Source organism: Phalacrocorax carbo, chromosome Z (genome assembly GCF_963921805.1).
Source record: "Phalacrocorax carbo chromosome Z, bPhaCar2.1, whole genome shotgun sequence".
NCBI lineage: Eukaryota > Metazoa > Chordata > Aves > Suliformes > Phalacrocoracidae > Phalacrocorax > Phalacrocorax carbo.
Genome location: NC_087548.1, coordinates 39,597,328 through 39,741,506, shown reverse-complemented (window position 1 = coordinate 39,741,506; position 144,179 = coordinate 39,597,328). Strand labels below are relative to the sequence as shown.

The following is a 144,179-nucleotide window of genomic DNA, read 5'->3' as shown; positions in this document are numbered from 1 at the left end:
TTTTGAAACACATATGTTTCAGGCCTCTGTGATCGGCTGTGGCTGATACTGAGCAGACCTGTTCCCCCTCATGCCCTGGCCTGCCTGGAGGTTTGCTGCACTTCTCACAGGCCCAAGTGTCTTCTAACTGAATGCTTACGTTTTGAGGACTAGCTGTTGGCTGTCACTATGTAGAAGCACAGGGAAGACTTGAAAACCAGACCTTGATTTGCATTCAGGTTTGCAAATCCATGGGTCAGTGAACCTCAAGATAAAATATTTCTGTACTTGTGCATGCCCAAACTGTGTGTGTAAGATGGTATAGGTATAACAAACAGACTTCATGTCTATTGGCCGTTGATGAAACTATTATATTCAAAGGATGTGGCACTGGCCTGGGTGGGTAAGAGAGAAGGAAATGTTGTGTTGCCATGGAGGGACAGAATTAGAAGGTCATGCAAGCCTGGGTAGTGTGGGAAGAGAAAGAAATCAAAGGAAAGAGAATTAAGCTTGTTATTTTAGACTTCCTGCTCATTCTTTGAGCAGCACGGGGTACCTGATGGTTTGAAAACACTGTTAGTAGGCATGGTTAGTAGTAGGCATGATTACTTGCTTTGTTGTAGTAAACTAAGGGCAATAATTTTTTTTTTTAAGGCAATGTTCATGGGAAGTGGAAAATATATGGATACATACCACCACGTTTTTCTTCAGAACATCTTCAGCTGTTAAATTAAAAGTTGCTTTAGGTAAGTGTTCTGAGTAATTCAGCTTTTCTTAAATGCAGTTTCTGCCATATTCCAGTGATATTCTAAGGCAACAGTATATTGGGGCATATATTTGTGGGCCTCTAAACCACTTCATCTGAAGAAAACAGCTAGAACTGGAATGTATGGCTCTGGGAAATGCACCACAGAAATCATTAGAAGGTCTTTTTTTGCCTGTTCTGTTCTTCCAGAACCAACCTTTTTCCTCGTGTGTCAGAGAGACCCTGACAAACCCCAAAAGTTTCAGGTGAATGGAATTGCACAGTGCTGTAGTATAGCATGCTCTGCGGAAGTGTAGGGCACTCTGCTTGCTGCAGGAGGCTGTGGAACAGCAGCTGCTGTGTAACCAGTGTTTGAAATAACGCCCTTGTTTTCTGCAGTATATGACCTGGTAATTCCTACTTGGTAGTACAAAATAGTTTCAGCTATTACAAGAAAACCCTGATTTATGTTGTAGAAGAGAAGTCTTCTGAGATGACTGCTCTCAAGATTCTCTCTGAGAGTTGGATAACTTTATGACTTTGAGAGGAAAAGTGGAAAACGAAGTTGAGATGTGTATGGTTTTCCCCTTGCAGAGATTTTATGTCCAGAACCAACACGGGGGATGACAGTAAATCTCATTGTAAAAATAAAATTTGGTCTACTAGTAGCCCTAGAGGGTAATTTTTACCTCTCAAAATGGCAGCCCAGAGGACGAAGACAGAATGGTTTCAACTGAAAGCTGTTAACTTCCCTGGCTTTTTCCAAAGTAAATCTCAGAGCAGAGTCATTGTTCAAGATGTCATACTTCAACACACGAAGTTTGTCTCAAAGATAAGGAGCCCCAGAGGAATGCGACATAGGCAGAATTCCCTACTAAGGTCCTTCACCTGCACGCTCTTCTCATGGTTATATCTTCCATATATAAGCTGTCTTAGAAAGACACTGTTTTTCCTGTAAGTCTCAGGCCTAGAAAACAGGAGAGTGCATGAGTATGTGACAATATCACATTTATTACAGGGTTCTGCAGAGCTGGGAGGCCCTTTAGTTTCTGAAGCCACAGAAATATTGTCTCTGTGACTCTGTGTGACCAGAGATTTCTAACTTCAAGACTTACACTTCTGGGACATCTGTTTGCCTTGGAGTCATTGGGACACACTCCTGTCTCAGAGTACCTTAGAGAAAATAGGTCGCCCTTAAAATATTTCTTTTTCTTTTTATTCGACGTACATTTACCTACAAAATATAGGTGTCTTGTGAGACCAAAGGCCAAAATGCAGCAGCATTGCCCCAAAACAGAACTTTCAATTTAAACTGCTGATCATGAATTTCATTGCCCGTTGGCTGATCATACTCTCCTTCTCTTTCAGAGCAAATCCTCACAATAATTAAAAAAATAGAAGGGTTACAGAAGTAGGCACACATTTTACATAATTCAATGCTAAAAAGCTAATTCTACCTCCTATGTTGGAGATTACCTTCTCCTTCAAGAGCTCAGTACCCTCAAGAATACTGTGAGGTTCACACAAGCTGCTTTGGAGACCTTTTCTAGCTTGGGATGGTTGGAGTATCAGGGATCTATAAAGGGAGACCACTCCCAGGGTAGCTTCAACATTTTACCCAGAGAGCAAAAGGGCACTTGCATCCTTAGAAATCACTGCTTCAGAAGAAGGATGTGATTTTGGATCTCACATAGGTCTGCTCGGTGGCATTGCAGGTAAGCTTCACTTCTGAGGAAGCAGATGACTTTGTTTAGGGAGACAGGATTTTAAAGTCTTCTCAGGTGAACATCCTTATTGTAAGTCCATAAGTCCATAGGTAAAGCAGAGACATACACCTTCTACTGTCTTACAGCTATTGTTCCTGGTTGTATTTTGTGAATTGTTCCAGGGTGTAGGCACCTGGACCTTGGCAGGTGGGAAATACTTGGTTTGGACATCCAAGGGTGACGGGGTATGGAGCAGGGTTCTGGGCACTTCTTTGAAAGAGCGAGCTTACCTCCTCTGGAGGTAGCTGCCCCCTGGAGAGCCTTGTGGTGAAATGTAGCATTCCTGAAATGTTTTGGTGGAGATGTGTTGTTTTCAGAGATAGATGGTAAGCAGTCTGACACACAGGGATGAGTGCTCATCTTTCCCACAGATTCTTTTTTTTCCATAATGCATTAGTCTACTTCATGGTACATAACTGTAAGCTTTTTGCCTAAGAAGGGTAGTACCTGCTCCCCACTACTTTCTTCTGTAATGTTGATATTTGAGTAATGATGCATACTCTGAGGGTGTCATCATCATTGTAGGCAGTAGAAGACACAGAGAGAGTGACTAGAGTACAGGCTTTTTGGGCAGTTGCTGTCTTTTTCTGTATTTGTATACTACTTAATGTATTGTTATCCAAGATACAGCTCCTGTTCCTAGGTAAAACTAGATAATAACAGTAATTATTACAGTGGAGGGTTTGAAAGACAATGAATCATTTGCATGATTACAGAATAGGAAGGTCTGCTGGCAAATCTTTATATGACATGTTTTCAAGGATACATCTGTGAATACCAGTTTTAATGAATTTTCCACATTACGTCTGGGAGAAGTTCTACTTTAATTGCACTTTATACAGCTTTACTGAAATGAAATTTATACACATACTTCTTAAAATTAATGCACTGAGTGCCTCAACGTTTTCCATGTCTGCTGTGACTAAGTCATTCACTCCATTCAGCAGCAGGTACATATTTTCTCCGTTTAGTCTTTTGCTACTGATGTAACAGTGGAAGCTTTTGTTGCTCTTGATGTTCCTGGTAAGTCTCAACTCCAGCTGAGCTTTGGCTTCACTGATACAGTCCCTACATGCCTGGGCAGTGTTTCTTCATTCTTTCTTTGTAGGCTGTCTCTGCTTCCATTCTCTGTATGCTGCCTTTTTTGTATTAGAGGTCATGGGTTTCCTGTTTTGCCAAACTGGGTTCCTCATATGTCTACTTGGTTTCCTGAGTGTAGAGGTGGATGGCTCCTGTGCTTGAGGATGCTCTCCTCAAAGGTCAACCAACTTCACTGGGATCCTTTTTCCTTCAGAGGTGACTCCCATAGTATCCCACCTACCAGTTCCAAAAGTCTGCTCTCCTGAAGCACAGGGCCTGTGCTCGGCTACTTGCCTTCCTCCCTCACCCCCTCAGGAACTTGACTCCACTATTTCATGGTCACTATAGCATCACCCACTGTACATTGGCCCTGCTTGGTCCATCCACTATACCTGTGTAATAAGAAGTTATCCTTGACACGCTCTAGCAATCTCCTGGATGGCTGACATCCTTACGCATTAAATTTCCCAATGAGGATGGGGGTCTGTAACACAGAGACTTCCACAGCTTGTTCAGAGAAAGCTCCATCTACTTCCTTACCCTGGTCAGCGGTCTGTAACACATCCCACCACAGTGTCATGCTTGGCAACCTCCCCTCTGATCCTGACCCCCAAGCTCTTACCCAGACCTGACCCACACACATCTGAGCTGCTCCTTCACATAGGTGGCAGCCCCCTTCCTCCTCTTCCCTGCCTGTCTCTCCTGAATGGCTTGTCTCCATCTGTTGCAGCACTCCAGTTTTGTAAGCTGTCCCACCAGAAGGTGCTTGCATGGAAAATACCTTGTTGCTTGCACTCTCTTTGAACATCTAGGTCTATCATCTTTGTTAAACTCTGATCAGTGGAAATGCCACATGGCAAAAGCCACCATCTCCTAGACAGTCAGGTCCTAAGTAATTTTTGGGCTTTAATTATCAAACTGAACATGTTCAGTTCAATTTGCTGCTTGGTAAGATGCGAGTCTGAGCTGTAGAATGATGGTAGTGGACTTGGCAGGAAAATCTTCTGTATATTTTGTATTAATCTGAAATCCTGTGTAGTTCCAATGTGGACAATGTTGCAGTAATCTAGTTACAATGAAGAAAATACATAATTAGGTATAGCAAGACCTTTATGTGACTGAAATGTCCACATTATTAAGCAGATAAAAGGAATCTCCATTACCCAAAGAGCCCAGAGCAGGCCTTGATTTAAGGCATGCTGAGTTGTGCACCTCTGTGAACATGGTGGACGAGTGTCTCAACTAGACTGGCTGTGTTGATCCTAGCCAGCGCTTCCAGTTTCCTTTCCTCATTGTGCTAATGTCACCTCAGTCTTGTCCAGACTAATTTTAACCTTCAGAACTCCATGGACTCCCAAAGACATGTCAGTTATTCTGCATAGTATGCCCGCTCTTTTTGCAAGTCCTCACATCCTGCTCTTATATGCTCTTATATGTCTCATTTTGACCTCTTAAGAACTCTTTTTGTATTTTGATACTTTAATACTTTTGTGCTTTGTTTTCTGATGGTGCTTCAGATCATTTTGCATCAGTGGATTACTCGGTGGCTGGCTTGGCTGCTAGTTTAGTTTCTCTAATTGCTATGTTATTTTAAAACCAAAATCAATATTCAGAATATAATCCATAGTTTGACAGCCTGGACTTCTGACTGGCAAACTGTATCTGACCATAGGTACTACAGATTTCTGCATCCAACAGTTTTCTGCAGTGCTGCAGGGAAGAAGTCCACATATTTGTGTCATCCAAAACACTGCAGTTGTTTAAGTTACTTAGGTCATCTAAACCAGTTGTCTCCAAAGTGGGGTGTGCAAGATGATCCACTGGGGTGCAGGAGGAAAATATTAGAACTTCAGTAATGCATGTGTATGACTTATCAATAAATAGATGTATACCGGGTGTGCATGCTCAAGAATGTTTTACTAATAGTGGTGCATGATCAAAAAAGTTTGGAGACCACTGACCTAAATTATGTCAGTCAATCACATCCACCAATCCTGGTCGCTATAATAAAAAACTTTCCCAGCATTCACAGAATTAGTGCTGTCTTGTGCACCAAGAAGTGCCTCAGATCTCATATGTATTTATTTGTGTTTGAAAAAATACATCGATTCATAATTACTAAAGCTTTTTAGGCAAGACTTAAAGATATTGCAAACATTGATCATGTTGTATTAAGCATTGATTGTTTAGCTTTAAGCACATCAAGTTGGACACTTTTCTCTACCTTCTGATTCTTTTTCCAGAATCTTCTGCTGCCAGTCTGTTGGGACAGGGTGTGTGCTGAAATATGAGTATAGGTGTAAGTTGATGATATGCCATTTGTATTTCAGTCTGTCTAAAATCTGTTGCATAGACTAAATCTTGGCTTTATGAACATAGTTGTGTTTTACATATGTAAAGTATGCAATTTGTACAATGTTGCATGAGTAGAGATAGATGAGCATTTTTGTAAAAAGTACTACTTTCCAAATTATTCATCAGAAGCTGTTGCCTGAGAAAAAATAAAGTTTGCGTAATTTCACTAAAAACATTATCAGCCGTGTGTCCTGAAATGGATATGTGCATTGTTCATTTACTGAGATCTTTGTTGCTGGTAAATGAGTTTATAGAATTTTTGATAATGAATATAAATAATAAATAGATTAATTTTAAGTCTTGTAAACAACTTCAGTGTTTTTTTGTGATCTTCAGAAATTTTTCTACTATTGGCATGTGTAATGCCCTTGAGATGTCTGTTTAGTTTTCCCTAGTTGGTTCATATCTTTCATCGTGTTTTTTCATGTTCTCTCAGTTTTGGCTGTCTACAAGTTCTTTGAAAAAGGAGCACCTTACACTTAAATATGTACATCAATAAAATAAAAATGAAAAGTCCTTGTGATGTATCAGAAAAGTATACAGGAGATAAATCAGATTCTCAGTAAATTTCCTGTTACCTTAGGTTTGGGGTTTTTTTTTTTTGTTTGTTTTATTTTGTTATGGTTTTTTTGTAACAGACCTGGATTTCAGCTGAGTTAAAAAACATACCTAGGTAAATACACGAACCTTAAAGACTTCTTTTTGAATTTACCATTTTTCTTGAACCCAATTCTGGTCTTAGTTCCTTCACTGGAGGTTTGGAATAGCTGAACAATAACTGGTAAAAAGTGCTTCAGAAACACTAACGTTTGAAATGTAGGAAATATCTGCATGGTTTTAATTCTTGTGGCATTACAGTCAAAAGTACAAATTGCAGTGACAAATTCCAGTAGTCTCAGTGTAAACTGGGCTGAGAGTGGAATTACGGCAATGCTGAGCACTGTTGAAGATGTCATTCTGAATGGTAGCAAATTATATAAAAACATCTGTTAGCTGCTGGGGTTTTTTTTGTGGTGGGTTTTTCTGTGGTTTTGGGTTTCGTTTGGTTTTTTTTATGGGTCAGGAAGACAGATTGTTCGCCTTGTGCAGCCATGAATCTTCCTCACAATGAATTTACCTGAGAAGACTGCAGTACTGGTGATGAACATCCACCTCTCTTGATAATCTTAGTTTTCTAGATTTTTTTTCTATGTCTAAATAGGAGTCAGATGTAGTCACTCAGACTGCAGGGAATTTCTGCCCAATCTGTTATTATATTTAATCTGACAATTAAACATTGACTCCATTTTCCTCGTCAAATTTGTCTGTATTTTTGGGCATCTCCTGGGCAAAGATCAAAACTACCTGTGGTGTGGTATGACCACTCATCCTGATGTAGAAGCCTGAAACACGACCAGGTCTCAGTCCTGGAGAATCAACAAATATGTTTTCATTTTTCATAAAGGTGGCATATATTTGCAGGTTGATATTGTGGCTGTAGTGTTGATAGATGATGAGGTAAGAGGGCTGAGGTAGGCAGAGAATCCATGTTGCGAAAGCAGGTGGATCTGCAGCTCCTGGTAGTTCAATATCGCAGAGTGATATCCTGATTCCTGTAATGCAGTTGGTGGTGACCAAATTCTTTTTGTCTGTGTGGCCATACAGACCCTGCTAGGCTACCCAGCTCTACTTGTGGATGAAGTTTGCCTTGTCGTAATACAGTTCTTTGTATCTGTTTTAAATGTAAACTAATCCTTTTTGACCAATACTGGGATATATCTCATACGAAAGATAATTTCTTCAGGGCACAACAATTATACAGATTTCTATATGACATAAAAAGATGCCTGCAATAAGGGAAGGACTTCATTTGGAGCAGGTTACCTTTCTTTCTTTTCAGGGTGGGATTATTGTGAGCTAATTTGGATATGTGGCTTATAACTTGCTTACCACAGAGATGTAAATATTTAGTAGGACACCACTGGTAATAGTCTATGAATGTCCTCATTCAGTTTAAGGAAGAAAAAACCTCCACAAACAACACAACTTTAACTCTCTTCTCACAGGAGTTTTCAGGACAATATAATTTTTATTTTCTCTGATGCTGTGAAGAGCTCAGAGATAATTAATGAATTTGCTCAGAAAATAACTTGTAATGTCTATTCCCTATACACCAACACTTTCTTGTGCTGTTCTGTGGGAACCCCATGCGTACCATAGTATTGAGTCAAAACCAACCTATAGTAAATTTCCTCAGAGAATGAAAATTATGAATGTGAATTGGTGGAACCATAAAAGAGATGTACCCTTTTAAGCTGCTTAGATCCTTCACACAAAAGAGCCCCAGGAGTTCTTATGCCTTGGAGCTAAGACCAGATCAATGAAATAGAAAGGAAAAAGCTTTACATCTGCTGCCATACGGAGACTCATGCAATAGTAGCCAAGTTGTAATGAACAGGTTTCCAGGGTGTTGGGTGTATAGAAGTCAAATTTATTTTATGACTAAAATGGAGCATTTAAAAGGTTGGAATTTTAAAGGCACAGCTGAAACTTGCATATCAGAATGAAAATGTTCCCCAGTAACAGGAATAACAGAGAGTCTTGCTAACTTCAGAAAACTGTAGGTCACTTGAAGCATTACTCAAGAGTTATTGGTCTTTGAACATTTGCTTCCTGCTTAAGTTTCTAACAGCGCTTAACTTCTAGCCTTTCACTACGAGTGAAAGATACTATTGATAGTCCCCAATTCTAATAGTTATTTATATTATTATATTCTTTTATAGCATTACTTATATTGTGTATTATATGCTATTTATAGTTTTATTGGCATCTCAGAGCTAGATATGGGTACGTAACAATCCATGTAATTTGTAGATCAAAGAAAATAGTAATTGTGACACAAAGTAAACTACTAAATACAGTTTGACTTCAAAGGAAAATAAATAGTTTAAAAGCAATATTTGTGTACTCTCAAAGTAAACTGAATAAATAAACACAAATGTTCAGACATTTTAGATGGGCATACATTTAAATAGAAACTATATTTTTTAAGAGAAGTAACAGACTGGAGACTGATTTTCTCATCAATACACCCTTACTCTTATACATCTTTGTGCTGAGGAGAGACTACTTCAGCACTGGGAGCTTAAAAGCAGCTTTTTTGAGCTTTGGTTCAGTACTCAGGTGTCTAAAAATGATGTCCACAAATGCATGCATGCCTGCAAAACTGGTTGAAAAGTGTTCAGTACACATAATTTCTCCCTGCAAGTCTAGGTCATTTTATTTTAAAATACTTTTCTGGGACAGTAAGGACCAGCTGAAAATTTGGTCCATATTGTGTGAAGAATATCACCTTCAGAATGTATGAAAGTTGCTTGGTGAAACTGAAATCATACATGCACCCTTTTTAACTAAAATGCTAACACTGTTCTGAGATCCTGCTTATTATTCTGGAATTTTAAAATGTACTGTGGCATGTGGAAGATAGACTTATAGTACTTCCATGAGCTGTTGTGTATGCATGTATGTGATATGGCATGGTAGCACCTACTGCAGTTTTAAGGTGAGTTAATAGGTACTTCTCTGTAACCACATAGTTACTCATTAGTAGGGTTTCATTAACTGATAACACCAAATTTATAGGTAACACTAGATTTGCAAGCAATCCAGAAAGCTAAAATGTCTCCATTGTATCCCCATATATTTTCACTGTACGTAACACAGAGGTCAAAACGATACTTCTCCAGAGAAGCTAGCAGTCTGGTGCATACCCAGACTGAGATATTGTTTAAAGAAGATAATTTGGCAAAGTTCCCGTAAGCCGCATCTTGAATATGGGCTTAATGTGTCCTTCAAGGTATGACACTTAGAGATCCATCTAGCCAAAATTCCTAAAAGCTTTTGAAAATCTTAAGTGACTTTTGAGAGGTATGTAGCAACTCAGGAAAACCAAGATGTGTATTAATCTAATTTCCACAGCTGCTGGTTTCAGGTAGTGGCCAGTTTGGTCTTCTGCAAATGAATTATTTGCATGCCAGTCCAGTGTTCTTGCTGTGGAGCCACAGAAGATGTTTACTTAAGTTGTGAATTTAAAATTATTCATGAAGATCTTTCACTCACAAGCCATTTGCCTCAGACTCATTTCACAAGTGTCTCTGCTTGTTTTGGCAAGTCTTTAAACTCTTTATAACTTTGTCTACTTTAAAAGCCTTGTAAGTGTAAACAAATGCAGGTAATTTTCATTAAGATGTCAGTTTTCCATTCATGTTCCTTTCCAGAAGTAGGATACTTTTGGAAAGAACATGCAACTGCTGCTGAGAATGCAGTTTTAAACATAATGAATATGCAAAATTAGCAAATCTAGAAAGCATTTCCTTTATTGCTCTCCAAAGGCACCACAAGCCTAGAGGAAACTTCATGTTACCTGCCTCCTCATTTCTCAGCACAAGGAGATTCTTTGTCCTGACCCTTTCCAGGTATCTGACGGCATCAGTTTCTAGCTTCCGCTTTTCCCTTTTGTAGTCTTACTACAAATAAAATAACAAAGATAATTTGTTTAGAAAAGAATAAAAATAACATTTACCCAGGCTTGCATATAAGACAATGATGATACAGAAGGGAAAGCAGATGCAGCAGGGAGAGTTCTTCATCCAGGTTCACTTGCCAGACTCTCCAGCCATTTTGGGTAATTCTGCATACTCCCTTGCATTTTAATATAAAATAATAAAAAATTCCAGTGATTGCAACGTTGGTCTATAATATTGACATATAAAATACATAACCATTTTCCTGCTGATCATCTCATTACATCTACTTCTTCTTTTAGAAAGCCCCAGCTGCTAGGGAGAAGATAAATTTCTCTCTGCGGCCGAAGAGGGCCTGCTGCACTGGGATTAAAGTGGGAATTACACTGAACACTTCTAGAAAGCAGGTCAATACCTAAATATGGATTTATGTACCTAACTTTAGTCAAACATGTTGACCTAAGAGATTGGGACAAGGACATGTATTATGACAGTGGGAGAATTAAAGAAGGACCCCAGGAGCCTTGGTGCTCTGCCATTTTTTTAATCCCTAGAAGACTGCTTCAGTACTTACAGTACTCCTCCTTGTAAAAGGTTAGTCCAGCCTGCCCGTGCTAGTTCACAGAATCTCAGTTAAATCTGTTTTTAGGCATTGTACAATCCTGAGAAGCAAATTTACTGGTACAGCTGAGTCTCTTAATGGCATTGGATCACTATTTTTACTGTGCCAGTTGGCAGAGACCAGGCAGTTTAGTTACTCTGCTACTGGATAAATTTGATCACTTGATAATCTGAAGGTTGAAAGCTGCAGAGGCAGGGAGAATCACCTCTGAGAGCGGGCATTCAATTTGTAAGTGCTAAGGGAGATTTCCAAGTTTACCCTGAACAGTGCCAGTGATACCTCCCCAGGCACTTTGGCTTTGTTCACCACATCCCCATCAGTGGTCTTGCATAGTCTGTCATCATAGGCCTGAAAATGTGTTGGCTTTTTATTAAATAAGCATTCCAACAATATAATAATAATAATAGTAATAACAACAACAACTACAAGAACTACAATAATAATAATAAAGCTATGTCATAAAGATTTGTCCGTATGGGAAAATATGTAATTTAACAGAAGTCCAAGGAAGTATTCATTCTTTGCGCTATGATTGCCTTTTCTTGCTTCTTTTTGCAGTATGTCTAAGCATCCCATACATCCTATATATCTTTTCATCCTCTTAGGTTTTCAGTACCTGGGCTTAATGTACATGTTTTATGCACTTTTGAATTTTTAACATTGTTTCTTCTGTTGGGTTTCCACTGTTGATAACTTTCCTATTGCTCTCTGTTTTTAGCATCCCATTTTATTTTTTACATCTCACAGTTTACGACTAAGGCAGATTTTAAAGCTAGACAGCCACTGAGGAGTTCACTGAAAATTTGTCAGATTGCACTGAACTCTTGGGGCACTGGATTCTCAGTCCTGTGGAAGCTGAGGTCCTTGCTTTTCTGTCCAATTCTGTGTCCACAAGGTCACAGCAATGGCATTTCCAGAACATTCGCAGTGCTTTTTCACAAGACCTCCTCTCTACTCATGAGAAATAAGCTGTGCAAGGTCCTTTCGTGCACTTTGAAGAAAGCCCTCTTTTCAGTGTGTCCAACTAGATGCCCATAGGAGAAACTATTTTTTTTTTCCTGGGAAGAGAGCTGGAGGTCAGGTGCCTTTCTTAAGTGGTCAGTTTTCAGCAAGTAATAGAATGTCACCTTGTTAGCCTGGTCTCTTCCCCTTCTCTCCTACTAGTCAAGCTATTTGTTGAAGGAGGTGGGTTATCTCATCGACCTCTTTCCGCTTCACTTGATTTATCATTTCAACATTTGAAAAGCACAGTAGAGCATAATTACACTCAAGAGTGTAGTTTAATGTTGAAAATATATCTTTCCTTTCCATTGCTACAAAGGTACCAGCTTTTGCAAGACAAAGGCAATATACCTGTGAGCAGTGTTTTGAAGAAAATGATTACTACAGCTCATAAAATATGAAACAAGGATAAATATAGAGTATGGAGGAGCTCCATGAATTTTGATTTCACAAGCGAAATAAAAAGTTACATCTAAAGTATAACTAATAATCTAAAATTATATTTGTGTCATCTTTCTTTTATTAAACTTATAGCTTGATACTTGGGAATTTTTCACTGCTCCAGTCCACAGAAAGTGATAAAACCAGCTGGTGGATATTTAAGTAGACCGCCTGTTAATAAGGTCTTCAGGTATAACGGTTAATGCTGAGGCCCTGTTTTTTGGCTGCCTCTTAGCCGAAATAGCGATTAGATAACTGTGGGGCAAGTTTATGCTACAGATGTGTCTTGATGATGTTATTTTAGACTGAGTCGGTGCTACAGACTCTCCTGGTGCCAGCACTTTTATAATGACAAAATTATGTTTTCATTCACGTGGCTTCTTTCATTTGTAAGAGGAATAGGGGAGAGGTTTTATTATACTAGTGCCAGAGGTACTTTGCTGGAACAGGAGTTATTTGTCGTTATAATACAGGAAGCTTTGTATAAGGGGCAGCCTTCTCTGGCAAAGACAGAGATGTCTGCATTGTAACCTGTTTGCAGATTTAACATTAACACTGGCATCTGGTAATTTGTTTTGATTCATTTGCAATCAACCTCCTTCCCATGTCCTCTGAAAATTAAGACACCATTTGAGAGCAAAAGTGCTTTCCTAATATCAGTGGAAAAGCACAATCTTTGACAAAAAAAAAGTGTTAAGAGTGGAAGTGCTGCCATATGGGATGGGCTCACTAGGGAGAAGAGAGATTGAACAGGGAACCTAGGCACCCCTGTGCTACCGACGTGGTATATGCAGGCAGACTGGGAGTCTGCCAGTAAATCCACTAACAAAACGTCTCTGCTTGCCTAAATGCTAGCTAACAGGTCATATCTGCCATTTTCTGTTTCTTCACCAGGACTACTTGTCAGGTACAAACTGGGACGATATGCTGAGATCGAGGGTTCAGTTTGGGGACCCACTTCACTTGAAGCATAAAGTCCATAGCCCAGTTAGTTGACCTGCATACTTGTCAGTTTTTGAGCTATAATGAAGAAAGTGGAATTGAATCCAAGTATTAATAGGAATCAAAGCTGAGTCGGGGGGAAGGAGAGCACTTAGGAAATGGCTGAGTCATTCGAAGAACCAAAAGAAACTTAAATGTGACTGTCATCAGTCTCATAATGATCCCAAAGTAGTTAAAATTATGTAACTGAGATTAAGAAATAATTATAAAAGATTACAGCTGTTAGAGCAGTATAATTAGGGCTGGTATATTATCACATATGTAACTTGGCTCCTTTTGTAGCTGATGGTGAAACTCTCACAGACTGTAGTGGAGCAAAACATAAACAATATTGAACATTGCACACTTGCAATTAGGACAACAGAAGAGGCCCAAAGACAGAGAAACACAGCATTTACTAAGCCTAACCAGAACCCTGTAGAAATACCTGTGGGCAGAAGATACCAAATACCAGTTGTTCTCTTTCAGGGAGGCTGATTTTATGGCTAACAGGTAATGGAGATAAGTACTTCTTCCAAAGGAAGGTACCAAAGCTGCAAAAATGCCAAAGCATGGAAAATGACACTAACAGTCTAAGGGCATCAGGGCATCCAAACCATGAAAAGATTCTAATCTGTGTTTTGTCATTCTCTGTTTATGTTTGCTATATCCTGGGAAAAATACCAATGTTTTGTTATTAAAGAAACTGTGTGTTTATTCTCTACACTTAAGGCTGTCTATTCCAGAACATTTTGAAGATTGTTAGTCTAAGTGCAGCTAAGGTCATTACTGATGAAATTATAAAAGAATGAAACTGTAGTAATGATGGGAAAATATAAAATCTATAGAAAATTTACCGGCAGGTTTTCTTAGAGTAACTCTTGCTTGTAGTTTCAGCCTCTCAGAGCAATTCCCATGGAAAACAACACTGATAACCTTTTGGTCATAATATCTCACCTTGCCCTTCCAACAGACACTTAGAAAGTTTTGTGGCTAGGTATTGGGCATCAATCACTTCCCTCTGCACCACAAAATTAACCCAAGTGCTGTGTGGAGTTACGTTGGTTTCTTTTGCTTTAAATGCAGCTTCTGGGACTCTGCCCTGTGGCAGAAAAGTGAGAGCAGTCAGACCTTTCCTTTGACGCAGGTAGTAAGCACTGCTGCCAGCTGGGGCACAAACAGGATTGCCCATGGTTGGTGAGACCGTGAGTGAGTCAGTTCAGGGCAACCTTTTGGTGACTGTCTGCTGGACATCAGATTTACCCTGCTGGCAAGACAGCATTATAGGAGCAACAGGGAAAGTCCTGCCTGAGCAGCTCTTCTTCTGTGTTTGCTCAACAACACAATGGGAAAATCCTCATGGTGTTTGCTTACTCATAGCCTAACAAGCTTAGCTGGCTTTATTTCAGTTTAGGCTTTAGCAGTCTCTCAAAGGTGCTAAGCTGTATTTTCAGAGCTACACTGAGTGGAAGAAAATTCCTTTTTTAGGTTTCTGTCTTGGGCCTAGATTTGATGAGTCTGGGGCATGGGAAATAAGGATGGGGTAAGTTGGGAAAGGTTTCAAATATGATACCAGTGGTATTTCTGTGGAGAACCTGAGAATGGCCCAAGTGACTTGGGACTTCTCTCTTTGTGAGTGTACCAGGAGCTTTTCATTAATTCTGTACATGGGTATTTTCTACGATGTCTCTCCCATAAACTTTTACTGAAAATAGTATCATGGAAAGGCAGTGGTGAGGTAAAGCATGTCTGTGTCATCTGCCTTCTTATTGTGGCCCTGGCCTGCCCAGGATTCCTGCCCCACTTGCACGTGGTGGCCAGAGCATTACTTCCCTTTTCTCGTCTTCTCACAGCGATGGAATCCTCCATAGTAGAGGGTCATGATTCTGTCCATGTCCCCCTCCTGTGATACAGAAATCACAACAACCCTGCTGTTTAACTTACACATTCAATGTATTCACTTTCATTCATACTAGTGTAAAGGCTCTCTACTCAGGCTTTAGAGCAGCCCTGCAGCCATTAGCAGAAATACTGAAAAATTAAAAACCAGCCACACCAAATGAAAATATTGTAACCTACGACTTAGAAACTCAGCTTGGCACATTCACTGCTTGCTTGATTTATTTTACGATTCCCTTAATAAAGAGAGAGCCAGCACACACTCAAATCCACTACTGATCTTCAGTTTTCTCCAGTTGCCTTGGTGCTGCTACCAAGAATTAGTGAGCGCTTCTGGCCTGCGCTGTCTCTTTCCAGCTTGCAGCTGTTTTGTAGTGGTGCTGGTATGTGCTCTAGGAACAAAAGCAGACAAAAGGTTGGCTTGTCTGCATGCTGCTGCCTTTTGTCATGTCCAGATTTGGGCAGGAGGGTGGTGGAAGGCTTTTCACACTTCTGGCTCCCTTCTTCCTTTTTGCAAGGACTCTGCCCATTTCAACTGTAAAATTAACCATGCTTGTACATGCTTGTGCTAAACTGGTGGGTTAGTGACTTTTCGGGAGGTTACAGTCATCAATCGTAGCTTTTGTTAAAGGAAATGAATGGGCTGATGGCTGGGTACAGTCTCGAAACTGCAGAGAAGAGATATGCAGAGCCCACTGGGCTGTGTTTGTTTGCCTTTGGGTGGCATTTTACCTGATGCCAATGTCTGGACACTCTGCTTGTTCCTCTTCCCTTATCAAAATTTGAACTTAATTCTCACAGTGTAGGCAGTAGATTTTGTACAATGTTGCTTGATTTCTTGTCCCTACCTTTTACCTGTTGTTATATTTTGGAGAAAAGATACAACTCCTTATTACTCTCACATCTGAAATGCCTTTTGGGAAGGTTTGTCATGCTCCCTTCTTTTCCTGCTTTCAGCCCTGGACGTCAAGCCCCATCCCCATGCTACTGTAGTATATCTAACTATTCCTTTTTTTAATTGTGAAGTGTAAAAATGCCTCTGTATTTGCCCTTTTGTGGTAAAAATAATGTTAAATTATATCATAATAACAGGGTATCAGAGTGTGCAGGTGGACCACAGGGGAAGCCAACCTATTGCACAGTAATGCAAGGATTACAAAAGGGCCATGTGGGTCGTTGGTCACGCCCTGTCAATTGAAGGAGTTATGTGGCAGCTCACAGGGGCTGGTGGCAGAAATAATCCTGTGGACCATCTTTCTAGAAACCACTATACTATTAAAATGTGGGTTTGACTGACTCCCAAAGGGGCAAACGATAAGGACAAACCAGCTGCAAAGGTTTATATTTATCTTTGATGTGCAGCCTATTTGCAAACAGACTGTTTCCGTCTACATGTCTGTAATTACTGTGAGTCACTGTATGTCTGATATGCAATGCAAATTACTAGGCCAGATTAATTTTTGGAGTATCTAAAACTGCAGATTTTAATGTGTTGATTTTCAACTACAGCTCTAAAGACTACAACCTTTTCTTTTTTTTCCTTAAATATTAATGATTTTCAGTATATGATGCTGGTCATATTACTGAAATGAAAGACTTTGGTGAAGCCTTACAGCATATTATAGCTTTGGGGGTTACAATGCCATTAATCCACATATTGATTCATCTCTGATATAAGATGAACTCTTACTGATTTGGGGAACGGACAGGAGCTGTATGTTAGTGTTTATTACCCACTGAAGAATCTTAGCATCTGCTAATAACAATTTTGGTTTTTCTAAAAATTATCTGTGTACCACCTTCATTAATTTCCCTTGTCTCAGGAGTTCCAGTGTTTCAGTAATGATTTTTTCATCTGCTTATCTAAGGTTACATGAACACCTTTTAATTTTCATGCTTTTTCCGTACCCAGTGACCCTGACTTTTTCTAATGGGAAATGTGGATTTTTGATTGGATCAGAAAGCAAAACAGATATGTCCTGCAGTTTTTTTTTTTATTTTGCTATCATTAAACCAACACAAAATTCAGTCTTCTGTATAAACCTTGCACTGCAGAGGAAAAAGTTGTCACTCATTAGAGAAGCTTGCAGTTTGATCTAACTATTGAAATGTAAAGTTGATCTAACTATTGACAGTCGTCTTTTCTGTTTTATTTTAAGCTACTTTATACTGCAAGAAATCAAGCTCATGAGATTAAAAGGTTATCCTGAAGAAGTCACATTGCATGCCTGAAATAACCTGGCTGTTAAAACAAGCCTTTTCAAACCAGTGACAAATGACAAATGACAATATACTGTAGTAACACTCAGACATGCTGACCTTGTGACTTTTGGTCTTGCACTTGTTTTAGAAGCTTTCAAAGTATTTCAGGATGATCTGTTTTTTCAAGATCCATCAATAGTGGCAACGTCCAGTTTGCGAGTCTTATTACAATCAGCTAGTTCTCTCTTTTTGCAGAGTAACTTAATGGGAAATATTATGTTTTTATGTGTTAGTAGGTCAAACTCTGCATATTAGAGTTTGACCTACAATCAGGCTAGCAAATCCCACAGATGGAAACAAGGGTTGTTTCTGAATTTGGTAGTAGTAGGAACCAAAGAGATGGAGATATGCCTGTGAATCTGTGTTAGATGTGCGTCACAGAGAACCACCCATCTTTAGTTTAGCAGACTCCCTTTGCTGATTGGCTGAGACTCATGCATGCTCACCTCTGCCGAAAGCAGAGATGATGCTGGTACATTTGTGAGGAGCTTCTGATGTTTTTTAACAATAGTGGCTTCATTTATCAGCTCAGCAGAATTTTGCTAAATAAGGTAAGAGTTTAGAGTAGAAGTTCTCATACTGGAAACTCTGTGGCTCTCAAGAATCAGCAACCAGGGTGGGTTTTCAACGTAAGTAAAGGAAGTTAAGGTATATGTTTTCTAGGAAGAAGGTTTTGTGGTTATTTTGTGACATTCAAAAGTGAGTTTTAGTCAGTGTACCTTTTCATGGTCACTGTAACCATAGCATATTGCTTGACTTTAGGAACAGGAAGACTTCATGGAACTTGAAATTTTGCAAATTAATGCATGTTGCTACTTTACTTTTTCCCTACAAAAATTATTTAGAGTATTTTAAAAATCCATGTTTTTCAAGGTTGTCTTTGAAGTCAGGATTTTTTAAAAATTATGCTTTCCATACAGTCACAAGCAAAGCTGACATTGAATCATAGAATCATAGAATAGAACTGTTAAGGTTGGAAAAGACCCTTAAGATCATCGAGTCCAACTGCTAACCTATCACTGCTGAGTCCACCACTAAACCATATCCTCAAGCACCACATCTACCCTTCTTTTAAATACCTCCAGGGATGGCGACACCACCACCTCCCTGGGCAGCCTGTTCCAATATTTGATAAACCTTTCTAATATTCAATCTAAACCTCCCCTGATGCAGCTTGAGGCCATTTCTTCTCGTTCTATTGCTAGTAACTTGGGAGAAGAGACCAAGACCCACCTCATTACAACCTCCTTTCAGGTAGTTGTAGAGAGTGATAAAGTCTCCCCTCAGCCTCCTCTTCTCCAGACCAAACAACCCCAGCTCCCTCAACCACTCCTCATAAGATTTGCTCTCCAGACCCTTCACCAACTTTGTGCACCGAGGTCAGGCTGACAGGCCTGTAGTTCCCTGGATCCTCCTTCTGACCCTTCTTGTAGAAGGGCATCACATTCGCTAGTTTCCAGTCATCTGGGACGTCCCTGGTTGACCAGGACTGCTGATAAATGATGGAGAGTGGCTTGGCAAGCTCCTCTGCCAGCTCCCTCAATATCCTTGGGTGGATCCCATTCAGCCCCATTGACTTGTGAACATCCAGGTGAAGGAGAAGGTCGGTGACTGCCACCTCTTCAACAACTGAGACTTCATTCTGCATACTGTCTCCGTCTCCCAGCACAGGGGCCTGACAACCCCAAGGATGATCAGCCTGACTATTAAAGACTGAGGCAAAGAAAGCATTAAGTACCTCAGCCTTCTCCTCATCTTTTGTGGCAAGGTTACCTTCCACAACCAAGAAAGAAGGGAGATTCTCCCTGGTCCTCCTTTTGCCACTGATGTATTTATAAAAACATTTTTTGTTACCTTTAATGGTGGTGGCCAGTTTAAGTTCCAGCTGGGCCTTCGCCTTCCTGATCTTTTCCCTGCATAACCTCACATCCTTGTAGTCCTCCTGAGTCACCTGCCCCTTCTTCCAAAGGCGGTAAGCTCTCCTTTTTTTCTTGAGTTCCAGCCAAAGCTCACTATTCAGCCAAGCCGGTCTTCTCCCCCACCTGCTCGACTTACAGCACATGGGGACGGCCTGCTCCTGCACCTTTGAGACTTCCTTCTTTAATAACATCCAGCCTTGCTGGACTCCTTTGCCCTTCAGGACTGCCTCCCAAGGGACTCTGTTAACCAGTCTCCTTAACAATCCAAAGTCTGCCCTTCTGAAGTTCAGGGTAGTGGTTTTGCTGACCCTCTTCCTTACTTCTCCAATTGGATACATCGTGGTCCAGAAACCTCTGAGAAAGAAACCTGAATGTTGTGAAACCCTGTATTTAAAAGTCAGGGTTGCTGCAGCCTTAGTTCAGGCCCCTTGAGGTTATGCGTTGTGCTACCAGCTTTAATTATATTGTTGCATACATTTTTTTTCTGCTGAAAATCCTGCATACCATTATGCTAACATTTATGAACCTTTCAGTGTTTGACTTTGCATTGTTAACTTTTCTTTTGTATCTGGCTTTTCTTATGTTGTTCAGGAAGCTGGAAATGTGGGGATATAATTTCCTGGGATTTTTAAGAAGGAAGTCACCCCTTAAGCTGAAGAAATCACCTTGAGCTCTCTTGACCACCTTTCGTGTGGGTCCTTAGCAGAGACAAGGAGTTGTAACACTTGTTGTGTCTGCTTGAACTAAAGGTGTGACTGGTAGTGGTAGAAACCCAAGAGACTTAAGTTTCCCAAAATGCTAAGCAGTAAAACCAGACATGTGTAAAGCTGCCTGGGCTACTGGCCTCTCTTCCTGAATGGCATAAACCACTCTCCCTTTTCCTCTCCTTTTCCAGTCTGGGAGGCTGAATATAAATATGAAGATGCTCCACAAAGAATTGAAGTTCCAAGCCCATAATGCTGGATTAGTTTCAGTTTGTTCTGCCGGCAAACACAACCTTTGTTCTCACAGCAGCTATTCATCTGCTTTTCAGTTGGATGGGAATTTCATTCAGCTTTTTCCCAGTTTTCCTTCCCAGTGCTCTCCAAGAGATGCTGTCTTGACCCTCCCCTATGAGGAGCTAAGCACTCACACTTTTCAGGAGCTGCTGAACTTCTCAGAGGCCCCAGAACACGTAGTGAATGACAAAATATTTTCCTAATGAAAATAATATGTTGGAGGAGAAAATAAATTAATATTTTTTAAAAGCCCTTGAGAAAGCCTAAAACACTGTTCTTAAAGAAGGGCAGGCATTTGAAAAGACTCAGAGGAACAATAAGAACATATTTTTAAAATCAAGATCTCATGGAAAAAGATCTTTGGGGCTGAGAGGATGGAATACAGATTTCAGCTCCACCAGCTGTAATTAAAACCGTAACCTTCTGTTGTGATCCTATTTAAAAAAAAATCCAGGAATCCTTATGAAAATCAGTATTTGACCTTGTGGTGTACCACTGAAAGAGAGAAGAAAGTTTGCCATGTGGGCAAATTCCTTTATACACCATGAGCTCCACTGACTTTGCTAATTATTAGGGTAATGTCTTAAGGGGAGATCACTAGCAGCTTTGGGGAACCTCAGTGCTTAACTTGGTCTCTGCTTTATAGTTTTACCAATATAGACTTACGTTGGCTGGGGATGTTTTATTATGATGGTGACAGCACTGGAGTGAGTCGGGCAAGCCACGCAAATGGACCATGCTGCGGCATGAGGAGGAGCTTTGTCCAGCCTGGTGCATGCACTGCATCGCTGTGCAACAGCGCTATACTGGCTTTCCCACATGTGCACAGAGGTGAGGAGTGCTGGCTTCACTTCCCAAAACCACACTTCCATATGGCAGGGCCCTGTGTCCTTATCACCCTGTTCATGATCCCCATTGGGGGTATATGTGCCTGTCCCACTGCAGTGACTTACACCAGAGACTTCATAGTGTACAAGGGGAGGTGGTGTCATACCGCAAATGCCTGCAGAGATCCTCCAGCACCTACAAGTGGGTGCCTGCTTAGGATCTAGGTCTTTGAATGTTGAAACTGTATAGGTAAGAGATGTGCTATGAAAAGGTGTCCCCTTTGACCATTATAATCTCTTTTTTAGCTTATCTTTTTCTGAAAATGTGTAGGCAGTCATTGCCTTAGGAACAGAGACCAAGAGCAAAAGATGTCCAGCGAGAGGGGTTTTATTTTCTTCTCTTTCTTACCATGAAACAGTTCATTGTTCCACCTCCATAGTTTGTTGCTGGCTGTGGAGAAAGGAGCAAATTACTGAGTGTGGGCAGAGGAGAAGAATGGTATTGAACTGGGATGAACAGGGGTTTTCATCATGACAAGAACTGGCCAGATAAGAAATCAGTTGATTTGTATCAGATGGCTGATATTATATTTTAATATGCTAGTAGTGATCATGCTACCTCAGATGCCTTTTGGAACTGTTTGTACTTTGATTTAACCTGGAATTAGAGCTTTCAAACAGATTCAGTAAGCCCCTGGGGGAAACAGTTACTTGTCAGCTGTGATTACATTTAATTAGTGGAAATGGGAAATTTGCCATTTCCCCTCATAATCATAGCTGACCAAGCTCTATTGAGTCTTTTTGGGGTCAGTATTGCCCTTTGATTTTTTTGGTTCTGAGTTACATTATACTACCATATCCTTGATATGAAGTTTTATAGCAATTACTGTTGACACAGAAAAAGATATAATACCAGACAACGTAAAAATTTCTCCCTTCTGCATTATATAGAGAATAAATTTATTTTTCTTTCTATATGTACAAAAATAGAGTGAAGAAATGTGGCTGAATAAATGAAAGCAAATTGGTATTGTTTCTTCTAGTAATTTTGACAGCACTTTCTAGATAGGAATTCTTACTGGTAGAACTATATTGATCTAATTATAGTGCTATAGTTATGCTGGAATAAATTCCCATGTGAACAGTCTTAGGAAGGAGAGTGTTCATGCAAGGATTTATGCTGATATAGCTCTACTGAGATAATTATACCAACATTGTTTGACCCATAAATTTCTCTATGTAGATAAAATGCTTAGCACAAATTCCTAGCTCAGAGACCCACGCCTAATGTACAGCAAGACTTGGAGTTATCTGCAATGGGGTGCTAGAGAGTGGCTCAACTATCCACCCTGTAGTTCCACAAATCTGTCAGTTCCTCTGCTTTTTAACCGTTAAAGCTTCTCATCATCGTCTGGGAAGGCCCTTTATCAGTGAGACAATGTAGATGCTTCATGATATGTTGTCCAATACAGCATTTTTTTTCTCACATTATACAGCATTCACTGAGCAAAAACAAACTAGGAGACATCTGTAGCTAATTTTAGTCTGGAGGAGAGGAATGGAATTTTCAGGGATGTCTGTAGGCCAGGGACATTAACAATGATATGGGCAATGTGTATCTGATGTAAATTGGTTAAAAATCCATGGGCAGTGCTGCTGTAGGCTGTGTAGTTACTATGACAGCGTATGCAAGCAGTATGATGGCTGATTTATGTGCAAAGGCATGATTGATTTCAAGTGGGTTTGTAGGTCTGCATTTACATTTGACATCCTTTTCTATTTCACAAGAACAATTCTGTGATAGAATTTAGTCTTCATTAGCTCTTAAGAAATACTTCCAGTTGATTTCAGTGTTGCATGACCAGGTCCCAGCATCATGGACAGCACAATGAGGAAAGATTAACTTTGTGGATCAACATCGATTGTGTCTGGGGACTTTTGTGCATGTTCAATTTACTTAGTAGTAGCTCAAGCTGCTTTAATATAAAATATGCATATAGGCAGCATATTCCCCTAGTTTAACATAAGTGTCAGTTGCTATATTGCTGGTTTTTGTGTTTGCCTTTGCTATCATAAGATCTGAATGATAAGCAGCGGAAACTTTACATTTGAAGTGCATCAAAGCTTTCCTGGAACACTGCTGCTAAATGCTGTACAACGTCTGTGAACAAATGTTTAGTAACCAATGTGAGCACGGTGAAATGAAGGAGAGAGGCTTGGGTTTGGAGGGGTTACATAAGGAGGACAATCAAAAAGGCAGCAGGGCAAGGGGGCAAAACATAAGAATTACTGAAGCAGGAAAATTGTTGTAATCAGGGAATTGGAAAGATGTTGCAGAAGCAGATCTTGATGAATGAACTAGCAAAGCATGCTTTCTTGTTGCTCTTCTACTTCTTCCTCTTTGGTGTCTGACTGCCTTTCCATTAACATGAAGTCCCAGCAGCAGCAGGCTCTGAAAACCCTGTGTGTGAGGAATAGCCATCCATAAGAACCTGTGACTCAGAAACTCCAATAATAGCTGGGAAAAGAAGAGGCACTGTAAGGGAAAACAACAGGTTTCTTTCATCTATATTAATAATATATTGTGTGCGATCGCTTTAAGCAGCTGATACTGTTCCAGAGCATACAAGCTCAGTGGTAAGTGTATCAGATGTCTCACCTGGATGCAGAGACCATGGAGTGGACAGTGTGGGTTGAAGGGGTGCCATTCTGAGCTGAGGGCACTACACAGGAGGCAGTGTAATGGAGGTTATGTTTACCCTGCAGGGCAAACATCCTTCGGGGCCTACCTCGCAGGTCCTGACCATCTGATCACATAGATCAGCATAGCTCTTGGACAGCATTGTGGCTTCATTCTGGCCTCAAACTCTCTTTTCTCTGTGTGTGGTGAGAGTATGTCAAGCACATTGTCATCGTTACCAAAATACAAATGAATAAAAATAACACAATATGCAAAAATTTATTTTATATGTGCACGGGGTGTGCATGCAAATCGTATTGGTGCAGTTTAGCAGTCGAAGCTTTAAAGCTTTGTTCTGCTGTGTCTTGACAGAATACTCTCAGTAAGCTAGGTTGTATGCTGATACTTTGTTAATTAATTTAGCAAAACATAAAGACACCAAGTATCTTCTGCATGTATCTCCGAGGGAGCAGGTATAACAAGTAGGAACTTGCAGTGATGTGTTGCTCCAGTGGGGGAGTGGAGAGAAATACAGCAATTAGAATCTTGAACTATCTGGTTAATATTCAATGTTAACCCTAATACTGAAAATACTTGCTCATTTGTTTAAATGTGAACGCATTTTCAAAGTTCATGGCCCTTTACTGTCCTTCCTTGAACGGACAACATGAGAAAAAAAAAACCTGGGTAATTTTCCTTCTCCAAGGCTACTGGAGTCTCTCTCTGTTCTCTCAGGATCATATGATTTGCTTGGACTCTTTTAAAAATAAGGCAGTAAATATAAACAATTAAAAGTAGAGCCTAACCTACCACATTGGCACTGTTTGACTCCATGCTAACACTGAACTTTTCTTATGGCTGACAGTGCAGTTCTTTTGTGAATGCTAGCAGCTGTCACAGTCCCTTTGGGAACTCTTATTAAAATGTAAGCATTGCTTAATACTTAGAACTGTGATAAATCTTTGTGGAACTACAAAATTCCAGGCAGTTTTGCACAAGTGTCTTTTAAATAACAGCAGAGCACCCCACTTTCTTCCATTCAAAATTGATTAGAAAACTTCCTTCCACACATCTTCCCTGCTTTTAAATTAGAACATGATATGTTTTTCTTTCTCTTGAATAAAATTTATTTTAAGGAGGTGTGCACAATAGGTTTATGCATGTGCTGAATTGGAAAATATTTATACTTACATTCAGAACATGCTGGAGTTCACTCAGGGGTGTACAGTGTATATACTTTGGTATATATGAAAGGAACAATATAGGAACATATCTGCTGTATATCTAGGCTGGAATTTACTATGGCTGAACAAAACAAAAATAAATTGTGCAAGACTACATTTCTGTTGGAAAATGTACAATGAAAGTGTGTAAATATAAAAATTCTGAAGAAATCAAGCCTATTTTCCTGGCTGGAACTTCTCTTAAAGAGAGGGAACAGGAAAATGTTTGAACCACATGAAGATTTCCCAATCAAGATTTAAGCTGAAAATCTACAATGTTTAACAAATGCAATGTAGCAGTTGAAAAACTGACATTAATACAGGATGATTTTAAGATGTTTTGATCATTTCAACACTTCCCTTTTCTCACCAAGTCCTGGAATTTCCTTCCTGAAGAATTTTGAAATTTTGTGTTGTTGGCTGTTCAAAGGGATAAAAAGCAAAAATCTTGGTGGTGATTATAGGTTGGATATAACACTTCAAGAAAGTGGAAGAAACTGATTTGAGACAGCCACAATCTGGAAACTATGTTTTAGGGAACAAGATAGCACAAGGCTAGGTGAACTAAAATGGCTTTTCTATCTTTTATTTTTCTGATTCTGTGACCCTGTACTCTGTGCTGTTAACCCATCAAAATAAGGTTTGACTGCTCACTGTTTCCAGCCTTACAATCAGTAACAGCAAAATGAGGTGTGTTACTCATGCTCAGACTGCTGCCTGGCACTAGTGGGTGTGCTGTGATATGACACTGTCAGAGGATGATAAACCACCATTCTGAGCCTCCCCCTGAGGCCACCATGTAATTTAGGAGGTAACTACTTGAGTAGTAAGGGTTTCTTTTTCTCACCTTCCTGTATGCCAGGCAGGACAACATTTTCCATGAAGAAGGAGGATGGAGGCAACTGAAGATTTCCGTTAAATGAAACACTAAATCGCCTCAGGGCAAATGATAAGCCACACAAGTGCTTCTAATTTCTATGGCATTATCACCTTTTTGGTGGGAGGAAAGTAGTGCATGTAGGAAGTTAGTGAATACTAGTGCGCTGTCTAGAGCCTGTTCTTTTAAACTGGGCTTCGGGCATACTGAGCAACTGGCATGCTCTAAAATGGGATATTTATTGCAGGACCTGCAACTTCAGTCTGAAGTATAGTTAGAAATTGTAATAGAAAATACATTATACTGAAAGACTGCATCAGGAAGCTACCTGCGTACTCGTAACCAATCCATGCATTTACCTGTGTATGAACGTGACACTGTAAGAATGCAGAAAAATTGACCAGTTAGAGAAATCTTTCAGTCTGCATTACAGGAAGGTTTAAACAGCAAGAGGAAACCTCAAATTTTGACTTCCAATACTTCCTTTGTAGTTTTTTGTTAGCGTTTCCTAAACAGACTGCATAAAATGTAGCAACATTCAGGAAAGTCTGTTGTTCCTCAGTAATGGTTCAGTCATGCCTCCACTAGCAGAAGTCTGTCCCTGTGCTTTTGTGTAATTCTGCCTTTCCTTTTAATAGCTGCTCACCATCCACCCCAGCGGCCATGCTGCTCTGTGTTGAGATGCTTTGAACATTTTTGAGGATGCTAAAAGCTGCCACCTTTGAAAATCTGATGCTTTGCTGTGTGGCATTTGACATGAATGGTATGGCAGAAGTGGAAACAAGTGGGAAGAGACTTAAAATATAGAGAAGTTGCCAAGGGCATGCCAAGGAGGTAATGCCATGAGATTAGGCAAAAGCTGCATCTTAAGAAAGTTTTTCTAATCTGGGAGCCATTAGGCTTACATTGCCAAAGAACTGGTGGAAGTCTGAGTGCAGCTTTTATAAAAGGACTTGGAAAGCAGTGCTGAATATATGGCAGGGAATAAGACTGGTGTGGCAGAGGAAAGATAGATGAGCTAATAGATATCTTCTATCTTTAATTCTTATGATTCTTATTCCATCAGTCAGCGCATGATAGAAGGAGAGGAAACTTGGTGCCTGCCAAATTAGTGCAGTTTTACAGATGGGATTGTTCTCAGCAGTTAGTTCATGTCTTGCAAGGACCACTTGCATAAAGTCTGTAACCCATCAAACATGGGCACATTTTTGCATGCAGGGCCTCATTGATACTAAGGGAAAAAACAGTCCATCTTTTCAAGAACTTGTCTTTCTCCTTCATGAAGGGAGGTGCTGCACTTTGTAAGGAAAGTGGTTGTACCAGCCCTGTAGTGTTGACTCTTTGCACTCAAAAATCATAGGACCTCACAGTGGCTGCACAACTGTAACATACTTTGGCTTCTTTTAATGTTTGTTCTAGCTTTAAACTTTCAGTGTTCACAGTATTATTATTTTTTTATTCTTCAGGGACAAGAATGGCCAAACTATTTTAGAAATAAAAAAGATCCCCGTAATAAATGTATACACTGGGAATTAAATATCCATCATAAAATTGGACATGATTCTGGGTGTACAGTTCATGTACCTGCATGCACAGAAATGATACTTAAATGCCAAACCAGGCCCTGTTGGGGACTTTTACATGATTTGGAAATGCAGAATAAGAGCTGAAGTTTTGAGCATGGACTGCTGACAACCAGCTCAGTCCTTGTATTTTAACCTGTGTTGATGGAAAGGAACAGCGTTATTCTGGATCACCAAAGCAAATCCAGGGATGGAGTAGAAAGAATTAAGTCACAGGATGGGATGATAGTGCAGAGTTATTTGGCATTTGTACATCTGGCACCTACACTTCAAAGAAGAGATGCCATTGTCATGCCACACTAACGTGCGTGATACCTCATGGGATTGTGAGTCTAACCACAGCTCCCTAACAACCTGTTAGAAAGACTCCTCAGGGTCAGCTGAGGATGCCGTTCTGTTGTAATAGGCACTGTATGACATGGCTTGGGTCATGTCTGCCTGGGTGGCTAAATCCTAGGCCCAGCATCAACAGCTTGCTTCTCAGTCTATTAACATGAGATGCCAGCCAGACAAGTAGGGTTGCATCTTTTGAGACAAAAGAAGACATGGTTAAGTGCATTCTAATAATTTAATGTCTCCCATGAGATGCCTCTCACTCATGTCCAGAAATTCTGGTCTGTTAATATTCAGGAAATGTGCATGTTCGAGCAGTGTTTACTTTCTCAGCAGGTCCAAGGTTCCTCTACTGCAAAATAATCTTGTAATGACAGGGTGTTTAAATGGTCAAATAGCAGGGAAGGAAGTAAGCAAAGCCATATGGGTCACTAAGGTGGAGATGAATCCTGTCCTACCCTTCCATCAAACTTCCAGCTTTTCAAGTTTTGAAATAAATTTGTTTGCCAACTCCTCTGTAAGCCCCAATGTCCATGGACATTCAACTCAGAGCACACATTCATGTAATTCATCTGGAGAAAGACGATAATAGGAAATAATCGCACATGGAAACTTTACTGTGCAGGGGACAAAATATCTCATTAAGTCACCAGCTAAGATCTGTGTTAATGTTATGTTCTTTTTTGCAGGGAAGTGGATTTTTTTCCTCCTCCTTCTATCCTTCTTCTGTGGAAGGCTGTCCTTCTGCGTGGTACTGTCCTGGATATACTTTATCCATAAGCAGAGTGGAAGGCTAAGTCTTTAAACCCAGTTCTCCTTGTGGAATATAGAAGGCATATTGAGGCTGACTAATTATTAATAATTTATTTCTCCCTCAATACCTATTTTTAACACAAACTCTGCAGACACTTGAGAATATAGATCAACCTAGAAAATGAGTTGTCCTGTTGAAGTTAATGGGATAACTTGCATGAATAAAGTAGCTTCATGATACTGTCTACCGACTGTGCTCTATGGCATGGGTTTTGCAGATGTGCAGTCTTACCTCCTGCTCTGAACAGGTTAGAATGAAGCAAAAATCAATTTAATCCCAATAAAATGATAGCTGTATCCCTTTGAGGTTTGAAAATTGGACAGAGGGTTTCTGGATTTGTTTTTAAATTATTTTTCCTGACCTTTACTGGGCCCTGACACAACAGGGTGTGGAAAAGCAAAATATTAGGTCAGCATCCATTTTTTCAGTATTTTGCCTACATTGAAAAGGTTTATAAAATTTGCAAGAAAATGTCTTTAGTCATCTATTTCCACTTTTAAATTTGGAGCACTTCTTTTGGAATACATCCACAATAAAATGTTGCATTTTCAGAGGTCATTTTCAACCAGTATAAATAGTCCTTAAGGTCCTAAATATTTTATGATCTAGATCTAGATCTAGAAACTTAGGAAGTCTGCTCAAACCCAAAGCTTTTCTACTGAAAGTAAAAACAAGGTTGTTCACCTTAAAATAACCTTATGAACAATTATCAGGGCTCACTGCCTGGTAGGAACTATTTGCCATCTTCAGGTAGTTAAGACTAGCAGTTTTCCTATTTAAATAGATGCAGTAAAAGTGATGATCTAGCCTGTAGGCTGACCATGTGTGCAGGTGGTATGAGGGCTGGGGATCCCAAGGCACAGGACAGCTGTTTCCTGGGTTGCTGCTCTGGAGTTGGGACACCTCAGCTTCATGCTGTGGCTTGCCTCAGCCAAGTGCAAGGCATCAGCAGGAGAAAGGAAAATGCTTTTCCTAAAACAGATTCTGGCAACTCCTAGGAGTTAGAAACTCTGTAGAAGTGGAAGCCCTCGGAATGGTGTCTTTGGCTAAGACCTCAGACTCTTTACAAGTATGAATTTGAGGCTCTCAAAACTGCTAATTCATCCATAGCTACTAGTATTTTTTAATACTCTTATTCACTCCTATAAGGCTGTCAGGAAGAGGAAAGGCAACAGAGTCCAGCACCCATAGCTGTGAGGACCCTTTAGGGTTGCTGCTTTCACTTTTTGCAGAATTCCTCTAAACAAAATGTGCCAGTTGTTTGGAAACAATATTATAGAGGTGTGGATATTTTTCCTGCCACAGGAAATATAAAAGCATCCTACTAACCTGATGCTGTCATTCCTCGCACTGTTAGGAAGGTGGAAAGCATTTTTAAAATCATGAGTGTAATGGTCTGTATCCAGTTGTAGCTCCTGACTGATAGTAGTGCTAGACAAGGAATTACATCTGGCCTGTCTTCAGGATATAGATGGGGTAGCAGGGTGGTGCTGCATGTGGGGCTTAGGTTTAGCTTAGTAACTGCAGAAGAGGATGACACAGCTACACAACAAGCAAGGGCAAGAGCAGCCACACAATGTTGTTTGACCTTTGTGGGATAAACACCAGAAAGTACGATTGGAGAAGCTATTACGGGCTCTGAGAGCTCTCAAGGACATTTATTCCGTGAACTTTGCACAAAAAGCAGTGGAGAGAAACTCATGACTCCTATGGTCTAATGCTGGGCTAATACTAGCTAAATTGTGGACATGGTTTTCCAGCTCATGCTCTAGTTTCTTAAGATGGTGATGTTACTGTAACACAAGGGAACAGAAGATGATTATAGAAAACTAAATAGAATTCATTCACTAAGATGGAATATTTGAGTCACCAATGCCCTGTATGACGTTCTCCACTTAATCCATTAGGGTGTACTGACAAAATCGGTACAAACACTTAACAGCAAGTACTTTGAGTAATCAGTGTTCCATATATGACACATTCATAATACTTTGTAATAGTAATATGTCCATCCAACGCACATGCACACACACGCTATGTCATGTTAACCTAGTTAATAATTAGCCAAAACTTGTTTATGCCTTGTCTTATTCCTCCTGGAGGAGCCCATTGAATTAGCCTGCATCATAGATATTAACCTATTATTTCTGCAATACTCATATCATCCCTTGAAATAACAATAACAAAGTTTCAGTCTTGCAATAAACGTTAAATTGCAATTGGTGTTGTTGAAGAACCAGTTCATTGTCCAAAACAGCTTCTTTATTTGTAGTTCGTGTTATTGCTTTTGCTGTATTGAAACTCCTGTGAGTTGCTATTTGGATATACTCAAATGAGACTTCATGCCAAAATAGCAGTTCAAACAGAATAATGTCATTTTGACATTTCCCTTGGAAAAATCAGGCATTAATATTTTTATTTGGAGAAAGTGCCATTTTCATTGAATTTACATATTTAATATGGGAAGTTTTCAGCAGGAAATTTGGTCCAGCTGCAAAAAATACAAAATTATTACTTTTCTCATTCCCTTTCAGTAAAGAATGGGCATCAGGGAGCATTTATTTCCTTCCAGTGATATACATAACTAAAGGAGTAAAGGAAAGAAGGCACTACTAGAGCAATAGGAGTGTTTGTGTGGAATGGTGGTTTTGCATTGACCTTGCAGGGCACTGAACTCAAAAACTATTATCACTTCAGCTGGTAATTAGGTACAGCTTTTGTCCTCCTCCCATTAAAATCTGGGTCATGATTTTGCCTGCATGAATAAACATTTCCACTCTTAACATTGGAACAGGGGTTTCTTCAGGTGTTCTGGTCTCAGGAAGAAAAGATCTGTCTCAGGTAGCTGGCACTAAATTAATTCAGCTTTTGACTTGAATTACCTTCTGAGTTCAGACATGAAGTGAGGCAGACATCGGCAGACTGATTCTAAGTGATCTGTGCTGCAGCAAGAGTTGACCATGAGGTAGGCTTAGAGCATTACATGAGTTTTAAGTAATTAGACATGTTCATTACAGCTCACCTTTAGTACCGGGATGCTAAAGATTTATTAATTCTGTTAAATAATTTTCTGCCTGTGTCCACTTCTAGCATTTCCCTCCTTAAAATTCATAATGAAGATAAGTTAAAAGAGAGATAATATCTGCAGAGGAATGAATGTCACTGAATACCCACTACCCAGACATTGACTGGCAAAAACCTGATAAAATAATTAGATCCTACAATTTTATAAACTGTTTAAAGCATTCCTTTTAAGTTTTAGAGGGATTTTAAAAATTATTTTTACATTTATGGAGGGCAGTTTCACTGGGCACAGTGCTAGTTCTTCTGCAATTTTTGCCAAAGTACTCCTTTCCAGCAACAAGAACATCAGTGACAAGGTGTTAGAGTGACGGGCAGAGAAGGAAACAAGGGAGGGAGGAGAGATACTAAGGGAAGCACGCTTCCAATTCCCCTTGTTTCTCTCCTGTTCAGTAGCTGTGTATTTGCAGGAAGTAAGAAAATAAATGAGAAACACCAAAATAGTCTGTCCCACCCTTCTCTCCTTGTCTTACTCCTGGGCGGTAACAGATGTCTGGTGCATAAACATGATACCAGGGGGATATGCAGGCTCTTTTCCAGGACTGTTCCCACCTGCCACCCATGTGTTTCCCAGGGGTTAGGGACAGGTCTCTGCTTGGCTGACCCTGTGCCAGCCCTGAGTGGAAAGGTATGGGAGAGCATGGGTTTTTTTGATGGCAGTAACTAGGGAGTAACCATCTGCCTCCAGCTCTAAATCATTTGACCAGTAGAAACCTGTACAGGGTTCACAGGGTTCAAATAAACAAGTTTCAGCTCATGCATGTTATTCAGCTGTCATAAGGGAATTTATTTATGGCTAGTTCGGAGTACCTCTCAGCCTCTCTAGCCTTCTGTCCCCTCTTCCCCAAATTCTTGATTGATTTCCAAGGTATGACTAATGAATTTCTATAAATGCTTCAGGCTTCACACCCCAATTCTTTTGCTTTAATGATTTGTTTCATCATATTCCTGTTTACTAATATTTCAGTCAACAAGAGCTCTTTGCTGCCTGGGGGGAACACAGGAGTAACAATGGCTTAAATTATTCCCAATCAAGTTCCTACTCCTACCTGATGGGAAAGATGAGAGATTTATTATTGTTAATTTATTAATTGTTAATTTATTATTATTATTATTATTAATTGTTAATCCTTGTGAGGCATCAGATGGGCGTCAGGATAAGAGTTCAACTACATAAACAGTGGATGTGATTAAAGAATGGTGGTATTAAGGACTAAAATGAAAGACCATACCCTTCTTCCAGTGAATGCAAATCAGAATAGTTGCAATCACTTTCTGTTGTTTCATTTAGACTTGTCTAGGCCATCATTTATGAAGAGATCTACCACTGTTAGTGCTTCATTACAGTGAGACTATAGCTTTATAGTGTAGGAGAAATGACATTATTTAATCAGTCCTGGCCCTGGTTTATATATCATTGAATTCTGTCTGGTAAACTGGGTTGCAGGCAGCACAATAAAGATACCCTATAGCCTCACACAAGGGAAGCTGCAGACACTGGGAAATGGTCAGCTGTGTGTCTCCAATCTGTGTCCAACAGAAAGGGCAGGTTGGGATCTGACAGGATTTAGTAGCTGGTAGGAGACAAAAGGGGAAGTGTGAAGGAGCCCTTGAGCTCCCTTTAATCCTTGGAAATGCTCCTGTAGGTATGGGGTGATGGGTAAGACTAAGAGAGTGATCTAAGCTGGAGTTCAGAATTAGGGACTGGAAAGGTCACTGGGATACTTCATATTCTTCTTCCTCTACTCTCTTGTGCTTGGCTGAAGTGATAATCTTTCTCCATCCAACACATGTATGAATATTTGTATTCTTCCTGTGCTCTGTCACCCCAAAAGACATTGAGGCCTTGCTGAGTTGTTCACAGAGACACAATCATTAATGTGACTGCAAGGAAGTCCACAATGTTATGATCAAGATATTGTGCAAACAATATGGACAAACCAAAAATTTGTAGAAAAAATAATTTCAGCACAAATGAGTAATGCGTTGGAAGTCATCTATCCAGTTGAAAGAGCAGGTGGGCATAGTCTTCTAATAGGAATTTTGCATTGCTTCTCTTTAATGTCACAGTACAGGGAGGTGCAATACTCCAGGAAAGATCCAATGAACATGGGAGAGAAAGCGAGTGAGTCTAGAACCTCAGCTCCAGAGATGCTGGCCACTAGGAATCCAGCCTGACCTCCTGCTGAGCTCACAGGGCTATTTCAGTACAGTGGGCAATAGCTGGGGAGCTGGCAGGAGCAGGGGACGTGAGCAGTAAAAGGACTTCTTGTTAGAAGTAGGCTTCTAGGAAGTTGCTCATCTGGTGAGAAGCACTTGTTGAGTTTCTTAAGAAGCTTGATCTGGTTTTAGAGAGTGGTGGTGTGGCAGGAGAGGGCACCTGGATTTCAATCAAATGTTTCTCAAACTGCAGTCCAGTGACCTTTCCCTGAGCTTTACCCTCTGTTCCTGCGAGGTCACTGCCAGTAGGAGTTTAAATGGAAAAAGATAAGTGCAGATTTTTTTATTGCTTGAGGATTCCCTCTCAAAACATCTTGTCTCTCCTGGTTAAACTATGTAAGGTATGAGAAGCCAGAGGAGATTCATGGCTGGTTGCAAACCCCAAAGGGGAGAGCAAATTGCACAGATATGCCAGCTGAGCAGACATGATAATCAACCAAACAGACAAATTCAAAGATGGAGATTCAGAAACTTTCACATTTCCTGGTGTAGGGTCAAGAAGCTCAGACACCTGACAAGATTTACTCAGAGACATAAAAAGGTTGACAGAAGAACAGGTGACTCTTCTATGAATTTCTTCTAAAGAGCATTCCTGTAGAATAACATAGAGTGAGGGAATGGTGAGTTGGGATGTTACTCTCTGTTATCAGCAGGGGCTGTTCATACCAGGGATGATCCAGGTTGTTGAATACAGGAAGTTGTTTTTTTGTTCTGGGGAAACTGAGGGCCCACAACATCATCCTAACCCCAGACAAAATTCTTCAATGAACTCACTTCTGACTCTGACAGGCACCTACCCTGTTTCCTCTAAACAAACAGTTAGTCACTGTTTCTTGGATGTTATTTGTGAATAGATCTGTATAAAATTAAAAATTAAAGATTAGGGCATATCCCTGTAGAACTCTTGATCTTTCTTAGTACTCTTCCTGTTTGGATACCCTAAACTTAAAAGTGAGATTTTAAAGGGTAGAGTCTTGATTTGAAGTGCAGATGGTTATGATACCGAGATTTTTATTTGACTGTGACCGAACTTGTTACAAATATAATTTGTCCTTTATGTGTGCCCCCTGAAATACTTTAGAGGCTTGACTGGTAAGACTCAGGTGACCACACGATTGTACAAATTTCAGAAAATTAACATGGCATGATATTGCATGGGGAATAGATTAAGAAGACTTTTTTATTCTCACAGCAGTGACAATGACATGCTAGGTACTTTCCAGACACACCAGAAGAGTCTCTAGAGCAAAGGGTCATCATCTAAGAGGAAGACAAAGTGACAGAGAAGAAGGAAGTAGAACAGATAAAACAGACAAGATTCTCCACAACAAAAAACAAAACAAAAAATAAACCCCAAAGGCTCCAGTAATGTGTTTATAACAGTGTTTAAAGACGGGGTTTGAAGACAGGGTTAAAAGTGGAAATAGTAATGGCCTGTGGAGAAGTTCCTGTGTGGGCTGGGGGAGGCTATCAAAGGAGGCATTGAAAAGACTATGTGAGAAACTGGCAGTCACAGAGAGATGGGAAGTTGCTTAGTGGAGTGATGTGACATGAAAGGCAATGAATGTAGAGAGACACATTTACAAAATCTTGAAAATGAAAAATAACCCACCCAAACAATCCCGTAATTTCAGGAAGGAGTGAAAAACTGGGCAAATAAGAGGAAGGCACATTAGAAAGATAAATAGCAGATAAAATCTGGCATGCAGAGCCTACATATTTGTTTCTTCTGTGCCATGACACTTTTCCATTTTGCAGTTCTGTCCCACCAATAACAGCAGTAGTGAGAACACTAACACAAATAATGTGCCACCAAAATTGCCCCAAAATTCTTACTTGTTCTTAGAGGCAAATCACCTTCAGATAGGGTACCCAGACAGGAGAAGAGATGGGTGGTATCATGGGAGGACCCAGAGAGGCCCCGGAATGAAACTGGAGCAGGAAGTTATAAAGAGAAATGAGCAAGTCACTGGCCACATTACCATTCCTATTCAGGCTGAATCATCTTTATCTTCCTCATCTTTACAGATGATTCTGTGAAGACCTTGCCGATGGAGGGAAGATGTTCCAGCTAAGCAACTGGGGACAAGGATCTTAATTTATTCCAAAGGCTGAGGCTGTTAAATGTACTCTTGGGAAGTCTCCAGTCTACTTTTTCCTCCTTCCATTTTGCATCCTTGCTTATTTCTCTTTGAAGTAATTCTTAGTTGATCTAGTGGGGTGCAGCCTGAATGGAGTATGAACCACTTCAGCGTTCAGCTGCTTTGGTCCCACTCTCTATGGGCTACACAACTGCAGGAACAGAATTTTTTTCTGTCCTGTTGGTCCTGGAACTTTATTCCACATGCACTGTCATGACTTCCATGGGAAGTGGGCACTCTTCGGTGTAAGCAGCAGCAGCAGCAGCGCCATTTGGCCCATAGCCATGTGTCTGTGGAATAGTGAAGTAAGTGCATTGCTTGAAGCTCCTTTGTCTTTGTGACCTTGCCAGCTCATTTTTCGTATGGTTTTGTTCCTTCCCCTTTACACCAAATGGTGCCTAATCTTGGATTGCTAAAGCAGTGGAAGTGCAGAAAAAAACCCAACTAACCCAAACCCCCAAAGGAAACAAAAGTGCTGTAGTTGAGCATCACTTGGCTTTTTGCATAACTATGTAACGAGATCTCAGAAGACTGCACAGACAAAATGGACAGAGTTAGCTGTTTGCTTCTCACTGATCAATGAACACATGTAGCAGGGTTACCTGAAGAAAAAAAAGTGCTTCCATTTTCTGTAACTGCATGTTACCATACCCATTGCCATAGCAGTTCCAGAAGATAACACCAATCTTGCAGCCTGTATGCTCCCATCTGCTTATGTTGTCAAAACTGCGTATGGCACTTTGACAAAGAAGAGACAGGATGCATGGAAAGTAATTCCTCTGGGGTATAAAACTCACCTCTTGTGGTTTTTCTTTTATTTTTTTTTTAAGTAAGGCCACAATCATGCAGGTGAGTTGTGAAGGGAAACACGAAGGCAAAGAAAGTAAGCATGAGAATCAATTTAAGAAGTTGTTCAACAGATAAGTAGCATGGATGAAGGAGTAAAGATTTTCTGTGAGATAAAGTGTTTTGTGCAGCCAGAAGGCGGAAGAAGAGCTATCACAGTAGTAATCTCCTATAGGAGAGGAGATAAAGAAAGCGGGCAAAAGCAAATTTGAAAAGGGAACAGAAGGTGAGGGTTGCAAGTACTTGAACATCACACAGCAAAGCTGGAAAGTTTCAAACAAATGTAGCGCCAAGATAAAAGACCAGGGAAACACTTTTGCAGTGATGAAGGACAACATGGGTAAGAGAGTCTTGAAACAGGTTTGTTGTTCAGACATGACTAGAATAAAGTCAACAGTATAGCAGTCTGCCTTCCTCCCATAGCTCAAGACAATAGCTTAAGACAGAAAATGGAGTCTAAGGAGGGCTAACTGTCATGGGAGATGTTTTGTGGGAGAGAGAGAATGGGGGGAGGGATCATCTCATCTTGAGCAGAGTTGGAATTAGAAATCATGTCAGCAGGTGAGGAGCAGTGACTGAAGAAGAAAACTGAAAACCTTTTGGTGCCTCAGTGAGAGAGGAAGGGGGAGGAGGACCTAATGAAGAATCATTGCAGTGACTTCACTACATCTTGCCACAGTGGACTTAGTTCCACTTATTTCAAAAGTACTGCAGAAAGGGATGCCTGGATTAACTAATTGTATCTATGACTAGCCTCATGTTTTTAATTTTTTTTTTAATCACAGATTCTGCTAGAATTATTAAGATATTATTACAAATATCTGCTGAATGGAATTATTCTTTTGGAATAAATAATTATGAAGTTGTTAAAGAGTGGGTGAGAGGGAGAATGGAGGGAGAAAAAAAAAAGACTAGTTCCAACTAATTGAACCCTAATAAGAGTCTGACAGTTGTGTGAAAATACTTAGTAGTGGTTTTGTGCACCCCGTTATATCACTAAGCTATATATCCTAATGGCCAGCTCTTGCTTTCTGGACAAGAAAGGACTACCAAATCAGACATTTAGTGACTACGGTTAGTAGAAAACACATATTTTAAGCTGTGTAAAGAATAGTAGTGTACCACAATTGTTTTAAAGAATAAAAGAGCTTAGACTACTGTCTCCTCAGGGTGGGGCTTTTGTGGTTTATTCTGTTCTTACCTAAGGAAGCCTTTGTAGAGTAGCATGTTCACCTGAAGTGCTACTGAAAGGCTTAAAATAATCATCTCTTTGTAGCTTAGTGAACCTTTTTTCATCAAAGACTTCTGGCTGTTAAATGACAGTTACCTTATAAATATATCCTACTCTGGGGAGGACTTTTTCTTTTCTGTAAACACAGTGTTCAGGATTCACAGCCTTGAGGATGGAAACAATTTTATCTCCCTCAGAATAACAGATAATGGAAAACCATAACTGCTAGCTCCACCTATTTGTATTTTTACTTCACTGTATTTCATGGTAGTGCTGTAATTAGCTTTTCCTGACAAGGAGTGACTCTCTGGAGGTGTCTGTGGTATAATGTCCTCTTAATTTCAAGAGGCTTGTTCAAGGGCTTGGCTAATCTATAATGATCTGAAAGAAATTGGTTTATGTTATCAGGGAGGATCTTTTTTCTATTAGTGCTTTCTCTTGACTTTTGTGGTAGGCAGAGTGGTTTGGCCAGCATCTGCTGGGGTCCATCACCGGCAGAAGCTCTGGTCATCTAAAACAGGCCCTGACCACTTCTGAATGTTTCCCTACCAGATAAGGAGACTATCATTACCAGCTTTTTGCTACCATCTGCCAAGCAAAGGTTACCATCCAAAGGCTTGTGCCAGTAGAAGGGATCCCAAGATCTGTGAGTTGTCTGCATAAGGAGAAGTCAGGCAGGTCAGCTCAAACCACCTGGCTGCATAAACCAGTCTGGAAATGGATAGGAAGTGCTCCTGTAATCCCTTTTCCAACACTGGCTATGGCTGACAGAGCATGGTAACAACCAGTGATTGACTAGAACACCCACTTGCCCGCTAAGCATCTGTCTAACTGCACCTGCACCCCCCCACCCTCCACCCCACCCTGAATATTTAGTTTAATTGGGTTTTTGCTTTACCTGAGGGATCTGTGAGTCAGGTACACCAAACAAGAGCCTTCTGTATATAAAATATCCCCATATGATATGCATTTTCTGCAGTCTTCATGACAGCTTATTCATACTTAGTGGCATTTGCCATATTCAGCCAAGCTGAGAAAGAAACCTGAGGTAAAATACTCAAGCAGCTCATGATGGATTTGGTTGCCAACACAATGCTTGCATAAATTAAATGCAGGCTAATAATCTGTGCCTTTGAAATCTTAGAAGAATAATGGAAAGAGTGTTGAAAGAGCTGATGTCCACATGGAGCCAGGCATGTTTTTATCACGCAGCCACTTACAGAAAGACCATCACACTCAAGGCCGGGTTTGCTGAGGTCCAGGCAGGACAACAAATAGCAGAAGCAATAGTTTCAGTATGCACCCAAACCAGCCATTCTGAGTTTCACCTTAAGGCTTTTTCTGTTACCATTGCTTTTCTTCTCAATGTTAATAAGCAGATGCATTGCCCAATGGTCTTGATAAATAGGCTATCATCAGAAGGAGCTGGTATCGAAAGTATGAGTAAAGATGAGGAAGATAAAGATGATTAACCTAGACCAGGAAGGACAATGTATCTGGTGGCTGTCGTCACTGCTGTCGTGGTTCAGCCTCAGCTGGCAACTGAACACCACGCAGCCGCCCGCTCACCCCCCCTCCCACCCCCGTGGGATGGGGAAGAGAATCGGACGAGCAAAAGAACTTGTGGGTTGAGATAAGCACAGTTTAATAACTACAATAGAATGATAATGATAAATGATTATGATAATAATGACAGTAATGTTAATATAATAAAAGGGAAAAGGAAGGAAAGGGAAAACAGGGAAAAAAACGCAGAAACACGAACGATACAACTGCTCACCACCCGCCGACCGACGCTGCCCGTCCCCGAGCCGCGATTGCCCCCTCCCTCCCCAGGCCAGCCCCTCCCAGGTAGCATACTGGGCATGACGTTACATGATATGGAATATCCCTTTGGTCAGTTTGAATCCGCTCTCTTAGCTGTGCCCCCTCCCCTCCCAGCTTCTTGTGCACCCAGCAGAGCATGGGAGGCTAGACATGTCCTTGACTAGTATAAGCGCTGCCCAGCAACAGCCAAAACATCTGTGTGTTATCTCAACAGGTTTTTTTTCCATGCTAATTTCAAAGCACAGCACTATACCAGCTAGAGTGAAGAAAATTAACTCTATCCCAGCTGAAACCATGACAACTGCAAATCCATTATATAGCCCATTGCTCTGGGCAGAACATGGCCTTTTTAAAATGAATATTCACCTGTTTCATTCTGCTTAGGTCTGTTGGGGTTTTTTGCTTTGGTGCACACTTTTGTTATGACTTTAAAATATTTCTTGAAACATTGGGGAAATAAAAAGTCCCATAACCATAACTGTCACATTCCAGTACCACACAGAGATGTTACCTCATGGAGGAGAAAGAAGGGATACTTGTTACATCTCTCTGCTCCATGCTAACCTTCTCTCAGAAGTTTGTCTCTCAGAAGCCAGTCACGACTAGGGAGGTTTTTCTTGGAAGAACTTCTTTATTTGATGGTATCTCAGGAAAAAAAAGGTGGAAAAAATAGCACAAGGACATTTTTAACTGCTGTAGGTGATTTCACTGGATGCCAGACAGTACAAACCCAATTCATTTACATTGTTACATTTTCTGGGATACTAGCTATAAGAAGCACCCATTTTCTCTGCAGTATGACATTAAGTTCAGTTTCTGAACAATAGATAGACAGTAATTGAAGTCAAACCCTCAGTTTGTAGTGCCAGTTTATGCAGCTTTTTCCTCTTTAATGTGCTACTCATTGCTCTATTGCTTTCCTACCGTGATCTTCACATTTTTTCTCTAAGAGTTCCCTTTCCTGTAGAGTAAATAAGTAACAGATCATCTGGAGATTATGTTTTCCTTCTGTGTCCTATGTGTAATATTTAGAAGAAGCTTAAATATCTCAATAACTTTACACTTTTTGCAACTTAAAAAAACAATCTGAGTTTTCAGAGAGTCATTTCCTTGACATGCTTGAGGATGTTCAATTTTGCCACTTGGAAGAACATGGGCACATTTTCAGAAGACATGCAGAACTATTTTGAGGGTTGTTGATTAGAACTGACTATAACTGCAGTTGTTTTGTGGTATATAATCAGATTACATTCCAGACTTTGTGCTGATTTTTCATAATTCCTGTTACAGACCATGAGTAAACAATAGAAAAAATAATGTAGTTCTTTAGCCAGTTGATCATTATTCATAAATAGTCCTTGGAAATGAAGGGAAAAATATCATTTAATGCAGGTAGTTTTCATAAGGGAATTCAAACTGTGACTTGATGAATATTTCTTTTAGCAGCGGTGCTTCTGTTAGATGCTCTTACCCCTTGCATTTATTGTTATCCTGGTATACTTGAAGAACCTTAACTCTGCCCTTTGATGTCACAAGTGAAATGAGTACCCAATCGGAATGTGCCTTTATAGAATCATAGAGTCATAGAATCATTAAGGTTGGAAAAGACCTCTAGGATCATCAAGTCCAACCATCAACACAGCCCCATGATGCCTCCTAAACCATGTCCTGGAGTTCCAAGTCTACATGTTTTTTGATACCTCCAGGGGGGGTGACTCCACTGCCTTTCTGGGCAGCCTATTCCAATGCCTGACCACTCTTGCAGTAAAGGAATTTTCCTAATATCCAATCTAAACCTCCCCTGATGCAGCCTGAGGCCATTTCCTCTCGTTCTATTGCTAGTAACTTGGGAGAAGAGACCAAGACCCACCTCATTACAACCTCCTTTCAGGTAGTTGTAGAGAGTGATAAGGTCTCCCCTCAGCCTTCCCTTCTCCAGGCTGAATGACCCCAGTTGCCTCAACCTCTCTTCAAAAACCAGCTCTCCAGACCCTTCACCAGCTTTGTTGCCCTTCTCTGGACATGCTCTAGCACCTCAATGTCCTTCTTGTACTGAGAGGCCCAAAACTAAACACAATATTCAAGGTGTGGCCTCACCAGTGCTGAGTACAGGGGCATGATCACTTCCCTACTCCTGCTGGCCACACTATTTCTGATACTAGGCAGGATGCTGTTGGCCTTCTTGGCCACCTGGGCACACTGCTGGCTCATGATCAGCCAGCAGTCAACCAGCTGTCAATGAATGGGTTTAGTTCAATATGATTAAATACTCTCTCAGTTGTAAAGACACAAACTGTTTGTGAGGCCATACAGTGGGCTGGGTTAGAGAGCTCATCTGGGACAAAATTTGAAGAAGGAAAAAAAATTTTCACAGGCAAATCAGCTCCATGAGCTGTAACAATGAGGAGCTGAAGCAAGAACACTTCAAAAGAAAATGTTATTGTTTTAAGGTCCTTCAGCAGGTTAATTTCCCTGTGGCTAAATTTTGCCTTAATACTTTAGTAAAGGGGTTTAAGTGCATTACCAACCCATTTCATAAAGTGATTGGGATAATTTCTGCTTCCTTGTTGAAGTAGGGTAAGAGTACCCAATATCAGATCCTGCTTGGAGGCTCAACCATGCTTCTGTTGAAATAGTAATTGGCAATATTTTGCCATACATGGTCATGTAATTTCTTTGCCAGCTTTTTGCTTGTCTGCCCAGTGAAGGTAGTAGACAGCACACACTTCACAAGATTTCAGCAGAACATTCTTTTGTGAGCAGGAGTGAATGGCACCTTGTCCCAGTGTGTCCTACTGCATCCCTGCTGTCTTTGGATGGGAAGTGTCCTTCACAGGGGCCTGAGTACTTCTGTGTCCATAAGAACAGGACAGAGAGAGCACAGAGTCCTACCCCCATGGGAAGCTGCTATTTTTTCCCGTCTTGCAGGTTTGCTTGAGATTTGTGTCCTCCTGATGCTGATTTAGGCCAAGAAAAATGGTGTTACTCCTTGGTACTACAAGCACAGGCAAATAATGTGCCAGATTAGCATGATGGAGACAAAGGATATTATGCTGATGCACTTCAATCATTATAATTATATATATTAATATACTAATTTTATTATTTGTTTTGTGATCCTTGGATGGAAGATATTAAAGAAATATGGACAAAATATAGCTATTCTCCATCTATCAATGAAAACTGTTGATGTCAGGTAAACCTTAACATTCTGTAATGTGTCTCCATAACTTGCTTTTCCCTTTCCAAGGGAAAATAAAGCCTACAAAAGTTTCACCCACTGTAATACATGCTCAGTGAGCTACAGAATGGGACCTGCTCTGCCAGAAGTCCTGTAACAGATTCATTTTACCCCATTCTCTTTGCCATTTTAGTCTGCTGTGTAACTTACTGAAAGAATGGTTAACATAGCTGAGTAGGGCTGTTGTTGTCTCTGACTTTTTCCCTGTTCCATGACTTAATGCCGCATTCTAATAAACTTCTGAAGTAGCTTTGAAACCCTGCCAAGAATTCTTCTGTTCCATGAATAATAAGCCTATTTTGGCAGGCGTGCAATGTCACGTAGCATTGCATTTAGACTGGATTTATTCAGATTTGATTGTGAGATCATTATACATCACAGACAGTGTACAACTCCTTGACAAATTTTTTTGCTCATTTTGCTGCGTGCTGAGAGAGGTACACAAATCTGTATTCACATTTTTAATAACTGGGAGTGCTAAGTGATTCCAGCCATTATAACCAGCAATTGTTCTGAGGTCCAGAGAAAGTCCTGAGTGAGTCTACTAAGGGCAGTTGCCTCAAACTGCCATCTCAGAGTCACACCACATTGGCAGATAGTGAAACCTCCAAACACAGCAAGAACTAAGGATTTGCTGAGCAAGATGTTCTTGGTTCAAATGAAAAGCTTCTTACTCTGCTTCCCATCTGCCTATGCTCTACCCACCATAGAAACATACCTTTGGACATCAGTTAGCATCTCTGCAGCTGTTCAGCAGAGGTTTTGAAGGAATTAATGGACCATAGCGTCATATTAATTTTCACCTTGACTACTGCATAGAAATTACAAGGAGGAGGATGTGGGGACGAGTTGCTGAAGCAGTCTGTAGTTCTGCCTCAGCTCTTACTGGCATTAACAGGGTCCAGAAAGTTGTGTTGCTACAAGTGGACAGCAATCCCTCTTTTCTGAGCAGGCACTTCAGTGAGTGGTGCCCACCTCTTCCCTCAGGTTTCAAATCAGAGTATGGAAACAGACACATGGTATGTAGCTGTTTGCAACTCAGTATGCAAACTTATTTGAAACAGATTTCAGCCTGGATTGCAAAGGTCTCTCTTCTGTCCCTGGCATGACTACTCTAGATTTTGGGCAGGATTCATGAAGTGTGGGAACTGGCTATAGTAAACCCCCAACCTGTCTGGGTGGAAAAGAAGTGGTGGGAATCACCAGGGTTTTTGTGGACAAACCTGAAGGAACAGGCTTTTGAGAGGGTTTTGGGTGTTGGTTTGTTTTTTGTTTTAGTAGCTAATATCCAGTCGATATTTAATATTCAGAAGTTGCAGCTTTTTCTTCTAATAGTTCACTTGCTCCTGTGTTTTTCTTTCTATTACCTGCTTGGACAGCATTTATCAAATATATATGTTTCTACTTTAAATGATTTTTACTTCACCTCTCAGCAGATGTGTCTGATGAAAGGAAAATCAACCAGAAATGTGATGTCCAATGTTTCCAAACACGTAAGTGAGACAACATTTTGTAAGATGAAAGCCTGTAAACATCTAGCAATACCAGGGGTACAAGTGGTCTGAATCACAGCCTGTCTCCTTATACAGGAAACAGTGAAGAGATTCTTACTGTCACAACCATGTAGCAATTCTACAGCCTGTAGAGCAGTTGAAAACCAGTTCACTGACAAAGTTGATCCTGTTCTTGAAACAAAAGTTTTCTAAAGGTGTTCTTTCCAGAGCCTATATTCACAAAAAGGCACTTCAGATGGCCCTTGACAGTGGAAGATGGGAAATTTGCTATGCTAATTCACAAGAATACCTTTTTGTTTCTAGCTAATCTTCTTGGCTGGCTTAAAAGAATAGATAAGTGTATAAATCTTCATCCAGCACTGATCTTTGCTAAACAACAGTTATGATCTGTTCCTTTTTATTCTGTACAAGTTTCATTTTTTAAATGCAGTTAAATGAAATGCATAATTTTTGTTCCCATTTGATGCAACTGCTTTGGCAATGGGACTATGATATCAAAGAGGTGAGGTGCTTTGGTACTAAATAAGCATACTGTAAGAGTGTGAAGGGCTTCCTTGCTTCTGTTTTGCATTTGTGGCACAGTGAGTTGAAGTTGGCATGCAGTATTTCTCAGATGCACTGTGCAGCCGGATGTATATCACTTCTCTACTGTGTCCTTGTGAAGTCCACCTTATGGGGATGGCATTACAAAATGGACAAATATTTAATGATTACTGTGATTTCAGTGAAATCTACTTTGGGGAAATTTGACAAGTTGTTTGTATAAATATTTTCACACACTGGAGGTTTCCATGAGCTGCAGCTTTAACCAGTTTTAAAACAGGCTGAAAATTTGGGGGTAATTTCTCCTGCATTAACTCAGACTTGGTGAAAACAAGAAAAGAAAGATACAACTTTGGTCTGTAATATTTGAGTCAGTGGGTGGAACAGTTTTATGTATAGGTAGCATATTTTATTTAAGGATATGACACAAAAGAGTTTTTTTGACTAATAAGAGGAATACTTTCCACAGGATGCTGACGTGAATGAGTGAAAGGAGATCAGAAGACTAGTCCTATGGTGGATGATGCTTACTAATTTGAAGCTGCAAAGTATTATAGCTTAATAATTTCTGTATGATCTTACTTCTGTCGAATGGGAAGGAGGAGAACAGTATGAACTGAAACTCTTAATATCCTTTTTACCAGGCTCAGGAATGCTAATCACTCTTCTCACTGTCAGCTCTTCCCACACAGCTGATGAGGGGCAACTGGAAACTCTGTGAAGCATAAAGTTGATTCCGAGCTCTAGAGTTCTCTAGGACACCTCTGTGTGCTTCTGATGCCTGTGCCTGAGCACCACATGCCATTTTGCTACACTTTTCAATTTATACCCTTCCCACCACAACAATATCTCAACAATATCATAAAGGTCTGAGCTTCATGCCCCTCCCCAGCTAAACCCAAGAGCATATGGGTTCTTTAGATACTATAAAAATCTTATATTAAATGTCATCAGGCCTCCAAAGAAAAATTCTAGTCTAAAATGGTCACACCAAACAAGATACAAGAACTAGAAGATATGTCAGATGACCACAGGTGTATTAGCCATATTCAGCATGAATACTTAAAAAGGAGGGAGCTGAAAACAGGCTTTTCACAGTGTAGACTTTTCAGGCACAGCTGTATTGAGACCAAGAGCTAGTGCCTGAGCCCTTGCTGCCTGTGGTGTCCTGTCCTGTAGGACAAGGCCTGGTGGAATGAGTGACATATAACTGTACACCGAGCATCTTCAGGTCCCTGCAAAATGACATAGTTTTGCTGAATTCAGCTGGACTAGTTTTTCAGCTCATCTAAATTGCTCCAATATTATTGACTTCAGCAGAGCCCTCTTCATGTCTATGTCAAGTAGTACAGCATCTTAACCTTTCCCCTTATGTCAGCTACTAATAAATAACCTGTTTTGGAGGGAGCTCTACATTCATCATTCAGCTTTCTTTCCTGCTAACCCTGTGATACAAAGTGGGAAGACCTGCCTGGTGTCTGCCTTACCCTGTCCGGCAGCACTGCCTCCTTTCAACGCTCCCATCCGGTATGAGGTTGTGTAGAGCGGGAGGGAGGGATGACAGCAGTTACCATGCTTTTTTCAGGTTGACAGTAAGCTCAGCTTTTGTAATTTAGGACATGTGAAGATGTATTTTGCTAGCAAAGATTTAATAGGTAACAAAAGACTGCAAATGGCTCGTGATTTTAATGCTGTTTACCCAAACTGCAGAACTGGTTTTCTTGCTGAAATGAAGAATCCTTGCATTCCCTTGATTGAAATCAGTAGAACTACATGGATGTAAAGCTGGTGTAATGGAAATGAGAATCAGGCCTACTCTTTAAAGAGGTGTATGGCTGCTTTGATGAGGACCACTGGCATATTGCTTTTGCAGTTATTTGTAAATAGGAATGCTTTGGCTGTTAGGCAATACATTTAAAGCCAGAGTGGCAGCATGGAAAGCAGATACTTGGAGTAGTCCACCCTACCCCTTGTTTACTTAATATGCAGACTAATTAGGAGCATCATCTGATATCAGTTGGGGGAAACAAACAGTTTCCCTTGTTTGAAAACAGGTCAAGAGGAAACATGTCATTTCCTTGACTACCTGATGCTGTGCTTACCAGTCTAGGCAGCCTTTCTCAGAATATCTTCTAGGAACGAGAAATAAAGTAAGTGTCAAAGGGGCTGGGAGTCCTTACTCTGCTAAATTCGTTTACTGGTTTCAACTTTCTGCTCTTTTTCTCCCCAAGAACAAATGTCTCTCAGGCTTCGCAGGTGCAGTGCTGTAAGCATCTGATTAATTTCTTGGGTAATGCAGAGCAGAGAGGGGAAGTGACTGGGTGGAGATGACTATTTCTTACTGGCTGGGGAGATACTGTGAGGTATGTTTTTGATGACGGCTTTGGGGGTGACTAAGCAGATGCTTCTGTTGTCACTGGGTTGAAAAAGTTGACCAAAAGCAGCTGGTGCTTCTCTTTCTATTTTAGTTCACTTCATCCAGCTGCACCAGTGAAAAACCCTGTAATAACATGAATGAGTCATTTCTTTCATTGCTCAATATTTGTTTCGAAACTCTGACGCAGATTTGAGCACCAGGCTACTCCTTCTTCCATGATGACTTGGTTTTAAAAACAAATGCAGAATTGTTGAACACTTGGTTTAAGGAGTCACAACATGCAACAGCCCTGATCCAACAGGAACATGGTTCTGTGTATTTCAGAGTAGGGTTAGTCTCTGGGATGGCTAGAGGATTTTTCGTGTGTGGTGCAGCATACACTGGAGTGATGCTCTGGCTGGAGTCTAAAAAAAAAGAGCTTTGTGGCCTCCAGGCATACACAGCTACAACATTCATGCATACAAACAGGCAGGGAGCACATGCACATACCTATTTGTGCAGTTGCAACAAGTGCTTTCTTAAAATCATTAGGCAGCAGCAAGTGATTTTGGAAGGCTTGTAAAATTTCAAACCCTGAGTCCTCAGGGCTACCCACCAACCTTCTACACAGCAGGAAAAGGAACAGAGTTCAACCGCCTATGTGCAAAGGCCATAATAAAAATGGAACTGCACCCACCAAAAAATGGCTTGAAAGTCTACAGATTAGGGCCAGCCTTTTTCTCCCTGTCTTCTGAGCTTTGTCTGAGCTGACTACTCCATCTCAGATTACTTTGTCTCTTTCTCCCACTACCTGCACTCCAAGCAGGTAATATGAGATGATGGATGTGAAAGTCATCAGGGTGCTAGCAGCTGGCTTGTCCAGCTCAGGACAACCCTCACAGCTGTTTGGCATCTGCGACATGCTGCCCTGTGTGGACCTGAGGAGTTGGGAGTGGGGACAGCTGCCACCAGCCTCTTTTCAGTGCTCTGCAGTAAGTTCTGGCAGCCTGAGGGAAGGGGATTATAGGAAAAGCAGGTGTCTATGACCATCAATAACACAATAGAGTTTGCTGTGTTGTTAAACTTGCTGGGCCTACTTCTTCCTGCTGATAGGTGGCTCTTCAGGACAGCTGAGGCAAGCTCTGTCATCTCCTAAGACTGCCCCTGAAGGGGGTGGAGGCTCATGTGGTAACAGGGTTTCTGCCCCGTCAGCAAAATCTGGCTGACCCCACAAGGAAAAAGTAGTCACTAGTGTGGCTTTGCCTGTATTTGTCTTGCAGTGAATTGGTACCTTAAAATTACCCCAATCAGTAGCTATGGCTTCCTTTAGGAAGGTGAAACAGTCTTGGTGCATGCTGCAGCATCATAAATTATGGGCTTTACTGCTCCAAGCTACATTTGTCGTGGATGGGTGAACGTGCTTAAAGGGTATAGGGACCCTGTCTAAAACTGCACCTTTCTGCTTTCTTCTCACAGGACTGTTTCCTGAAAGGTTTCATTATCTGCAAACAGAGAGTGAGTACATTTTCTAGAGTATAGCCCTGGACTATAAAATACAGCTGCCCCATAAGGGCTGCCTAAAGCAAGCGATGGCAGACATTCCATGAGTGCACTGAACTCATGTTCCAGTGTCTCCTGCTTCTTTCCCCTGTGGCTGTTACACAAAAAAATGCTGGCCAGGTGAATACAAAAGTGTGACAGACTAGCTGGACTTGGAGGAGAGACACATGCAGATCAGATCTCTCTGATGGAGGAATCACTTATTGCAACGTAAAGAAAGGAGAGAGCAACTGATGGAGCAGTGGGGGAAGGGGAAAGGGTAGGTGAAGATTTAGCCATGTGGTACAGGATAATTGAAAAAGGGAGAGAGCCAAGTCCAAGAGGAGATACACAGTAAGACCATGTTTCAGTTACACACTAGTGTAAGGACATTAATTTCCATTCCCGTGCTACGGCATGCATAGCATGAGCACTGTTATACCATACTCAGGAGTGCTGGTATACAGCCCTGCAGGGGTGGGAGGTTCTCAGCCCCATCCCCATCCAGCACATCTCAGCTGAGGACACCTGCCCAGCTCCTTGGAGTCAATGAGACTTCACAAAATGCTTAACTAAACCTGAGCCTCTGTACCTGTGCCACTGAGTCTCAGCCAGGGAGACCACCCAAGGTTGAGGGAGAGGGACATGAGTGGGAGGGGGAGAAACCATGTGGGACTGGAGACAGAGGTCCTGGCAGCAGGAGCTTTTCCCATGTGCACGCTCTGACTCAGGGTGTTAGAAGTGAGATTTGAAAATTCACATCGCCAGCACACATGAACATTGCAATGTGAAGCAGATTGCTTTAGTCATTTTTTTTGGCATGTAAAAAGCCAAACTCCCCCTCACTCCTTGGAGAAGAAAAGAACATTGTTCATTAAATGCTGGGTTTTTTCTTCTCTTTTTAGTAATCAGTGAAAAAAAAAGGCAGCAAGAATTAGTAAATAAACAAACAAACATACAAGAGCCAGCTTCTTAATTCCCAGTGGCAATGTGTGGCTTTTGCTCTAGGAATCATGCTTGCCTCTGTACAGAGGTACCAGGGGTCCAAATTGCCCCTGCTCTGTTTTTCAGTAGGCATCTCTGATTTATCCTAGTGTCTCCCCACAGGATCTCACTGTTACTGCGTCAGGAAAAACTAGCAGTAGTTGCTTTTTCCTCATACCATACCACACCATGTGTCAGTGGTATCAGTCCCATCAAAGGTCTGGATTTGGAATATTTCTTCTACTGATATGAAATAATTTTGTTGATTCACTGCCCAGCACACAAAATTAGCTCAAATTGAATCTTCCAAAATTAAAGTGTTTGAAATTCTTTCACATCTAAGCTGTTGGCTATTATCTAGCTCTTACCAGTTCTACATGGAAGTTAAATAAGCAGCTCAGAAAATAAAAGTGTTTTGGGAAGCTAGTGTTTGCAAAGAAGACAGAAAAACACCCTGCTGTTCCTGTGTTGCCACCCAGCTCCGCGGTTAGCCAGTGGCAAACTATCAGCTGGCCTGTGCACAGCACGGCACGTGGCAGGACTTGGCAGAAGCTGGCCATGTCTGAGATATCAGACGAGTCGCGTGTCCTCAGGGATCTGTCAAACCATGAGTGCAGTGCATCAGGCAGGGTCATTCATTTGCTGTCTCTTCCAAAGTGGGGTTCGATTCAGAACCAGCAGAGGTGCTGGTTCACCAGGCTGATTGGGCCCAGGGTGTGGAAGGGTGCCAAGAAAATGCACGGGCTGAGGGACAAGTTAATGGAAGAGAAGTCCCCTGAGGACAGGTTAATGCACAGGAACCACCTCAGGCTCAGGAGGTCTGTGAACTGAAGAGGGTTAGATGCTGCAAGGAGGGCATAAGAGGGAAGGTTCAGAGATGCCTGTCTTCCATAGCTTGTGCTTATGGCCACTGTTACAGGCAGGACAGATCTTTGGTCTGGCCTGGAAAAGCTGTTCTTATTTCTATGCAAAAGTACACAACCTGCTTTGAAATAACAATCTATTAAAAGAATGGAGTGTTACTTTGAAAAATGCCCTAGGAATTTTTGAAGATGACAAAAATAACAGAGGATCTTGATTTTCCTGATGATTTAAAAAAATATTTTTCTGTTGCTCACTCTTCTAAAATATTTCTAAATTGTTCATATGTAGATCAGGAATAATGACTTTGCTGGGGGGGTCTATCATGAATAGGAATTGACCTTTGTCATGGGGAAACATTTTAACTCAGAATTTTTGTATAGCTTTTGGCATAAATTGTAAGTGTGCATCATATATTTTTGTTAGGAATTCCATGAGTTAGAAAGAAATTACAATGCAAAATATAGGGGGAATGGTTTCCAAAGGCAGTCTCTGCCTTTGCAACAAGTGTTCTCACACACATTTTAGTACCTGTGAATCACCATGGAGGCTGATATTAATTTTTAGTGCCAGAGCTTTCATGACAGCCCACTGATTTAATGTGGTTCAGTGTTTGGGTGCTCATCAGGAACTGCCTCTAACTGACTAATTCCCAGTAGCTTCAGTGGGTGTTAAGTGCCCAACTACATACACATCCCTTGTGAATCTCACTGGCTATTCTGCATTTTATTGAATATCTTCCTTTGTGTTCTGTCACGGGGACGAAGGTGTCTAGAGGACTTTATTTGCCTTCACACATGCCCCTGCTATGGAAACTGTCCTTACAAGATCCCCATAACCTTTGCTTACCAAAAATTGATTTACCTGAGATCTTTGGGAGGGCATTGATAGTCCAGAACAGTGTTTTCTTAGCTCATGAGGCAATGAGTAACCTAGCTAAACTTGTCTTCATCAACAAGAATGGCACAACTCTTACATGACAGATCAGTGTTGTTAAAACCAGGAAGGATGACTTCCATTTTTAAATCATGCAGTGGTGCATAAACAGTAGCACACGTGAGCTTTTTATAGCTAGCACTGATCAGTGCAGTTAATGGCATAATGTCACAAGCTGATAGTTAGCCTGAAGCACATTTTACCATGGTTGTGCCCTTTTTATTGACTCACAATAAATCAGCACAAATAATGAGAGCACCATGATAAAAAATTCATATATTTTGTTGTGAAGAAACAAAACACAGATGCTGAATTATTTGCTGTCTAAATCACAAGAAACTGGAGGCAGAGCACAAAGAATAACTCCTGGTTACAATTTTGTTCTGGGGCTTTCTGCCAATTAGGAGGACATTGCTCTTTCTTGAGCATGCCCTCTATAAAAGCAAGTGAGAACTGGTGTAATGTAATCACAGGCAATATTACACTGTCTGTGTATCCTGCACAGGTTTGACTGACTTACTGACAGTAGTGATTTAATTACTCTGAAAGGTGCAGAATTCAGGTGCATACCCTTGCAAGTGGTGTGTGTATATTAATAAGTTATTTTTTCAATGGTGTGGTGAGTTGACCCTGGCTGGATGCCAGGTGCCCACCAAAGCCCTCCTATCCTTCTCCTCCTCAGCTGGACAGGGGAGAGAAAGTATAACAAAAGGCTCATGGGTCAAGGACAGGGAGAACACTCATCATGTAGCATCATGGGCAAAACAGATTTGACTTGGGGAAATTAGTTTACTTTATTACTAATCAAGATCAGGGTAGGGTAATAAGAGAATAAAAACTAGGACTTAAAACACCTTCCCACCCCCTGCCCCCCCCCCCTTCTTCCCAGGCTTAACTTTACTGCTGAATTATCTACCTCCTACCCCTGAGTGGATGGAAGGAGGGGAATGAGGGTTGTGGTCAGTACATCACATGTTGCCTCTGCCGCTCCTTCCTTCTAAGGGGAAGGGCTCCTCACACTCTTCTGCTCCAGTGTGGGGTCCCTCCCATGGGAGAGAGTCACCCACAAACTTCCCCAATGTAAGTCTGTCCCATGGGCTGCAGTTCTTCACAAACTGCTCAAGTCCTTCAGGAACAGCTCCAGCGTGGGTCCCCTGTGGGGTCACAGGTCCTGCCAGCAAACCTGCTCCAGTGCAGACTTCCCATGCGCTCACAGCCTCTTTTGTGTGTATCCATCTGCTCTGATGCAGGATCCTCCAGGGACTGCAGGTGGATATCTGTTCCACCGTTAACCTCCATGGGCTGCAGGGGGACAGCCTGCCTCACCAGGGTCTTCAGCACAGGCTGCAGGGAAATCTCTGCTCTGGTGCCTCCAGCACCTCTTCCCCTCCTTCTTCACTGACCTTGGTATCCGCAGGGCTTTTTTGCTCACATATTCTCACTCTCTTGTCTGCAGTTCTTGTTGCACAGCAATTTTTCCCCTTTCTTAAACGTGTTATCCCAGCGGTTCTACCACCGGTGCTGATGGGTCATCCTTGGCCACTAGCAGATCTCTCTTCTCACAGAAGCCATCCTGTTAGCCCACCAGCTACCAAAACCTTGCCACACGAACCCAACACAAATGGTTAGTGTAAAGCAATCTAATAGAGAAACAATCACTGACAGTTATACTAAATCTGACTGATTCAGAGCACACCAATTATGCTTCTGCTTATGGAGGACCATGTCTGTTCTCCCTCCCTCAGAAAGAACCCAGGGAGTAAATCTGATCTTCTTAGTTCGTTAATATAGATACTGAAATTTGAATGAAATATATACCCACAGTGTGTAAACAGTATCATCCACAAAAAAGGGATTTTAGATGACTTTTTTCTCTTCTGCATTATATAATTATGTGAGTGACATTTTGGCTTTAAAAATTAAATCCAATAAAAAAGCAGCATATTAGTATAAAAGAAGAAGTGAAAGGATTGCAGATTTCTCTTACTCATCCTGCACCAGTGTAACCAGGCTGCGAATTCTCTGGAGGAAGTGTGCTGGCTATAGCTTGTGTACTATTACCTAGTTTGAGATGGAGTTTTCTATTGCTAGGTCTTAAGGTGGTGATAACCCCTTGTAGCAGATGAGGAAGCGAGAGCACAGAAAGGTGAGATGTTCTGCCTAAAGTCACCCAGTATTTCAATATTAGATCCAAGTCTCCCAAACAGTAGTAGTCCCTTCTCCATGCAGCATGCCAGAGTCACTCCCAAATATATTCAGGGATCTGTATAGAAAAATAGATAATCTAGCAGGATTTCTGTCTGGATGAGAAAAAGACCAAGCAGCAACAAACAGTAGCAAGTTGAAAAAAACAAAAGCAGAAGTGATAACTTAGACACGTCTAGAATTCTTGGAAGCTCAGAGTCTGATGTGCTCTCAATGAAAAATAAACATAATCATCTCATTAATGCACACCAGCCGCAACTGTTCTGAAATCATAAATCTAAATAGCAACATACAGAATGTATACATATACCTTCTAGCACTTGCAGTTTTAAGAATATGTTTGTAAGCTTATTATGAGTGCTATTCTTTTGAAAGGGAGGCTATGTTCAGATGGCTGAAGATCAGTGATTTTAAGATGAAATACCGAATACTGGGAAACGTCAAAATAATTTGCCAGTGTAGCAATATTATTCTTGGCTACTAGTTAAAAAGCAGGAATGGAAGAAAGAAAAGGAATAAAATACAAAATAATTTGTGTCTATGCCAAAATTGAATCAAATATATATATTTTCTGAGTTCCAAAATATATAATTGCTGTTCAGTTTTATTTGTATTTCAGATTTTGCCTGATTAGAATAAAGAAATGCTAGTACAGTAAAAGTAAGAGCACAATTTTTCTGGCCTAGCTTGAAGATTTGGATATTTTATAAATTTACCTGTTTGTGTAACATTTAAGGTTTCTTGCTGATGCAAGGTGCTCATTTAATGAAAAAAAAAAAATGCACCAGTTCAGGACTTTTATCCTTCACCATGACTCATTGAATGGTGAACCAAAGTCACTTAAAAGTTTACAGATACTATGTCAATTTATAATATGGAGGCTGTATGATTTGAAAACACATGAGAAAGTGAACATAAGAAAGTGTACATAAGAAAGTGACTCCCTTTTCTACATCAGCTGTACAAGAGAGTTCCAGCATACACAGGATATGTGTGACACATTAATTCTGTGGGAAAAATGCATATTTTCTGGTAACTGCACTTCTTCTGTGTTATGGGTCTTCAGGTTTGTGTGTAATTGGGAACATGTAGCCCCATTTACTGTGGCAATTAAAATATGACAAGGGAAAGACTGTGGGACATCATAAAACATGATTGAACTTTGGGGTAGACATGGATGTTTTCATTTAAAGCCATCACTGTGTGTGTTCCAATGACAGGCCAGCCTCTCTCTCCTGGGGAGCAAACCCTTTCCACAGATGGGCACATCAAAGAGGTTTCCTCCATAGTTTTAATGCCAGCAAGGCAGAGCCTCTTGATTATCTCCCTTCAGTCTGCAGTTCTGTTCTGCAGAAGAGGCAAGCAAAACCTGTGTCCTTTTAAATTTTCAAAACAACTTTTAATTAACTTGGCTATGATCTGTTAGAAACAGAAATGTGCTGAAATTGCACAATGAAAGGGTCCTTTGTGATTTATGAGTTGAATATCCTTAAACAGTAAACATTAAGTGAATTGGAAGCACCTACAACTGACCATGGCTGTTGCCAACATGGCCGTGAAAAAGGTTTTGTTTGGCAGACTTACTTGAATCAGCTGCGTTTTGTGGTTACTGTTTGTAATTAGTGTCTGTATTAAAGGATCTCTGAGAGTGTAATCTGGGTTAAATGTGCTTTCACTTACAGTACTGCAATTGAAGACTGCTTTGTATATGGGTGATACTGCAGAGAGCAGAACATGACCCATAAATATACGTGTGTATCCCCAAGGCAGACTTAAATGAAAATCCTGAATTTTAACACCATAAAAATTTTAGTGAGGCTCTGATCTGGTAATGAACTTCATGTCTTTCCTTCTTATGACTAAAGTCTTATCTCATTTGCACAGTTTACTAGGTATGTTCTTTAGGGTACATAGGAATTACACCAGTAAAGATGAAATTAAGTTCCCTAGAGCTAATACCTTGAATCTCTGAAAGACTTTGACCCTGTTTCAAACACAGACTCATTTAAATGACTTATATTCTGCTCTTTGTTAGAAGAGAGGACAATTTAAGTCTGTTTTACTTGCAGAACCTTTCCAGAAAGCTCCAGAAAAAAGCTTTGTCTTCACTCCACTGCTCAGCTTCTCCATCTTAAAGTATTGTGTTTACATGAAGACAATGAAAAATTTTCTTTATAATTAGAACAAAATGAAAGTTTAAAGGAAATTTAAGCCTTCAGCAAGACATCATTATTTAAAAAAACAAATAAAAAGGACAAGACATGAAAACTTTTATAAAGGAGCTTATGGAAGAAACATGATACTTGACAGAAAAGTTGATCCTCTTCCCCATTTTTTTTTTAACTGCTACATGGAGTGAAAAATTAAATAAAAACTTCGATTTTATTAGCATTTTAGTGTAAATTTCTTCATTGAAAGTATCAGAGCTCATTGGAAGGGTTCGGTGAAGCCAGGACCCAGCTTACTCCAGTGCTAGTTCTCCATCTCCAGGTAGGTATGAGGCCAGGCAATGCAGGTTGCATTGTCAGTGCATCACTTCTGCCCATTGAGCTATTTTGGTACAGCCCAACCACAGTTACCCTAAGGGAATAAAAAACATGGTCAGCTGTAGTTTTGAACTTATTGCTGTTGGTGAAAGAACAACCTTTAAAGAAGCATTATGAAAAGCTGGACTCTGTCAGAAGACAAGAAGGGTCTGTGCACTCAAACCACATCTATCCTCTGCTGGTTATTTTTCTAAAACACTTTCCTCTGTTAGTTAACACTTACTCTGATTTGCACGTTGACTTTGACTAACAGACTTTTGCAGCTTGCCCAGTTGAGCATTGAAACTTTAGTGATTCAGGGTAGAGGTCACAAGGTCCTTCCAGCACCTTGGGGACTGTGGAGACCTCCAGGAACAGACTCATATGGACTGGTCTGGAGATGCCTCATTCCTGTGCCTGCATTTGCATCGTCCCGAGGAGATTCAGATTTCCTTCTGCGTGTAAAAAGCAGCACACAGCAACCTGTAGATATGTGCAACAGCAAGTTTTATCTGTCCTTGACAATCCCAGGAAAAGTGCTACATATTCTTGAATATGGCACTTTCCCTACATCATATATACAGTCATACTTTTCTTACAAGCACTTTTATATTAGCTCCTTCTTAATAGCTGGCTTTCACTGCCAGCTTTGGTGGTGGGGGTTACTTTATCCAGGCCTGTAAGGTAAGTTCTTCACCATGCATCCCAAAGTGGACCCTTGCATCTCCCACTGCATCCAGGACCCAGACCCTCAGAGACCTGCACCCAGCTCCTAGACCTACAAAGTCATCATGCTAGTCCTCAGAAAACACCATACATATCTCAGCATCTTAGTTCTTCACTCTCCTTATCCGTTCTGCTGCCTCTGAGGGTATCATGGGACAGAAGATCCACTGAGGCATATAAACAATGTACACATAGCTAATTAGAATCACAGAATCATAGAATGGTTTATGTTGGAAGGGACCTTTAGAGGATATCTAGTCTAATCCCCCTGCAGTGAGCAGGAACATCTTCAACTAGATCAGGATGCTCACATTAGCTAAATTAATTTTGCCGTTAGCTAATAGCAAAACATCTATATCTCAGGTTGGAAGGGATCCATAAAGATCGTGAAGTCCAACTCCTTGCTCCTCACAGGACTACTTAAAACTAAACCATATGACTAGGAGCATCATCCAGATGCTCCTTGGACTCTGAAAGGCATGGTGCCATGAGCACTGCCCTGGGGAGCCTCTTCCAGTAACTGAACAACATCTCAGTGAAGAACCTTTTCCTAATGTCCAATATGAACTTCTCTTGATGCAGTGTTATTGCATTTCCTTGTGTCCTGTTGCTAGTCACCGGAGAGAGATCAGCACCTCCTCCTCCACTGCCCACCTTGACAAAGCTGTAGACTGTGATGAGGTCACTCCTCAGCTTTCTCTTCTCCAAGCCAAACCGAACCAGGTGACCTCAGCTGCTCCTTGTAAATTTTGCCCTTGAGACCTTTCACCATCTTGGTTGCTCTCCTCTCTACACAGCCTGGTAGTTTGATGACGTTCTTATATTGAGGCATCCAAAACTACACATGGTACTCAAGATAGGGCCACACTAGTGCAGAGGGGGACAATCACCTCCCTCATCTGGCTAGTTATGAGGTTATATGCAACTTGCCATCAACCCAAACCCCGGATGTCTTTCTGTGGGGCTGCTCTCCAGGCTCTTGTCCCCCAGTTTGTATGTATAACCAGGATTGCCCTGTACCAGGTAGATTATCTGGCACTTGTTCTTGTTAAATTTCTGTCATTGGTGATTGCCCAGCTCTCTAGTCTACCAGGATCTCTCTGCAAGGCCTCTCTACCCTTTAGGGAGTCCTCAGCTCCTCCTAGTTTAGTATCATCGGCAAACTTACTTAATGTACATTTGATTCCTGCTTCCCAATCATTTATTAAAAACTTTGAAGAGAATTGGCCCTAAAATAGAGCCCTGGGGAACCCCAGTGGTGACTGGCCACAATCTTGTTGTAACACCATTTGCTACAACTTTTTAACCCTGACCCGTCATCCAGTTGCTCACCCAGAATATTATAGCTGTCTAGGTGTGTGCTGGACATTTTATCCAGAAGGATACTGTGAGAGACAGTATCAAAAGCGTTGCTAAAAGCCAAAACTTCCCATGTCTACTGGTTTCCCTTGGTCAGCTAGGTAGAATTTCCTTGTCATAAAAGGAAATGAAGCTGGTTAAGCAGGACTTTTCCCTTGTGAACCTGTACTGGCTATGACCAATGACTGTGTTGTCTCTCAAATGTTTTTCAATAACTCCCAGGATTATCTTTTCCACAATTTTACCAGGCACTGAAGGGAGACGCACAGGCCTGTAATTACCAGGGTCTTCCTTATTTCTTTTCTTGAAAACTGTGACACTGTTTGCCAGATTTCAGTTAATTGGGACCTCTCCAGACTCCCAAGACTGTTAAAAAATAATGAGGAGAGATCCAGTGATAATATCAGCCAGATCTTTCAGTACCCTGGGATGAATCCCACTGAGCCCTATCAATTTATGTGCATCCATCTGGAGCAGTAAGTCTTGAACAAATTCAGAATTGGCTGGGACTTTATAATCCACCCCAGTCATGGTCTTCCAACACAGGGCTCCAGGGGTCCTAGGGTCCATCATCAATGCTGAAGACAGAAGTGAAGAAGGCATTAAATGTCTCTGCTTTGTCAAGCAATGGAGCAATGTTATCCCTGATTCTGCTTTTGCTGTGAAAATACTTAAAAAGTCCTTTTTGTCATCCTTCACAGCGCTGGCCAGTTTGAACTCTAATCAAGCTTTGGCCACATGTATTTTCTCCCTACAGCAGTGAACAGCATCTCTGTAGCCCTCCTGTGTCACCTGTCCTTACCTCCGATGTCTGTACACCTTCCTTTCCTGCTTAAGTTCTAGAAGAAGATCCTTGATTAGCCAAGCCATTCTTCTGCCCCACTTGCTTGACTTCTGACAAGAAGTTATCTTCAATATGCTTCAGAAATTTCTTGGACCTGTTTGTGTCCACTGTATGATATTCCCAGTTGATGTCTGGAAAGTTAAAATCACCCATAAGGACAAAGGCAGTTGATCTAGAGAAATCCTTTAATTCCTTGTAGAATAAATCATCAGTATCATTGTCCTGTCTGGGTGGATGATAGTAGACTCCCATAACAACATTTGCTTTATTTGCTTTCCCTTTCATCCTTGCCCAGAGGCTCTCAACTGTGTCGTTGCCAGCTGCAAGCGCCATACAGTCCAGCCCCTCCCTGATATCCAGCATCAACCCCTTGCCTCACCTGCCCTGCCTATCCCTTCTGCAGAGCCTATAACTGTCCATCACAGCACACCAGTCATAGGATTCACCCCGCCAGCTTTTGTTCATGTCAGTGATGATGTAGCTCTGGGACTGGGCCAGAGCTCCTCTTGCTTATTCCTTTATATACTTATACCTTTATATACTTGAACAGAAATCTTCAAATTTGATGGTGAGAATGGGAGTAATAGTTGTACACTTGGAGGGGTGATACAGGTAAATAAATTCACATGACTGATTTTTAGAGGAAAACTGGACTTTATTTAAGAAGAGAGGACAGGTGAATAGTAAGGCCAGTATATTTGAAAATACTTATTTACTCCTGTCCACCTGCCTGTCTCTATCTATGTCTGTCTTCTCTGTATCAGATTGTTCCTGTAAGGGCAGGTTCACAAAATTTTTTCTAGATGTTTAAGTCTTACAGCCATATTTAGGTTTTTGATTCATGTGCCTTCTGAATATGTGGAGATAGAATTATGTTTCTAAACCCGCTTTTTCTCCCAGATGGAAGAAGAGATGGTATAAAGCATATATATCTTCTTGCTTTTCTTTCTAGTTCACACTGTTGAGTGATGCATTTTCTGCACATCAGCAACCATTTAGTATTAGAAACAGCAGCCAAAGAAATGAGGTTTGTATGTAATACCAAAAGCAGACTGTCTTCAGGGCCTTTATCTGCAGGTGTTGTTCTGAACTTGTTTTGCTTGAGCCATACAAACACATTGAAACAGAAGAGAGCATTGTTTTTGTCACTGCCAAATTGACCAAGAATTATATTTTTATCTCTGCTATCCAGATGGTTGCTCAATTTAAATCTAATGTGTCATGGAAAGTAGGGACATAACTGACATGGGGCAAGATTAACGTGGTTTAATTTCGTGCGCACTCTTTTGCCACTTCGAAGCAAAACCTCTGTTGGGTGGTCCTCTGCTTTCTTAAATAATGAGACGGTGATTGTTCTTTGCAGGTTTTGTTGTGGGTGGAGATCTTGCTTTAAGGTGCGTCTGACTCACGTCCATTGCCATCTACTGATAGCACCTGAAACTGCAGCTTCTTAGCAAGGTATTCGTGGCATGGGGTTTCTCACAGCAAATTGTAATCCAAATAGTTTAACAAAACCTCTCCCTCTCCCTCTCTCTCTCTCTCTCTCTCCATCATCTCTCTAGAAACTAGACATATGACATGTCATTCATCAACACTGCATATGTTTCTAACTTTGCATATTTTTACAAAGCGAGTTATGTTTTGAAGATGTATGAAGACTCTTTCTTGTCACTTTTCATTATTGCGATAGTCAAAGAATGACAGAAATAACAAATCTTTCTCTACTTAATATTAATTAAGTCAGTTAATATAATTTGACACATATGCATGTGTGTTTGTGGAGAGTGAAAATTAGTGGGTGAGTGTTGCATCACATAATAAAAACAAGTATGTACTAATAAAATTGTCATATTATTTCCCAGAATTTGGCCCAGTGGCCTTGGCCAGAACTAAGTGACACAGCATGTTAGGCACAGAAAGTGGATACTGAGACCTCCAAGGCATTAAGAAACATGAGGAGGAAAACAAAAGAAAACTCTTTTCACGCCTTGTGCTCAGTTACCTCACCTTCTCTTGGGGATGGCTGGAAGGCTGACCCAGGGTTCGGAGTACAGGACTGTCACTGATACTAAGCCTTTAATTGTGGCATCTTATCACAGCATTGCTGGAGTTGTCTCTGCTCAGGAACATAAGGCTGTGGTTTTTGCAAGGATCTTCCCTCAATAAATGATGACACAATGCTCTTGTGTTCAGGAACAAGGACAAGGGTATTTTGAAAATGGTCTTGCATACTTGCCTTTGTCTTTCAGCAAATACCAAAGCTTATGTGAAGAAAACTCACTTGCAGGTCATGATGTTATAGTTTTCTGTAATTTGTTCAGTAGCTGATGATCTGCATTTGGCCCGATCATAGTAATTTTAAGACAAGCTTTAGTCTTTGCTACATTTACTGATGTTTTTCCAAAAGATCTTTGATGTTGCAAATCAGTCTTTCAATGGTGCTTAACTTTATAGCTTTGGTTTTAATAAGAATGTGATTTTATGGTTTCAAGCATATCTTTCAAGCCTCAGATTGTCTGTCCAAGGTTGGAGCATACTCCTATTTTGTTGCTTGTAATAGTTAGTCATTGTTGCTTGTACATATGTGTGTATCTTTGCATGCCTTTATGTTTTGTTTTCAAAACATTTTATCTTATTTTATCCGTGGTTTGTTCTATGTTCACTTGATACAAGCGTATTTATTTCCCACATCAGTCGAATTGCTGGGTTTGTGTCTCAAGAGATTATTGATAGTCTAGGAAACCTGTAGCCTGCAGTTAACTTGTTAAAACTTCAACGTATTTTATGAGTTTGTCCAGTGTTGCCAAATAATAAAACGTATCATTTTTCAGTAGCAGCTCAAGAGGTCAGTAGAGAATAAGTTAATAGTTTCAAAATCTTACCTAATGAAGGGATGACCATGTATTGAAGACTAATATTATCACTGACACTGATTGACATCCATTCTGGCACATCAGCTCACAAAACTAAGGCTGAATGTGCATGGAAGTTTAAAAATAACATTTCACTCATATGTTCATATTCTTATAACAACCCTGAGGCAAATGGGTTTTATAGGAAGTTTGCTGTATGAGTAGTTCAAGAGACTCTAAGTAGTATGTTTTGCGTTTTGTTCCCCTTCATGAAAACCATTTTCTTCCTATTCTTCTGGTACTAGGCTTTTCCCAGTACTACAACAAAGACTGTTGGTGTGCTTGGCTTGTTTGACCTTGTCCTCTCAGGATACTTATTATGTCCTAGGAGCAGGCACTGATTGAGGACTGCACTGGAGGACTATAGGCAGAGTTATTAATAGTTTTCATTCAGTGGCTGAAGAATTTGTCACAGAATTGACTACTTGTTGCACTGTTCTTCCCTAGACTCCTGCCTTTCATTTATATTGTATTCACTTGATTTTACAGGCAATGTGAAAAAGAGAGGTATGAATAGACTGGTTCCTCTGGCTAAGGGCACCATACTGTTGGCCGTTCTGAAGAATTTGCTTTTTTACCTCTGTGTTTCGTTATTTTGCTGAAGCTTCGCATTTGAGATTTTTCTTTTTAACTCCTGTCCATGATGGAACATGATTCTGATGCTTTTTGCTCTATGATTTCCCTGAAGAACACAAAAAAGAGGGGTCATTGTTGGTTTTATAGCATTTACCACTTGCCATGACAGCAGAGGAACCAGAGTGTGGTATAGATGCTAGCTAGGGCATATGCAGAGCTTGTTATGATCCTAGTGCCTTCATAAGATATAGACAGCTCTGCTCCAAGAACATGCAATGGTCAAAGTCCAAAAAGAGGAGTCCATGAAGATGATTAAAACCTTTCCACTTCCTCTGGCATGCACAGTGGTAAGGAGAGTTTTGAGCTGTGCCACCTGTACTGCTAAGTTCCTTGCAAACAGGCTGCCTGAGAAATGCTACGAAACCTTGGAGTGGAAAGCAGTCACTGTTGAATGTTATGTTCTCTGAGTGATAATGGCTTGTGCAAGTGTTATCTGGTGTAGTAGAGTGTATTAGAAGGGATGTGGTATTTAGGAGGATGTGATTTGTGATTTACCTGAGGCATTAGTGGCTGTGGAGTCATAAAGTCTCAGGATCTTAGAGCTCCCAACTATATTCTGCCTCAGGCAGTCTGTGCAGACTAAGACTTCTATTCACCCCTTTTTGGCTGCTCCAGCTGCACTTACTGTACAAATAAGTACTTAAAGACATGTAATAATTAGTGGTTTGGGTTTTTTTTTTTTGTTGTTTTAGAATAAATAAGCAATAAAAGGTTGCACTGAGAAGTAAATCGGGAGTTCCTCCATTGAGTGCAGCCACAACTAAGCAGGAAATGCAATTATCTGAGCAGTGTGCCTATTCATCAGCATAGCAGGTGCTGCAAGCAGTCAGATATAGCTGGCAGTGTGTGATATTGGATGTTATTAAAGAAAGCAGCTGTATTAACAACCATTCAGTCAGCCATTCATTTTGGCTAGGATAAAGACAAGAATATGATTCTAAGTAGAATTATCTAATTCTAAGTAGCATTATTGTTGGAAGAAATATATATACACATATCTTCAGACAAACTTCCCAAATGCTTGGAGCTACAAATTTTCAAAAGTTGTTTAAAGAACAGAGCATATGGATATGTAGAAACTCTGCTAAGTATTTCCTTTTCTAATGAAAAATCAATCTGGCAGAATTTTAATGAATATTTCGGAATTTCATACTGGTTTGAGCTTTTAATAAAACATTCTGATTAATGATGGAGCAGGATAGTTTTCAGTGATCAAGAACAATTTGGATAAATTCCTCTAAATCGCATATATCACCCTAATTTCTTGTGATCCATAGTAATTGACTAGAAAATTAAAAAAACCCAGCTTCTTCATAAGAATTCTGATGTTTGTCCTATGAACCTTGTGATTATGTCTACCAGGAGAGTGTAAAAAACCTAAGTATAAAGAAAAATACATCCTGCTGTACTTTTGGCTTTAATTCCAGTTTTTAATATAAACTCGAAATATAGTGTTCCAGAAATGTCAGAAAAGCTGCAAATGGCTTCAGAAACAATAATTGCAGAAGCCTGTTGGAATTTAATGCAGTTTTTTGGCTTACCTGTTAGATTTCCTTTTCATGAGCTGCTCAGAGACCCCTACATAATTAAGGTTTTGTCTGCAAGAAAATTTAAGCTGTAGCATTTTCTTTGTAAATACCAGCATAGAATCAGAAGAAGATTACTTGTGTTTCTGTTACATGGCATTCCCTAATCAGTGCTCAAGACCTGAACATGTTGATTTGGGAGTTAATATTCAAAAAGAATATTCGACAAAGTTGGCTTTTGAAAGTTTCTTGCACGAAATTAATTAATCTGCTTTGTCATCTGACTGTGCCTGCCCACCCTTGCCAGGGTCCCCCCAGTGCCTCTGTCACTACCCTGCTTTGCTTGCACTGCTGTGGGATGGGGCCCCTTAGGGAGGTTTTGACCTCCACCCTGCCTCAGCCCCCTCCTGGTGCAGCCTCCCACTGCTCCCAGACGTGATCAGCATAATCATCCACTCAGCTGTGAAAAGATATGAGATAATGAGGATGGTAGGCACAGACTTACCAGTTAATGCTGTTCTGGCTACTCTGACTCATTTGGATGCAGCAGGTTAGGGAAAGATTGATGTAAATATTACATTACATAGAAAAAAGGCATTTTCACTGGCACAGCTACAGTGCCGTGACTTCAGCTTGTTTTCCTATCTACTTCTAGAACTGCCTGATTTTACCATGTGCTTCAACAGGAAAGAATATACATTTTGTGTGCCTCAAAACAAAATGGTATTTTAAAATCTCATCCTGAAAAGAGTCACCTTTAGCAAAAGTCCGAAAGAAAATAATTTATTGCCCTAAGCTTTGCAATGTTTTTAGAAACTGATGGAAAATGCACATTGAAACATGGAAAAATTAACATTCACTGCATTTCGTTGTGGTAGAAGGGGTTCACAGCTGATGTGCAGAAGTGGCAGGAAACAAATTACAATGGTTATTTCTTTGCGAATAGGTTGTGATACTGTAACTTAAATGCTGATTACAAGCAAAGATGATACTTACATGTTTACTGAGGCACTAATGTTTGTACCAAACATAGTTATATCATCTTTCTTTGGTTTCATTTTTATTTCCCTTGGGTGGATTTATCTGTATGGAAGATGGCTGTCAAACAAGTTATCAGTTTAGCGGTATGAGGAAAGGTATGTGGACCAACACTTTCTGTTTCTCCTTCATTACAGGTTTTTCCATGAGTTTCAGCTGTGGTAAAGGGGTAGTTGTGTATTTCCATCCTCAGCTTTTGTGCACCATGCGTGCTTCAGCACACTGAATATATAGTAAGTATCTCTCACAAGGAGATATAAGTTTAAACAAAGAAACAGAAATGTGGCATATTTGCTAACAGAAATATTTGCAGTGTTCAACAAACTGATTTATGAATGAGCCCAGTTCTCTGAACCTGCCTGCACTGGGGCCATTTTCATAATTAATTATGTATTAAACCCACTCTGTAGTTCTGATTTTATTGTTATTAAATAGAGCTAAATTACTTTTTTTTTTTCCAGGCTGGTGGGCTGTAAAGAGAATCTTGTGTAAAGGAAAACTGTCCATGCTTTGTATGCAGTCGTTTATATTTGTGCTAGAGTGGCAGTAGGATATTATGAAGTGAAATTGGTACAGTTTGTCCTCAATCTCTGCTTAGTGTTTGGTCTCCAAGGGTAAACAGAAACATAGGATGTAGCTCTGTGCTATGTTATCTCCAGTGGCAAGTCTGTCTTCAAAGGTTTGCACCCTCTTTCTGCCTCCTGACCCTGGCTGCCCTTTCCCACACCATGTCACAATTTGACTCCCTCTTCTGTGCTAATATAGTTCTTTGTGGGTCGGTGCTGTGGATGGCATCACTGCGCTAAGCTGACTTAAGAAAATGATTATTTGCTTTGACTTGTGACCCAGTTTATAGGGCAGCCCCATGGACAGCTTTAGCAGTACACTGAGGAGGGCAGCAAGTGGTGGAACTCATGGAGACAGTTAACTCCTGCAGCCACAACAGTAAACCACAAACTGGACTGGGTCTGGCTTGTCTACACTAAGAACTTGCACAGTTGTAAAAATATTTAACTAAATCCGATCACTGTCAGGAGACATTGAGAAGCAAATAAAATGGAGTGTGTGGTTCACCTATATCATAGCAAGTATTCACCCAGAGACCACATTCAGGCTACATATTCTTTCATATCTCTCTCCTTTTTAATATTGCTTCTGTATCTTTGATATTCATGTAATGTCATTTTTGTTGGTAAGATTAATAAATCAGCCATCAACATATGTCCCTTTTCATATATTCAGTCAAATATTTTCCAGTGTAGCTAATAAATGAAAATGAGGTATTGTTATTTTAAATTTCTGATGAAGTCTTAGAAAGTTCCATCAAGAGTATGGTCCTGATTTGACTGCAACTGTGAAACATCTGGTTACAATGACTTCACTGCTTCTTTTTGCAAGTACTTGGAGAATCATTAACTTGAATGCCATGCTCACCATTCCTCCCAAGATGTTCTTCCTTTTGTTATTAAAGAAGTACAGAAGTCTACCAACTGATTCCTTAGAACATAATTACTCTTTTTCTGACTTCTTAAAACTGTGGCTTATTAGACATGGTGTAACCATGGATTTTTAGAGACGATTTGAATGTTCTCTTGCATTTCTTTTTTGCATTAGAAGTCTTTCCCAAGTATATAAAAGCGCAGGAAATAGGATGTTATATGAAGACTAATATGAGAATAGAGTAAAGGAAATAATAATAGTTCAGAAAACATGTTTTATTGACAAAGGCATAGGGCCTTATATAATTCTATATGTAGACTTAATCTCTTTGGGAATATTTGAAACACAAGATATTAATGTTCTAACAGAAATAGGACTAAACACCTGGTTGTGTTTTGTCTGTAAACTGAATTTCAAGTCAGTTCAAACAACACCTACAAAAATTTTCAGCATTTGCAAAAAAAAAACCCCGCTGCTAAAATTAAAAAATTAAAAGGTAAGGTAGCCAGCATCACTGGATAAACCTCCAGATAAAATTCCTTCAGATATTTGAATGACATCTTCAAAGTAAAACAAAAGGCTTTCATAGTCGTGTGGGCAAGAGGATCCAAAAATCACTCAGAAGCATCTGAGAATGCGGGATATTCTGCAGATGCTTGCCCCTTTTTTTCAAGCTGGGTCACACTGAACGAATTCCAGATAAGGAATACTGGGGAACTTATGAAGTAATTATCTAGTTAAATACAGGTCAAGTGTTGTTTTACTTGTAACATGTTGTTTTATTTGTAGCAAGTTGTTTAAAATCTTTTAATTCCAAGCCTGCCCTGCCTTGTTAATTAAATTTTGCCTTGTGTCACCACTAAGCTTGTCTGGTGTCGTAGGTACAAGTTGAACCAGCGTAAAACTGGTAAACTTAGGATGTATTATCTGCATAAAGGCAGAAGCAAGGCATTTTAATGGAATTGCAAGAGGATGCAAATATAAACCAGCAGACACATCAGTGTCCAGTTCCTTTTGCTAAGGTGTTTTAAATCAGTAACTGGCTGTTAAAGCTATGCAATTTAAATATGTCTAAGGTGAAAGCTGTCTTTCATAAGAAAAAAATATATGAAACTCCTGCATATGCTAAAGTGTAGACCAGTACAAAGCATCAGAGTGTGCCTGTGTGGACAATGTGCAACATCTTTTCCCGGTAACGCACATGAGCATTTAAACATTAGTGTTAGTCATAAGTAAGTACATTGCAGGAGAGTTTTTCTTTTTCTTAGTAATAGTAATAAAGAAGGTGAACAACTTATTCCATTCTTTTGACCCTAGCATGCCAACCCTAAATAGTAAACTAAACAATCATGAAAGATTAATCACTTAGGAAATTAGTATCTTCTTATATTTCAGTCAGTGAAACTTCACCAGCGCCTTCCCTTCAGTGACAGACAGGATGATGTTGATGTGGTGCACTTCGTCTTGAACCACTCAACCTTCAGATGATCTTTTATACAGGTAGCAGCTGGAGCAGCCCTGTGAAATACAGTCACAATGCTTAAACATGAAAAGCCAACCACCATTGAAGGAAATGGTAATTATAGATATAATTATGTATCCTGAACACATATTTTCTGCATGTAGCTCAACAGTGTGGAAGTTCTGTTTTCTTCTTGTTCTTTCTACTGCAAAATCTCCTTTGTCACAATTCATCATCCTTTGTTCAGAAATGTATTTTACTTTGCTTTTGAAAGCAGCGTTGTTGTGTAAGTTGGTTAGTTGTAGCATGGCAGTGTAGCTTTCCACTGGTTAGTAAATAAAAGAGTGCAACCACAGCCCTGTTACTTGTCTTACATTTCTATATAGTTTATAAGGAAGATTAAGAAAATGAGAGTATTTTGTGGCTTCTGTAAGCTGCACAAAGGTAATGTCTCCTTTTCTTACTGCTTTCAGTATTTGGTATGAAATGTCAAACATCCTTCGTACTAAGATTAACAATATTTCTATATTGATATTGCACCGTTCTGGATGTCAAAAATGTTTTTGTAGGATGATAATGCCTAATGACTTATTCTGGCAAAGTGTAAGGCAACTCTTTGATATGGGAAGTGCTTTCAGTTCTCATTGGAAATGCTAATTTTTCCAAAATATATATTTTTTCTCTATGAAACAGGCATGATATTTCCAGTCTTCAGCATGGAAGAAAATTGCCAGGGGCTTTAGTCTAGACTGGTTTCTAAATGAATTAATTCGGTCTTGCTAAGTACCAGGGCTGATACTACTAAATAGTGCTTTCTATATTTTTAATCCACACTTGTAGCATGCAATAGTAATAAAATGGGTCCTCCTTCCACAGAAAGCAACAGAAGGGGTTGCTTAGAATTTTGACAGAATAGAAAGTGTAGTTCATTTTAAGAGTCCATCCTATTTTCTTTCCTTTTGTTGTCTGAGCACCTTCACTGGTTTTTTTCCTCCATTTTTTTTTACAAGTCCCTTTATGGACCAATTTCATTTTCAAGCAGTACATGTTAATGGAGCTTATTTTAACATGAAAGAAGCACAGAATTTAATGTAGCATAGGCAAAATACTTCCCAGCTTCAGCAGAACTTTCATCTGAATAAGAAACAAAATGAGCATGACCACAGAACATAACATTTTATAAACATTTCCAATTAACAAATTCTTAGAATATCAAGTTTCTAAGTTTACCATAAACATCTGCCTTCTGCTTGCAGATATCTGATGAAATTGACTTACCTTCTGATGCAGTGACTTTATTATTCATTCAAAGTACAGAATTTAGCATTCATACTGTGAACAAAAATTACACATCTTTTAAGTAGAGAAGGTTCTCTAGGTTGCAGAATCATGATTACTCTGACAAATTTTGCATGAACAGTTATCCTGTAGATAATTTATAATAAAATCTAACTACCTTAATGACAGGTGTGAGTATATTTGGAGATGAGATGGTGTGAATAAATTCAAGGCTCAGTCTTGATTTAAGAAGACTTAAAAAGCTGGAGCTCCACTACAAGTAACTATAAGGCACTTTCAGAATGTGGTTCTGAGTCCACTTTTGACTTAAAATATAGTCAGCACAGAGCTCAGGCATTAATTTAGTTGTAATTTCTTTACAGAAGGTTTTGACTCATCGTTGCTGCCTGTCCTGACAAATGTTCTTGCAAAGAATGGACCACTCCAACAGTTGAAAAATGCAGTCTAGGGCCATAAATTTTTGCTTTTTGATATCTTTAGCTCTAGTGAAGCCCTGGTTTGGCCATTCTTCTTGTATCATAACATGTCTTCTGCAAAATCTATCACAGTAGGAGATGTATGGTTCATTACACTAAGTTCATGAATGTGAATTCATTGTTCTAGGATTCTCATAGAGGAAAAGAAGACTTAGGGCAAAAATGTTCAGAGTGGATGCTTAAAAACAGTCAGATGAGAAGTGCCTATATCCTCTAAAAATAATAAAGACAATCTGTGGTGAGCTGGTCAGCTGTTGGTATCAACCTTAAAAAAGCTGCCTTCTCACGGTAGTGAAAAATACAGTTGTCTTCAGATCCACTGAGAATCATGCTACATTTGTAACTTGAACATAAACTGATTTCTTCATATTAACATGCGTTCCTTCTGTGTTAACAGTACCAGGAATAAATGACAATAAGCTAAGTAAATCACATTTCAGAACCTGAGAAGGTCAGATTCATATGATTTACTAAAGTCTCACACTTCCCAGAATGCATTGGACAATTAATAGTCTGATCCTAATTCTTGCAGTAAATACTGCAGTGAAAATGAAAAATTGCCAACCATCAAGGCAACTGTGTAATGAAGACACAATGCAAACGTGGCTTCCCCTTTTTGGTCTATTACAGTAACCAATGGGTCCTGCAAACTTGTCAGATCTCTACTCTTGGGTAGGACAAAGCAGTACATGGTTAGGTCTTTGTCTGGCATAGGTAGGCAAATGTGGGTGTAACGTCAGAGGCAGTGTAAGACACAGTTGCCTCGAAACTTTTATCCGTGCTTTCCTGAAGAGGGTGAAATACTGAGGGGTTTCTCACTGAATTATCTTCCTCCTCTGCCTTCTAATTTTTACTACCTTCTTCCTCTGCCTTCTAAATGTTTTATAATAGCAAAATCAGATTTGGCCTAAAATTCTTGCAATGAAATCATGCAATAAACTTATTATTCCTGAAGGACAGCTTTGTCTAAGAGAAGTCCTGACCCACAAACTGAGACAACTCTCAGGCCTCATGGTGTGTAGGTACAGCCCAGAAGGAAACTGGAAAAAGAAGACTAATCAGATGGTGTGCCCAATGCCAGCCATCTCTGTCTCTGGTATTTTCATATAATATTTGTAATTTTACCTTTCTTTAGTGGCAGTCTGCAGAAAGGGAAATCTTATTGCACCTCAGGTGCCTTCTGGAAACTCTTTGGGTGTAGAAGTCTGCAGCCCACAGCATATACATTAAGGCTAATCAGTCCTTTAAGACAGTAGTGGCTTTATGACAATGTGGTATAAATATTCTGCCTACTTTAGTATTTACAACCTTACCAATTCAGGTGCAGAAAAATAAGCACTATATTTGCTACCATGAGTGTAACTGAATAGGAATTAATATTTTTCCTCATAAATTCATGGCTATTGCTGGACAGGATATTTTTTGGGGTTGTGATTTTTATTTTAGTCCATTGTAAGAAAAAAATGCAACACTAACTGGGAAGAACACAGAAGAAAAATCAAGCATGGCCTCAAAAACTAAGTGTTCCTGTTGTTCAACAAATGCAATTTTTATTTGTAATTTCTGTGTTTCAAGTCTCCTTCTCCTGTGGCCAAGGTGGGCCAAGCTGTTTTTCTCAATGTTTGGAAATACACTAAGAGGATGGAGTCTATAGTATTAAGGTCTCAAATCTTGGATGTTAAAGTCTGCACTGATTCACTCTTGCCATAGACTTTCTATGAGGTTTTAATATATTATTTCTGTTGTGTTTCACAGCTGTTACTTCTAGCAATATTTATTCTCACAGAAGTGTTGAGGCACTCTCATATTTACATGATCGGAAAGAATAGTATGAAAACGTATGTAAATACAGAGAATTTAATATTATACAACTCTTCCTCCTATTTTTGACTAATACTTCACATGCGTTTGTTGTCTAATATAATCTTGCATTGCTGACATTTCTACATTTTGGGCACCCAGTTTATTAGCTGTCTAGGCTGATGTCTTCCAAGCACTCAAGAAGTCCAGAACAGTCCAGTCCAGATGAAGGCACAGTAGTTACTTGCAAGGCTCTATTTGCATATGATCCATTTCATTGGCTTGAAAATTAATTAATAAAGTATAAATTTATTTTATAACATATAGAAAAAGTCTGATAGCATTTTTTTAATTACACATTACTTTGCATACCACTTTTTTTTTTTTTTTTTATGGCATGGGCAGGCAGAATTGCTATCAGCAGTCCATTTTACATAGTAGTAATGTGAACAGTAATATTGCAACAGTAGGCATATTTTATGGGATGGTTCCAAGAATTGTTGTCACTTTCACAGTGAAAAATCAAGGAAACTTTGTCAGTATAAAACAAGATTTAAAAAAACCTTCAAAGCATTAAAGCAGGGTAGTACCCTTTGATAAATGGTGTATAAACAACTTGGGAAAATAAGGTAAGGATGCAACAGTGCCCAGAATCTGCTAAATGGCCACCTCATCTAGCAAAGACTCCTATGGTTTTATACAGTTTTTTCTGTCCTTCATTTCTTCACCAGCCAACATGTCAACATTTTGAGCTCTCTCCTGAGCTGTCTGACGTTCTGTCTTCACTGCAGTCTCTGACTTGCAGATTAGTCTGAGTCCATATTCAGGATGCCCTCCTTTAGTCTTGTTGGCTCATTTGTGGCTATAGTCTAAAACATAAATAAGACTTCAAGTAAAATGATAGCTTACTCAGATTACACTTTCCCTGCCCTTAGTCTAGAAAGATGAGAAAGTTTCCCTTAAACAACTGTGGGAAAAAAAATCAGAAAGTGATTGGGTTTCCTAGAGCATAAGGAGTTATGAACTATAGCTCTAAATATACCTAATGAGATATGTGTCATTAGGGCAGGATGATGTATCCTGGAAGATGTAAAAGCTGAGCAACAGTTTGCTCTGGTTCACATAAACTCAATTTAGCTGGCTCAAAGTCTAATACCCTGATATTAGCCCTATGAATACTAATACCATGAATAAATGAGGTCCTATCAACCCTTTTCTGGAACAAGTAATTCTAGACAGCTTTAGTAAGACTTAATTGATTTTAGAGGAGGATTTACTGAACTTTTCATAAGTGGGATCACATGAAGATCTGTTTAAAAAAGCAGAAGACAAATATAGAGACCTAAAAGGATCCCACATAGTGATGATTTTGTTCCTACATCAAAGACTATACATTTCTTTTTTAACAAGCCGGAGCGTCAAAAATGCTCTTCAGTTTTCCTATAGGATGATAATTCAGTGTCTGAGGAATGTACTCTACTGTTTTTCTGTGTTGTGATTTATAAAGAAACATTTAAATTTAGTGCTAAACTGCATTTAGATTTAGTGTCACCATGAAATGTAATTTGTGTATTGTTAAAATGCTTCTCCAGTAATTCAGTAAGACAGGATTTGCCACAAGCAGCTAAAGTGCTGAGTTAAAAGCTGCCTAGCCTCTTGCTTTCCTCTTTGAAAAGTATTACAGAGTTAATGACCTGAAATAGCATTCTAATAATAATAATATTAAACACAGGAACGATTATTTATCTCTTTTATTGCACAAATACCCAACCAAATAATAATATTGGTCTTCTAATGACACGTGGAAAACTCCCAAACACAAAAATACAATTATTAATACAGATTGTCTGAATTACAAGTCTTCAGGGAAACTGTAACATGGGTACCCTATGGGGTGGCTATGTAGCTGACATCAACACATGCATATATGCTGTTCAGGACAGACATCAGGGGTGGTAAAGCTCCTTCATCCCTGCTCCTCAGTGACTTTTTTCCTCCTAAACAGCACCAACTGCTATCACAGCTGACACAAGTGAATAACACTTAGTTCTACCCTGAGCTTCAGCTTTTATGGTAGTGACAGCAATAATGACAAAATACAGTGCGAGGAAACTGGAGGATCAGAGTCCTCCTTGGCTTCCAGCTTCTTTTAAAAATAAATTCTAGTACAATGCTTTTTGCATCATATCTCAGGATCTCAGAGTGACCTCTTATTCTGTGGATACACAAGAATGAGAAAGACAAACCTCTAACATGCTTCATATCAACATTTGTCATCTCTTTATAAGCATGGGGCTGTGGAAGCAGGAAAGTTCTGAAGTTCAGTGTGGAGCTATTAAATTTTTGCAGAAATAACTTTTGAAGCTGCACTTGTGCTTGTTGGATATGTCTGTAGTACCCACTACTCTTCTAGGAGCATGATTCCGTGTAATCACGAGGCATTTTTTCTAGGCTTGTTTTGTGGCAATATATACTCTGTTTGCCTTTTTTTTTTTTATTCTGCCTGATTCTGTATGCTTTTTCTTAATTTCTTTAAAATCTTTATCACTCCTGGGTCTGAGCATTTAAATGAAAAAAAAGACATAAACACGCAGGAGTCACTATTCAGATACACTCCCCCCTAGTAGTGTTCCTAGTACTTTCTTCGAGCAGCCCAAAATCTATTAATTAGTTTAGCACTTAATTTTACCTGAAATGTTGGATTTTCAGACTAGTGCATTTGTTACCCTTACACTATTAGAATTAATGAAACGCCAACAGCTATCTTCTGCCCTGCCTAAGCCTCTGTGTTTTATAGTCCATTTTAACTTTCATTATTATGTCAATATGATGTCAACTCAAGCATGATACACTTTCATTGCTAATGCATGTTTTAGTATCTGTGATAAACTCCCAGCTGTTTGCTTGTTGTGTGTGCTCATCAGAATCTGCAGTGGGGCCAGTCTTGTTAAAGTGCTTCCCTGGGAATTTGTGTTTGCTGGAGGAGATCAGCAAAAGCATTAGTTGCAATAAAAGACCATGCCCTATTGTTGCATGCAAAGTATCTCTTTAGAAGTGTCTGTCTTCATCTTTGCAAGCTTTCAGTAGTCAAAGGGAGATCCTGTTACTGTCTGCAGCAGAAGGCATATGTCCAAGTAGAGCAAAGGAGCACTTCTTTTCACATTCCACTGATGATATTGGATGATAACGTGTTTGCATAGTCTTAAAAAGTTGTTGGGCAGATACTGTGGAAGTGATAGAAAATGTAATTACAATGAAATATTTTGTGGAGGGTGACTTAGTCTCCCTCATATATCCCAGTTTTAAAATGCCTGTCAAATCCTGGGTAATAACCTTTTGCCCATTACTGCATACAGTGCAACAAGATCCTAGATTACTTCTTGTTTGCAGCCTTACATATTTTACTGCTTTTCTTTGATATTGGGTAAAGCTAAGAAGTTGTGCCTGATAGTTAGCTACAGCAGTCCCTAGATAAATCAATTTGTGTATAAATTCTTGATGAATCACTAGTGGCTTAATAAAATTTATAAAAGGAACTAGGAAACTAGGGAATGGGTGGAGAAAGAGTATAAAGAAAAATTCAAAAGTATTACAGATGAGCAAAGAAGGAAGTGAACTGTAGTTTCTTCTTGCCTGAAAAATGCAATTATGACACGATCATGACGTAGCACCTGTCCTTTCTGTATAGAGGGGAAATTAGACAACATACATCTGGAACATACATGGTATATAGGAGTGGAATGACAGCTGCCTACCTCTATCCATGGTAATATTTTTTAATCTCCTCATTAATCTCCTACTACCATGTATTTCTACATATTTCACTGATGTATCTTAAGTGCTGTCCTATATGTACAAACTCAAAGATACCTCAAGAGAGCCTATTATCTCCTGGCTTCTCAGGTATTAGTTGGATTGTTTCTGAAGAAACATTGCTAGTGAATACCACTAGCAGTTTCAGGAGTGACCCATTAAATAATAAGTCCATGCCATTATTTACAAAGAGTGTATTAATTAAATATTATGATAAATATAATGCATATGAAAAAAAAGATGAGTATTTTTCTTTCTTCATTATGTATTCATGATCCCAGTTTCAAAGTATACCAAGTAAATGAAATGGGTATGTTCCTGCTTATTGATGGATAGCAGAGACAGCATCTTTTATTGAACTTGTTGAGACTGAAAAACTTAAGCAAGAGATCCATCCCAAACCAAAGATGTTTCTGAGAAATACTACTTGCTTCTGTAAATAGGCTTACTCTGTAGAGTCTCCAATGTTTTTATCATCTCCTGAGTGGTAGAAGAGGACTGCTGTACAGCGTATGAGGAGCTGGGTCAACTTTTGTCGTTATGCTTAGAGATCTGTTTGCTGGAACTGAGAGTAAGTTTTCTCTTTCTTCTGGGACTGTGCTCTTCAGGCATGCTGCAGCTATGAAGCTTCACACTCTCCAGTCAGTCAAACTGGGAAATGGTTCTTTAAATCATCTTTAATTTCAGACAGTGCTTATCTTTCAATTGTTTACAAAAATTTCTGAGAACTGCCTGAGAAGCGTCTTCATGTTCCTGTGCTTCTCCTCAAACTGTAGCATATTACTATTGTGTATCATTTTAAGGGTCCTACATATTTCTTCCATGAGAGACAGTTCATGGCATTGCTTTTGGGCTTACTTATCTGAGTGTTGAAGGAAAGTGTAACTATTTTTTCTGTCTTTACCTTATTGCTTGCCATGTTCCAAAAAGCTGGTTTTGTGAAATGGTGTAAGGGAGTAAAATGCAGTAACTGCCAAGAATCTCCTAAAACCCCTGCATTCCTAATGACTGATCCACACTTTACTTGCACTGGCCTTTGTTTTCACTCCACAGATGGCTGTGATGTTGACAGTGAAGAAGGCAGTGCAGCTGAGAAGGAAGAAAATATCAAAAGAACAGGTCAGTAGTGCGGGTTACTTTAAGGCCACAGGTAGGTGTTTTCTGATTATCTGTATGAATGAAGGAGGAGGAAAGGTCTCCCTCTAACATACTGCCTTCTCTCTTGTGTTTATTTTTTCTCCATCACAGATAAAGGAGGGAAGGGACTAACACCGAGAACCAGAAGGGGACATGCCAGAGGGAGACTCAGGCATGGTGGAGAGGAGGATGAGGATGATGAAGATGCGACAAGGAGACCTGGGCACCGCAGGCACAGAAACCGTAGAGGACGGGGGCGAGTGGCTGGAAATGAGGGCAGTGATTCTGACGGGGACCCTGCAAAAGCCAGGAAGAACCAGGCAAATCAGAAATCCAAGGAAGATGGTGAAGACAAGGAAGATGAGAAAGGGGGTAAAAGTGTGAAAGGCAAAAATGAGAAGAAACAGGAGAAAAAGTCTGATAAGAAAGGGAAAAAAGAGAAGGCCAACAAGAAGAAAAAAGACAAAAAGAAATCAGGATCTGGGTAATTCAGTAAATTATTTTTTTAGTATCAAACCATGGTTTTCTTACATAAAACCTGCTTTCATTTATAACTGTGAAATACCAAAAGTCATTATGACTCCCTTTCTCACCACAGCCCAATTAGAGCTGGTTGGATTTTTTTTTTTTTGTCCTGCAATGATCAATGCTGGCTCAGTGAAATGGAAACTTTCCACAAAAACATGTCCGCTTTGGTGGAATGAAGTCAGGGGTTTGTCACAAGTCCAGGATGGGATCTCAGGAAATGATCAGCCAGACCCTCTGGCAGTGCAGATACCCTGAGGATTAGGTCAAATCTGGTCAGGCAGAATGGGAGCTCAAGCCAGGGTCTCCCTTATTGTAGTTAAATGACCTAAGTTTATGAGCTGTTCTCTGGAGAAAGGGAGTGAAAGTGACAGAGGAGGGGAGCAAATGACAGAGAGGTGATAACAGGTGATATCCCTCCTGCTTTTTTCTTTCCCCAAAACTAAAATCCTCCAAACCCCAAGCTGAAAACCCTTCAAAGACCCAAGGTCTAGTTTTATTTCCACTGCAGAACTAAAATCTTGACACTTTTCATGAGATCTTGTTTCCCATCCAGGTTTAAGTCAGCTTTTTATAAAACATCAGTGGCAAAATTTCAAGAACCCAGAACCAAGGACTGAGATGGGATTTTCCTGTCTGTTTCCCACTCACTCTATTTGAAATATTACTATTCACTTTTCCAAAGCATTTGATGCAACCTGGGGTCTGTGGAAGACTCCACTGACATGGGATCCTTCAAAAAATTATTCTGTATTTTTCTGCCACCCTGTCATTCTCTTGCTCCCCGTCCCTTCTCATGCCATTGAAAGGAAACAACCCCTGGGAATGGTGGATAATGGAGCAGATGGAGCTAGGCATGCTTATCACACTGGAGAGGGAGAGATATTCTCCTTCCCCCACTCAGGACTTGCTACAGCTGTTTGTGTTCCCAAAGACATCACTGGAGAGCACAGCAGGAATCAAAGGAAAGAAAAAATTACAGTAAGACATGCTGTTGCATTAATTTGTGATCCCATTTCAATACACTTCTACTTCATTTCCTTTCCCTACAAGAATGCCTGAAGTCTGGCTTTGTGCTGATTGGCACTGTGGTGCCAATTATACCCCTCTGTGCAGTTTCCTGTACTCATAGCAACAGTTCTGAATGTGTCAATCCATGTTCCTTTGCATATTATTGTCTTCCACTGTAAACATTTACTGAGCATGGATTAAAAAAGGACCACTGAAAATATAAAATACACAGAATCACAGAATCCCAGGTTGGAAGGGACCTCAGAGATCATCTAGTCCAACCTTTAGATTGAATGAGGGCATAATGTTTTTCATTGTCTTCCAAAGTTCTTAACATTAAAATACATATTTTGGGGCTAAATAATTAGAAATTGTTACCTGGATTAAGAATTTTCTCTTAAAGTATTAAGCATAATATTTGAGAAAAAAATGAGGATGTGCTAAAAGATACCTCAAGATCATTATATTTTTAGATTTTTAGGAGACCAGCTGACAAGATTGCAGAGTTATAAAAATACAAATATTTTAAAAGATTGTTAAAAGACAAAAAACAATAATTAAGAACAAAGGAAAATAGGCTGGTGATCAGTTCAGCTGTGATTCAGATAAAAGATCTGCAGACCTTCAGGACAGAAGAGGACTGTGGCAGCACAGAAATATAGCCTGTCTAGCAAGTCTGTGAGGACCTATCACAACTCTGTGTTGATTATTTTTATTTTTTAGTCTGATTATTTTAATCTCTGCTAATTTGTGGTAGTGAGTTTCACAGCTTAATTCCATGGCAAAAGGATTTATTTCTGGGTGAGTTTTAAACCTTCTGCTCTTTGACACTATTGGTTGTTGATGTGGGTGATTCTTATCTGTTAATAAGGGTGTGAGAAGGCCCTGCTCTACACTGGTCATAATCATCATCCCAAAAATATTAATGATAAATTTTTCCTTATAGTCTCACTGTGAAAATCTGTGATATTGCTAGGTTGAAAAGAAAAGTTATTTTGTTCTTCACTGGCTTGTCTAACTGTGACTGTTTGGTCTTAGAAACCATATGCAGCCAACTTGAGCTACAAATTCTCAGAGAAGGAATCTTGTATTCTGCCTAGCCTGTGCAATTTCTGTTTTTACTGTATAGGTCTATATATGAGCAAATCAACTGATTTTTAGTAGGATTACTCAAGAGTATAAAGCTTATGCAAAAAGTCCAGAGGTACATGGAAGATTAAAGCAGTACCAGCACTGCATCATTTTGCTAGAAGGAAGATTGCTGAAGAGCAATAAGTGCCAGGGGATGTTATGGGGATTATCAATAAACAACAGAACTTCACAAAAAACTAAGAAGAAATGTAGTAAAATTTATTCATTCATCACTCTAGATGCTTAAAGTCCTACCAGTCTTTTCCTTGAAAAATTTCAAGCTCCAAGGAAACATTTTTGTCTTAATTTTTACCTCTATAAAATAGCTTATACAAAAATAATTAGAAAAGTAGATTACATCCATAAAGAGGAGCTGAAACTAAAACAGAAACACAGATATATAATACGGGCATAAAACCAAAACACAGTTTAATAGTATGAGAAACTTTATTATGTGTATGATTTAAGGAAGCAGTATTGATTCAAGAGCTCTACCAACCTAGGAAAAGATACATTGTGTGAATTGAGTTGGAGCCAAGGAAGATGGCGGCTTGATGTAAAATTATTTAGTGATGCTCTGTGTTAGCCTGAAGGTCTCAGTGAACCCTTCTGGCCTTCAAATCAAAACCTTTCATGAAAGGCTAACAGTTTTGGTTATAGAAGAACAGAATTCTGATTTTTCTGGCTTGAATCTCATAGTGTTCAACCACTAGAACTAAAGGAAAAATCTGCTGTAACTGCATAAAGTTTGACTGTGTAGTGTAAACACTCTTAAAAATACTGATTTCTTAAAGATGCTTAGGCATTTGAAAATTTTATTAGTTTCCTGGCTCCAAAGGAAAGTGAAAAATGAAAGATGAGATGTGTTTGCAAAGATATATAAAGCAGTATTGGGCAATGAGCGCAAGAGCCAGCTTTATCTTTTGTGTTCTGCTCAGCTTCTTTCCCTCTGTAAGTTCACTGCATTTACACCTGCCACTCATATTTCCCACCATTCTCACTGCAGTATTGTAAGACTGCTTATTTCAATTTTGCATAACCAGCAATCTTCTGTCAAAGGAAATCCTCAATATTAGGCATGTTGCGGTCTGCTCTGTGAAATGCAAAGCCGCTGATTGTAACAACTAAGGATTTAAAGTTCTCTCAAACCAGACTCCTTTAATCCTTCTGTTCTTCTTAAAGACATTTTTTTTTTTTTTGCATTATGATGCCTCAAAATTCTATGCACAAATCTTTTTACTGACCTTCATCCGTTTGACTTAAGGTTTGTTTCATAGAGTTCTTCACTTGCTCATTGCAATACTGGAATAACAATAACTAACTCTGTTGTTCAGTAGCAGTCTTTTTTTCTGGAGATTTATATTTTCTGTGGCACTAGTTTTTATCACATGAAGTCTGAAATTTTATGGCTGATGGGTTTAACTTTCAATGTAACAGTCTTTTCAATAAATAACATCTGAGTCCTTAATAGCAGAGCATCTGATAACTATGACAGCCTCTTTCTTTCCTTTGCTAACTTATTCCTGTGTGTCTGAATTTTTTAAGCTGATCTCCTATAGCTTTTGCTATAATGATGTGTATTTCATAAAAACTAAAGTGTATTTCATAAAAACTAAAGGTAGATGACCAATAAGAAATTTATGTTTTGCTGTATTGAAGAAATAATTTTGCTTTTATGGTATTTGTTTGTTTTGAAACCTTTCATAAATATTCTTGCTGATAAATCCTTCTGTCCTTTATTTCACACAAATTAACCCTTTGACCTTTATGTCACACAAATATTTAACTACAGCTGTGTTATCTGTTTTGGTAGAAGAAAAAGTTTATAATTCTTTAGTTATCCAGAGGTATAGAAACTATACAGTTAGGTGACTTAGGTAATGAATCATTCAGCTCTGACATCAGATTTTGAATATCAAACTCTCAGAAAGGTAATTATAAGCAAAACAGTCTGAAAACTGCTTGCTTGATAAAATCTGTATGAACTTTTCCCAAAACAAACAAGAAAACTATTTTAAAAACCCTGCAGCGCATTTTCAAACATTCAAAACAGAAGAAAAATGGCAAAAGAAAACACAACAAGAAACAAATAGAAATGCATCAAATTGCTTTTAGTAAGACTCACTTAGTGGTAGTCATCACTGTCAGCTTTTTAGGGCAGAAATCAGAGTCGTCTTGTCATTTTCCTGTTTGCTGGCATAAGAGGAAAAACCTGTTGCTAATGATTTGCTATATGCCATTATACGACATTAAGATTGCTCACAGAAAAGGATATCTATGCAGGTTTTAGGAAAGTGGACATTGCCTTAGACAGCAATGTTTTCCAAAGATACTATAAACCAGTGCATGGATAAGAAGTTCAGATTACGAGCACAACACATCTGGAGATGCCGTTGCTATGGCATCTGCTTACCCTGAGTGCTAGGACACATCATAGCCTTGTTGCAATGTGGCTTTGAATCTTTCTCATCTCTTAAATGTTACTGCCTTGATCAGTGGATGGACTGTCATGTGGTGTTTAAACATGTCTTTGCTGTGGCTGTGGTGTCTTTTCTCTCTCCTGTGGCAGAGTGAAGGGCACTGATCAAATTAATTTTTAGGGCTGCAGTTATATTGTCCTCACTTGTCCATTGTGAGTTTGGGCTGGACTCTTAGGAGGCTGGTTACTTCTGCAGCAATAATCAGTGGCTGTTCCCCAAGAGCACTGCCCACTCTCCATGGGATGCTCCTTCAGCTGTGGCTCTGCACTTTGTGTGCAGGCTTTGCCTTTTATACTAAAATTAATAGCAAGTCTAAGTGAACGGTGTCCTCCCTTCTGTGCAACAATAAAGACATTTGTCTAGGTGTCAAAGCTAAAAGCATTAACACCAAGTATGTGCTTCAGTGAAAACTTCTGTCCTTTCTGAGTTTTGGTGATGGTTTTTCTTCCTGCTTTTGTTTGAAGCTCTGATTCTGACTCTGAAGAGGAGCTGATTACAGAAGAGGAATTGGCCAAGCTGAAAGAAGAGGTAGAAGAAAAAAAGAAACTAATCACCGCACTACGAAACAAGCCATGGAAGATGAAAAAGAAATTGTCTGTCCTGAAGTATGGTTTGATTTCCATAGTGAATATCTGCCATCCTGCTTTGCACTTTACACTGTTTTTCTGAACTTTCACTTTATTTCTAGACCTACTGACACAATTAACTTCAAACCATCTCTAATCTCTCTTTCACAGGATGGCTTTCACAGAAAGTGGAGGTAAATGGCATTGCAGATCAGTGCTTTCTTGTCTCTGTAGACCTGAAATCAAATATGAAAAACTCAGATCTTTTTCTTTTTCAAGTTTCCTACAAGATCTTTCATTTTCTTCAGTTAGATTAATGTTGGTAAATTCTTCCACTGGTGTTTGATATCTCATTCAGGAAAAATGATGCAATTTCAGGAATACCTCAAGATTACTGGGATGGGAAGGAAGGTTTTATCTTTCTATTCTAACTTTTTGGAAAGAAAAACAGGTTTTTTTTTTTAACTTATCAAAAAGCAAACTGATTGGAAACTGAGCTCACATTTTCTTGCATTTTTAGGTATGCCACATATAAAACTGTATTTTGCACTAGCAAATCTATTACTACATTTTCATAAAGGCTAAAAAATAAGTTTTCATTTACAGCTTAATTTGCATCAAGCACAGGAAACTGGGTAAACATAGAGAATTTTATTCTTTTGCCAGAAATGTTACACTTCTTTGTTTTGAATAACTATTCACTGCAGTAGTGCCCAAACACCAACAACATGTATGGTCATGTTTTGTTAGATATATCTAACAGAGAAAAGATGGTATCTCCATAGTTTTTGAACTGGATTGAAAACACAGACATAATGGTAGGAGAAAGCATATGAAATACAGTGTGGAAGGTCTACAAATTTTTCCTTCTAGAAGGTAAAGTCCACGAGCAAGTTGAAAGCTTTTGGGTAAGAATTAGAGACTGAGGCAACAAAGAGAACCTTATGGTCAGTGTTTTACTCCAGGCCACCCAGTCAAGGGGAGCCTACTGATGAAGCCTTCTTACTCCAGCTCCAGGAGGCTTTGCACTCACAGGCTCTTGTCCTGCTGGAGGACTTCAACGACCCTGACATCTGCTGGAAAAGTAGCATGGTGAGCTGTAGGCAATCCAGGGAACTCCTGGAGCACATCGAGGATAACTTCTTAAGCCAGGTGATAGATAGCCCTACCGGAGGGGATGTGTTACTGGACCTTTTGGTCACCAGTGCAAGGGAGCTAATCAGAGACGTCAAGATTGAAGGCAGCCTTGCCTGCAGTGGTCATGCATGTTTGCAGTCCTGAGGGATATGGGTCAGGTGAAGAGTAAGGTCAGGACCCTGAAATTGAAGAAAGCACACTTCCAGCTGTTCAAGGAGTTAGTGAATGGGACTCCCTGGGAAACTGCCCTCAGGGACCAGAAGAGGGCTGGCAGATCTTTAAGGATGCTTTCCTCAGAGCACAAGAGCTCTTGATCCCCCTGTGTAAGAAATAAGGAAGGGACAGCAAGAGACTGGCGTGGAGGAGTCGACACCTGCTGGTCAAACTGAAGGGCAAGAAGGAAATGCACAGGCAGTGGAAACAGGGACAGGTGTCCTGGGAAAAGTAAGGATGTTACATGGTTGTATAGGTATGGGGTCAGGAAGATCAAGGCCTAGCTGGAGTGGAACTTGGCAAGGGGTGCAAAGAATAAGAAGGGCTTCTACAGGTATGTCAGCCAGAAAAGAAAGGTCAAAGAAAGTGTACCCCCTGATGAAAGCAACTGGCAAATTGGTAACAATGGATGAGGAGAAGGCTGAGGTACTCAACAACTTCTTACCCTCAGTCTTCACCAGCAACCTCTTCTCCCACACCTCTCAAGTGAATGGACTGCAAGACAGGGACTGGGGGAGTGAAGTCCCTCCCACTGTAAGAAAAGGTCAGGTTAATGACCACCTGAGGATCATGAACATAAATAAGCCTATGGGACCTGCTGGGATGCATCCCAGAGTCCTGAGGGAGTTGGCTGATGTAGTTGCTAAGCCACTTTCCATGACATTTGAAGAGTCATGACAGTCAGGTGAAGCCCATGGGGACTGGAAAAGGGAAACAGTGCATCCATTTTAAAAAGGGTAGAAAGGAGGGCCTGGAGAACTAACATCCTGTCAACCTCACCTCTTTGCTGGGGCAGATCATGGAACAGACCCTCTTAGAAGCTATGCTAAAGCACATGATGGACAGGGAGATGTTTTGAGACGGCCAGTATGGCTTCACCAAAGGCAAGTCCTGCCTGACCAACCTGGTGGCCTTCTACAATGGAGCGACTACATCACTGGACAAGGGAAGACCTGTGGATATCATCTATCTGGACTTCTGTAAGGCCTTTGACTCAGTCCCCCATAACATCCTTTTCTCCATATTGGAGAGATATAGGTTTGATGGATGGACTATTTTGTGCATAGGCAATTGGCTGGAAGGTCACATCCAGAGAGTTAGTGGTGAGTAGGTCAATGTCCATATGGAGATTGGTGGAGAGTGGTGTACCTTAGGGGTCCCTATTGGGACCAGTGCTGTTTAATATCTTAATCAGTGACAAAGACAGTGGGATCGAGGTTACCCTCAGCAAATTTGAAGATCACACCTAGCTGAGTGGTGGAGTTGACACACCTGAGGGATGAGATGTTGTCCAGAGTGACCTGAACAAGCAGGAGAGTGGGCCTGTGAGAACCTCATGAGGTTCAACAAGGCCAAGTGCAAGGTCCTGCACCTGGGTTGGGGCAACTCCCAGTATTGATACAGGCTGGGGGATGAGGGGATTGAGAACAGCCCTGAGGAGAAGGACTTGGGGATACTAGTGGATGAAAAATCGGACATATGCCTAGTAGCCCAGAAAGCCAACTGTATCCTGGGCTGCATCAAGTGTAGCAGCAGGTTGAGGGAGGTGATTCTGCCCCTCTCCTCCACTCTGATGACACCCCACCTGGAGTACTGCATCTAGCTCTGGAGTCCTCAGTCCATGAAAGAAATGGACCTGTTAGGGCAGGCGCAGAGGAGGGCCACAAAAATGGCCAGAGGGGTGGAACACCTCTCCTATGGGGAAAGGCTGAGAGAGCTGGGGCTGTTTAGCTTGGAGAAGAGAAGGCTCCAGGGAGACCTTATTGTGACCTTTCAATGCTTACAGGGGGCCTATAAGAAAGAAGGGGACAGACTTCTTAATAGGGCCTGTAGTGTTAAGGAAAGGGATAACAGCTTTAAACTAAAAGAGGGTAGATTCAGATTAGACATAAGGAAATGAGGGTGGTGAAACACTGGAACAGGTTGCCCAGAGAAGTGGTAGATGCCACATCCCTGGTGTCATGGTTTAACCCCAGAGGTAACTAAGCACCACACAGGCACTTGCTCACTGTCCCCTGGGGCTGAGAATCAGAAGAGTAAAAGTGAGAAAACACATGGGTTGAGATAAAGACAGTTTAATAGGTAATGCAAAAGCTGCACAGGCAAGCAAAACAAAACAAGGAATTAATTCACTTCTTCCCATGGGCAGGCAGTTGTTCAGACATCTCAAGGAAAGCAGGGGTCCATCACGCATAACTGTTACTTGGGAAGACAAACAGCATCATTCTGAACGTCCCCTGCTTCCTTCTTCTTCCCCCAGCTTTATATACTGAGCATGACACCACATGGTATGGGATATCCCTCTGGTCAGTTGGGGTCATCTGCCCTGGCTGTGTCCCCTCCCAACTTCTTGTGCCTGTGGCAGAGCGTGGGAAGCTGGAAAAGTCCTTTGCTAGTGTAAGCACTACTTAGCAACAGCTAAAACATCTCCATATTGTCAACACTGTTTTCAGCACAAATCCAAAACATAGCTCCATACTAGCTACTATGAAGAAAACTAACTCTATTCCAGCCAAAACCAGGACACTTGAAAACATTCAAAACCAGGTGTGGCAGGGCTCTGAGTGACCTGATCTCATTGAAAATGTCCCTGCTCATTGCAGGGGGGGTCGGACAGGATGACCTTTAAAGGACCCTTCCAACCCAAACCATTCTAAGATTCTATGATTAACATCAGCTAGTTCTTTCAGTCTGCTTATATGACATCATAAAAAAGATGTGTTTGAGGTCAACTGGCAAACGTATTTGCAGAGATGGTAAATGGTGATTAACTACAGATAGAAGCCTCTAAATCAGATGTATAATTTTTTACATGGTATGTTTTAGCTCAGCCACTAATTGTGGGTTTGGAGCAGGAGTCCCTCCATGAATGTCTGCAGCATGTGTCATCATTTACAGGTCAGAGGTAGTGGGAATATCAATCTTTTCCAGCCTTAATAATTTACTATTAAATGTTTGTAATTGGATGAGTGCTTCTAGTCATCCTCAGTGAACGCTAAATCAGTGAACATTTTTTATTCTCCCAGCTGGGCTTTCTCAATTAAGCCAACAGTGAGTTTTCAAAATTCCACCTTTGTTATCTGCCTTCTTATCTTAACAATTTCTTTATTAATATTCAGGGTGAGGTGGTCCTTGTACATTCAGCATGGGCAGCAATTCTACCTAAAAGTCCATTAGTTTAACAACTTTTAAATTCTTATATTTATGAAATCAAGGCTGGGAGACTAGGCATGCATTCATTTTTATTTGCTGACATCAGAAGGTTTGTTTTAATAAAAAATATGTATCAAAGTGCTCTTACAGCAGTTTGCAATATCTTTTTTTTTTTGCTTTGCTACAGCCCTCTCTGAAGTAGACTTGGAAGCATATTAGCAGCTTATTTGCCCTACAAAAATCTGTATTCCAAAAGCAAATGGCAGTTCTTCAGATTAGATTATTTATTTTTAATCTACTTTTATTAACTGAAGATTTACATTTGTCACTACTGTTGTATGTCAGGTGAGATTCCAAAAACAGTCAGATTTTATTCCAGGCAATCCCATTCAATTGTCACTGTTCTGTACAGTGTCATGCATATCTCAGCAGACAAAACGCAAAAATCCAGCAAGTGGTTGGAATAAAAAATAAAAGCTAAAAACTACTGTTTGGTTACATTTCAAAATGTGTGAGCTGAGAATTATGCATTTAAATCTGTGTTTAGCATCTTAGATGAAAATGGTGGAATTTGGAATCCTCTGAAAAAATCAAATTAAATAATTTACATACCAAAATACAGTCATAGACTAAGTTTTCTAGAGTTTTTTAATTGGCTTTTTTGAGCCTAAGTTCAAGTGAGTTGCAGTGGAAGACCTGGTGTTATGCTGCTTAAAATAAGAAGTAATATCTTATCAGTGGGTGCTCTATTTTGATTGTAGTTATAACAATACAGAAGTGTGTATATCAGTGCATTTTAGGGTATCTATGTATTTATTTTGTATTTTAACAATTTTTTAAGATTTATAACAGAACTTTTATACAAGAACCATTAGTATAATAGATTGGCAGTATTCTTGTACATGTTGAAAATGGACACACACTGGCTTTAAGTGCCTTAAACTTGTAAATCAATTAGAAGTGTCTTCTGAATACACTTGTGTTAACATCTCCTATGTTGAGACTCTAGTCAACAGTTGTTATTACTGAGTATTTCTCTATGACATCTGTTTCTTTCGCTATGCAGGTTTTAATATATTATAGGGTGAGTAGGAGAAAAAGAAGAACCCTATATTCTCAGAGGTAGAAGAAATTTTGCTATTCTTTGTCTTCCAGCTTCCACAATGAGAAATATTTAATTGGACATTTCTTCTCAGCATTATGAGGAGTGTTCTTTACTGTGAGTTAACCACTACTTCTATGTTTGTTCTGTATTAGCACCTATGCTCCCAAGGAATGCTCAGGGATTTGTTACATATTCATGATAAAATAAGACCAAAAACCCATACTTTTTCATATTATTTGGAAAGTTAATAATAGGGGTGATTATGAATTTTCATTCTAAATATTTTTTAAAAGAAGTCTTAATTTTTCAGAACAAACTATTTTTGGGGAAAAATTTAATTTCCACTAAATTATGTATTTTTAAAAAGTGATAAAATTTTTAAATTGTTGAAACATTTTGTTTAAGCATTTTCAAGACTGAACAACCCCCTTGCTTTGATGATTCAAAACCAGTTTTGCCCAAGGGAGCATTTTTTCATAGTTTAAAAAGTACAGGGTGGGAAGATGATTTCTGCTTAGCTCTAGTGACTACTTTGTAAAATAGTTGATCCTTTCCTTCATTCTTTTTCTCTGAAAATGCATGAATGAACAATAATTTTAGAACACAAATGCAGAACTAGTTCCTCTGAAGAAAATGCCTTCTTTCAAAACTTGGCTGAGATACTCATTGCTGAAATGGCATTCTTAGTATAGCTGTATTGGTAAATTAGATCAGCTTTAATTTCTCATTTATATTCGTGTGTCTAGAAAGATGCATTTCAAACAGCCCCTGGTTATTCTCTGAAGAACCGTGACTGAGGATACTGCTCTGCTGCAGAGTGTCCCTCTGCAGTTTGATGTTAAACTGTGCTATCACTGTCAGTCTCTAACGTCACCTTAAGACATCATGGTCAGGTCTTTACCAGTCTGGAGATGTGAAAAAAGTGAGGAAGAAGCCATGGAGAGGAATGAAAAGATGTTATCCAGGAAACAGCATGACCACTTTCCCAGGCCTTTAGTGATAGACACGTTAAGCTGTGGGGTGGGGGCATAGTGGTCTGTGCTGTTGAGAGCCTGACTGTGGCTGGAGTCCAGAATTTTTCTCATTTCCAGGAGAAATATTCTCCTTCAGAAGAATTTTGTTCTTTTTATTTTCCTTTCACTGGTTTACATGGTTTGTGAGTACTGTTGTTGTGCCTTTTCTATGGGAGATTATAATCTGTGCACATTTCCTCTTGGCACTGCCTACTCAGGCCAGCACAAAATTACCTGAAGAGACATCAGATGATAATGACCATCAATCATTATTTACAAGACTGAAATTTAGAGGGGGGAATAAACTATTGAAAAAATTTTTGGAGTAGAAAAACGCACAAGAGAATAAAACTCATGGGTCACAGCTTCAGTTCTTGTACATTGGAAAACCTCCAGGGAAAGCTATCCAAATTTACCCCTGAGGGACTGGTTTTGGGGACTGCATCCCTGTCTGTGCATTCTCCTGGTTGGGTTTTGCACAGATATAAAGGAAAGGGGAAGGTTTAAAAAATGTGCTACTGTGTTTGGCTCTGGTATACTAATCTTATTCACCTTGTTAGTGCATATAACATTTTAGATAGCCAAAGTTTTGTGCTGTAAAATAGCAAAGACTATTAACAGCTATGGAGTTTATATTATGCTACCATATAGTCAGAGAATTGAGCACAAGAATCCAGAATTGTGCCAACAATGGTCTCTTTAAAGCTTTACTTTAACTTTACAACTTTAAAGCTGTACTACAAGCCAGTTAGCAAACTATCAAAACCAGTGAAAAGACAATATAAATGAGAAAAGTCAGTCACATGTCAAACTTAGGCTTTTTAAAGGGCTTCCAATTAAATACAGACCATAAAGAGAACTGTGACATCTTTTTGGTTTTTCTAAGAAAAACAGAGCAGAGCAGAGCAGTCTCTTCTTTATCTGCCAATGACAGAATATAATGTGGTGATTTTTCAGTATTTTTTTAGCATTGTTCATTATATTGCACAACTTAGATTATCCATCAGGACAGATGAATTGGAAACAGAATATTTTATATTTTTTAAGTATACAAGCTGGAAGATACGTAAGGTGCATGTTTGGGATGGTGGAAATTTCTTATATTTGGATGTGGTCTTTCTACTCCAATGAATCAGTATTTCATCTCTCTTACTGTGGACATACTGACACTCCTGGAGGCCAGCCTGGATGTCCAGGAGGCCAGCTGATTATTAAATAATGCTTTAATTTGCCCATTATTACTGCTGAACTGCGTTTCAAGTGAGCAGTGCCTGACAACTGTTTTGCAGTCAGTTTTTAGCCAATCTTTTTAAGACTTGGAGAAGTCCTGGGTGATCAATATTAGTATGACATTTCTTTTTAATGGGTTTTTAGCTCTTGGAGACTGAAGCCTTCCTGAACTGTTACTGAAAAATGTGAGCAATGAACTTGAATCCTATTCATTAGCAACAACTTCTGAGAGGTGTAATTCGTCCTTTCTCTGAAACACTGAAGTGCCCAAAGTACTGTACAGCTAGCACTTTGGATGCTGTAACTCCACACCTAGTATTAATAATTAACTCAGGCTTCTCTGGGACAATAATGCCTGGCCCCATGCAACATTTAGTAGTTCCTTGTGTCTGTAATTCAGTTAATAAGGTTTCTCTGAAGCTTCTTTAAATTCACAGTTAGCTAACGGGGCATGCTTTGGCCTATCTTGTGATATAGATAATTTAGCTATAACATGATACCAGTGATTACCAAGCTCAGTTTTGTTGCTCTGTGTTGTTTTTGACACATCCTCCTGTTAGTGAAGTTCATTACTTCTAAGTAGGCTTGTGTATACATATGTATATATATGTATGTGGTTTTGGATGTTTTTGTGGTTTCTAAAACAGTTCTGTATGTTTAGGAGTACTTTTGATTGCTTGATCGTTCTTCCTGTCCTCACATTCTATTTTTAGCACAAAAGAAATGGAGAAAAGGACAAAGCATGGCAAAAGACTATAGGGATGTACAAATAGAGGTCTTTCAATGAGATAGTTTAGGCATCAAGGTAGAAACCTGAATCAAGTAACCTATTGGATTATATTTAACAAAAAAAGAGAATGTTTCACAGACGTGGAAAGGACATTGTGAGCCTGTTCCCTGACTGAATGGTGCCAAGTCATTGCTGAACTTTTAAAGCCATGAAGCTTAAGCAGAATTCAGGGAAAGGCCTCCTTAACCTACAAACCACAGAGTTCAGGAGTAACCCAGTGGGACTAGCTTGCTGCAGAGCTGGTGAGGGAAGAAAAGCTGAGGAGGAGAAAGAAAATATGTTCTCTTTGATGGCTCCAGCATCGTCTGGTAGTTATGGTTTCTGTATTACTGCCTTGCACGTAAATTTCTGTCTCATTAGCCATAGGCCCTCTTTCAAGCTCTGCTTCTGCACTGGACTTGCTTTTCAGATATTTCATTAACTCTGGTTGGAATTTTTCTTAGAATCTTGTTGTTTTTGAGATTTGCATTTGATTACCAATTAAATTAGATCATCAAGTCATGCAAATATTAATGGATGTAGTTAACAGGTAGGATGCTGTGGGGCACTTAATAACTCCACTGTATATTTGCATGCGGTGGGGTTCCCTTGCAAGACTTAGTCTCTTTAAATAAGTAGTATGAAAATGCTAGTTACAATGTTATTGGTAAAATCTACCACACACCAAAAGGTAGGACACACTCATAGAACATAAAAGGTAACTTGATTTCATTTATTCCAAGAGGTCAAGAAGACTTTCATTCTTTTCTTTCACAATAATTTTTTTAAAAAAATAATTTCTTTCAACTGCATAGTAATCATAGAATCAATTAGGTTGGAAAGGACACTTAAGATCATTGAGTCTAACCATTAATCTTACACTGACAAGTCCACCACTAAACCATGTCCCTAACTGCCACAACACCATATCTTTTAAATACCTCCAGGGGTGGTGACTCAAACACTTCCCAGGGCAGCCTGTTCCAATACTTGACAACCCTTCTGGTGAAGAAATTTTCCTAATATTCAATCTAAACCTCCCCTCATGCAACTTGGTGTTGTTTCCTTTTGTTCTGTCACTTGCCACTTGGGAAAATAGATTAACATTCACCTCGCTACAACCTCCTTTCAGGCTGTTGTAGAAAGCAATAAGGTCTTCCCTCAGCCTCCTTTTCTCCAGGCTGAATAACCCCAGTTCCCTCAGCCACTCCTTACAAGACTTCTTCTCTGGACCCTTCACCAGCTTCATTGGCCCTTCTCTGGACATACTCCAGCACCTCAATGTCCTTCTTGTACTGAGGGGCCCAAAACTGAACACAGTATTCAAGGTGCAGCCTCACCAGGGCTGAGTACAGGGGCACGATCACTTCCCTACTGCTAGCCACACTATTTCTGATACTAGGCAGGATGCTGTTGGCCTTCTTGGCCGCCTGGGCACACTGCTGGCTCCTGTTCAGCCAGCTGTCGACCAACAACCCCAGGTCCTTCTCCACCACCAGGCAGCTTTCCAACCACTACAAGCCTGTAGTATTGTACGGGGTTTTTGTGACCAAAATGCAGGACCCAGCCCATTGGCCTTGTTGAATATCATACAGTTGACTTTGGCCCATCAATCCAGCCTGTGCAGATGCCTCTGCAGAGTCTTCCTGCCCTCTAGAAGGTCAACACTCCTACCCAGCTTGGTGTCATCTGCAAACCTACTGAGGGTGCTCTTGATCCCCTCATCCAGATCATTGATAAAGATATGAAATGGAACTAGCCCCAGTACTGAGCCCTGGGGAACACTGCTTGTGACCAGCCACCAGCTGGATTTAGCTCCATTCACCCCAACTCTTTGGACCATATAGCATGTGCTACTTTTTTATTAAAAACATAATGATTAACTATGTGATGATTTTGGCTATTACTTCACAAGAATGGGAAATATTAATAGGCACTGTTTTCAAATCATGTGTGAAACACCTTCTTGTCATGGTCAGTGTGAAATATGCATTAATGGCAAATATCATATTAATTCCGAAAATCACAGGGTATTGTAACTAGATTAGAATGCACTTACCCTGTAAATGGAAAACTAAAATAATACTGTAAGTCCACCATTTGGACTTAGTTGATTTTTTTCAAGATTTATACAACAAATTTTTCTGTACAGGAAAGAAATATTAAAAAAAAATGAAAGGAGTTGCTTCATACTTCTTTCATGAAACATGAAAGTACTTTCATAAATATTGTGCATGGATGGGTTCAGCTGGTCTTGTGCTTTAGTCTTGCATGCATAACTCAGTTGACTGCATGTGTAACCGCCCAGTAAGAAGTTTAACTGGTATCAGACAATCATCTGGTTTGTTTGTGCTGCAGTGATGAACTTAGTTCAATGCAGGCTGATGGAGTGAAAATCTGAGAAAAACAGATTATAAAGCAGTAACATTTAGGGGCAGTTTATAACAGTTGTGTAATCAGCACACCCTGGAGCAGGGCACTGTTGGGGAAGAAGGGATGCAGGAAGAAAGGAAACCTCAGGCACTGGCAAAGTAAAACCCAGGGAAGCATTCAGGAGAGTCAGCAGCATTAAACATGGAGACCTGGATCACCACCTTCAAAAAGCAATGTTTTGGTTTGTTCTGGAGAAACAGCTTAAACACTGCTAACACGCTAATTTGAAAGATTGCTTGATGGAGATTCCAGGAGGCAGAGAGGGATAAGAAATACTATTTTTTTTGTAGAAAACCTTGTAAAAAGACATTTCAAACAAGTGAACAGAAGGCTTTGATTAAGAGTTTAAAATAGATCTTGTTATGAATTTCATTATGGGAAGTTTCTTCTTGTTTTGGCTTAGCTTAATTTTATAGGAGAACAATTCTGAGGAGAACTTATGTCTTCAGCTACAGATGCAATATATGTTCATATCCTCTATGGAGGATTTTTTATGTCTTAATGGTTGTTTTCATATTATCCCCTTAAATTCCTAACTTACTGCTTTACTGTATTAAAAAAAACCAAAACCCTACAGTTTGAAAACTTCATATTCTGCAGCATAACTGCACATAATCAGTGACTGAAATCACAGGTTTTCTACAACTCTGTAGGTTTTGATTTCAGTCATTTTTTACGAACAAGCTCCAATGCTTGAATTACCTAGGGATAGAAGTGGTAGTAGAAGGTTTTCCTCTTAAGTCCAGAATACGATATACTGACTTGGGAGATTGGTACATGTCCAGTTTATTTATTCTGGCTTCTTTATGGTACTACTCCAGCATGGACTGCTGAATTTACAAGGAAGATACCATCTGCTGATCAGACTGCCTTATATCAGTGCAACAAGATTTTAAATCCTGAGGATATGGATTTAAAAGGGACTCCCAGACACTGGTTTGCTGAAGCTGAAAGAATCTGTTTTCTCTGACTGATATGGGAGGGCTGAAATTTAAGAGTAGATTTTTTTGAGAATCAAAATGAAAGAATGAGATGTAAGTGCTGAGCCAGAAAATCTCTATAGGACTCAAAGTGGCTTCCAAAATGAAGAAAGCTCAGTCAGTGTCAAAGTTAGCTAAAGTACAGACTCCAAAATCCAGAATACAAATGTGATCCAGAAGTGCAGAATTGAGAATAAAGGATCTTCAGCCTTAGAAAGACATTGACTAGATCCCCAAGGAACACTTTGAAGTGGTGAATAGGTGGGATATGTGGCTGTGCTGGTGGCTGGATATTTTACCTTTTTTATCTGGACCTGTGCGTGTCTTGTCCCACAGGGAAAAGGAAAAAAATTAAACAAGAGTGACTGGATTGGGATTCATGTCATTGTATGTAACTTTTTCCTTCTGCCAACCTGTGTCTTTGAAGGAGAAAATAGGATCTCAGATGGTGGGAAAAGGCATGCTGAACTCCTGTGGAGGTCAGGTGAACTGGAACTGGTGCTGATATATCACCAGCTAGTTTAGGTGTGAGCAGTCAGAGGGTTTGAGTGCTCAGAGGGCTCTCAAAGAAGTAAAGGTCTCAAAGACTGAAAGCTAAATTCAGTTACTCAATTTTGCACTGTCTTGGGAAGCACAGAAACAAAAGGTTGTTCGGAGCCTTGGTACTGCAGCTAAAGAGACTGTTGCAGTGGGTGTCTAGTAGGAAAAGGTATTTACAGGTCTTCAAATGATAGTATGAAGATCACCCTAAGCTTTTGCAGTTGCTAAAAATACACAGTATTTTTAAAGATGTTGAGATTTTCAACCATGACTTAAGTGAAATTACAACACAGCTAATAGCCTTCTTCACACATAATTTTATTCTCCTTTATCACAGCTACACCATTATTCTGCCAAAACTGTAGTCATATTTTTTGCAGTTTAACACAGTCTTTTTGTTTGCTTACATAAAATATGTGAGCAGAAGATATAAGCATGATAATTTCACTCAGTGAACTTACTTGTAGCATTTCTGAAGAGATTCACATCACAATATTTTCTCAATAGCCTATCTTTTCCCAAGTGCTTAGTATAATATAAAATATATATTTTACATATATAGTATGTGTACACACTATATATAATAAATATACATAATACTGTACATAATACAAATACATAATACTGTATATATAGGGTGTATATAATACACAATGTTTGGCAGACACCTAGTGTGATGGCAAAATAGTTATACAGTCTTGTGCACACACTGACATTTAAAAATTCTTAATCTGTTTTCCAGTATTTTAGATCAGGACATTTAACCTCTAGGGCACATTTTCTCAGTAGAGAAAGACATGAAAGTCATACTTATAAATAAAAATTGGATGAAATGGAGGAAGTGATGAAAATATTGTGGAGTTCAGGATCCTGATGAGTGTGCTGAATGTCAGCTCTAAGACAAGGGTTCTGGATTTTAGGAGAGCAAACTTCAGTTCACTCAGGCCTCAGCTGAGAGGGATTCGACGGGAAGCTTCCATGGAAGACAAAGGAGCTAGTGAACGCTGGGAGTTCTTCAAGAACTCTCTCTTGGAAGCACAAAGCCAATTTATCCCTTACAAAGGAAAAGGAAGTAAGTGGAGCAAGAGGCCCCCTTGGCTCAACCATGACTTCCTGGGTCTACTCAAATGCAAAAGGGAAGCATACCAGAGATGGAGAAGTGGAGGATTATCCACTGAGAGCTACAAGGGCATTGCCAGAGTGTGCAGAGAGGCAGTTAGAAAAGCAAAAGCCCAGCTCGAATTGAAACTGGCTGTAGACATCAAAAATAACAAGAAAGGTTTCTTCAGGTGTGTCAACCATAAGCATAAACAGAAGGAAAACATAGGCCCGCTGTTAAACGGAAAAGGAGAGTCAATCACCACTGATGCTGAAAAGGCAGAGGTCCTCAACACTTTCTTCACTTCTGTGAAGAGGTCCCAGGCTGGGTCCCAGGCTTTTGGAACAAAATTGCTGGGTGATCCAAACTAGACCCACTATCAGTGAAGGAAGAGTTAGTACATGAATTACTACAGAAGCTTGACCCCTGCAAATCGATGGACCCTGATGCCATCCACCCAAGGGTGTTGAGAGAGCTGGCTGACACCATTGCAAGGCCACTCTCCATAATCTTTGAGAAGTCATGGAGAACGGGTATGCCCCAGAGGACTGGAGGAAGGCAAATGTTACTCCTCGAGGGAGGATCTGGATAACTATAGGCATCAGCCTTACTTCAATCCCTGGGAAAGTTATGGAACGAATCCTCCTGGGGGCCATCACAATTCAAATGAAGCACGTGATTGGGAAAAGCCAACATGGCTTCACTAAAGGCAGAGCATTCTTGACAAACCTGGTGGCCTTCTACGACAAAGTGACTTGCCTGGCTGACATGGGTCGGGCGGTGGACATTGTCTACCTGGACTTCTCCAAGGCCCTTGATACGGTCCTCCCCCAGCCTCCTCCTAGAGAAAGTAATGCATTGTGGCCTAGACAAGTGGTCTGTGCAGTGGGTGGGGAATTGGCTGACAGGCCGCACCCAAAGGGTGGTGGTAAATAGCTCCTTTTCAAAGTGGCAACCTGTCACAAGTGGTATCCCCCAGGGATCAATATTGGGCCCAATGTTATTCAATATCTTCATAAGTGATCTGGATAGCGGATCAAGTGTCACCTGATGAAGTTTGCGGATGACACCAAGTTGAGTGGGGAAGTAGACACTCCAGAAGGGAGAGCTGCTCTGCAGGAAGATCTGGATAGGCTGGAAGAGTGGGCTAACAAGAACCTTATGAAGTTCAACAAGGAGAAGTGTAAGATCATGCACCTGGGAAAACATAATCCAGGAGTGCAGCACAGACTGGGATCCACCTGGCTGGAGAGCAGCTCTGTGGAAAGGGACCTGGAGGTCCTGGTGGGCAGAAAGCTCAACATGAGCAAACAGTGTGCTGCTGCAGCCAAGAAGGCCAACAGGATGCTGGGTTGCATCAGAAAGGGCATCACCAGCAGAGATAAAGCAGTCATTATCCCACTCCACTCAGTGCTGGTCAGGCCACACCTGGAGTACTGTGTGCAGTTCTGGTCCCCGCTATACAAAAAGGACGTGGACAGGCTTCCCAGTCCAGAGAAGGGCCATGAAGATGATCAAAGGACTGGGAAGCCTGCCATACGAGGATAGGCTAGGAGAGCTGGGTTTGTTCAGCCTTGAGAAAAGGAGGCTTAGAGGGGCTCTCATTACAGTGTACCAGTACTTAAGGGGTAGCAACAAAGAAGATGGAGAGTCCCTTTTTACACGAGTCACATGGATAGGACAAGGGGGAATGGACACAAGTTGCTTTTGGGGGGATCCCAATTGGACATGACAATGAAATTTTTCACGGTGAGGACAGTCAACCATTGCAATAATCTCCCCAGGGAAGTGATTGACTTGGCAACGTTGGACACCTTCAGGAGTCGTCTGGACAGGGTGCTGGGCCATCTTGTCAGGACTGCGCTCTTCCTAGAAAGGTTGGACTAGATGATCCCTGAGGTCCCTTCCAACCTGTGATTCTGTGATTCTGTGAAATATTAGTATGTTCTTGAGCTCACCTTTTTTATTGTTTTAATCCATGGACATTATGGCTTTTTAAAAAAATTTAAAAATCTTCCTTTCATAATTGTGTCACCAGGGTCTTATTTAAGTTCCATATTTTTATCAGCAAAATTTTAGTCTTTTGGAGACCACTGAAGATACGCTTCTAAGAAATTACTCTGAGAATGGTATAGTTAGAGATGATATATGCAGAAATTCTGAAGAGTTGAATTAAATCTAGTCTTGAGAAGGAAAGGCACAGGGGAACCAAGTGCATACATAACTTGAAAATAAAAAATTAAAATAGATTTCCATTAGGTAGCTGGGCAACAATTCATATTAGCTGGAAACAGGAGGAATAACAGTTTGTGAGTGGCACAAATGGACAGCAGCTGAACTGCAAAAGGAAGTCACTGTGACTAAAAATATTTGTTAACATTAACTGGATGTAGGCAGATTTCAGAGCTCCAAATGCATTTGGATTAAAGCAGATGACTGAAGTTGCTTGTTCTGTTTGCACTACATATAATTACTCTTGTGTGAAATACAGAATCTCAGAGCTTTTCTTTCTAAATATTACTGAGGGAACAAGATTATAAAAAACTCTATGAGGAGTTAGAACACATAAAAAATGATGTTGTTATGGTAGAGACAATATGAAATTTACCATGACATCATATTTATCTCTCTTTTGCCCTAATTTTCCAGGGAGGCCCAGCTTTTCGTTGAAAAGTTTGAAGGTGCTCTTGGAAAAGGAAAAGGAAAAAAATTCTATGCATACAAAGTGATGATGACCAAGGTAAACTTATTATTTCACTAGCTTAATGTAATGCAAATGGGAAGCCTTTTGCAGATTATTGCCATATGCACCCATCTCCCAAAATAGAGTTCCTTGTCTTTCTTTGCATTTTAACACTTTTCTTTCCCCTGCTCTTTCTTGAAAAGATCTCTAATACAAGCTCACATTTTTTGAGACTTGTCGTCAAAACAAAAATCAACTCTTTTGCAAGAGTTTGCAAGACTTTAGTATCTTGTGAAAGTCAGTTTCTCTTGGTGTAGATTGGGTTTTTTGGTGGACTGAATCCCAAACTCAGTCTTTGCCTTGAGACAGCCCTCTGTGAAGGATGAAGAAGTGTCTTTTTGCACCACAGTGAAAATACTGTGGGCACCTCCACAGAGCCAAGACCCTAGGGCCATGTATTCCCTAGGAAGCAGTATGGATCTGTAGGAATGTGACTGAAAGGTCTAATAGAGGTTGCTGAGGATCCAATGTATGCCTTCTGACATATCTTTCTTCAGACTAAGTCCTGTGTTGTCCCAAAGACTAGATACCCAGTAGCAGTGGATGCAGATTAGCATGCTCCTCACGTACACTCCTCAAGTACATCTTTTGACTTAGTTTTATGCTCTGGCACTGCTTTACAATGAAAATATAAGTGTGGTAGGCTGGGATGGTTTGGGAAACTCACTTCAAAAGCACACTTTTGCCCCAAACTAAAATGCTGATGCAGAATGGTGCTAAGACTATTTGGCAGGACTACTTGCTATAGCCAGTCTTACCCTTAGTTAGACTGGATTTTTTGCAAGCAGTTGTGTAGTCACATCTCATAAGAATTAATGTTCACAAAAAATAACTAGACTGTCACACTCAGCTGGGCACAGGAAGCTCAATTACAGAAGTTACTCTTATCCAATATATAAATACTGGATAGATAATTGTAATTAAATGACACAGCTTGAGCTCCAGATCTGAATTTTGAACAGGAAAGGAAATAACAAATTAAATTCTCAGAAACAATCCTAAAAAAACCAAATGGCATGAAAGAAAGGGATTATTTAACCACTCTTCTTGTGGAAGAAATAAGGACTTCATGCAAAGCCAGTAGGAGACATATTAAGGACAAAAAGAGATGGTTCTTCATAAGCTAGTTCTTCTATTGCGGTGGGCTCTGATCAAAGGATATTGTGGATGATTAAGGGGTTGCAGTAGCTCAAGGGAAAATTGAGCTTCTGGGCACTGAGGTGATGGTGTTGGTTATTTTTTTATCTGTGACCCTTTTCAGAAATGGATGAAATTTCAAAGAGATTTTGAGAATTTTAAGACAGCCTGCATACCCTGGGAAATGAAAATCAAGGAGATTGAAAGTAAGTACTTATGGAAGGTAATAATAGTATCTAGTATCATATTCCTGATGCATGCCAAAACGGTAATTTACTTTTTGACACTTTAGAAATACACATCTGTATTCAATGTGTAGTACAAACTCAATGAGTGTTTATTTTTCATTATCATTTTTGAGCTTGATATTATAGCTATTTGAAATTTTCCTTCAGAGAGTGTTAGTCACCTTACAGATAAAAATCCTCAATGCACAAAGTTCAGAAGCCAGTGTTGAAGCTAATCCTGGAAAAGTGGAATTTGGATTTAGCTATCACTTTCTTTCACTTTATTTTGTCTGTATTTATATTATAATTATTTCTGTGCTGTTTTTTCATCAACCTCAGGCTTCCATAGGAGGAATTTTGGTTTTATTTCTCTCACAACCCAGAGAAAACAATAGTGGTCTTGGATATCCCCATACATTAAGCATAAATATACACAAAACAGTGTAGTTAGTACTATGGCTATGTTAGCACAGTAGATTTTTGGCACAAGTCAGTTTTGTGTTTCAGTTCCAGTCATGAATTTAAACTGCAGCCCTCTCTTTAAAGGAATCACAGAATCACAGAATGGTAGGGGTTGGAAGGCACCTCTTGAGATCATCTTGTCCAACTCCCCTGCTTGAGCAGGGACACCTAAACCAGGGTGCACAGGAACGCGTCCAGGTGGGTTTTGAATGTCTCCAGGGAAGGAGACTCCACAACCTCTCTGGGCAGCCTGTTCCACTGCTCTGGCACCCTCACAGGAAAGATGTTTTTTTCTCATATTGAGGTATAACTTCCTGTGTTTCAATTTGTGCCAATTGCCACTTGTCCTCTCATTGGGCACTATTGAAAAGAGCCCAGTCCCATCATCCTGACACCCACCTTTTAGATATTTACAAGTATTAATAAGATCCCCCCTCAGTCTTCTCTTTTCCAGGCTGAACAAACCCAAGCCTCTCAGCTTTTCCTCATAAGGCAGATGCTCCAGTCCCCTGATCATCTTGGTAGTTCTCCACTGGACTTACTCAAGCAGTTCCCAGTCCTTCTTGAACTTGGGGGGCCCAAAACTGGACACAGTACTCCAAATGTGGCCTCACTAGGGCAGAGTAGAGGAGGAAGATAACCTCCCTCAACCTGCTGGCCACACTCCTTTTAATGCAGCCCAGGATACCATTGGTCTTCTTGGCCACAAGGGCACATTGTTGGCTCATGGTCAGCTTGTTGTCCACCAGCACTCCTAGGTCCTTCTCAACAGAGCTGCTTTCCAGTAATTCAGCCCCCAGCCTGTACCAGTGCACGGGGTTGTTCCTTCCCAGGTGCAGGACCTTGCACTTGCTTTTGTTGAATTTCATGAGGTTCCCCTTGGCCCAGCTCTCCAGCCTGTCCAGGACTCGCTGGATGGCAGCACAGCCTCCTGGTGTATCAGCCACTCCTCCCACCTTGGTGCCATCAGCGAACTTGCTGAGGGTGCGCTCTGTCCCTTTGTCCAGGTCACTGATGAATATGTTGAACAGGACAGGACCTAGTACAGACCCCTGGGGAACACCCCTAGTTACAGGCCTCCATCCAGACTCTGCCTGACTGATCACAACCCTCTGAGCTCTGCTGTTCAGCCAGTTCTCTGTCCACCTCACTGTCCACTCATCTAACCCACACTTCCTTAGCTTGCCTGTGAGGATGTTATGGGAGATAGTGTTGAATGCCTTGCTGAAGGTGTTACAAAATACCTTTGTGGGAGGGAATAGTTTATGCTCAGCAAACATTTACAGTTGTTAGCTTTGAACTAGTTAACTTCTTAGTATAAGTATTCTTTGTGGTCCTACTTCAAGATGATTCACATTTACTGATTTCAAAGTGAGCTCTTTATAAAAAAAATCCAAAGAAAACAAGGCAGTAAGTGTTTACAGTAGAAAATGGGAGAAGTAAATATAATTTTCTAATTGCTGAGAAACCCTAATCTTAATTCTTCAGTCCTTGTAAAACACTGCACCTGAACAAGCAAGCATGACTTGTCCAAAAGAAAACAGTTTCAGAGTACTATCAAACTTTGCCCTATAAATTAGCATTAGTGCAGGACTATCATGATACCTACCTTGAAATTTAGAGGATCAACAAAGCAAAGGAGAATAAGCCATATATTAATAGAATGACATCTTCACTGTGATGCAGTTCAGGAGTTAACATGAAAGAGAGGCTCTTTTTTAGAAAATCTGATGCTTATACTGTAGTGTTGTTGGGTGTTGGTCCATCCTCAATAGTAGCCAGGGTTGTAGACAGACTGAACATGAAAAGTTAATTAAGGTCCTGTATAGCGGCAAAGCATCAGTTAGGTACTACTGGGGAAGATTCCTCTGACTTAAAAAGAAATATGGTACAGGTAAAACAATGTTAGATGACACAGAAAGTTTTCTCTCATGCAAACTGAAGATGATAGGTAGCTGTGCCGCCCTATCACTGCCAGCTGATGCAGGAAACTTAATGGGAAAAGCAGCATTGAAATAAACATACTTTATGAGAACCACAAAACTGCTAAATTAATGTAAAATCAATAGAAATAGTATAGCTTTACGAAAAAAGATAATATGAAGAATGTGTTGCACGGGGGGAACTGGCACACCTGTGCCTGGCAGTGCCACTGAACTGAAAAGTTGCTTGGGCCATTACTTGTACTCTACAAAGACCTGGGAAAAAAATGCTTCATTCTGAGCAAACTCACTGTATCTGGAGTTGTGCTGGTGTGTCTGGGAACTCCCAAGGTGTAAGACACAAGTTTTACCAGGCTTTTTCTTTGTTACCATAAATTTCAGCTTGATGCGAAAATTTAAACAGACTTCAAGAAGATACTTTTGATAAACAAAGGGCTCCTTTAGGTTAAGTCAGACTAATATAAGGAGACCAGCTAATGTTACAGGTAAATCTAAGAGCACCCTGTCTGCTTTGAAGAAACAATTCTGATTTTATTTCAAGGCTGCTTGTAAATACCCCAAAACCACCTTGACCACATCAGGTCAGATAATTCAACAGTCACACTACTGTGACTTACATGTGCTACAGAAGAGTATAGAAGAAAAAAAAATATTCCATTTTAATCATTATTAATATTGGCATGAGAAGACATACTCCTGTTTTAAACCCTTCGTACTATGTCCTAAACTACAAACTTCCATTAACCACACACTTAAACTTTATACAGGGATTGTTTCTTGTGGGTCTTGGGACCGGCAGTAAGGGAATTATTAATGTTTAGATACCAAAAATCCCAAAAGAGTTTTCCTTTCTGTGATAATTATAATAAACAATGTCACTTATTAATAATGAAGAAAAGAACAAAGAAATAGAGTAGTAAAATAAGAAGAAAGCAAAGTACTGACTACAGTTAAGCTCTAGCAAGAAAACTCATCTTTAACCTCTGCTTAGTTTTATGATACTCCCAATATAACAAATAGGGGCCTTCTTGTCACAGCCCTCCTCAGTTGAGCACTATACCAGCTACAGTGATGAATAACCAACTCTATCCCAGCTAAAACCATGATACTCTTCCAGGCTACCAGCTATCTAGAAAGACCAGGTATCAGCATGAAGTGCCTGGCTATCTCAGGTAGTCTTTCTGCTTCAAGATTAGAATCCTTTCTAGCACAGGCAGGCCAGTTTCAGAATAACAGACATCAAGCTCTGTTGTGCTGCATCCTTTTGTCAGAAATAGGCAAATCTGCTGCTAGGGTTTTTATGTTTGAGAGAGATAGGAGTTGATAAATATATGAAGTATTTATACTTAGAAAAGAGACATTTATTTTCCTTAGACAATAGACGTTCAGTAATATCTGTGCAACAGGGCTTTATGGGAAACAAACATTGCTGTGCTGGGAGAGGATGAGCCTCTTCATTCCACTGCTGAAATGTATGCTATGCATGCCAACCTGTATGCCAATGCATAGCATAGTGAGGCTGTGAATGTGGGAAAAGATGGCTGAAGTCTACTTTAAAGTATTACTCTTTCATTCATACCTGGAACACCTTGCACCACAGAGTGGATTCAAACACTGGTGAAACTTGGACTGGTTTTGTTCACAGCTGGTGCAGGCTGTTTGTACCATTTTCCATGTTGCCCCTGTTTGGACCTGCCCACTCCGGAAATGTAGCTAAGGGCATCCATAGCTAAATTATCCTGATCCCCAGCTAAGCTTTTCTCTTATCAGAGGTTGCTGTTCTTGCCTCATTGGTGAGAAAGAATAAAGACGATATGCAGTCTGTGGGTGGTGTCTTCTTTGCACAGGTCTGGGTCAGGGGTCTAGAGCAGCTGAAGTGCAAGCCTTTGTCTCTGCACCTGGTGATGAGACTGCCTCCACACCTGTGTGCAGGTGAAACACATAAAGTAAGAGAAGGAAAGGGCACAAACACTTGCAGGTCTTTTTGTTCTTCTCTGGGGAACAACACTGGTGAGCACTCCAATAACAGCATTTACAAGTATTTTGTGCCCCTGGAAATTCTATCCCCACTGGCTAATTCTGTTCTTCTTCCTATTAAAACTGGGCTGGTTTTGTCAAGAATGCTTACATGTCAAGAATGCTTACAATCCACATCAGATATTAAAAAAATTGTATGGTTTTCTTTGAATCCTGCTGTTAGAAGAATTAATATTGGTAAATATCACAGCTTTTACATGACCCTAAATACTCTGTATAAATAATACTTTAAATTTTTTTTTTCTGTTTTCTCTGCCATGTCAGTGAATGCTATTATGCAATCTGAAAAGTTATTAGAATTATATTAATAAAGAAAATAAAAAATCTCCTGATTTTATTTATTTTCAATAAACTTCGAGCATCTTCATTTTAAGGTAAAATAATGTAAGAGGTCTAACTTATCTGCCCTTTTTTCACATCTCATGTTTTCATAGGTCACTTTGGCTCATCAGTAGCATCTTATTTCATATTCTTGCGCTGGATGTATGGAATAAACATGATTCTCTTTGGACTGACATTTGGACTTGTAATGGTGCCTGAGGTGGGTATCTTTTAAATTTCACTGAGAGTTGTTATGCGGATTTCTGTCTTTGCACTGAGATTTCATATGACTGGGCCTCTTAATAAATTTGTAATCTGTTTATGCTCCATTTAAAAGTAGTAAAGTTTTCTAAGGCTGAAAAGATGTACTTTCTTTGTGGACAGTTGTCTCTACAGAGAGATGTCTTGGAATGGACATGACAGAAAAATGTGTATAGAATTGTGTCCTGAAAGTGTTTTCCCCTGGTCTGGGGTGTTGCTAAACTCTTTTTTTTAGGGGAAACTAGGGAGAGGAACTGAGACTAAGAAGCAGCCAAGTGGAGTATCTTGACTAAAATGTGCATTGCAATAGATACTTTCCAGCCCTCTGAGCCACCATGGACCCTTTTCAGTTTTCTTAATACTCGCATGCTGATAAGGCCCAACAGGGCTGTAAAGTCACAACAGACTCATGTTTTGTGCTGTGTGCAGCATCACTGTTAATAATGCTGCTGAAAGCAGATGTAATTAAGGCAGAAACCACTTCTGTGAAATGTATTCTTTTTCTAGTTTCTTTGAGCCACCATATTGTCTTCCTAAAAAGAAGGCTTATATAGAATTAGAAGTATTGTGCCATCTCTTTGATATCACTACTCCACATCCTCTTACTTATCTTCTAGTAAGCAGATGGGAAAAAGTCAGGTAGGAATTTCCAACAGCTTCTTAGTACAGCATTTCAAAAACATGATCCATCTTCCATTGAAGTCAAAACAGAGAAAATGCCCAACAATTTCCGGGCTAAAGCCTGGAAAGGGCCCTGCGAGGAATATGCTGTGGCTGAGTAAGCACCTCACCAGCAGCAGTGGGACTCTCAGAATCCAAAAACTGCATCCCTAGCATCTTCCCATACATTTCAATTAAAAAACCAACAAAATCCATAAAGCAAGAAAAATGAATCTTCTGGTAACACAAACACAACTCATCAGAGAAATTTGGATTTCTGTGTTACCTTGAATGTAAGAGGCATAGTTTGACAGGCCAGTAATACTAGTGGAACATCTCTTTACATTTGGAAAACAATGCATGCTTTAAGCATACTTTCAATCATTAATGTGAGGTGCAATTAAAAGAATTGGAGAAGTAGGTCAGCCTCACTAAGAAGTTTAGGAGCATAAAACAAGTCTTCCTAAGAAATGACAGATCACTATCCCTTCCCTTTGTTGGTATTTGCTTTAAAATGTAAATTGCTCTCATTGTTTTTGTTCCAGGCTTTGATGGGGAAGCCATATGGCTCTTTACCTAGAAAAACTGTCCCAAGAGCTGAAGAAGCAAGTGCTATGAACTTTGCTACTCTCTGGGATTTTAGTGTAAGTGCATAAATTTGCAATACTGCATATTCACATGACTCTGATTATTATGGGTTTTTACTTCATTATTTAATATTCAGAGATTTAATATGAAATATTTCAGGAGAAAATTACAAAAGAATTAATTTACATATTTTTTTCACAAGTTCTGAGTGTAGATGTTTCCTTCAGACAAAACATATAAAAAAGCTCAATGACCACACTCACATTTCAGTATATGTAGGAATCTGAAGACACATGGGGAAAAGTCTCAAAGCTGGATTCACATGCCTAGGTACTGACTTTCCGTTCATTATGGGTGAATTTTATATGATTAATGTTCCAAATTTGAGAATGGGGTGTGAATTAGGAAAAAGAAAATAAATTCCAATAATACACTGTGTAGGCTTTTTCTAAAACAAGGAATGTTATTTTTAGTTTTCCTCAGTCTTATAGAATATGCAGATCTTTTAGCTGAATTGAGAAGCATGCCTTCATTCTTTACCGCTGATGTAATGCCCAGTCTAGCCTGTGGATCTATACCTCCAGTACTGACAAGCTATTGATATATTCCTAAATATGTCACACTGCTTTTTCTGCCTGAAAACAACAGTTTTGCCTAATTTTGCATGTGACATGTCTCTGTAGTTGGCCTTTTTATATAAGGATGATACAACTTTGCATAAAGTCAGCTGATGATAAATTTGGTATTACAATACGTTGCTTAGGAGGCTGTTAGGTTTCTCTATGGCATGCAGTCAATGTAATCAAAAGGTACTCTTCACCTGTGAACAGATACAACCATCTATTTAAGGTTTTCCTTCAGATTAATGGAAGCAGCATCCATTGAACTAAGTGTGATTTCTCCCTTGATCTGCTGCAGTCTTTCTCTTCTGTAAGAAGTATGAAGACTTTTAAAGAGTAACGCATATACATATGTTTTAGCACTTGAGTTGTTTTAGTGACAGCAAGCATGACTATGATACTGGAAGCAGACCCGTTTCCTGGAAAAATAGACTCAGGCACAGGTTCCTCCCATTTACAGCTCAGCCTCTCCAGTTGTCTGCAGAATGACTCAACTAAAAATGGCCTCTCCATGTAGGTTTGACTCATGCGAGGTCCTGTTCTACCCATGCTGGGTGGGGACAACTGTGCAGACTGTGGAGGTCTAACCAGGAAATCCCAGGAGAGGCACAAGCAGATTTTCATACCTGACCTCTTTCCAACAGGAGGCCAGCTCTGATATCTCCTGAAAAAACATTAAAAGGGTACAGTGTCTATGCTTCTCATTAATATTGCCATTTTTTAGTATGGTTAAGGTGTGGAGACATCCCTTGTCTTGTGGCATGCAGATCTCAAACAGGATCCCTTGGTTTGTGGCTCAACACCTTCATGTTGAGACTCAGATGATGCCAGATTTTCATCCTTTATTTAGCTTCCTTGGTGCTATTTTCAATCTTCAGCTATGACTGGAGGAAGAATCAGGTTATAAGATGACAGAACATTGGAAAAAACTTGACTGGATATACCCATTTCCTTATTTACAAGCAAATCTTTCAGGCTTATTAACTGTAGACAACCGAACTTAAAGAAAATATAATGATAGAAATCTGCAGTGTTCTTCTTTCGACTATAAAGTTATGTAAAGTGAACAGATTATTTCTGCTTTATTTTACCACATGAAGTGGTGGACCCTCTTTGGATAGAAAATGATAGAAAGATCTTTCTAAAAAGCCACGTATGTAACATTTTGCAATTACTGCTGCATAAAATGTCATTGTGTCTTGTTCATCGGGAGTTGTATATTTGAGTGACAGAAAGAATACATCTAGACAGGTAGCTGGGAAATTAAATAATGATGATGACATAAAATGAGAAATTAAAACATCAGAGACATATTGAAGAAAAAGGAGTCAGTAACTTGGAGATTTTGTAAAGAGAATAGAGACTAGAAGAGCTTTATATAGCAAATAGGGACAAAGTTTTTGAAAGAAACGTATTTGAAAAAAGAGGAAAGAAGACATATGGTGGAAAGAGAGGGGAAGTTTATAATAACTGTCAGAAACATGATCTGATGGCTCTGAAGAAAAAAGTATAGTAAATAACAGAGTAGCAGTTAACAAAATGAGCAAATGCAAAGGTAATAAACACATAATAGGGCAGTAAAAGAGACAGATCCCCTGAAATATTGAGGGGAAAAGAGAATTTTCTTTCATTTAATTAAATGATATTCAGGCATGTCAGATTAACAAATACTCCCTGAAGACACTGACATATTCAACTAAATAGCACAGGAAATAGTACCTTTCATCTGCTAGCAGTTCTTTCTTGCTATCAAATAAATTACAAATAAATGAACCCACAACAACAAACATTATTTCATCCTAAAAAAAACCCAAAAACCAAACCCAAACCTCACCAATCTTTAAGACAGATTAAGACAGAAAAGAAAAGATGAGCTCAACATATCTTTGGGGTTTTTTTTTTCACTTGAAATTGTACTTATTTTATGGACATGACAAAAAGAAACAGTTTTGGATTTTGATATATTTCACTTGGAATTCAGTTTTAAAATTTTACAGCTCAGATAATAACCCAAACCTAAAAAGATCAGACTCTCAAGGCTCATTACAACAAAGCATTTGACCAATATTCTTATCTCACTCCTTTTTTATGTTAGGCTTAGAAAGAAGTGAAAGAGATCTTCCGTGCATACCTACCTTTACACAGCTAAAGATGTTTCAACTCTTATGGCGAAATGCAGTGGGCAAAGCCCAGGAAACAACAAACTGAATGATGTGCAGTGGAGGAATTATCTCTGACTTTACAGAACACAGTTACTTAAAAAGCATTTTAATAATCTGAGGGATCCAAGATGTTCTTCAGAGCCTCTTTAAGCTACATTGAAACCTGGACTGAGATGGAATTATAGGATGATTTAATGAGCGAAAAGATGCAAAAGGCATACTATTGAATTTGAATGTGTCCTGACTAGTGTAGATGTTTTACTAGTAATTAGTAATAAATCTGTTCTATAACAATTTTTCCCTTATCAGAGAAGAACATTCTATTATCTGTTGTATGTAGGCACATCTCTTAAAGATAGTCTGGCGTGAAATGAAATTAGATAAGTTGATTACCAGATCAAGACATTTTGAATAATATTTGTTGATCATATATAAATATTTCATTTTCAGCTTAGAATTGTGAATTAGATTTTCTGGATAACACTGTGACTCATTTAATATATATACTGTGTATATATGTATAATGTACGTAACATATACAATAATTATATGTATAAATGTATAAATGCAATGATATTTAAGAGAAAGATATTATTTTATGTAAAATGAGCAATAGAAAAGCAGAAGGGAAGTAAATGGCTTTTTTAATTTAATAGTATCATATTTTGATAGTATCAATATATTGCATAGTCTATCCACCAATTGCATGGTCAAATACTCTGTATTTGACCTGAAATCATTACATCCATCTAGAGCTTTGCCACTGCTGTGCATGTGCTGAGCTATCCTTGTAAAGGTTCTGGATACAGTCTTCTAGGATGTGAGTTCTTGCTCTAACCTGAGGATTATCAGGAAGCTTTAACTATTTGGGTCATTTTAGATATCAGCAATTGCTTACAGTTCATAATGTACTGGTAAATTATTTTGAAAAATCAGCAATCTAACCCACAGAAGAGAGGGTAAGTCTCATTAATATTTTTAGAAAAGGAGATACACTTTAAACTACTGAAGAAAGAAGGTACACTCATATTGCACTCTTTACAGCCTTGGAGTTTAAGTGTTAAAAAACCCTGGCTACTGAATAATGATCCATAAAATTCATGTATTGCTTAATGTGTATTGAATGATCACCCAATGAACAGCAGTCAATATTGCTAGACAGAGAAGGTGTATGAGAATTTTATATCAGATAGGCTCTGCAAGTAAATTTTAGAAATGTGAAAATTAAGTTAAAACCCTGGCATTTTATCTGCAAGAAATTTGAAAAACAAATTTTGTAAACCGAAATGCTTTTGTCTTACAAGAAGTATGTGGATGAAAAAGTTTTGACTCATTAAATTGTAGATGGAGTGCCCATGAACTGTTTTAAAGACAAAAGGTTTGAAAGTTGACATGACGTATTCTCTTTCTAAATGAAAGGAGAGACCTTCCATTCTGCGAGATTTATTACAGTGATGCTTACAACTGCTTTGAATTCATTGAAATGAATGTTTCAATATATTGCTATTGGTACAATTTCTGATTACATGCATATTTAACAGACACGACATTAAAATTTTTGCTTACTTTTCAGGGCTTTGCACAGTATTCTGTACTCTTCTATGGTTATTACAATAACCAGAGGACAATTGGATGGCTCAAGTTTAGGATGCCTCTTTCATATTTCCTTGTTGGAGTTGGGACTATTGGCTACAGTTTTATGATTGTCATTCGAACGTGAGTTCTCCTTGGCTCTGGAATAAAGTACATTCAAAAAGGCAGATAACTCCACTATTGACCACTGAGACTATCTTTTTAAAAATATGATAACTGTAAGGGTAGGACAATGCAGGATCAATTGCAAGGTCAAAGTTTCCTTCAGCCTGTATTTACTTTTCTATTGTTCTGCACCAGCAGCTGTACCCAAGTGTTGTGGAACCCTCCTGCAACTTTAAAATGAAAAAATGAATGCATAAGTAAGGAACAGAGCTGTCAGCCCATCTTCTAATAATTCTCTGCATCTAGCAGAATGCCAGATAACATCCAGGAAATTCAGTTGTTCTACCTTTAATGATACCTTATGTGAGTTAAATTCTTTTATGAAGGAAGAAGACATGAAAGGAAGAAACATATGGCAAATAATTCTGTGTGTAACTCATAGTAAGCAGTAAATGATTCTCAGCAAGACTGTAGTGGTTAGGTCACATTTGCACAGTGATGTATAAGACTTAATGCTACTGGCAATAGCAAGCATTTAATGTTCTGCAGAACACAAAATAATCTCCAGCAGAGTGAAAACTATGCTTAATATAATGTTAAGAACATAATGTTAAAACAGTAGGAAGCATAGGGGTAAGTGAAACAGGGCCTAGGTGGTACAACTGGTGATATATTAGTCTTTTGGCTCTCAAAATCTGGACTTGAATTTTGTCTTAGGATCAGATTTTAAATTAAATAAAATTATTATTTTATAGCCAAATTCACTATTGGATAAACTGTAATAATTCTGATAGTTTTTCTAAGAAGATAGATCACTAGTGAAATAATCTTTAATACTCTTGATTCAGGCAAGGTGACCACCTACCACAACAATACAGTTAACTATAGTGATGTCTTTAAGACGCCTACGGTGAAAAAACCAAAGCATTGCAGGTCAAGATTCAAGGGCACTTGTCAATATAGAGAAAACTGTAGTTAATCTATTTCTGATTTGTGCTGAAGTTGGTATTTTTCACTTGCATAAGAACTAGACTAATTCATGTTCTGTTTTCCAAATATTACATAGTTTCCTGAACAGGGTAAGAAGCATTTCAGAAGAAAAAAAAAAAAGTCATCAGTTGCATATACATATTTTTTGAAGGAGGACCAAGCTACTACAATAAAAAAGTAATTGGTTTAGCCAAAAATATATTTTAAAGTATTCTTTGATAGTGCAGCTATGAAGATTGGAAAAGTCTTAGTCTCAGACAATTGTATTTCAATAACTGTCACCCAGACCAAAGACAAAAAATTCCTTCTTGCAGAAAATCCCTGTGGCTCAAACAAAGGAACATCCTTGAGGAAAAAATACTTTATATGTGCTAACTTCCTCTCTGGCCATGTGACACTAATATTTAGGTAATCTTATGAGCAGTTCTTAAAGCCAACACAGTAGGCACAGAAACTAAAAGCAGTGTAACAGGAGGTGCTACCATTTTTCTGCTGTTGACTGAGACCTGGGAAAGGGAATGTCTGCGTGAAAGAGGTAGTGAGCATTATAAGCACTATTATTCTATTTAAGGGAAATATTTAGATTTAGGACTCCTCGCTGCAGCTCTTCAAGTGCATAACATAAAATGGAAACATTTCTAGTCTCAGATGATATCTCAACCACAAGACGGTTCACTATTTCATTAGGAACTCTTGAGAAGGAATCATCTTACTCTAGAAACCAGCAGCAGGGCAGATCCTGCTAAGAACTTTTCATGATCTCTGTCATTTCTATATATGAGCAGTAAAACAAAAAAACCTACCCTAGTATTGGTTTATGACAGCTCAGAAGGATTTTCTATATTATTTACTTACTATTCTCTTCCTAGATTTGAGAGTATGTATTTTACTGGACTGTTAAAAATGTGTATTGATATTAATAACATAACTCTGCTGATTAGTGAGCTTTAAAATAGGCATTGCCTTTTCCTGACTCAGAAATCAATACAATACTGAAGGCTAAATGGTTTTTACCCTACCAATATACTCCATCCTTGTGCTTAATCGTTTGAATTAAGTGATAAAGTATTCAGAAGCAACACCACTATTATTACATGAATTACAACAATTTGAAATAAAGAAGTTAGTAGTCAAGATTAAGTCAAATCACTCAGGAAATAATTTGATGTTTCTGGATACTGTTATAAATCTTGGGTTTAGGTGCATAGGAGATGAAAGGCAAGACAGAAAGCTGTATTAGTGATACTTTTGCATGCTATAACCAGGTATTGTTCTGGTTTGTTATTTTAGAATTCTTTTTTTCTGTTTGTGAAGTCTCTGATAAAATCTATTGCAGTTCAGGATGCTCTGAAGCTTTCTATCTGAGAGGTATTCTTGATATTTATTTCCTATTGAGTTTCTTATCCACCAGAGTTTCTCTGAGGTGTTAATGAAATAAAGCCATTCTTTCTTATAAAAATGTATGTTGTGAGCTCATAAATTGTCTAAATATGAAAATCTCCATCCTTCTTTCTTGTTTCAGACCGAACTTTCCAGATTTAGTATATCATGTCTGACTGCAAAAATAATATAGTTGTTTTGTTTGGTTGGTTTTTTTCAGAACAATGTTAGGATTTAGGAACAATTTAAAAGTCGTGCTCACATAGCAGAACTAGTTCTAACATGGTCTTCCTGTGTCTTTCTGGCTTTTGTAGAATGGCAAGGAATGCAAATGAAGAAGGTGGTGGGGATGATACTAGTTTTAATTTCAGCTGGAAAATGTTCACAAGCTGGGACTACTTGATTGGCAATCCTGAGACAGCAGATAATAAGTTCGCCTCCATCACAACAAGCTTTAAGGTAAAACTGAGCTCATTAAGGAGAAGTAACCCGATTGCCTTTCACACTGGTGTGAATCAGATGGAACTAGGGTCAAGCATTAGCTGTACCTGGGGCCTAGAAACTTAAAATAGAATTGGCAGCTCTATATCCTTCTGAGTCTGGGTCTTTGTGCCTTAGCATCTTATTTTTTTCCTTTTGATTGTGGAAGAAACAGCATTAATGGCATCTTTTGTGTCCTCTGTGACTGCAGTACTAGTTTTAGAAAAATGGTTCTACTGTAAAAATAATATTTTCCTTTTTCTTGTCTCCGATGATTTCCAGTTTCTATGGTGAAAAACTTTTTTTAAAAATCCTGGTGGCATTTTGCCAACCTCACATTATCATCTTCTCTCATGTCACTGAAGAGGTATCATATGATAAAGCAATAGGATCATCTATAAAGGGCTATTCATCATGTCAGAAGAATTGGCCTTGGAATTTTTGGTGTATACTTGCTTTTCAGTAAGGAAAAAAAATTACTTTCCTTGCATAACAGAAAGTTTTTATTTTCAAATTAATTATGAAATACAGCTCAGTATGCAAGGCAGTACAAGATGTTCTTAGGCCTCTTTTCAGCTTATGGGGTATGTTGATTTCAAGAATCATTGTGTGCGGAATCAGGGGCAGGATGCAAGAATCACCTTTTGGAAAACAATGAGGGAGATATATTCTATCTGTTGAATGTTAAATAATGTGTTTCTACACTGGGGTCACTGGAACACACCAGGGCAGCATGTAAAGGGAAATTTAATTTTCTGTGTAATAATATACAGGGAATACACTGGCAAGGTGTTGCCAGATAATGAACAAGATGCTAGATTTACAGTCACACTGACAATATACAGTTGACACACATTGACAATATACAACATGGAAGCTGGAGGACCAAGCTCTAGCTCCACTATCCAATCACACACAACACACTTCTTTTCTGCAGTTGTGATATAGCTAATATACCACCTCACCCTGCCCACCTTTCCAACTGCAGGCATGAAAGATAACTGTGCTCAAAGTCAGTAGAAATAAGATGTCCCAGGAAAACAAATATTGCAGAAATACTGACTGAAAGCACGGAAGCTGTGTGAGCTTTCCCTGCCTAAGGAAATCAACTAAGGTCAGTTGCTGACAGCGACTTGAAGAAGAATACAAATCAGTTGAGACAGAGGCTTAATTCTGAGAAATAAACTTATGAAGCTTTACTGTGATCTTTGCAAATGAGCAAAGAACCTCAGAGAGAAAGGGTGATGTCTAGGCTTGGGTGAGGGCATGGGAGTTTTGCTCAAGAGCTGCTGCAGTCTGCTTTCATTCATGTAACAAACACAGGTTGTAAGAAAAGCAGAGCTATGCAGAATAATTACTACATTGCTGGAGTTCAGCTTCCCCTCTGGGCACCTGATCACTATACCGAAGTGAGAAGCTGTAACCAAACTCCCTTTTCACAAGGACATTTCAGAGCAAAAGCTCCTTCTGCTGGCAAAAATGGTAGCTGGAAATTACAGTTACACCAGAGTCTTAATATTTATCAATCCTGGTCAAGGGTAAATGTGGGGCAAACACTTTATTTTGCAGTCTGAAGCTGTGTACTGTTTGTCTTTTTTTGGGATTCCTAAACTGTCTTTTAATTCCTTCTGAATTGATGAGTTTCAGAATAAAACTTTTTGCTCTTTTCTCACAAATGAGCATTTTAAAAGTGTAATAGTTCCTTTTCTGGCAGCTAATCACACATTTATCCTGCGGGGTCACTCAGCCTCATAGCACCTCGCAAGCTGACAGAACATGCTGGTTTCTTTTTGGCACATGAGTGCAGGTGTAACAAGACTCAGTGGTGACAGGCTCAATAGAAGGAAATCAAACTCTGGGGAGCCAGAACCCCAATGTGTGCTGGGGTCCAAAACATTTTATGAGACAATATAAGTTCATCTCAAAACATGATGCCCAGGTGTACATTCACATCTTTGTAATTTATTTAGCTGACTTCTAACAACTGGGGAAGCAATGTGTGGTCTTGACCATTAAAGTACTCATAATATTCTTTTCTTTCTAACAAGTGCAGGAAGCTATCGTGGAGGAACAGGAGAGCCGAAAAGAGGAAAATATTCATTTGACTAGATTCCTGAGGGTTCTTGCTAACTTCTTAGCCCTATGCACACTTGCTGGGAGTGGCTACCTCATCTTTTTTGTTGTCAGAAGATCCCAGAAATTTGCCCTGGAAGGTCTGGAGAACTACGGGTGGTGGGAAAGAAATGAAGTTCGTGCTAGCACATTTCTAAAATAGATGTGGTTTGAAACTGTGTTCCTCTACTCTGCATGTTGCCTTTCATCCCTGAGAATTTAAATAGTCTGAGTGTGGGTGGTAAATGTCTAACAAAATTAATGTTCTTGTTTCTCTGCTTCCTCCTTCATTAAAATGATTATTACTTGGTTGATTCTTTCAACTGTCCCTTTGTATTTAGTTTTCATTTGAGGACTTTACCCTTCCTCCTCTGTGCTCTTAAGGTTGTTTTCCAGCCACTCTATGAACTCACAAGATCTCTTCAAGGAGCCCACTCTCCTATTGCTTTTCTCCTTAGACTGGCCCAAGCAAAGTGTGTGGGCATATCCAAAATTATTTGGGGCCTCATGGATACAACTCTGCAGTGTAGCAACAGGACGAAACTCATGCCTTCCATTTCCAGCTGCCCGGTCCAAAAGAAGAGTTGTATACAATTTTTTTGGTGCATAATCTGCTTTGAAAACCAGGGCAGGTTTTACTTTCTTAGCAAAGACATGCTGCACATGTTGTAAAACTAGCCATTTTTTACTTAAAGCTTATCTTCTGAGCTGGACTGTAAAGTAGATACCTGATTTAATGTAAGGCAAAAAAGATGCTAGCCTCACAAAGCTGATGGGATGGTTGATGATGGAATGAGGAAAGTCAACCCTTAATTTTCAGCACCAAAACCTGATGCAGAAAGTAATGTAAAAAAACTCCAGCAAGTTCTCTGGAATCCAGAGAAATGGGGCTGGTGATATTGGGTTAAGTTACTTGATAAAATTTATTATATTTTGATCTGGTGGGAAAGAAAAGTCGTGTACAAAACTGCTTGGCTTAAAAAAACACAGGCTCTAAGTATGACAACAGACTAGCAGGTGAAGACAGTTTAGGAGGAATTCTTCTTCCTCTCAGTTGAAAGGTGTAGTAACAGATTTGTACTAACAAGAACTGTGCTACCAAAAGCTGTTATATTAGCTTATGTTGCAATCTGGAAAGTAGTTAAACATATGCATGTTTATATTCATTGTTTTGCTTTTGTTTGCTTTACAAAAAAGTACTGCTAAGGAGACTCTGTATTACAGAAGTAAGAGCTGGAGCAGGTGTGCCTCTAAAGGAGAGAGGATAAGGCAACATTGCCATTATTTGCCTAAAGAATTTTTCCTATTGACAGGTAATGAACATATTTGTGAGGTACAAAATATTGTCCTGACTGGATGTGAATATTTACTTCCATAAATATATTTAGCCTCTATGTAACAGCCATTTAAATATTTTTTTTTTTTATTTTCTAGATCAAGCTGTCTTATGTTTGTATAATTATTAAATTAATTGAGATTTTGATCAGGAAAAAAAACCATAAACACTTAATGTACTACTTAGAGCAAATGAAAGTGCAGCCTTCACATACAATTCAAGCAACAGTATGTAAAAATTGACATTCTTCATAAAAATATTAAACACCTTTTATAAGAAATTTATTTTCATCACACTGGATATATTAAGGGATTAAAAAATGTTTACGCATAATTATGGTGCCCTTGGAACAATCCAGAGTAAATGTGTTTTATATCATCTGCTCCTGAAGCTCACAGTCTAATAAAGTGCTACTGGTGACTTTGTGGACAAGATCTTTTTCTCTCTCACCATCCTCCTCTGTCATAAGGTTGTAAATTTTTAAACTCCCTTTCCATATTGGCAGTACATAGTTCTGCCAGATCATAGTTCAGATAAAATTGTCTAGTGTGACATGAAGAGCAGGAAATCAGTGGAAACAGGCAGATTGGGAGTGTTAAGGGATTTCATCAGCCGTTGCATCACTCCTCATACATGGCTGTGGCCTGGTGATTGGTCACAAGTGAATGATGATTCTGTACCATGTGACAATTTCCCCATGACTGTGGAAATGTAGGTAAAATGGAGAATAATACCACTGATTCCCTTAGTGAAATGTTCTGAAATTGGGTAAAATTGCAGAACAAAACCAAGTTTTCTCATTTGATGGAAAATAGTTTGCAGAGCTAGAAGGTAGTATGATCATGATCTCTGATGAACACCTCTGGTACTGAGGTACCCTGTTTTCTCAAATATATTCCTGTACTGTTTAAAAATACAGTTACTTAGAAGAAGAGAAAACTTACAAGGAGACAGACTGATTTCTCTGAATCAGAATAATTAACAACATTTGTGCAAAGAGGAGATAAGTTTTACACATTAATTTTTTTTCCCAGGGACAAAAAAGTATAGCGTTAACATTTCAGGACTTGCAAGCTGAATCAACCCCACAGACCATTTGCCAAAAATATCCTGCTATTTAATGTTCCTAGTAGAGGGTATGGAGTACATTTATATTGAAGTTATTAAGCCAGGTTGTGAATGCTCTGTTTAATTCTTGAAATCATCAGGCAACTGTTATTAACATTAAATGCAATTTCTAATTGTAATTTGTTTTTTAAAAATGAAACTGTATTTACTAGAAAAATAGGTTCTTATTAGTGCTTTCTGCCCCAAATGCTAGACAAATCTATGACTACTGCAGTCATTGATAGTGGAAGATATTAGTTATTTTAGCTAGACTACTTACTTTTAATGAAGTTATTTAACCAACAAGCAGTCAGTGTTCAATACTTAATGTTGTGTTGGCAGAGTTTAATATGCCAGGGGGCTGGTGTTTAGATGTGACTGCAGTCACAGAATTTCTTACCAGGTTCATAGAAGCTGGAAAAGCTTGTGTATACAGGAATTTTCTAGCTTTCAGAGTGTAATGCAGGGACTTGGTATCTGGAGTAGTTAAAGTCACAGAGAGATAAAAAACTTCGCTTTGAAGTGAAGTTTTAATAATAAGTGGGTGCCTCTTGGTTGTTGTTTGTTTCTTAGGGAGAATTTTGTCTCAGTAGGGCAGAGAGGGCTTTTGAGATTCATGCAGCAGGCAGTGAGTATAAGACTACATTGCCGATCAACTCTACCATATAACTTTGCAATAACTCTACCATATATGCATGCTGGCATGCTGCCCCTTTTCTGGCATATCATTCCACAGTTTTTAAGTCACACAGAGCAGTAAAACTGTTACTTATAAGAACAAGTGAAGAAAATCTACGCCAGCACCTGAGCTCCCAGTTGTCACAGAGTCCAGAATATAAACAGCTCCTTTCTGAAATCAAACTAGATTAAATTGGCTAAAATTAGATGGACAATTCAGTGAATGATTTGTTTGTTTGACAAAATCTTTCACAAGAAATTAAAAAGCATATTGATAATATGATTATGAAACTATATGAGAAATATTTATACTTTTGGAATATATAATCCATCATAGTTCTTGGATTTTGAAAAGTCAGTGTGCTATATTTTGTCTCACTAAACCATTTCATTTTTGGTTGTTACAATTTCTCACTTTTTAGCTTTATAGGTTTCTGTGCCTCATTTCACCTCTTATCTTAACAACGGCTTTTCTCCAGAATCAGAAATGCTCTTGAGATGGGGAGCATGAATAGTCAAGGCATAGAAAAATACAGATAGAAAGCAAAAAAGAAAAAAATATGCTTGCTTCAGATAACGGGTAACAAAGGCAGAACATAATAAAAATATAGAAAGTATTGAATGTTCAAGAGAAAGAAAAGCAGTGACTTCTGCCCCGCCTCTCCCACGCAGCAATAAGGAAACTTTATTAATGTTAGCAGCTACTATATTTAAAACTGCCCAAGGGACATATGTTTTCTTTCAAATACATATTCGCTATGTCTTCTACTATGACAACTAAGGGACGTCAAATGAATTGAGTAAAAGCCAGATTCAGAAAACACAAAAGGGAGGTAATGCTAGATGGTGGGTGCCAGTGCTATGAATGCCAGAATTTGCATCTGTCTGAAGGAAGACTAATCTAAGGCATGAAAGAGAAATCCTCTGGGGATTACTAAATACATAAAAACCACACTTGACTGAACAAGTACCCAAACTGAATATAGTTGGAGTCTAGGGCTCGTTATTCATATATGTTTGCCCTATTCTTGCACATCCCTGGGCATCTGTTGGGCTAGGCAAACCTTTGGTATGACCTAGGACATCTCCTCTTATGCACACATTTGCCCCTGGAACCTGTGACCGCAGGAGGATAGGAGACACCAGAATTTGTAAGGATTCTGATTTGAGATTCAGCAGTATCACAACAGGACTGAACATTTCTGTTAATAAACAGGATATACAGCTGTGACAATAAGTTTGAATTTTAAGACTTCATGATTGCTCATGTTGGCTGTAGTTGACTCCTGCAGCTTTGCCAACTTGGGCCATAATGGGCATCAAGTCTTTGTTTTAATAGTGACTGAGACAATAGGTGTTATAAACACTTGTCTCTAGAGTTTATAAGCTATGTTGTATTTTAAACATTCTATAAAAGCTAGTTATCTGGTTTTTGTCAATTTGTTTTCAGTTAACTCATTCCATTTCTATACTGCTAAGATGATGAATTAATCTTATTAAAGGTGTCTAAGAAAATTAGGCAGAACAAAACAGGGTTGATTTGAATTTGCTTATGCGGTGAGAGTATGAGATCTGAGATAGACTTGAGAGCTGAGCAATCACCAACCATAAGAAATTTGACAAGAGCAAGTGACAGGTTCTCCACCTGGGATGAGGCAATCCTTTATTATGCCAATGAGGAGATGAGAGGCTGGAGAGGAGGCTCACAGGAAGAGATCTGGGGGTTTGGGTTGACAGTAAGTTGCATGAGTCAACAGTGTGCCCTGGCAGCCAAAAGGGCCAACCATGTCCTGGGGTGCATGAAGCACAGTACAGCTAGCTGGCTGAGAAGGGTGATTGTCCCACTCTGCACTGCACTAGTGTGGTCTCACCTCAAGTACTGTGTGCAGTTTTGGATGCCTCAATATAAGAAGGACATCAGACTGGTAAAGCATGTCCAGAGGAGGGTGAGCAAGATGAAAGGCCTCAAGGGCAAGCCTTTAGGAGGAGCAGCTGCAGTCACTCAGTTTGTATAGTTTGGAGAACAGAAGGCTGAGGGGTGACATCAAGGGGGGCAGGAGAGAGGGAGGTGCTGATCTCTCTCTGGTGACCAGTGACAGAATGTGAGGAAATGGAATGAAGCTGCATCAGGGGAAGTTCATATTGGATATTAAAAAGAGGTTATTCACTGAGAGGGTGGTTGGTCACTGGAACAGGCTCCCCAGGGAAGCTGTCATGACACCTAGCCTGTCAGAGTTCAAAGAGCATCTGGATGATGTTCTTAGGCATATGGTTTAGTTTTAGGTAGTCCTACAAGGAGCCAGGAGTTTGACTTTATGATCCTTTTGGGTCCCTTCCAACTTGAGATACTCTGTTATTCTGTGATTCTATGATTCTGTGACATCTAAAATTAACTTTGGGTGAGATCTCAGGTAAATTTAATTTAGTGCAATATTTTTGTAGGAATGCTACATTTTGTAGGAATGTTTTATAGAACATCTATGTGTCTGTGAAGATGTGGTAGAGATGTAGCATAAAACAGTACTGGAAATAGGTTTTGCTGTGTTCTCTGGTAGTAGAATTTTGGTTAAAGTTTAGGTTCTAGTCAGAATAACTAACATTTGATTATTTCAGAGATTTAAGTGAAATATAAAATGGAAAAAAAGATCTTATATATCCATCTGCGGTAGATTACAACTGACTTTTCATTCCTTTTTTCATTTGTGAAAGCATCTTGTGACTCCCAGAGTGGATTTTGGTTTTCATTAAATCAAAAACCAAGTAAAAAGTACTAATGGAAATACAGCCTCCACGCAATTCAATAATAATAAAAGAACTTGCCTCTAACATTTCACTGTAAACTTTTTTGGTTTGTTTCCTCCCCCTTAGGTGAACATGGTTATGTCACTTTTAGGAATGTTCTGTCCAACTTTATTTGATGTAATCAGTTCTCTGGAAAACTACCATCCTCGAATAGCTCTAAGATGGCAGCTGGGACGGATCTTTGCTCTTTTTCTTGGCAATCTCTACACTTTCATTATTGCCCTAATGGATGAAATCAATCTCAAGGCAAGTTATTTACTTCCTTTTACTATTTTTAACATGTAGCTGGGCAAGTATGAGGATTTCCAGCCAGTCACAGACATGTCAGTGAAAGACATTAATTTCTTTCTGTACTGTACATCACTTCCATGCCTGAGATGGTAATGGGAGTCTTGGAGCAGAAAAGGTTGAGAGTTGGTAGCAAGCTCATCTTGTGTTTTTTTCCCTCAATTTATTTCTTTACTTAGTTGGAAGAAGAAAAGATAGTCAAGTATAACATGACAATATGGGAAGCCAGTCTGTACAATGGTACTATTCCAGAAAATTCTACTGCTCCTCCAATACAGGTGGACCCTGCAGATGTCCCTAGAGGGCCGTGCTGGGAAACAATGGTAGGACAGGTAATGTAACTGCTTTGAGCTCATATTTGAAAATAGATTGTAGTCTGTTACAAGATATGTTGTCTAAACCTTCTTTATTTTTGCTAATAAGTGGGAAAAGTGGTGGGAAAATGAGAGGAAAAGCTGATGTGGGACCTCAGCTAAAAAGTTGAGGAAAAAATTATCTGTGTTTCTTTGGACCCTGACTAGCAGGGAATTCTTTCTCCTGGTAGTTGACAACATTGAAAGCATTTCTCTTTTCCCCTTCCTTTCAGTATTCTCTTGTTTTACCTTCCTCTTCCTCATTCCATCTTTGTCTTGCAAAACCTATTTAGCAATTTTGAAAAGTTGGATTGATCACAACCTCTAATAAATGTGGTAATTCTGATCAGAATTTTGACCAGCCAATATCAGTTTCTGACTACAGCAGATCTATAGAAAAGACAAAAAAATAAAGAAGAGTAGCTCAGTAAGGAAATACATGTAAGATAGCTCTTAGAGTAGTGTGCTTTTGAGAAGGCATCTCTACCTTTAGCCAAGTAACACAATGCAAAAGAAGAATAGTGAGTTAGTGGTAAATCTGCTCAGTCATTTTGTCTGATTCAATTGAACATTTATGCTTATTGACTTATTAATATAAAATGCTATTTCCAAATAATTTTCTAACACCCCCTTTTCATCTATTTAATCATACCCTATTGTTGTCTTGTGCATGAGAATGAATTCACCACTGAATCATAACTTCTGCTGTTTCTCCATCACTCTGACAATCTCACCTCCTGATTGAATAAATCACCACCAGGGAGCAGACAGGCTGGAAAACCAGCCCCTCTATTCTTTTCACTGATGCTGAATAAAAAGCTAAGAACACTAAGTGCTCATCACTCCATTAATTTTATCCTTTATTTCAGATCAGGGAGAGTAATAGCCTTTTGGGCTATTGGGGTAAGGCCTGTTACAGTAGGGTTTAGTGTGACTTACTAAAATAAAAGTGGAGGAAAGAGGATTTCCATGAGGGTTATCTTCTTTCCTCTCCATATCCACTGGGAGTTGATGCTCCTTAAGAAAGGAAGTCTTTCACTATTTTTAGTCTTGCCGAAGTCAACTGTATCAAAAGCAAATTTAAGATATCAGCTCAGATTGCTGTTAATAGATATCAGTCCACTATTTCTTTATTATTGTAATTATTAAATGCTTAAATATATACTTAAAAGAAAATATTACTGTAACAGGAATTTGTGCGGCTGACAGTCTCTGACACGATGACAACATACATCACAATTCTAATTGGTGATTTCTTGAGAGCTGTCTTCGTTAGGTTTTTCAATTACTGCTGGTGCTGGGACTTGGAGTATGGATTTGTAAGTATCTGATTTGCTATTTTAAACCCCCTTGTCAGATTATCACTTCACATTTTTGTAGTAAATTACATTTTCCTTTCAGTTCTACAGAGTTAAATGTTGGCTAGATACATCACCTTCAAAATCCCTGTGTTAGTTTTCCTCAGAATTTGCTTATGCCTGAATATTTGTCTTATTCTTTAGACTTTAGTAACTTTAGGAAATGTATGGGGTTTTTTCATTTGATTGTGTAAGAAAACTGGATACATGTTTTTCACAAATTTCCAATTTGAAGACTCATTCCCTGTTCCACAGAACAAAATCTCAGTGATTTCTACAGGATTTTGGATAAGGTCCTTTAGCACACAGTGTTTGTGGATAAAAATATGAAAGACTTTGCTCTAGGAACTCTATTTTTAATATATATTTTTGCTAGAATTAATTTAGCTGAAATAAAGTTAGTAAGTCCCATAACATAAGAAGGTGTATAGCTCTTCACTAGGGAGTTGAGACTTTCATGCTTTTCAACAGACCCGAGCTAGGTTAACCTAGCCAGCTAAGATACCTACAGTGTAAGGTCTGATACTGCTTTTTCACCTGTTACGTAGTAGTTAGGGTACTGACAAAGTTTGTGAAGCTCCTGAAGCCTCCATTGTACTTACTGAGAGGTATGGAAAAGAGCAAAATAGTTTAAAGCTATCTTGGGTACATCTGCATGGGCAGCCATTTTAGCTTTTCTGCCATCCTTTTGTCTTCCTTTCATAAAAATTTTGCCTTCATACATGTACAAATTTCTTGTTTTACTAAAATCAGCCTGTCAGGAAATGATAATTTTCGAGAAGAAAAAGTTTTTATGTTTTCTGTAGAAAAAACAGTTTTCCGATATAGTAATCTCGTTGCTATTGGTTGGCTCCTATGACTTTTTGGCCTTTATAGCAAGGTTCAGGTTTGTCCCTGTTAATTTTATGGTGTGTCTCAAACTGGACTGGTGTAAGAGATGATGACCACCAGCTGGCCAGGTTGTGGACAAACAAGTCATAACCATTGCAGTATGCAAGAATTTGAATGTAAATGCAGGAATTTGAGTATAGCATAGGCAGAGAGGCAGCACAGCCTGTGGAACCCTGTATTTTCATACACTTAAACTGCATCTGGAGCTTCCTCACATTTTCAGATTCCACAGCCATCACATCACAATAGCTATGGCTGGATGTGGGGAACACATAAATCATTGTGCTACATCTGACAGAAAATATCTCAGACATCATATTTTCCAAAGATGTTGAAGTGATAGCCTGGACCTTTTTCCTCTCAGGATATCCATGATCAGTGAAAGAACCTGAATGAATCCAAGCCTGAAAGCCATTTGGAAGACTGTATGACAGATGGTTTACCTAGGATGATTTAGCTTCCATTTGGGCTTCCAGAAGACTCTTCTGTCTTGCTTTTACTCTGAATCATCTGCCCTTTTTGCAGGGAATTTTTGTTGCATGACCTGCCCAGACACAGGTGCCTTGTGCAATTTGAGATGACCCTGGGTATCCAGAACAGCTGGGTGTGGCTACTGGATGTACTGGATGTACTCTTTTGTGGTATGCCTGCATTTTCCTGGTGTTGGGAGCCACAGAGTGAACAGTAGGACAGCTTGGCTTGAGCTGGAAGTGCCAGTTGTCAAATGAATACACATACATTCACCCATTAAGACTTCAGACTTAATTTTTGCTCTTTTTTTTTTTTTTTTTTTGTTACCATTAAGGATGTTAATGGAATATAATACAGTAATTCAGTCAATAAAACAGACCCTGTAAAGGCAAAAGCTTTAATTAAGGGTCTAGACTAAAGAGCTGAACAGATACCGTCCTTCTTTCTAGCCGTTCATCTATATACAAAGTAAAGAATGTAAACAGAGCTGAGGAGCAGTGACAGTGAGCCTCACAGCCCGCACACAAGGGCTTTAACACTGTTAACAGAAGCTGTGACATGTTTATCCAGCAATGAGGGGACACTTACTTCCATCACATATTATTGTTCCTAAAGTGTCAACAACACATCTTTTCATAGGGAGTGCTGGAACCCATTTATTATTCCCATTTTTTTTGGCAGTACATAAGAATGGCTATAATGGTCTGGTTCGTTATGGTCCTCAGGTCTAGTAATCTGTCTGAAACAACATCCAGAAGTGGAAGTGCAAACTGGGTCACTGAATTTCTGGAAATACCTGAGCTTAAAATCTTCCCTAGGAAGTAGCTATACCTGTGTCTCTGTGGTTAGTGGCCATGATGTGCCTATCATCCATTAATTTTTAGACTTTTTTTATACCCTGAATATTTTTTACCACCAAAATATCCTTTGCCAAAGAATTCAGAAATAAGCTTGCATGTTGTGTGGAAAAACACTTCCTTTTATTTGTCTAAAAATTACATTTCAAATTATTTGTTAATGCTGGCTCCCATGTTATGAAGAACAGTCACACACTATTTGATTCTGTATGATCCTGTTCATCTCTTCATGTCACTTAGGATAGTCTATCCCTCTATGCAGCTCTAGTCAACTGCTTTCGAAGTTGAATACTACTAATCTATCTAAACTTCCCTTGTATGGAAGCAGATTCATAAATACATGCAACATAAATACAGCAGTTTGCTGTAGACATATACATGTGTATCTGTACATATATAAAGAACTACACAGAAAGAGTATAAAGACTTCAAATATTCCAACCATATAACATAGTACAATTAAAAATTATTACTTTAATTGCTGATTTTAATAGAATGACTTTGTCTTGGTTCAGCCATAAAGGAATTCTTAGTTTTGTATTTCATGCCCCTTCCTCTCTCTCCCAGTCATCCATGTAATTAATACCTGGAAGATACACATTATTCCTGATCTTTTTGTCCACCCACTATGGTGAATCATGCAAGTCACCAGGTATGGTGTAGCAGAATTCCTTTCTATGAGAAAGCTGAATAAACAAAATCTTGTCACAGTGCAAACCCATTTGAATAATATGCTTGAATAAGACATTTAGGTGTAAGCCAAAAGTTTACAGACACAATTTCTTCCAGAGAGTTTTGTTCTTGGTGCATATGCAAACAAACTACTTTGTCTGTGTGTATTTCAACTGTCACTCAAATGCAGTGTATTTAATTTTTGCAGATGGAAGTGTTCATGAATTAGAGACTAATAAATAGGGTAAAAAAAGAGATGTGGAAATGATTAAAGATTTATAAAAACAGAATTAAAGGATCAGATGAACAGTTCAGAACTATAAGGCTAAAGAAGTATTAGTTTACAGTCCTTATGTGTATATATTGGAAACAAAAAAATTATGATACAGTGTTTTCTTCAGCAGACAAAGTGATAATGAGACCCCATGGCTGAATCTTGAAGTAAAAATTAGAAACAAACACACTCAGATTAGAAATAAGATACCGATATTAAACAGGGAAGACAATGTTAGGTAATATCTATCAATGCTTAAAAAGAGTTCTTCAACAGTGTAACTGTTAAATATGAAAGATAGTATTATAGTTCAAACAGGAATTAAATGACAGTAGCCTCATGGCTGGTACTGTTTTGGAGGACACAGATGACCTCCACTAGCCAATCCAATGGAAAATTCATGAATTTTTGTTTTAAAGTATATGCAGTACCCAGCACTATTTTTAATTCTCCATTAGCATCTTCTGCTGAACAAATCTCAAAAAGATTTTCAGTAAAATACCACAAGCTGTGTTAAAGTCTGCCTGTTGGCCTTGATTCACATTAATTTATTTCAGGATTCACAGATAAGATGCAACAAGAGGCCTTACAACACAATGCCAGTATGCTGCTGCTGTTGGAAGTGACAGTTTTAATCTACTGTAAGTCATCTTAAAACGCTTTGTCCAAACCTAATGAAAGCATCTGCATTATTTCTTTCAGCCGTCATATTCTGAGTTTGATATAAGTGGAAATGTGCTGGGACTGATCTTTAACCAAGGAATGATCTGGTAAGTGTGGAAAAGCATGCTGCATCTGTGGGACTGCAGGCTTTAGCTGTATCTGTAAAAGATTCTTCTGAGATGCCAATTCTGTCCCATTGCTTTAGTTTGATGGAAGTGCCACGCAATATATATTAAACTGGTACACTGCAATCAGTAGGATAACTTCAAAACTAGTTCTGACCTAAGATTTTGGGACCAGAATTTTGTAATGAGCTGGTAAGACCAACAAGTAAAAAGCTGCATGGATGAATACTGTCTTTTTGTTGATGGACTGCTTGCTAGAGCGAGCACATGACCTGTACTGTTTTGCTTTGAATTTCATCCTTTCTGAGTACCTTACCACTCTTTCCCTATGCCTTCTGTGAAAAAAAGGCCTTAAAACAAATGTATGTACACTTACCTGTGCAGGCACATGAATGTGCATAAAATGCTACTGCTGCAGCATTTGTCCTTAGGTCTAGAGGAGGAGGGGTCTATGTTTCATCCCACTTTTAGACTTTACATGAGCGGTAAAGAATACCAGTGTGTAGAGTCCTCGTGCAAGATGCTCAGTCTTCCTCAGGAACTATCCTCCTCAAGCATTGTTGGTTCTCAGAATTCTTGCTAAGGCCTAATTTTTCACCTTTAATATGACTTTGATGATCAGACTTTTTGTTTGGCATAAGCCCTCATTTCTCTAAAGCCCAAAGGTTGCGTGTTTTGTGCGTGTCAAAGAAATGCTGCAGAAATATGACAAAGAAAGAGGCTGCAAGTATCTTGCAGCCCCTACAACCAAACTCTATTGGGGGGATGCACTGAGGACCCTAACAGCAGCACCGTGGGCTTGCTCAAGAGGGTATATGGCTGGGGATGAGCACGGCACCACCTCTGGCCATGTAGTGATGGCATGCCATAAGAGTGTGGCTGGAGGGAGTCCAGCCCTGCTGCTGGCATGTGGGGCACTTATACTGTGTCCTGCACCTTAGAAAAGCAGCTTATCTTTGCAGTTGGTATCTTGCTATCTGCATTCTAATTTTTGACAGGAAACATTTCTCAGGCTGCTGTTCATCAAAACGATGATGCTACTGCTTAAATTCTGCTTGCAATTTTATAGAAAATTGGTGGCACTAATACTTTATGCTGATGTAATTAACACTTTGGGAGAGAGGTTGGGAATCATTCTCTACTTGAGAGATGTTGAGGACTAGCTGAGGGAGTAAATTCCTGATTATTCTCTAACAAAACTATACAGCCGTATCATTTTTATACTTCATTACATGTACAGACTGTATGCACTTCTAAGCTGCCATGCTCCAATATACACATTCTGGCACAGAAACTGTGACTTGTGCTTTTGTGATATTATTTAGATACAGTATCCTTCGGTTTACTGCTTATTCCATGTTTGGGACCACATTTACATTCTAATTGATATTTGCAGGGCCAAGTAAGGCACTAGAGATGTAGTTGTTTTCAAAATAATGTCTTATGGTTTAAACTGAACCAAATACATCAGATGAGTAAAAAAAGGTTGACTGAAATATAATAAACATACACTTCCAAAACCAGGTTTATCATTAATATATACATAGGATAAATTGGTTTCTGTTTTACCTGAGCTTTACAAATCCTATTGCACATGCTTATGCTCATCTGAAACAGAATAAAAAAGAGTTCCAGGTGCAGCTGGTGAGCTGGCACTATCACAGAGCTAGAAAGGATACAAGAGGTATTATGTATGCATTTATTTTTGAGTATGAGAGAGACCATGCAGTTAGGAAAACTCTCTTATCTTTCTCTGTGTTTTGACAAAGCAAGTGGGATGCAAACCACTTGTAAATGTTCTCCATATTAATAAGCTTTGGCAAGAATTGCCTAGCATGTAATAAATGTTGTAATGAAATATTATTATAACAGCCACAAGTTAGTTACCCAGATTCTGAACTTGTTGAAGTTGAGGAGTATTTTGCAACCAATTTCCATCAGGTAAGGAACAGGGCAATGAGGTACTCTCTCCCTTCAACCATAGACTAGCAAACCCTTTATCTTTTCATTGAAGATATATGAAAAGGAGAAGGAGAGATATTAATATAATAGAGTCTGTCATAATATTTCTGTACTTGGAAGGTTTTTCCAGCCATGTAGAACTATTTCCTACTTTTTAAATAGAAGAAACGAGGCACTCAGAGGCAAAGAAGCTCAGTTCTTGTCACCTGGACAATGATTAAGGAAGAAGTAAATTCCTCTTCTCCTACATTCTGTATCATTTGGTGAGGCAAAAGAAAGTAATTGCTCTTCAGTCAGCATGGCACAACAAACAAGGTGTGATAAAAATAAAGTGGTCCCAACTGTATCAGTGTCATAATCATGCAACCATACATAATAAGGAAAAAGCAATATTTAGCAGAATCAGTAAACAGTTTGTTGGAATGAAGCAATGAATAACCATGGTAATAGAAGTAAAGTACATGTCAACTAAGCAAAAATTTCCTTCCTAGAATTGTGATAGTATATTAAGAAAAATAATAAAGACTTAACTACATTATTTTGGTAATACCTAGCCTTAGGGCTATCCCTTTTCATAAAACACAAGTGAGATGATACCTGAACTAAAGGGACAAAGTAAGAGGGGAAAATATTTCATTGAATGATCATTTAATCTGCAGAGAAAGGGGGCTTCGTAACTTTGAAACAAAATATTCATATGGAGAATCCTCTCCATATGCCTCTAGTTCTTCTTAAAGCAAGGCTGAAGAGATAATATTAGTAAGAAAATGTAAAGATGGTTTTATAAACTTGATTTCTGAGTGCATACTGTCTATGGCTGCAGAGCACGTTGATGTAGGGAACAGGTGGCATATCTAGGAAGACAGAAGTCCCACAACAAAGTGGTTATTTTTTGATTTGCTTCTTTTCTAGGATGGGATCTTTCTATGCTCCATGCCTCCCAGCGATCAACGTGTTCCGCCTCCACACTTCAATGTACCTACAATGCTGGGCAGTGATGTGCTGCAACGTCCCCCAGGAGAGGGTCTTCAAGGCTTCCAGATCCAATAACTTCTACATGGCCATGCTGCTTTTCATCCTCTTTCTCTCCACACTGCCTGCTGTGTACACCATTGTCTCCATCCCACCATCTTTTGACTGTGGTCCTTTCAGGTTTTTTGCATTTCACATCAATCTTTTGTTATTGATATAATGAACCACCTTATCACATCACATCGAATGATACAGTAATGAAAAAGACCTCCTATAATGAGTCTTAGCACCTGATAGGCTGGGTGTTTAATTGTGTCACATTTCTCATCACGGATAATTCCTGAAGCTGGAATCCTAGAAAACAGATTAATTCAACAGAAAGTTTTATTTGAAGCATAACACAGAAAACCTTTTCTTGTAGTTAGTTGTAAGGAAAAAAAAAATGTCATTGCTGCTCTAGCTAAACTAGAAATTAATTTAAAGGACTAGAGCAGTGACCTGTTACACATCTCTGGACTCCTGGCGTGAGAGTGGGGACTTTCACGAAATGTCTGCATATGTGCTGTAGGATCGGTATATCAGAATGTATGGTGGTGTGCTATATGTGTGGTGGTGCAGTGTTTGAATGCTGTGACTCTTTCCAACTGTATTATCACTGTGAAACCGATCCTATTACTGAAGTCTTCAAGACCTCCACGTCCATTAGTCCCTTCTAAAAACTTAGGCCTGTCTTGCCTGTGCAAACATGTACCTTATATTCAAGCTAGCTTAGCTGTTGCTATGCTTTCTCCTTCTGTGCACACTACCTGGAAAGTCCAGGACCATTTTCATCATCTTTGCTTGCCAGGTAGCATGACATACAACTAGAACGAGTACACAACAACAGTCAATATATGAAATTAACATTTTGAGAATACTTTAGTCTTTGGTTTTGAACAAGGTATTTGCAAAGCAAGAGTAGCAGAATAGTAAAAGAGACATCCTGATTCCAATGAAAGGTTTGGTTAATACATTACTACTGAGAGTAAAATGATATCTGCGTAATACCCAGTGCACTTTTTAAAGGGGAAGAAGTCTTGCCACATCAACTATGGACAAAGGCAAAATACCTGGGAGATTGTTTCTAGCCACAGTCACCTAAAAGGGAGAATTGTATGATGTCCCAAAAATTCTGATGAGACAGAAAATTGCTTTAATTTACTGAAGCAATGGTAACAAAGCAAATGATGCAAAGTAAGTTTATTTGAGTCACAACAAAGAAAGTACAGAGGGAGATATCTGGAGGCAGATCTAAGTAGCTGCAGTTACTGAATTTGATATTACTGAAATGGTAAGGTTACTGTTCAAAATGAGAAAGACAATAGTGCCTACAACTTTTTCTCTGTCAAATACAGAGATACTTTGTTCTTCATAAAAAATTTGAAATTTTCAATGTAAATTTTAATTGGGGAGGTTTTGAAACTAATGAAAGTTCATTCAACCTGGGTATAGGTAATGCTACTGTTGAGCAGCCAGTAGATAAATACTGGTAGTGCATGGATCTGTATTAAAAAAAAAAGAAAATATTTTCCTGTTGGTAGCTCAAAGTCTCATCTATGATGAAACTTCTGATTCTTCTGGTTTTTTTCTGTTTTGGTTTGTTTTTGTTTGTTTGTTTTTTTTTTTTAATCCATCATTAAAGGCAGCATATGCAACTCAACAGAGACCTGCCAGGAGTAGGGAAGGCAGGACAGAATTAGCAAAGTTGCAACAGGAGAAGCTTTCTCTGTGCTGGGGAAAAGATAATGAGAGCACAGCGTGGAATTTCTCATCTACCATGGGTGCATGAGGGAAGTGGAGAGAAAGAACTGGTCTGAATAAGAATTCTATTCTGCAACCTTTTTACATTACCGGAAAGAGGGTAAAAGTTGAGAATAATGAGTTTAAGAAAAAGACCTGGTTGTCAGAAATGCTTTACAAGAACTCAAAATATGTGAGAGGAGACCTCAATGACTGGAATATCAGTTGGCAATTCCTTTAATGAACTAAAACTATGAATTAGCCCCAGTACATATACAGACCCATTTTGCTCATCTTGTTCAGGTAAAGAACTTCAAACTCTGTATTATGAAGCACATCCAAAAGCAAAATAAACAGGAAAGGAGTTTTGGAACATCTGTTAAAATGCTTCTGCAAGAAAAACTTAATGTTAATGGTCTAGGGAGAAAATACATTCTAGATAGGCTAGCCATAGAACAATTATGCATGAAGGTATTAGATTGCTGTAACAATAACAAAAATCTCATAAAACACACCCACTGACTTATATAACATTGGTACACAGAGAAGAGAGGAGAATTAGGCTGTGCAGTGCGGAACAGAAACCAATTGCAAGCAGATCATTTTTTGCTTGTCAAGCTTACCAAGATGGGATTTGAATTTTTCACCAGGACTTCACAGAGCACAAATTGCACTTCACTCTTTGGTTGGTGGTATGGAGTTCACAACTCAATACAGTGATTCTCTGAGGAGCAATCTTGGTAGTAACTGCAGGCAAAACCTATTAGCATACGATAAAAATATTGGTGTCTATATTCCCCCTCAAAATACATAAATACTATTATGACACTCTCAGAGTGTCAATTTTTAAATAATGTTAACACATAGCTTATTGTCCTTTTCCCAGATTTTGATGTGATGTGACTAATTTTCATTACAACTGCACTGATGTTGCCATAATATTTGTATGTGATATATTGTCTACTTTTCTGTTTAACAGCGGGAAGACTAGAATGTTTGAAGTCATATCAGAAACCCTGGAGCATGACTTCCCTTCCTGGTTTGGGAAGGTATTTGGTTATGCCTCTAACCCTGGACTCATCCTACCTTTTATATTGCTGATGGTGTACGTACAGAATATTAACTCAAAGCTTGGTTAATCTAAGGTCTGTTAAGTTTCTTTCACTCTAAATCTTCACTGCCTGAGTATAAAAACTGTTGATTTCCCTGTGGTGAGGGACTGGAAGAATTCATGAGCCTTTTAACTGATCCTAATGTTTGTGCCTTTGCATAAAAAAAAAAATCTCTTTTTTGTTCAATGACTTTCTTTGTGGTTTTGTTATTGTTTTTCAAAAATGATGTTGTTGCCACAGTAATGGCAGAGCTATAAAATGAAAAGGCTATAGGGGATCCGGAGTACTGTGACTTTTATCAGCTTTCTCAGTAGGCAGAGCAGCATATCATAAATCCTCAGCAAGTTCAATAGAAACATGACCACCATGACACAAAGTTATTTCTCAGTTACTTTCAGTGAATCTGATCTTCAGTGCCTTGACCTTTCCTTGATAAACAATGTACTTTATGCCACTGGGAGTGTGGGACAGGATGTTGGAGACTGTATGAAATAGGGCTAGTAGAGATTTTTCGTTAGTCAGTACCTGGTAAAGAATAATGACCCCAGAACAGTCTTCCTCAGAGACTTCACTGAGTTCTACTTTATTAAGGCATTTTAATTGGCTGTATACATATATCAGATTATTTAGCATACTGCTGAACTAAAAGTTAATTCTATGCAGATATGAGCTGGGATTTAGCCCTGCATTATGAAACTGCCAATAAATATAGAGAAAAATACAGAACACAATAGAAATTGCACAATGATTTTACATGAGCAAAATAAAATTCTGAGATTATATTTTGCCAAGGTTCACATAACATCATATTTTATTTTAACCCTTGTCTAGAAAAACAAAGAATGCAGACTGTCCTCTGAAATATCCGGTCTACTACAGATCTTTTTTTGAGTGCTATTCCTTTCTTGGAATGGTCCAAGGCAAAGATACTAAAAATGAAAAAGGTAAAAACAAAGAAGGAAAATACCCATGAAATAACAATGTCTTCTTCATACTATAAGGAAGCACATTGTTCGTTGTCAAAATATTACTACTTATTAGGCACGATAAATGAGAAATAGATACATACTTTATATTAGCACAACTGTAGCTATTGCTATAGGAATGTGGTAAGAGTCTTTATATTTAGATCATTACCTAACAAGAAAATTATTTTTCTTTAAATTTAGCCTGAGCATTTATTATCTCAATGCTACATCCAAATCCTACAAGGAAGCTAACTTGGAACTTAAAAAGAAGCTACAAAGTGTAAGGAATGGAGAATTATTAATTTTGGGGTTTACTAAATATTAGAGAATCCATTCAGGTCACTGAAAAATGCCCTCTCTCCCCTGTCATTAGCAAGCAGAAGAAAATAAAAGAAGAAATAAACAAAAGGCACAAAAATCAAATGAGCACGAGGAAAACCCATTCGAGACAGAACCACCACAGCCAAAACAAAAAAGCGGCAAGCAAGACAAATCCATTCCAAACCAAGGTAAGAACTGTTTTGAACCCCTTGAGATGAGGAATTCATGTATGCCAGACCATCAGCTTCCTTGCTGCCTTCACTGCTTCCTTCGCTATAATCTCCTGAAAGATATTCACAATATTAAATCACAAGTATTAGCCTAATCTCCAGTCCATTTTTCTTTCTTTGGCTTGTTTAAGAAACACTGCAATATTATTCCGCACCAGACAACACCAAAGCAAAAAAAAACTGTAATAGAGCTGTAATGAACTGCAAAATTCCAGCCCCACAAACAAAAAAATTACTTAAAGTCTGGTCTGAATGTCAGTGATCCGTCTTACCTATCACAAACCAGTTGGGTCCAAATCTTGCACCCTCCTATCATATTTTGTTGATCCAGGACTGCTCAGGACAGTGGTTGTCATCTGTGCCAGGTTCACTGGGAGAAGGTCTATTGAAAACACAGAACGGTAAAAATTCTTATCAGAAAGCCTAGCTGGCCATGCAGGTTTCAGTCTTTCCTGAAGGATTTCACAAGCTTTTTCCTTTTTTCCTGGATGCTGCTAGACTTTGCCCAGGAAGGACTGCAGAAAGGACTGGAGGGAAAATATAGTGCAAAGATCATGAAGCTACATTACCCCAGATTTCAGGCTATTGGTATGGGAGTGAACTTTTCAGTGAACTCTGGAGTGAAGAGGCAGCTACCGGATTTCTCTCAGGGAATTTCTGATTTGCATGTTTGTTTTTTAATTCTGTTTTCCAAACACATTTCAGACAACAAGAAAGGACAGGGTGGCAATGAAGCAAAGAAGACAGGCCAGCCACAAGAAGCCAGTTCCTCTCAGGCACTCCAGCATCTAGACCCTGCCCCAAATGGCCACCATGCCCCGCAGAGCAGAGGAGGAAACCTTTCGCCCCCATCCATAGCTGTGACGAGGCCACCAGGGCCCAGGGGGTACGGAGTGCTGGGCTATCCACCTGGAAACCTACGCTTCCCTAGGGCACAGCCAGAAACGCCCAGGGCTCCTCCCAGCTACAGATAAGAAGCCTCAAGCACAATGTGATAAGATGAAGGACAGAGGGACAGAGGGATGCTGAGGGACAGAAGAGTGGTCCTAAACCCAAACACACTCCTGCAAGTGCAGAATCCTGCTGTGTTGATTGTAAATCTTCATTTGCATAGAAGTTGCCTATGTGCTTAATTTTTTACAGGATGGGAGGTTTCAGAGAAAATATTGCATGTATCTTCTTGCACCTGAAGGCATTGCAAAAATGCGTTATCTGTGTTACTAAACCTAGGGATATTTATTGGAAGATTATTTATTAGAAGAATGAAAAACATTTTGTATAAATGTAATTCCATTGAGGGCCTTCTGTATAATAGAGGGCCATTTTGTACAGTGGAAAAACTTTAACCATATCTCATCACAAAACAACCTCCATGTAATTAAGTTGTGGAACTTATTGAAAAAGGCTTACAATAAACCCCAGCATAGACTATGTAGCCCCATAAATCACAATGACCCAGATGCAATTCCCAGCTCAAGCAGTCTTTAAATCAATTGTCACAACCTGGGAGGATAAACCAAGGGAAGGTTCACTTTACACTTGATTTGACCATTGTATTGTTCCATACACACCAGCTATCAGCTGGAGATAAGACCAATCAGACCTTTAGTGAGCATCAGTATGGCCATTCTACATGAAAACACTAAGCACTGATAACCAAATCAAGAGATCTGTGTATTGCAGTAACTACAAGCGAGGGTCTTTTCTAGCGAACAGACTGGAAACGTGTTATTACTAAGGGAGAGGACAAATGAGCTAAGACTAGATCCCAAGATATGTTTGCTTTTTAAAATACAGTCTTGTATTTTAAATTAGGAAAAGTACAGCTAAGTTCAGTGTAAGTTGTTTCAACTTTCTCAGATAAGATTTCTAATCTATGGACTTCAGACATGGGAAAAGTACAGTAATTCAAATTGTTCATTAATTTGAAATCTTCTTCTAACACTATTTTTTAAAACTGCATATGTTTTAAGCCCAGAAACTTATAAGACTATGGGTAGTCTTATGGAAGATAAGCATGGAACCCAGTGCTCTAGTGTTTCCATGCTCTTAAGATAAACTTTTTCCTAAGAGCTGTGATTGATCTGTCATGAGACTCTTATTTGCATAGAGGTTTTAGCTCACTGTTAACATTTAATAAGAAGAAAACACTGGATATTCCTTAGAAAAAGGATAGGTTTTTTTTAGAACCAGTGAAAAAAATTATTTAAAGATTCTTTATGGCTTGGTGATGCATCTGGGTTTTTCAAGGGGTGTTGGAATAAATTGGAGCTGTGAACTAGTTTTGATGTAGTCTGTTTCTGTGAAATGTAGAGGCAGGTTTATGCTATGTACACACATCTTAATTAGGATTCCTTCTTTTGTTAGGAGTGAAAATATTCTGTGGTTATTAAAGGCTTTCTCATTATTATCAGGCTTAGTATTTCATTCTGTGGGATTGCTTTACATCATGAACGGGAAAGAGACAAAGCAAGGAATGCACCAGCTGAAATGATTCTGAGGAACTCTCTGTTAGATCTATATGCCATATTGATTTTCAACAATAAATGTGTTCTCAGAATGCACCCGTATATGCAGTGACAAGCATGTAATAGCCAACACAAATAATACCAAGACTAGACGTTGCTCATGCCCTGTGATCAGCATCAGACTGTGTGACTGAAAATGAAATACTTGTTCTTATTCTTTGGTACTTCTAAGTAAAGGTCTTTCATTACTGTGTTCCATAAAGCTGTGCTTTCAGTACTTCCTAGCTTAGTTCTATTAAATTGCCTGCCATCTTATTGATAACATCAACTTAGCAGACAAGATGTGATCTTATATATTTCAGTGTTCTATACTAAGTCCACCTTTAAGAAAGCATGCTGTTTACTTGTTAAAAGTAATTTTGAGATTGTTCCAATAATTTTGCATGATCAGATTTCAAGTCACATTTCCTTTCTGTACAACCTTTCTCTATCCCTCATATATTTTGAGTCTTTCAGATCAAATGTGTTGTTTCTGCTTTTTTTGAAAAAGCACTTCAAGCAACCTTCATCCACTTCTCTGCACAGCTACTCCTCTGTTTGAGTCTTGTACTGCACTGAAAAGGTAACAAATACCTTTATCAGCAGGAATAATAGCACGATTCAAATCATGGCAAATGATCTTGCTTATGGAAACAGAATATATTTTGTTTTCATTGGTGATGCATGAACTATTTTCTTTCTTCTATGTTGTTAGACCTGCAAATTGTGCTAGGGATACCTCAGAGCTCTATTATCTAATTAATTCTGGTGAAATCAGGGCTCAGTGCATCTTACTATGTCCCACATCATTCTCTGCACAATTTACACACTGTCTTCATAGCATTTGGCTGAGCATTTAGTATAATGTTCTGCATAATAAAAGTACACTTCACTATATTAGTGTACTTGGCACAGAGGGACCTTCGAAACATTTTGAAGTCTCTGCCAAAGATTTAATTTCTCACCTGTGAAAATTATAATTACTATAAATATAATTACTGTGACTGATGGTTATTGAATACATCTACCTTCTCCTATTCATCTTTTTTTCTGCTATTGAATTAAATATTTTTACTCAATGACAAAGTCCTACCCTGGGACTGTGCAATGCTATCAGATGAACAGGAAGCAAAAGGACAAAAATAAAGTCCAGGTTTGACTGAATTCATGGCAAGTGAGAGGCAGGATTTTTTTATAAGATATCCTTTTGAACACTAGATTTGTGGTAGCCAGGACCTGAATAAAAGAACTGTAAAATGTGTAATAATAACATCCATAAACATCTGCAGAAATTTAGAGCTGTGATAATGACAATAGAAGTTTAAATCCAAGTGTTGTCGTTCAGCCTCGGTCGGCAACTAAACACCACACAGCCACTCACTCACTTCCCACCACCCCTGTGGAATGGGGAAGGGAATCGGAAGAGCAAAAGATCTTATGGGTTGAAATAAGCACAGTTTAATAATTACAATAAAAATAATAATTATGATAATAATGATTATGATAATAACTACAATAATAATAATATAATGAAATGGAAAAGGAAAAAACCAGAAACACAAATGATACAACAGCTCACCACCCGCCGACCAATGCTGCCAATCCCCGAGCTGTGATTGCTTCCCTCCTCTCCCCCGGCCAGCTCCTCCCAGTTAACATACTGGGCATGACATTACATGATATGGAATATAACTCTGGCCAGTTTGGATCTGCTCTCTTAGCTGTGCCCCCTCCCCTCCCAACTTCTTGTGCACCTGGCAGAGCATGAGAAGCTAGAAAAGTCCTTGTCTAGTACAAGCATTACCCAGCAGCAACCAAAACATCTGTGTGTTATCTCAACATTGTTTTCATGCTAAGTCCAAAGCACAGCACCATGCCAGCTGCGGTGAAGAAAATTAACTCTACCCCAGCTAAAACCGTGACACCAAGGAATCATTTTATTACTCTACATTGTTAAAAAAAAATACAAAAAGCTCACTGAAAAATGAGGTGCCGTTTTTATCTGTACTGAATTATTTGTTTCACTTTCTAGTCCCCTGTGGAAAACCAGACTGTTAAACTCATTATGGCTAGAGATTAACTTCAAAAGCAGGTAACATCTGCTCCGATTGTCATTTGTTGAAAAATGAGGCTGTATTAATTCACTATGAGCTTTATGTTATCCACGCCACATAACCACTTTGTATTCCTTGAAGTCACTGAATGGCCAGGAAAAAAAAAAAAATTAACGATATAGTGACACAAACAATATTCCCCTACCTCCTGTAGAAAAGATCATTATGATGTGAGGTGCACCCGTGCCCAGTGGTTATAAAAAAGCTATGAAAAACACTATTTCACTAAACTAAAGAATGACCTGGGGGCCACGACAGAAGGTTCTGTGTGGATGTGGCAAATTCTGCTTTATCTAATGTTTACAGTCTATGAAGACTGGGCAATAAAACTATCTGTGTGTGATTGGGATTGTGCTGTACAACTGATGTTACCTACCAGGTTATACACATACTCAGTAGCAGCAGGGCTTCACGTTCTTGAAGTCAGGTTAATAACGGAATGTATACTTTTCTGTGAGTTCACTGTTTTCTCCACCTATTTCACATCAACTAATGTGTCTTATGCATTCATGAGTCTAGTTATCACCCAGTAATCAGGAAGCAGCATTCACCACTGAGTTCTGTGGTTACATTATGGATGTAGGACGTAACTACAGCATAGTCTGGAGAGACAAAACATATGAGCGCCCACTGCCTATCTTCTGAGTGAGAGGGAAAAGGCATATGTGAGGGAAAAGATGTATGTGAGGGAAAGAATGCACTCCTCATTCCCCTCACACAGGGAAGCAGTGGTAGTCCATAGAGAGACTGCTACACCCCTTTGGTGCATCAGCTACCACTAGGAGAAACTTTCTCACTTTTTATTGTTTTGCCTGATGGGTGGAAATAAAGGTGTTTCTAGGGCATTGTGTCAGAGGAAACAGTGAGGCAGAAAAGAGTGACTCCCTGGTAGCCTGGTTGTGCTCGGCATGCTGGCTCAAGAGAATATGGGGATGATTTCAGCAGCAGGCTTCTTCCAGAGAGGTGCTGTGCTCTCTGCAGGAGAGCACTAGGCACTATGCAGAGGGCTTTGCAAGCCACAGCAGGAGACAAAGAGAGCTTCCTCTGACAGCTCAGTGATGCTGCCTTCCAGCACTGGGGTGGGAGACTAAGATTCCTGGGCCACAGCTGTGTGTGGATGAGCTCTGTTTCATGCAGTGATGCTTAGGCTGTGCACAAGGGAAAAGAGACCAGGTCAGAGTCACTAGGATGCCATGGTAGTGGTTTGTGAGATTCAAATGCCATGATGGATGCTTGTAAGACACTGAAATATTTCCCTGGGTGAATATGTAGGGCTTTGGCTGCTACAGTAACTGCTTCAGAAAAGAACAGGGGCTATGAACGAGAGCTGCCACATCTTGGTCCCAACCAGCTGTTCTCCCTTGGCCTCAACAAAGGAGACAAGTCACGGCCTTGTCCCCCTCTTTCTCATTTTAGTTTAGCTTCTTTCACAAGAAGCTTCTTTCTACAAGCAAGAAGGTGTCTTTCCATGGTCATACTCCATCAAATGCAGCCACGAAGTCCTACGTACAGATCCTGTGTACATACTGTACATGACAGCAAGGTTATCCACTAAATTCACATGTGTCTGTCTTAACAAAAGCCACAGAACTAAGATATTTTTATGTCAGAAAGTTTTTGTTTTATTGCCTAAATGCTGTGGGAGGAGACTGTGTTATAAATTAGACCTATTGACAGCTTGCAAATAGAAATGTTGCTAAGGCTAGGGCCCAAATATATTACCAGTATCATATTTGGGTATAAAAATTCTCAGTGGAATATTTGCTTGTATTTACACTATTAGAAGACCTTAGGTTAGTGTAAAGAGCTGAAGGATGTTTGCAATTAATAATAAGTCAAGGTAGGAATAAATATCAGTTCCCTACCTGTCTGGGAAATACCTGAATACACTGACCTCCACTTCAGGGGTCTGACCCTTTTATCCTGCTCAGTATGAGGATCTAAAGAAATGAGCTTTTATACCACAACAGATTTTTTTTCTTTCCTTTGAGACATAACACCTTAGCTGCAGTGCATAGTCATAGAAAGCTGTGAACCACATGTGCTGAAGTGTTAGGAAAATAATAATAAAAAAATCTATTGCACATGTTATCTGAGGCTTTTTTTTTTCATCCTTGACCCTTTGTTGGAAGATGGTTTGTGTGTTTGTATACACTAGTCTGTGCAGTTAATATCGCAGTTCTGAATATTCTGAAAAATATTTGTTACTTAAGTTTGAAATTGCACAAGAAAGGAGAATTTTAAAAGCCTGTGGCTGATTTTCTGGTTAAATATATTCTTATCATGTGTGCAATGCTATCATACAATAACTAATGATGTTTGCTGTAAATTATGTTTATCACTTACCGTTTGACTCTTTTGTCTGTGTCCTTGCCCAGCTCTCCACGGCTGTAGGGAGACCTTTTAATATTTCAAACTTATAACCTGTGGTAAAGAACTTCCTAAAAAGTAGAACCAGTACATTTTTTCCCTCTGTTTCTTGGAATGAGATCAGAAAAAAATTCCAATATGTAATTTATTTTAACCCATAATCTCAAAATACTGGAGCAGGAAATAAAACAATTGTGTTGGAGGTATTTAGATTTCAGAGTTCTTGGAGCAAATAGTTTCCAATCTATATAATTTCTACTCATGAAAACTATTAATTTAAATTCTTGAACTTTCTGACTACAAAACCATACTTGTGCTTAGCCCAAGTGATTGACTCCACAAACTAAAAGCTACTTTTATGCAATGAGCTAACCAAGAGGGTGTCAAATGGCTAACAGACCATTAAAACCAGTAGTTTGCATCTCTGATAAGAGATGAGTCTTGTTTTTTCCACTCAATAAAACCTTTTCTAAGACTTGGAAAAATGAATAGAAGAAAGAGAAAAAGTGTTATGTAATAATTATAGGGGAAAAAAATCTTCTAAAATACTTTCAGAAGTTCTCAAAGTATGAAGGCCAAATCTTCAGTAAAACACAAATATCCACTGATAAGATGATATCAATCTAATATTTATCTTATATAAAGCAACAATTCGATCCTTATAGTGTGACAGTATGAAGCCCAATTTCATTGTAACCAACATGGGATTCATTTCTTGCTAGCTGAAGGTAAATGTGATATTTCAAAACCTTTTCCTTTCTTTGTCTCTTCCTTTTTACCAGAAGGATGAAGCAAATGTATTTTCAGTGTTATGCTATTTTTTTGTAAAGAGCATTCCCTTCTTTTTATCTTTCTTTTTTTTTTTTAGATCACTCAATGACTGTTCCACAGACAGAACCTCCAGATACCTTGCAGAAAGGACGTTTTTAGAAAGCCTGGAAGCTACATTAATTCATTTAAAGCAATCATATTTAAAACACTGAGGACATTTTCCCAAACACCTTTTAAGCCTTGTTATTGCTTGTAACCAACTAAGGCTGAAAGCCTCTAAAATCTTATACCTTTTTAAAGGTATATTCTTGTTGCCAGTGTATAGCACCAGTCTGACACCTTCAGGTATCTCTGATGACCACACATAGCAGTGATGTTGGTGGACCATAAATCAGCTTATGTTCCGGCTGCAACTAAATTAAAAATATAGAAGTGTATTTTTTCTAATAAGCAGTTTCTTTTTGTGTAGTACAGCCTCAGTCTTACCTAACATGCAAAAGCCGACTTCTAGCTCTGTCCTGCCGCTGCTCTCATGTGTGGATTAGAATAATGTAGATGGGTATTCTCAGGTCGTAAACTGTGCTCT

At 39.3% G+C, this 144,179-nt stretch overlaps 1 protein-coding gene across 1 annotated transcript; it reads left to right on the top strand.

The window, feature by feature from the left end:
* The first annotated feature begins 68,955 nt into the window (after nt 1–68,955).
* TMC1 (transmembrane channel like 1) lies at nt 68,956–137,217 on the top strand. The gene is made up of 20 exons (XM_064438672.1): nt 68,956–68,995; nt 77,323–77,388; nt 77,518–77,890; nt 83,018–83,158; nt 99,441–99,531; nt 100,796–100,877; nt 105,775–105,881; nt 107,128–107,226; nt 111,526–111,668; nt 114,335–114,479; nt 116,554–116,748; nt 122,602–122,781; nt 123,003–123,155; nt 124,367–124,495; nt 128,402–128,469; nt 131,362–131,601; nt 134,180–134,305; nt 135,482–135,560; nt 135,654–135,789; nt 136,537–137,217. Exons 1-20 carry the CDS (start codon nt 68,956–68,958, stop codon nt 136,803–136,805), a joined length of 2,862 nt encoding a protein of 953 aa, XP_064294742.1. The 3' UTR covers nt 136,806–137,217.
* Nucleotides 137,218–144,179: the final 6,962 nt, after the last annotated feature.

Excerpts from the sequence above, each read along its gene's own strand:
- TMC1 (XM_064438672.1), top strand. The coding sequence starts at position 68,956 with ATGCTTAAACATGAAAAGCCAACCACCATTGAAGGAAATG. Across the intron at positions 68,996-77,322 it reads AACCACCATTGAAGGAAATG|ATGGCTGTGATGTTGACAGT; the intron begins GTAATTATAGAT and ends TTCACTCCACAG. Across the intron at positions 135,790-136,536 it reads CAAATCCATTCCAAACCAAG|ACAACAAGAAAGGACAGGGT; the intron begins GTAAGAACTGTT and ends AACACATTTCAG.